The sequence below is a fragment of the Bacillus rossius genome, chromosome 1 (assembly GCF_032445375.1).
Source record: "Bacillus rossius redtenbacheri isolate Brsri chromosome 1, Brsri_v3, whole genome shotgun sequence".
Lineage (NCBI taxonomy): Eukaryota > Metazoa > Arthropoda > Insecta > Phasmatodea > Bacillidae > Bacillus > Bacillus rossius.
The window spans coordinates 4,925,360-5,047,255 of record NC_086330.1 but is presented as its reverse complement, the minus strand read 5'-3'; the positions used below and the strand labels follow the sequence as shown (position 1 = coordinate 5,047,255).

The following is a 121,896-nucleotide window of genomic DNA, read 5'->3' as shown; positions in this document are numbered from 1 at the left end:
CGTGTTCCGACGCCTCATTGGCAGTCATGTACCGCCGAGTAAACCTCGCGCCCAATGTAATGAACCAGTTTAAATCGTGAACAATAAAAAGTCCACCCCGCACCTCCCGTGTGCGACGTGCGACCCGTAGAACAACCAGAACAGTGTATGTAAATTAAACTAAACAACCCAACCTAATCAGGAAACAAATTCCATCACCGCCGACGGTTCTAGCGGACCACGCTGGGGCAACGAACCCACGACCATCACACAGTTAGACACCGAGCTAGCCTGGCGCCCTCCCGGAACAGAAATCTCTAAGAAAGCTAGCCACCCCGCTAGGACCTGCGTCTGACCTCGAACACGAGACCGTGGCGGACGGCAGGTGTTCGCCTGGATCGGGTGGGCCATGGCTAGGGGTGCGTTCAGTTAGCGGGGTTGGATACTGGCGGTTGCAGGTCGGGCTTTAGGGTGGCATTCGGTCGGACGACGTTAACCTAACCCCGCCCCCCTGAAATAATGCAGTCTACCATGAACCAATCTTAAGTTAACTGTTTACCCCATCACTTTGCTGCCCACCAGCTTCTCCATTGCTTTCCCTGCAATTGTCGTCAGGCTGACTGGCCATTAATTTGCCTTATCCCTTTCTCCTTGTAAATTGGAACAACTACCACTTCCTTACATTGCTTTAACAAATTTCCTTTCTCCAAAGATTTCTTGGACATTTCTGTTAGGTATCTGCATACCTCCTTACCCTAATTGAGGCATGTGTTTTCTTTCCTAATTGACCCAGCTGCCCTCTTTCACTTCTTATCAATAACAGGATGTGAGGACGGAATTGTATTTTCTTGGAGTGGCCTGAAATGAGCTTGTTTTGATGCAATCGTAATGTTGGACTTATATCTTCTGTCAATGTACTCAGCTTGACTGGCAAATGTGCATTCCGTAACATATATTAAAACTTTATTCTCTTCTTCTTTGATAATTCTAAACAGTATCGGTATATTAAAAAATAATGTATATTTTTTGTTATTTCTCCTTTCATTAAACCAAATACTAATGCTTCGGTAAAAGTTTTAAAGCAAACTGGATAGTTTCTATTGAAGATGTTGTTCTGAGTCCCCGACGCCAGACAGCCGGTTGTTCGTCAAGCAGGCGATGGGCGGAGCTAGTTGGCAATTGTAAACATGGCTGACAGTGAGTCCGACTGCAGCCCACAGAATGAACAAGTAAAGACGGTGTCGACGGGTCCGCGGGTGGTGACTATCTACAAGACAGAGACAGGTTTCGGCTTCAACGTGCGGGGCCAGGTCAGCGAGGGCGGACAGCTGCGGAGCATTAACGGCGAGCTGTACGCCCCGCTTCAGCACGTATCGGCCGTCCTGGATGGCGGGGCCGCCGAGAAAGCTGGCATTCGTAAAGGAGACAGGATTTTGGAAGTGTGAGTCTTGAAACAATTCATTAATGCGCTATGCTCCTTCCACCGTTTATAATTATTGTTACGTCTTGGAAACCTTCTTGGTGCAATGTGCATTGTATTTTGTCACGTATAAGATTGTTGTTTCCGTTATTTGCAGTAGAAATTGACTATGAATTCACATATACACCTGGTGTGAGACGGTAACAATGACAGCGAAACTGCGTGTGTCTAAAACATCTGGTGGTATATATATTTTTTTAATTTTGTTTTATTTTTTATTGGGCCCCTCATTGACTTGTAGGTTATGTTTGTTCACTTATATCTATTGTCAGTGGCATCAACTGCCTTGTCAGCGAAGCTGCTGTGTTTTCTGTGCAGTCCTTTTACCTAATTACAGCATTTGGGATGTTGAGGTGTATAAAATGCTGCAGATATATGTGTGTGCATACAGCATTTGCTGCACAGATTTTGTCACAAAATTCTAAATTAGAGGAATAAGAGTTGTAATGCAAAACGTGCTTTTGCTGAATAGTTAACCAAGAAACCACCACTTTCAGAATTTTTATTTTCTTCAGAAAAGCCCTTAACCTCCAAAGTTACCGTTTTCACATCTATTATTTAGTTGGGTTGTTCTCTTCCCTACTGATAGATAGATATATAAATGTTAAAAGTTTTAATGTTTGGAAGTGTGTTACTTACTCTGTCTTTTCTTTTAATATTGAATGGATTTGAATAAAATTTGAAACAGGCAGCCCATACGGTGGATTATCAGCATACATATAATTACGATATTACACCCCTGAAGGAGTGCAAATGAGTTAATTCCGTTTTAATAAAACATAAATTAAGGTAAGACTGGGCATTAGTTATTAACATACACACACTTGGTTTTTGTTCTCTTTGTCTGCCAAGCAAACCCTGTGAATGCTGGGAGTTAAGCTGTTGTTGATGTAAAGGCAAGTCAAGCACAAAATATTGGAATTACCTTGTGAGTACAAGCTAAAATAGCATGACTATGCAATTATGGTAATGGCTATGTATTTCAGTGATTTCAGTGGCTTTCCAGAACTTAAATTTATGAACTAAAGCAGCATGCATGTTGACATGTAAGTATGAAATATTTATAGAATACTACACAGATAATGTTTCTACTTGCGGCTCACTAGAACTGAAAGAAAGAAAAATTGGAAAATATGGTTTTCACATATTACACACGTCTCTAAATTTACTACAAAGGGATGGTTTCGTAATTCCTACTAGTTTGTAAAACAATTACAATTTTATAGGTATCTTATATTTACACAATTTACAACATTCATTGTTTACCCGTGTGGGTTTTTAAAAATTTTTTTGGAGAATTTAGTCTATGTAGGTGTTGTAATAATGAAATTCGTTTAAATAATGACTTGATTGCAATTTTAAGGACGTTTTAATGCTTATATTTCATGTTTGTTGTTTTATTAGAATAAGTAATTGTATATTACAAAATGTTAGTTTTGTTACGTTACATTTAAAGTACATACGTACTTTTTTGACTCCCATTGTAATGAACACGTCTAATGCAAAAATTTGTATTGAATTATTATTGTCGTTCATTTTCTGTGAGAAATACATGCTGTGCACTGAAGTAGCTGACACATTGAATTTTGCAGTTATTCCAGGGAATTCTTTGATTACAGCCATCATATATTCTGTGTTTGATATGGCTGGTGTTTAATGTAGGTATCCCAGTTTATCCCTGGATTCTGATGGCTTGATCCTGTTGGCTTGATCCTGTGGTACATGATGCTTGCTGTTTTAGTTCAGTACATCGGAAAATCCTGCACATAAAAAATTGCAAAATAAGAAAGAATAATGATTTTAGGTTGACAAAAAAATCCTTTTTATTTAAATTACGATCATAATTCATTATTATATTACAATATTTTTTTTTATGTACAGGGTCTTACAACGTACCTAATTAAAACAGCAAGCATTATGTACCAAGGATCAAACCATCAGGATCATGCTATCAGAATCTTCTAAAGTGAAAAAATAAAATAAGCAGACAGGTTCGAGGAAAATAAGATTTTATCAAACTAAAAAAATAATAATGCACTCTTTGAACCAATTACGTTTCTAGGATGACCACAATAATTTTTAGGCTTATCAGAGCTATGCCTTAAAAATTGTATTTTAGATGCAAACTCATTATCAATATGTGAAATTTTTTATTCACTTTGAATGAATAATCAATAAAAACTTAAGGACAGAACAGCAAAAGGTGTGCGTAGCTTCTGTAAATGTCTGTCGTGTGTGTGCTTTGGATATTAATGATATTGATCACTTCATGATGATGCTGAACAGAAAATCTGGAAGAAACAACAACACAGACGAAACCAGCAATAAAATAAATAGATATTCTGAACACCACCACGACATCAGCACAGATAAACACAGTACTCTTACTACAACAATACAGTTGCAATGTTTCGGGAACAGATGTCTGCTCGGGTCGTCATCCTCAGATACACTGTGACTGTAACATCCGGTGTAAACCAGCCATCACATGTGTCCATGAAATTGTTGTAAATCAATCTCCCCCCAATTGCAAGCATTATTTCAAAGAACAAATCACTGGAAACACCAAAAGTAATTTGGCTTCCATTCCTGGTGGGGTCTAGTCAAAAATTTTCTTTCTATTGGGACATGTAGCAGTAATTTTAGTAAGCCGGTGGTGTTGATGCAAGTGGAAAATATTCTGGAAAAATATAACCATATATATACATATATATTATTTTTTTTGTAAAATATTCATATTTCCATTACGGATATAGATTTACATAATTCAAGGTATGTTGATATATGTTATGCATTATGCAATAGCTTCTTTTCTGCAGATTAGTAGGGTTTTGTTCCTATCAGTTGATAGAACCTACTCCCAAATATTAAGAGAGCCGTTATGTGGTAAGAAAGTCTAAATTTACGTTGTTTTTTTTTCTGTGGATGAAATTTATTTGTGATTTTCTCTGTAAGTATAATCAGCTCTGAAGACGTCATTTCAATGAGACATAAAATTCTATTTAATTCAATTTGCGGGGTTATTATCTTAACTGTTTTAGCTCATTTGAATCCAATTTGAGTTTTGAAATATTGTAATGAATGATTGACTTTAAGTCAAATCACTTCATACACACTACTGCTGGCCTTCATGCCATTTCAACCACAAGAAAAATCAAAGTGTGTTGATGGCTGCTTCTTTAGTAAATTTAATATTTTAGAGAAATGTAGATTTTCAATTTTTTCAGAGCTCTTATTATGTTTGTTTTTGTGGTGCATAAAGGAAATTGCAAATATTTTGGAATGCTGCAGATCTATTTTTATTGATTTATTTCTCAACTGCTGCATAAATCTCCTTTGCCTATGACATGAAGATCGGAATAACTTCAAAAAAAATAATTGAGTATTTCTTGATCACAACTTTTTCTGACCACTACACAATCCCTTTGAAACGGTTTTTCTGCATAATTGCTAGGTTATATTCCACATTTAAAAACATTTAATTGAATCTCTTAAAAAAAACAGTTTTACAATTTTATATTTTAAAAACTTCCTGTTACTCGTTATTTACTAACTTTCCTTAAGGACCTACTACGGGCTTAATTTCACAATGATCTAAACTATTTAAAATTCCCATAGTTCCATCCAGAATTTTGAGAACACTATTTAGGTATGCCAGCTCACTGCTCTGCTTATATAAGCATTGTATTTTTGTTTTCCAATTATATGTGTTCCCTTTTTATTTCAGTATCATTAAACTTTTAAAACTAGTCAACAGATGATGATAATATAAATACATTTAGTTTTTACTTATTAAAGTGAATTTTAAAAAAGTACAGTTATAATAAATTACATTCTCATATAAATCATTATGCATTTATACCAAACATATATCACGTACAAATATATATCATATATACGAATTTATTTATCAGTAATGAAACATTGTTAAAAATGCCATTAGTTAACATTTACAAAAATTAAATTACTGATGGTTCGAAAAAACGTAATCGTACATGTTTGTACATCATGCAGTCCTGCCTTGCATCTTGTGTTTTGGTGGTCAATTGTATTTAAACTTGTGGGAACTTGGGCAAGGGTGAGAGGTGGTGATTGCAGCCATTGGTGTATCCTTGAGAGCCGGGGGGGGGGGGGGGAGCATGGGCACCTGATATTCCCATTGCGAAGTTGAAAAAAAAATAAAACAATGAGCAAGGCCCTGTTTTTAGAGAAAGATTGTAAGCCATCCTCACAAACTATTATTAAAAACTCTTAATATTTTCCATTTTGATATAAAAAATTATTATTTTGGACATATGCTATGGTTGAAACTATATCTCATAGAAAAATCTGAAGAATGGACAAAGATCTGTCTGATGACGGGAATAGAACTCAAGTTCCCAAAATGTCGCATCTGTTTTTTTTTTCTTGGGAAGCCTATTATGTTCCATTGTGCTGTCATTGTTGTGTTGCCAGAATATCTGCTTAGTTTCATCGCTGGGTTTGCTTCTGCGTCGCGGTGTCGTTGTTTTGTCCAGATTATCCGCTTATCATCATTGTAGGGTTCCCCTGTTGTTGTTTTGTCCAAAATTGTTTGTCTTTATTTACTGTTCTTGTTCCAACTGTATCGTTGTTGTCAGCCCACCGTGTTCCTCTGTGCTGTGATATTCTTCTGACAAATTCGTTCCGCGAAATTCCTTGTGCATTTGACATTGGCTTCTTTTTTTTTGGCTAGTTTTCCGTGTATTTGCGGTCATCTTTCTTTGTTCGTTCTTCAGGTTTTCTTTATGACATAGTATTCACCAGCAATGACGTAAGTCCTAAATAATAGAACGTGTTTCTTCCTTTGCTATGGATCATGGACCTTCAACCCCCGTGAAAGAGGTGTAATTCCGGAAGCGTATCTCCCCCCCTCCCCCCAATTTCTTTTTCTGTTTTCAGCAGGATACGGCCTAGATTGCAGCCAGGGGGGTGACAATAGATAGGACGAACTGAATCCTTAAAAATTGGATCATACCATGTTTCACCAACTTCGGGAAAAATAGATTACAAGTTTTGATCTCTTTAGTTTATTACATGTACAGTTGTTATTAATTTATGTTAATGCAAGTTGCTGTTACAGTACTATAAATTACTTCTATTCTAATTATAAATAGTTTTAAATTAATTTAAGTTAATTTTAGTGAAAGTAGTCCTATACTACATTTATTGCGTCATATGCAATATTTGAACTGTTAGTAAAATTAATTAACGAGTCAATGTACTTAAGTGCAATTGTTGCAAAAAAAATGGTTCACCACTTATAGCTTGACACCTTAATTTAACTCAAGTTAAAAATATATGTCTTGTAAAGAACGTAAAACCGTATCACACATTCTCGTAACAATAACAGTGAGGCGTGATACGTTTACACAATAATTATCGAGGACAGGTTGAGGTTGCTTTCGCCGTTTATATAAACAAAAACACGAGCAAAGTAAAGTAAATAGAATTGATGTGCCGTATTTGCACCAAGCTTGTGAACAAAGATGCCAACTATCACGCGCTAAACCTTCCTCAGGTTGTATTTGGCTTTAATTTTTTTCGTTGTCAAATTGCAAAGAAATGATATGATCGCAAGCAACGACCTAGAGATATATAGACTGCTTATCACACTGCTTTCAGCGCCAATTGCTGCTGTCGACGGCATACTGGGGAACTACAATCCGAGCGAGAGAGACAGAGAGCTGATTTGACAGAATGGTGGGCAAAACATAGCTGTAAAAGCATTGGTTCTTATGGGAGAAAGATGTAAGTTGCTAGTAAATTCCCTAAAAATGTAGGTTTTTCGCAATTTTACAGTTTTTGCGGGTAATACTTAAAGATGGAACGAGTGAAATATAATTTTAAATACAGTTTCGTCGTAATGCGATGTGTAGGTACGACATTAAATGCGCTAGAAAATAGCTAACCCTTCTTCGACCCAACGCTTGTGACCAATATGTAGATCAGTTATTGAACCTATTATATATGTATTTCGTGTATGTAATTTGATACAGTACATGGAATTTATCTCATCACTAAGTACTATTAATTTAAAATAATCGACTGCAATGGAATAATGACCACTTTTAAATGATTTGTGTGGGTTTGTTATTATTGTAGTCGTATTCGTTCATTACGAGTTTAAGTTGTGTCTTTACTGTTAATATTTCAGATTCAATGCAATTACATAATTAACTTAGTACATTGCCACTTTTCTGCTGTCAACGTACGTCGTCTGCTAACAAAGCACTGTTTGCCCACCATTCTGTCAAATTCAATTGGAATCAAAAAGATGGCCTCCCACTAGCAGTCTATATATCTCTAGGTCGTTGATCGCAAGGGTTTTGTTTACAAATTTAAGCGAGCGATCATTACTATGGGAGTGGCGCCTCTCCCTTTACTTACTCTATGACTGCGGTTGTGGGCGCCGGTTTAAGGAGGTACTGTAGCTCGGAGGGGAACGACATGCTGTGCGCGGGAGGGGGAGGGGGGGAAGGCGAACGAGCGGGCGTTGCTCCAACGATACGAGCTCGCGAGTTCACACAGACCTCGAGGTCCGCCTCCCATTGGCTCGCCCCGCACGTAGTGGGAGCAGGCCGCTACAAAATCTGAGATAACCTGCATGATCAGAGCGTATAGGCCTGAGACGCACTTAGTCCTCACTACCCAGACCTCTCCCGCACACTCATAGTTTTAATTAGGTTAGGAAGAAAAAAAATCGAGGCAGTCTTAGGGCCCTTGACGTGTTAAGGCCGGTCCACACGCAACGTTTTCATTAACGATTTACCTGCGCAGGTCACATCGTTGTATACAAGACGTAGTGTGTAGACAGGTAAACTGCGCAGGTTTTTGAACTGCGCGGAGACGGAACACGGAGAAGGAAAAATGGCCAAGAGCATTTATGTCCGCGCAGTTTAGTCGACCTGCACAGACTTGTCGTAGCGTGTGGACACTTCCTCCGTCTTCTCCGTACACGGGGCTCAGTTCTCCCTCGGTATTGGTGCCGGAACAGTGTAATCTGTTAAACAATGACCGATCTGCGACAGTGTTCACGTGAATTTCTAACAGAGTTCATTGGTCTGTACAAGTCCTTTGCGTGTTTGTGGCGGGTCAAATCAAAAGAATATAGCGATAGGGACAAAAAAAAAGTCAAGCGTATGAAGCACTTGTGCAAAAATACAAAGAGGTTGACATCGCGGCTAACATAGATAAAATCACAAAAAAAAAAAACACATTCACATTAATTCTTTGAGGTCGGTATACCGGAAAGAATTGGCCAAAGTAAGGAATTCTCGCAACTGCTAGGATAAAACTTGGCTGCAAACTGTGTTGTGTGGACACGGCTAAACTACAACCTTTTGTTTGCACAGTTTTGCCTGCGCAGTCAAAACTGCGTACAAAACGTTGCGTGTGGACCAGCTTTAGGTGACACAAGCGCCTTCCACACGGGCGACGGTGGCGCCGAGCTCTCTACTCGGGCCACTCCTGGCGGCGCATCGAGGTACTACTGCTCAGACTCGACAAGCGCGGGTTGTTGTACTGCGGCTACTTTGGTTCACGCCGTGTTATCATTGAAGTAGAATCAAACCCAGCGAATTGGAATTCAATATAATTATGATCAGGGGCGTAGCCAGGGGGGTTTTTTAGGGGTTCAACCCCCCCCCCCCCCTTTAGCCCCAAATATTTAATTAAATTTCTTATTCATCACTCAAACAAATTTCATATTAAAAATTAATACAAATTTACCATTACAATATTTAAATTTAAGTACCGAAAACAGCTAAAATACCACTATTTTACACCTTGAAATCCAAATTTTCCCGGGGGAGGACCCCCGGGCCCGCCGCTTTAATACGGGGGGGGGGGGGGGCAGGCTTCTTAACACCCCCCATACACAAATCCTGGCTATGCCACTGATTATGATGCCTACATACAGGGGATAATAGTCACTAGATAGGTCCTACGATGGCTTATTGATAACTGTGGAAAAAACTTGTGCCAACGTGAGAAAGCTATTTTAAACTATATAATTTTATGTTGAATAATCTGACTTTTATGAAGGAATCTGATTTTAATTTCGAAATTTACTTTAGTTTACTTGTTTAAAATCATTCAAGCTAAATACATTATTTCTTTGATATTTTGAATGTAGGTGTTGGTGTCACTGTTCGTTTAAAAATTTAAAACTGTTATAGTTTGAATTTGAAACGAATGCAATTTGGTATTACTTTGAGTTATTTAAAAATTTGAGATGGAAAAAGTTAAGAAGAAAACTTTTAGAAAGAGATGTTGGGTGCCGCACTGTGAAAATATTAAGCCTAGAAAAAATGTGAAAATTTTCAGTTGAAAGTAAATATTTGACAATTTGCAAGTAAACATGGGGTTGTTAGGTTATTTGTATTTGTTGGACTTCAGAATAAGTTATTAATTTGATGGATAGATGATAACCTAAGTTATTCTCCGAACGATTCTAATATTAAAAAATTGTGGGGGGGGGGGGGGGGGAATTAACAAATATTTCCATTAATCTGAAATAAAAAAAACACCATAGATCCTATACAATATGGAGCCCTAGATCCTGCGGTATTGGGACAAACAAAATTACCTTCTTAAACAATAACATTGAATTCAATTTTTGTACATACATTTAATAAATAAAAAACCGTTCGACAACTATTTTAAAACCATAATCTAACATTATGCATTAATAAAATACGTATTTAAAATACATTTTTGCATGGTTTATTTCACGCTGGTGGTTGGTATTATTACATTACATAGTGACGGTTATCCGAGAAAAAAATAAGGAAAGAGGTTCAACCTGGGAGTGAAATCTCCTTCTACTTCTATACTCCTTACCTACATCAATAACATATTACGATGGGAAGATTTTGCTGACATGGATGCTTTAAGAAAGAACAAAACAGGTATATGTAAATTTCTTTACGTCTATTTTAAATTAAAACGTTTAAAAATATTACATTCATGAAGAAAAATCCAAACCTTTTTGTACAAATAAAAAAAAATTGCTTATTACAATTTTGTTTAAACCCAAAACAAGAATTCGTGCCATCGCATTTTGTCACACATGTTGACTGGTTACTCCATTACACCATGTAGGTCTAATTGTTACTAAAGTTAGCTTTCAGCATACCTGAAACTGGTGCAGTTTCAGCAATACAAGATCTAGGACACAACGATGGAACTCAAATTGTGTTTGTAAAAGAAATTTCGATAACTCATTCGATTCTACTTCGGCACAGATCGTGTACTACAAAACAATCCGCAAATTTTTTCTCTGATCGTTAAAGCTGACCGTGGACCGCCTGTTTCACTTTGCACTGCAGTTTCACCTTCGTCCAGTCCCACAACATTCAGAGTGCTGTCAGAGTCTATGCCATCCCCGTATCTTCAGAGCTGTGTAGTATGCGACAGGCACGGCTACAGCATCCCCCACATGACATGCTTACTAACCATCATCAACCGTTATGAAACACCATTTCCGCAATGTTTTGGGCGGAACAGTATGGCGATGGTGGGATTAAAATGTGACTTCAGCTACGTCACGGCATGCTATTTCCCCAACATTTCCTATCTCCATGCTCCCAGTATCCTTTTTTTATTCAATCAATCTCAACTGAAAGTTTATTTCATTCCTGGAGGTTGTGGACTACAACTCACAGCTGTCGCTTGTCCACAACAGCTGTGATAGGCTGAGCCAGCCACAGATGTTCTACAGATGACAGCTGCCATCTTATTGAGAGGTAATGCTCGATAATTGCTTGTACTGGCGTTTCATCACAAGTCTGAATAAAATAAAATAAGGGCGTTTATGGAGGGGGAGATTATTTAGTTGACACTAAAATATAAAATGTATTTTTGACGTGACAACGTCTAATAAATCTATGAACGCCGGCTGCAGGCATGAAAAAGTGTCCCGTAACGCACATTTTCCCACTACGATGTGCCCCTTTACGCTCATTGTACGCTTGCGCCGCATCTCTCTTCCACTCGATTGGAACAACCATCGATTTGACTTTTCAATCATCTTTTCGTCGTTTGAATTATTATTATTATGTAATTTAACGATCGTCCACCGATTTTCAGCACAAACAGTACGGTAATTTAAAAGTAATGTTGAATTTTCAAATACGTTTTTGTACGAACAATGGTGTTTTACAGTTACACATAATAATTCAAATTACACCCGGGATCTTTTTCACAATGTTTTAAAAAATATTGTAACACATTATAAATAATTTTTGTGTATTTGGGATGCGTATTTGTTATAAAATCGTATTATAAAAACGAAATTATATTATTCCCCTACGGTTCTGCCATCTACGGTGACGAACGCGAACCGAACGAATCGCACTATCCATTCGCTTCCGCGGCAACCAGGCAATCGTTAATACATATTTTCATTTGTTTATCGCGAGGGGCGTTATTATTAATGAATTATAAATACAATTTCGTGCCCGGGGCCACAATTGCATATCATTTTGAGCACTGGAAGAAATAAAAACGTAAAATATTCTCGACGAATTTTAATCTCGGCCCCAGCGCACCACGAGCGTCTGGGTTGGAGATTAAAGCCGAAATTCTTTCTTAAACTTAATAATACTTATTTTGTTAACTGCAAAGGCATTTTTATTAAATTCTACGTTTAATTTCACGACGAACAAACTTCGTCGTTAAATGTGTAATTGCGAAAAAGTGTAAAACATTCTCAACGATCTTGAAGTTAAATAGCAAACATGTATAAAAGTTATAGGTAGTTAAAATAATCTCTTCGTTAAAGTAACAAACATATTTAAATTAATGAGTGCAAATAAAAGTAAATTTATCAATTAAATTGTAGATTTCATTTCACTCCTTTGTATCCATTCAAAATAGTGATAATTCAATAAAAAATATTCAATTTTATTCATAAAAGTATGCAATCATTTCATCAATGTTTTGTTATGACGTCACGTTAAAGTATCGTCCGTTTTACAGACAACCAATTTTTTTTTTAAATTTTGTAATTGGCCCTCAATTAAAAAAAATATATATATATTGGTGCTTGTTAGAAGTTATACTTACGTGGTGTAATGAAAATACTAACTTTAATTTTGCTTGCAAATAATTAATAAAATAACAGAACTAGAGTGATATTATAAATGCAGTTTTGCAAACTATATTTTCAATCAAATTAATTTTTTTTAATTAGATTCAGTATTAATATAAACATGTGTGTAAAATTATTTAATTCACAAAAATAATCAGGATACACTTTATTTTATAAAGAAAGTCAATAAATATGCTGAATGATAATTTTAATTTATTAATTTAAATTATTTACTAAGTAATTAATTTATTGCTAATAAATTGTACGTACGGGAACTTAAACTCACTTATATACAGTAATATTAAAAAATATATATCTTTTTTAATTATATAGTCCAGTACTCCATATAAATCAGTAAATTATAAGATTTAAAAGCACGTATATACTTTTTATTTATATATGTAGCATTTTTTTCCATCCAGTCATTTTTTGTTGAATGCTGCGCGCAAGGTAAAAATGCAATCTCATATTTCATAACGCGCTGAAAGAAGTTAAAAAAAAAAGAGGGGTTGTCTGTTGTCTGTAATGTCGGTTTACGGACGATAATTTTACGCGATAACGTCGTAAGAAAAACATTGATAAAAAATTGCATACTTTTTAATTTTCAAATATTATTTACAGTTTTTGCAAATTTAATTTAAATAATTTGTTTAAATATAATCACGAACAATTAGTTAAAAAAAAAAGCCCGCCTTAAACCTGTTTGATATTATAGAAGATTTTCTCGCACGGTGGTTGGCCGGTTCTTGCACGCTCGGCTCAGGCGGAACGTGACAATGAGTCATGCTTTTAGGTGCGTGCAGCCGGCGTTCATCGATTTATAAGACGTTATCACGTCCAAAAAAAAAAGTAAAATTGGCATCCCTGCTGAAGGCGGACGCCTGCCCCGGTACCGCAGTGATCTGTGTCGTGTGTCGCCGACTGGACGGCGCGTGTTAGTCCAGGAAACCAAGACTTAAAAAGGCACAAACCTGTGAAAAATTTGTCCAAAGCTGAATTTTTGCACAGTTGTAGATTTGACTATGCTTAATAACATACCGAAAGTTTACCGCTGTAGACCTTGTGCGTATCACCGAAAATTTGCATTTAAGTCCTAGATGACAGCGACTTACATCAGTCCATTAAAATGCTACCTATTTGTACAGTATTTAATTTAGACTGTCCATAAAACTACCAAAATAATCTTGAGACTCTAATACAGCCATTAATGTTGTAAAAAGCATAAATTGTTAATATTAAAGATGTGATATTAAGCGATTAATTCATGACATATTATTTTTTATTTTTGCCACTCAGATAAAAATACTATTTACACCAATTTGAAGAGTCCAATGCGAAAAATGTCCAAATAAATGTTTTTGGTTATACCTTTATCTTTAAGACAGTATATTTATAAAGAGTCTAACGTAATTAGTTGGCTCATTAAAGCGTCCCGAGCGTTGCAGTGTACTGCGGCCGTACTGATCTCTCACGGCCACTGCCGCGCAGTTCCAGCGCGGCATTGCGACACACTGCGTACTGCGACACTCATTCAACTGGGTCTTATTTAGGGATTACTTAAAACATAGCTCATTAATATGAGAGGGTGTATGTTACATGTAATGAGATATGCATTTTTTTTCTTATATGAATGTTTTTTGATACAATAAAATTAACAATAAACGATTTCTGCTTGGAACTTGTAAATGAAAAACTCTAGAGGACCTCTGGTTTTATATCTGCATGGATTTATTATGTTTCAAAAATGTTATTATTAAAAATTATTTTTTTAGGAACAATTATTTTTTTTTATTTCTGATACATCTATTTATTTAGATCAGAACAAAGCAAATTTTAATGTAGCCTGTATTCGACAAAATGAAAAAAAAAATATTTACTTCTTTAAAATCAGTTTACTACATAAAAATTGAATAAAACGATACATCGTAAATGTACTCTGAGTTTTTTTCCACTTTTACAACATAATTCCTATAATAATAGTTTTTTTTTTTCAGAAAATAAATAAAACACGAGTTGTGTTGTAAAACGTATAGGTAGCATTACATATTCAGTTTTTTTTAAAATAAGTTAATGTATTTGAGTGCTGCGCCTAGCTGACGTCGTTGGATTGCTAGTGGCAAAGAGCGGTGGTGGATGTTTTTGCAAGAGTTTGACCGTATTTTATGACCCTACCTGTGAGAGGGTGTTCGTACCAGAAATCCTAACGGTTAAGGAAACTATCCATTCTCTGTAGTCACGTACAGGTGTGCTACTCGCGCAATATCGTCAAATATCACAACTTTCCGGGACGTTCGGTCATTTCTCGGTTAGCTCTGGTTTCACCATAGTAAACGGAACAAAATCTTGTCTGTAGTGATTTCATATTCCTATTACCGTAGTAATATGGCGTTTGAGGACAAACCAAGTATGCTGTATACTGGGAGCCTACTTAAAAAAAGTATTTATAGAGTTATTAAATTATTTACGAAACACAATTTTGTGGATCGTTTGGGAAATTATCATTTAGGACTTAACTGCTCGTTATTGGTGTGATCACAGGGGATCATCGGTAAACTTTTGACATGTTACTAAGAAACTTTTATTCTACAACTGTACAAAGTTTCTGCTTTGGGATAATTTTCCATGTTTCTTAACAGCGAAATTCGTCCCGACCCCAAGCCGAATTCGGCAACCTCACAGTAGTACACACTACACGGCTCGGATAGCTTCAGGGGTCAAACAAATTGTATGAGACCCTTAACAAATATACCCATTTAAAGAAGAATAAATATGCAACAACGTTTATTGAAAGCGATTTTCACGTAGGGCTCTTTATATTTTTGTAAGATGTATTAACTTTTCCGTAAAATTGAATGAAAATGAATTTCTCAACTTTAATGATTTAAATTGTCTATTTTATATAAAGATGTTAAAACTGTGTACTTTTTATTACTATCCTCAGATAGGGCAATGATTCGAGATTATTTTGGGTTCCATACTGTCAGTCTACTCCATAAACTGCATTTGCAATATCCATTATTGTGGATCGTTGCAAAAAATTGACATTTTGGGCTTAACTGCTCGTTTTTGGCGTGACGCACAAGGTTTGCATCGGTAAACTTTTGATATGTTACTAAGAAACGTTCACTCTACAACTGTACAAAGTTTCTTCTTTGGAATAATTTTCCATGTATTGAAAGTCTTTGTTTCTTTACAGCGAAATTCGTCCCGACCCGAGCCTACTTCGACAACATCGCAGTAGTATACACTACGCGGCTCGGATCGCTTCAGCGGTCAGACTAATTGTATGAGACACTTAAAAAATATACCAATTTAAAGAAGAATAAATATGCAACAACGTTTATTGAAAGCGAATTATATTTTGGGCTCTTTAAGATTATGTAAAATGTATTTATATTTCCTAAAATTGAATGAAAGTGAATTCGTTAACTTTAATGATTTAAATTGTCTATTTTATAGAAAGATGTTTAAACTTTGTACTTTTTATCACTATCCTCAGATAGGGAAATGTTTCGAGATTATTTTGGGTTCCATACTGTCAGTCTACTCCATAAACTGCATTTGCAATATCCATTATTGTGGATCGTTGCAAAAAATTGACATTTTGGGCTTAACTGCTCGTTTTTGGCGTGACGCACAAGGTTGGCATCGGTAAACTTTAGATATGTTACTAAGAAACGTTCACTATACAACTGTACAAAGTTTCTTCTTTGGGATAGTTTTCCATGTATTAAAAACCTTTGTTTCTTTACAGCGAAATTCGTCCCGACCCGAGCCTACTTCGACAACATCGCAGTAGTATACACTACGCGGCTCGGATCGCTTCAGCGGTCAGACTAATTGTATGAGACATTTAAAAAATATACCAATTTAAAGAAGAATAAATATGCAACAACGTTTACTTCAAGAGATTTCCATTTTGGGCTCTTTAAGATTATGTAAAATGTATTTATATTTCCTAAAATTTGAATGAAAGTGAATTCGTTAACTTTAATGATTTAAATTGTCTATTTTATTGAAATATGTTTAAACTTTGTACTTGTTATCACTATCCTCAGATAGGTCAATGTTTCTAGATTATTTTGGGTTGCATACTGTTAGTCTACTCCATAAACGGCATTTGCAATATCCATTATTGTGGATCGTTGCAAAACATTGACATTTTGGGCTTAACGGCTCGTTTTTGGTGTGACGCACAAGGTTTGCATCGGTAAACTTCTGATATGTTACTAAGAAACGTTCACTCTACAACTGTACAAAGTTTCTTCTTTGGGATAATTTTCCATGTATTAAAAACCTTTGTTTCTTTACAGCGAAATTCGTCCCGACCCGAGCCTATTTCGACAACATCGCAGTAGTATACACTACGCGGCTCGGATCGCTTCAGCGGTCAGACTAATTGTATGAGACACTTAAAAAATATACCAATTTAAAGAAGAAGAAATATGCAACAACGTTTATTGAAAGCGATTTCCATTTTGGGCTCTTTAAGTTTATGTAAAATGTATTTATTTTTCCTAATAATTGAATGAAAGTGAATTCGTTAACTTTAATGATTTAAATTGTCTATTTTATTGAAATATGTTTAAACTTTGTACTTTTTATCACTATCCTCAGATAGGGAAATGTTTCGAGATTATTTTGGGTTCCATACTGTTAGTCTACTCCATAAACTGCATTTGCAATATCCATTATTGTGGATCGTTGCAAAATATTGACATTTTGGGCTTAACTGCTCGTTTTTGGTGTGACGCACAAGGTTTGCATCGGTAAACTTTTGATATGTTACTAAGAAACGTTAATTCTGCAATTGTACAAAGTTTTTTCTTTGTGATAATTTTCCCTGTATTAAAAACCTTTGTTTCTTTACGGCGAAATTCGTCCCGACCCGAGCCTACTTCGACAACCTCGCAGTAGTATACACTACGCGGCTCGGATCGCTTTAGCGGTCAGACACATTGTACCAAGCTCTCAACAAATAAACTAATTTAAAGTTTAAGAACTTTGCAACTACTTTTATTTAATGTTTTCACATCGGGCTCTACGTGTTTTGTAATACGTATTTTTATTTGTGCTCTTTTTTTCAGAACACCACTCTTCTAATATTGTTGAATAAATATCATATTTAGTAAACCGTAGTGAAAGATTTTTAAATTTAATCATTGAGAATAATGTTTTGAGTAAGTTTTGGTTTGCTATTCTGAAAGTATACTATAGTAATTACGTTATAGTGCCATATTGTTGAGTGGTCAATAAAGTATTATTTAGGACTTAACTTCTCGTTTTCGGTGTTCCGCGCAAGGTTTGCGGAGGTAAACATTTCAAATGTTGCTAGAAAACTTGAATGTTACCACTGTTTTAAATTTCAGTTAGAAGCAAATTTTACAAAGATTAAAAATCTTCGATTTCGTGGGAGTGAGAGTGGCCACAGCGCTTGCGGCTGTGGCTCTGTCGCAGTGCGTAGACGACATTGATAAGCTCGGGAGTCTCTAGTTATCCTATAAATTAAGCTAGACTTTTGAGAGATATGTCCCTGTAAAGCTTAAGAACTATGCAACAACTTTTGTTAAAGAAATATTTGCGTAAGACCCTTTATTTTTAAGTGAATTGTCTTTTTATTGCCTTGACTGATGTAAAAAAAACTTATTTCATTAATTTAACATTTGTTTCTTACCTTTAATATTAACTTTTAGAACTTTATTCATTATAAATGTGAGTAGTAGTGCTTTAAGATTATTTTCATATAGCTAAAGAGAGTATACGGTAAAAAGTGCGAAAATGGGAAGCATTTTAATGAACTGCTGCAAGTCGCTGTCATCTAGGACTTAACTGCAAATTTTTAGTGATACGCACAAGGTCTACAGCGGTAAACTTTCGGTATGTTATTAAGCATAGTCGACTCTACCACTGTGCAAAAATTCAGCTTTGGACAAATTTTTCACAGGTTGAAACCTTTGTTTCCTGGGCTATGTGTCCAGTGGGGGCAGTGGGGCAGGAAGGCGGCAAGTGAACTAGCCAGGGGCGGGGGGGGGGGTGCCTACTATCGACCTGGGCCCCCCCCCGGTGCGTGCGCTTGTTCCCAGCTTTCGGCGCGCGAACTCTGACCTTCCGCGGGCCGGGGTCCGCGCGCCGTTTTGACGGACAACCCTCCTCCATCTTCCCTCCGCGTGAAGCCTGCGTGCGCCGTGTCCTAGCACGCAGCTGAGTTACATCTCGCCACGTGACCACGGGGGAGAAACTCTAATTACCGAGACTGAGACCTAGTTTTTTGAAGTAGTCATGGGCCCGTCCGCTAGATGGAAGTTTTCATAATACATTGCTGACGTAACTACATTAATTTATTAGGAGAAGTAATGTATAAGCTATTATCAGGCAAACAAACCAGTGGAAATTCACTCTATTTAGGTAGCCACTGATTTTGTGGTGTGTAATACAATGAGTTTTTCCACCTCCTACTCCTTTATTTATTACATGACGGTCAGTGGCGGATCCAGGTTTTTGGTTTGGGAGGGGCTTGACCCAGCTGAGGCTAGGCTTTATCAAGGCAAACACTAAAACAATAGTGGACCCAGATGCTTTTGGAGGGGGCTTGAGCCCCTTAGCCCCCCCCCCCCCCCCTTCTCTGGATCCGCTACTGATGACGGTTTATTACAAAACGCATCGATTAAATTAGTTTTGCGCCGCCAAGGAGATAACTTAATATAACCAAAAAAACGTATTAACTAAAAAAACTTTGTATGAGAACCTCTATTCCAATTTGTTATTTGCTGGTAGTTATGGGCCCGCCCAACAGATAGCGACACAAGTAGCGTGAAACATGGTTTCAGTTTCCACTGTAAGAGTCGCGCCTCAATATATCTCCCTCCTTGTTCTGTGCACGTGACCAGGCCGGGCTCTGTCCGAACTGGGAGTGAAATGTGCAAGATGCTTGTGTATAATGTTCGCAGACTTTCACGGCCATTGTCTGAAGTAGCTTGGCTTCTGGGTTGTAGCCGTGTCCTTGGCGAATAATTCACCCATGTTTCGGTCGATATTACAGTCGCCCTCATCAGGGAGCAGTTACCATTGGTAATTTGGTAATTGGTTATTAATAATTATAGTCGGAGCATCTGATATAGCATTCCCTTGAATAAACAACATAAGATTTTGATTATTACCACCATCTTTAACTTTATTAATTATAAGCAGTAGGTATAGTTGACACCGGATGAACATTATATCCACCTTTAGCATCATTAACAGTAGGTAACTGCTCCCTGATGATGCCGACTGCAATTTCGACCGAAACGTCGGTGAATTATTCGTCAAGGACGCGGCTACAAACCAGAAACCAAGCTACTTCAGACAATGGCCGTGAAAGCCTGCGAACATTATTGATGTTACAAAGTTGCAATCACACAGTATATTGGCATAAATTCGCGTGACACCAATGAAGTTTTAAAAATTGCTAATTTCAATTAAACATCGTTGTTACAATAAAATTTTATTGAAAAAAAAAATTAATGTAAACGACCTGTTCGTCTGGCTAATGACGATTCTGGTTCGACTCCCGGCGGGGGTCCTGCTAGGATCCTTCTCAATTGGGAAACTGGGCGGACGTTTCCGCCAGCCGTTAGGACTTTCGGCGGGTGGGGAGGTGGCGGCTCTTCCGTTTCCCCCATCGACTCCAATCTCTCTCCCCCCTCCTCATCATTTCGACGGGCCCATTGGGGCCGACAGATTAGATAAATTTAATCTACGTATTGTACGTGCTGTATAGTATAGTAGTTTTATTGTCCAAGACGACTACAAAAATATACAATTATATTGTACATGTAGTATAGGACTCGTCAAGAATATTAAACATTATGAATACACATTTATGTACAATCATATACACATAAACAAAAATAATAGTAAAAAACAAATAATGTTAGTCATATCATAACAATAATACATTTTTAGCATAGTTTGGCTTCCATTAAATCATTAATAGAATGAAAACTGAATTTCAATATCAAATCTTTCAGTTTTTTTTAAATGCAGAAAGTTGATTTTCTGATTTAAAATGTGGTGAAAGTTTGTTATAAAGACATATAGCAGAGTATCTCGGACTATTTGCAAAACATTTTGTACGATGTTGTAATATATGAAAATTATTTTTTGTTCAAGTCGAATAATTATGTAAATTGAAATTCTGCAGTTCATTCAACTGTGAATACGTATGTGTGTTTGTATGTTTGATAGTTATTAATTGAATATAATTCACATTTTACATCCTAAAAAAGTATATTTCTTGGCCACTTTTGTCATTTATTTTACTGTCGTACGAAATGCTTCCTAATATTTAAATTTCAGGCCAGCGCACAGTGTGCAATATGAGAATTCTGGAGGGACAAAATTCGAAACTCAAGCCGATGATGTTTCCTTTTGCTTTTATTTGCTGTTTTAATGATTATTTAGTTAACTAAATGATTTCTGACAATTTTGGCAGCAAAATTTATAATATTTATAGAAGACCGCACAGGATTACATTACTGAAAATCATTTACTTTGCAAAACAAAGTATAATTTTTTTTTCGAACCAGACTTTACCTGTTAGTGAAAATTCTTTAGTTAATGTTTTTATATAAGTAGAAAGTTTTTAAGTTTTTATAAAATTAAATTTATAACTATAGAAGCGTTTTTCTGCCATCCTTTGAAGTTAACAAGGTTTTTACATAAAATATTTAAATATGCAAATGTCACCGAACAACAGTTATGGTTTTAAGTGACACTGATCTTAATTATAGAGCAGGTGTATTTTTTTCATGCAGTTTGAAAATTAATATATGAATACTTCAAGAAATGTTTCTCATCATCCACTAATGAATACAACACAACGCAACAAATTTTAAAGCATGATAAACTTAAAATAGTACTCAAATAAAGCTATTGTCATCAATATGACTACACACAATTTTAAGTACTTTAAAAATATAAAGCAAATTAACACAAACATTTGTTACAGATGCTAGGGGAAATATTTTGGTAACAGTGAAGCGAATTGGAGCAAAGGCAGGGCGTAAAACATCACATGTGTAAACACTTATTACATACAAAGTTTAATTAAATTATACAGATGTTTTACACACAATTAATGTCATTTCCTTGCAATATGTAGGCTACCCAAAAATAGTTTTTGATTCAAGTAAGCTATCAAATAACTGACTAGTTTCAACACACTATTCAGATGTCCTCTTCAATATCATCAGTATCACTTGCACTTCGCGATCTTGCACTAACTGTCGTGATGTGCGGAAGTGGATTTGCCAACAAGCGCAATACTTCAGAAGATATTCTTCCTGTTCTCCTTGGTGGACGTTTTCTCAGAGCAGAGATAACTGGATCTGAAGAAATCAGCAGGCGATTAAGCAGATCCTTGTTTGTTGCTGATCTCAATGTTTTTCTTGTATACCCAACCCTGAATCGCCTGCAGTCTTTATTCCGCGCTTCTTGGGCTTCTTCAGACAGCTGTCCAATGGGCGATAAACATGATTCGATGATGGCAGGACCATGTACCAAGAGTTTGTGAACGGTGACAGGCATATAGAACCACGAATACAAATCCAAGTAAATTTTTCGGGTCTGTCCAGTATATTTTTCAAACGCCTCAACATTAATACTGTAACCACTTGATATGGATTCCAGGATAACATGGAAGTGATTAATAAGGGCTTCATTAATTCCAGTTAAAGATGCGACTTCACGTGCATTTTTGAAGAATCTCCTGGCAGTATTTCCATTATTTGTGTTTCCAATACCGGGTATTGGCGTGTCAACCACTAGACCCAACTCATCTCTAATTTTTTTCTATATTTCATTTTTTCTCGCTTCATACTTTGATCTATCACTTGATCCTCCGACCTGCCACTTTTTTATATCCAACCTGTAAGATATATGCAGCAAGCATTCGAAGCACCGAATCCAGGAATGGAGTGTAGACAAACCAAATGCATATGTTGATGCATCTACATTTGTTTTATGTGATATTTCGTTTTTGTTCATTTGTTTAGGAGATGCTCCACATAAACACTTTTGTGATGACCGATTATTGGACAAAGCGTTACAAATTTTTCCATCAACCATAGTCAACATTGTTTGACGAACATCTCTTTCATTGCCACAAATAGTCATTTTGGTTGGTGACAGTTCATTTATTTGTTTCTTGATGATCTTACTTTAATCTTGGATTAATGCTTCTGTTTACTTTTTAAAGAGACATTTTATCGCTCGACAATATCTAGTAGAGGAAGGTCTTGGATTCTGCCAAATAATTCGTTTATGATCTTCATTTGTGTGGAGCTGCAGAGGAACAAATGATATACATAACGAAAAGATATTCGTCATAGGGAACCTCGCTTGTTTTTTTTCTCAAACCTCTGTTTAAATATACTGTGGCCTGAACTGCCATCACAACCCCACTTGCATATTAACGACATGTCATTGATATCACATTCAGACAGCATCTGGTTTACTACTTCATTTTGCACTAGTAAAATGTGTTCAATGGTGTGGTTAAGAAGGGCTTGTAGATTTATTTCGACGCTCAGATCAGTGATCAAAATAGCTTCTTTAAGTGGGTAACACATTTGTTTGGCTTCCTGTAACATGTAATATGGTGGATATATACTGCAGTTTCTTTCTTTGGTTTGAGACTGCAGAAGTTTGTATTGGTAGGTTGTTAGTTGTGCGTCAAGAAAAAAAGTCAATGCCTCTTCATTTGTGTACAATATAGGTTCATTATCGGACATTCTTGCTTTCTTTATTTTTGTCGCTCTTTGTGGCGATGCTGTAGATAATTCTTTAACAATATCTGCTGCATCTCTTTTCCCAGCAGCTCGTAAACTTACTTCAGTGGCAAACGAAATCACTTCAGGAGTCTGAGACTGCAGCAAATGTTGAACTTTCCTCCTTTTACTCTTTCTGCTACCATCTTTGAAACGCTTCTTAGGGCGTCCAGCATCAGTAGCAGGCGATGTGCTTGGCCCAGGTGTATTGCAGGGTTGTGTAGCAGCAGACTAAAACATTGCCAACAGTTCATTTCCTAGTTTAAATTCCCCCGAAGCCATTGTGTGTTTCGCTGTACAAATCTATCATAATGCATTCTGCTTTGCGCCCAAAGTTTATTCAGTTTTATTAAAAACAACCTCACTCTATTTTTTAAGATAGTTTGAATGTTTTCTGGCACTTCTTCCAAGACAAAGAAACTCACTACGTATTTACATACTTTTTTCGTGCCTTTTTGTTTTCTCACTACGCAACCAAATGTTAAAGAGATCGCCACGTGACATGCGCAGTACCTCTGAAAAAAATTAAAAACCATCAATCGCGCAAATATGCGCAGAATATTAAAGCGAAAACATTTAATATAAATATGGAGCTTTGCACTGCAGAAGTTTAGTGAGGGTATATTGCGGACATTTTTTTTATAACTCTAATTGAAATTTATGACGTTTACATTTTATTGTTATTTTTCGCAAGTTAATAAATTATAAATGTATGGATAAATATTCACAATTTAGTATGCGTTACTCATACAAATTAAAGAACATACCTTTATGAACGTCTTCCATGATCACAAAACAAGAAAATACCACTCGCACTAACTGTGCCAGCTCTTGAAAGAGCGCACTCCGCACCAATACTGCCCCGGCCGGGAGCACTCCTCCGATACAGCTCTCTTATCAGATCTCCAGAAGGCACGCAGCATTTTTTAAATGGTCAACCAAGCACAATACAGAATGGTCTGAAGTGTCTACGATAACATTTCAATAACCACAACCCATAATTAAAAAGTCGAAAAAAAATAGTTTTGTCCCTCTAGATTGGTCATATTGCACACAGTGCAGCGCCGACAAATTTGTCGTCTTAAAGACAGTATTTTTATTTACCGAATTATGTTTTTATCGCATCTTCGCAGGTCACGTTAAGTGTCTGCACGAATGCGCTATAAGGGAGGCTGTGAACCACCTCCATGCCGGACAGACAGCTGGAACAGCCAATCAGGGCTCTCACAAATTCACACTAGCGCGAGCCAAACCGAAAATGGAACTCACGAGGGAATATCGAGTTGACGCCTAAATTTCTGCATGATAGACTTCCACAGTTTGGATTTGAATGTGGGAAAAAGGCACATTAGTATGCGAGTGCATTATAGGCTAACAAACACGTTATTAATAGGGACCGGAAAAATTCGCGGGTTCAATGACCTGTAGGATGAACTCCACAGTTCTACGTACACTCGGTCAAATGTCACCCACTCATTGGCTGCTGTCTTGTGAGACGTCCCAACGTAGCAGCCTGTGGTTCGATAAAGCCTTAGGTTGGGTGTTTCTCATTGGCCCAGAGACATCCAGGTGAGTTGTGAGCCAATAGCAGTGGCACCACTGAGGTATAACTATTTGTATTTTAGCCTATCGCGAAATGAATTCGCGAATATTTCCGCTTCTAGTTATTAACCATGCGAGTGAACTACAATAGGAGTAAAATTAGTAGTAATATAATTTAACACGGCATGTCAATAATATCGTAACACTCTTGCCGCTAGGTTAGAATTGCCCCACCTCCCCTTCTCCCCCTTCACAATTTTGGCGAGTCACAAGTCTCGGCGCATTGGACGATACTTTCCGTTTGGTTGCGAGCGAGTGCCAGGAACAGTCAGTTTCCGCATTCCCGCGCCGCTCCAAGCTGCCAACCTCGGAAACAAAACCCCGCGTCGCTAGGGCTTCAGGCCGTAACGCGCTGATTTGCTCTTCCGTTTATAGAGGTGTAAAAGGAACGAAAAAAAAAAAAAAAAAATTGGTTGTCTGTAAAGTCGGTTTACGGACGATAGTTAACGTGACAACGTCATAACAAAACATTGATGAAATGATTGCATACTTTTATGAATAAAATTGAATTATTTTTAATTGAATTATCACTATTTTGTATGGATACAAAGAAGGAGTGAAATGAAATCTACAATTTAATTGATAAATTTACTTTTATTTGCACTCATTAATTCAAATATGTTTATTACTTTAACGAAGAGATTATTTTAACTATGCCTTTTATACATGTTTGCTATTATCTTCTTTCAATCTGTGTTATTCTGTTAAGGATAGGATGATGATAGGAAAAGTAGGAAACGATTGGGAGTGTTTCAAGTTTAATCTGCCTCGAAAAAAGTCAAATCGATGGTTGTTCCAATCGAGTGGAAGAGAGATAGATGCGGCTTAAGCGTACAATGTGCGTAACGGGACAATGAGTCATCCTTTTTCGTGCGTGCAGCCGGCGTTCCTCGATTTATTATACGTTGTCACGTCAAAAAGCGTACCCGTTATATTAGTTACTATAACAATTAGTACTCGTTACTATCGTATCGTTATGTTACTCGTTACTTCTGATACCTCATAACATGCTATGTAATGTTAGAGCAACGTATCGAGTCGTATTGCGTACGCGTACAGTATGACGTCGCGCCGTCGCAACATTCGTAATTTGTTGAAAACATACTTATACATTAGGTACATACCAAACTTCGTAAGGTGCATTTTTTTTTTTACATTTTCCGTATTTTGAACCAGACTTGTGTTTAAGTCATTCTAAATTTAATTTGATTTAATAGGTAAAGTGTATAACTACAAGTGAACTGTTCCATACTATGTAAAATGCGAGTAACGAAATGCATTCGTGTGTAACGTTTCGTTACTCGATACTAGATGGCGCACCCGTTACTCAGTACCGAATACATATACGGTTTGCTACAGCTCTATCCGTTTAGCCTACATTTCACAGACGAGAGAGCCACACCCGAAGTTCCCCGAAGTTTCATGCTCGCTTTTTTTTTTCCGTACCACAACAGGTGTATTTATTTGGGATGTAGCTTACTCATACGTCATACGCCGTTCTATCTCATTGTATAAACCGGTGTGGAATTAAATTTTGCTGTCGACTAGGATATGTTAGCTACATTATAAATACTTTAAAACATTGTGGATGGTTGGTTATATTAGGTAAGTATAGCTATATTAAAAATACTGTAAAATCAATTTATGGTTGCTTAGCAAATAACTTTTTAATATGTAGCTATCCTAACCTAATTGACCATTAGTTATCATTAGTTGTTCAAAATAAACATTCACGGTCACACGTCAAACGAAAAATATGGCGGTGTAAAAATAAATACCGTTGCCTTGTTTATGGTCTTTCCTTTTAAAAACACCGCCATATTTATTTACAATGAACAGAGAAAAAAAAAACGGAAGATGCGCGATCGGGCGTTTGGCTCTCTCGTCTGTGAAAAAAAGGCTTCCCCTATCCGTTTACCGCGTGCCTGGACTCGCTGGCAGCCATGTTTGTTTACGTCCTAAATTCCTTAAAATAATCTGCGCATTCGACCACTGCACTGCGGTTTATCTCTGTTGTTTACGACCGTGTTCTGTTCTCGTATCTCACAGTTACTTCAAAGATGTTTCGTGACCGTGATGACTAATATCATTAAATTGCAATTTGCTACGTGCCAGTGCTCTGTCGAACAGGGAGGCGGATAGTGAAACGTAAACATCTAGCGCTCCCGGATCCTTTTCCGTTTTGACGTGACTTCTAATAAATAGATGAACGCCGGCTGCACGCACGAAAAAGTGTCCCGTTACGCACATTGTCCCGTTACGCGGTGTCCCGTTACACTCATTGTACGCTTGCGCCGCATCTATCTCTCTTCCACTCGATTTGAACAACCGTCTATTTGACTTTTTCGAGGCACATTAAAATTGAAACACTCCCATTCGTTTCCTACTTCTCCTATCATCGTCCTATCCTTAACAGAATAACACAGATTGAAAGAAGTTAAATATGGAGTGCGTCGTTTGCCCTACAGGCGTTTGCCCTAAACGCATTTTCGAAGCATATTCTCGCATTTCTCATTCCAAACAGGCGTTTGCCCTAAAAGCATTTGCCCTAAAGGCGTTTGCCCTACAGGCGTTTGCCCTACAGGCGTTTGCCCTACAGACGTTTGCCCTACAGGCGTTTGCCCTAAAGGCAGTTGCACAAAATGTTTGATAATCACATTCGGACCAAGCTCCGGCATTTGCCCTAAAGGCGTTTGCCCTAAAAGAAGTTTTTCGACAGTCATTTTCTCTACAGGCGTTTGCCCTACAGGCGTTTGCCCTACAGGCGTTTGCCCTAAAAGTTTGCGAATTTTCAATAATCCGAAAATTAATGCTTGCCGGCGTTTGCCCTCAAGTCGTTTGCCCTAAAGTCGTTTGCCCTAAAGTCGTTTGCCCTACAGGCGTTTGCCCTACAGGCGTTTGCCCTACGAACCTTTTCAAAGATAGATGTCCTTACGTGTGTCGCCCCTGTTGACAAAGTTTGTAACCATTCTCCAAATGAGTACAAAGTACAAAATTCACAAATTAGATGGCAGCACATACAGTTTTCTTTCCCAATGTTAAAGTCTACGAATGCAGCTGGTAATTGAACCTTACAACAGATGGTGCGCCAATCTCAGTGACTGGATTGTATTTTTTAAATAATTTTTTAACAGAGAGGTTAATGTAATATTTTCCAATGTGGGGGGGGGGGGGGTGGTTAACTAGCGAACGAATTAACTTATTTTAATATTGCTGCTATATATAAAAACAAGTGTAAACAAAAGGAGGTTACAAAAATTTATTATCCTTGCCTGCTGGAATTTTCACTTAAAACGATGACCCTAAAATAATTTAAGGCAGAGGATTATACATATGCATTTCTAAAAACATTTTCAGTGTTTAAAAGTTACTGTTAAAATAGCCTCCGTGACCTTCATTCCCATTTTCAATTTTTATATAACATATGCCCAACTAAATTTGTCGTTTTATTAATATGTTTCTAGAATGTGGTGAAAATACTTCCATCGAGAGTGTGCATATTTTGCTAATTCGCCCAGACCATCTATAGCTTAACCCCTAATAAGTTTTATGGGAACAAGTGAAGTATAATAAATTACCTACACACAGACACAGCGAGGCTCTTTTCAGCGTAAATGTTACATGTCAGGTCAAGATTCAAGAAAGGTTTAGCTTGGGAGAAGAGTCCTTTCAAAAAAATGTCAGGTAGGAGCCCTGGTTCAATACACAAGAAAGTCATTCGTAAAAAGATTCGACATGGCACAACTCGGCGTAAACTGGCTTACCAAGAAGATAGTCAGTTGATACTAAAACGGCGTGAACTCCAATCGACTAAACCAAATGTTGACTATGGATTCTCATCAGGGCAAGTTACTGATGTACAAGGGTGTGATCTTTCTGAAAATGAACTATTAAGTAAGTGTGAACATTACATCGCGTTACTACAAGTCACTTCGGAAGAAGGAAGGAATATTGTGGAACAAACAAATATGCATACAATCCCGCAAGGAAAGTCGTTCTGTGTGCGGTGGACTAGTCACATTATTATTATCGAGAAATACCATTACGTATTTTCATTATTTTATTTTGGGAATATAAGTGGAATCCACTATGAAAATATGGGAAACATTATGGATATATTTTTATATATATTATATTACGGATATAGCCTATTTTAAGAATCATGCCAACCAATGACTATTATCGACCAACTCTTATAACTGAACGTCAAAGTGATCTAACACAAACATTACAAACTGAATGCAAATTATGGAAAACCCACAACAAAACGAACTGGAATACTTCTTCATTGTGTACTTCAGCTGTATGTTGTGTATACATTCCAGAATTAAATAGTATGAACAATATGTAGGAGTTTAACCGCATTAGTACTATTATGCTAATTAAGAAAATGTTTAACAGCTAGTATTCGCATTATCTACCTATATGCTCGTAATATTTTAAGTAATCATAGCGTAATGCGCGTCTGACAGTTGAAATTGAAATAAGCAAAGTCCCGGAAAAATAGTTGAACCTTTTTCCAGCAATATTTTTGCTAAATCGCCAATACAGTTTTTTTATTATACAATTTTTTTTGGTCGAAGACCTTACATCACCTAATGTTCCGAAATATTTTACAGAAAAAATATTCGATAACATTGAACTTAGGGAAGGGTACCATCTGTTGGTGAATCTAGGAAGTTCATACCACATGAATTCCCACCAAACCTCGATATAGGCTTACATAAGTGCCATCTAGCGACGGTTTTGTAAACTTTGCATTTAGAGGGAAAACATTTATTGAGGTATTGCTACCTGCGGAGAAAATATAAACTACAAGAACACCGTTTGAATCGATAATTGAAAAAACCTACATTACCCAAAATAACCTAAACTTCGTTTACCCTAAAGTCATTTGCCCTACAGGCGTTTGCCCTACAGGCGTTTGCCCTACAGGCATTTGCCCTAAAGGCGTTTGCACAAAATGTTTGATAATCCCATTCGGACCAAGTTCCGGCATTTGCCCTAAAAGCGTTTGCCCTAAAAGAAGTTTTTCGACAGTCGTTTTCCCTACAGGCATTTGCCCTACAGGCGTCTGCCCTAAACGTTGGTGTGGTTTCGTTAATCCAAAACATAAGTGCTTGCCGGCGTTTGCCCTACAGTCGTTTGCACTAAACGGTATTTGCCCTAAAGTCGTTTGCCCTACAGGCATTTGCCCTACGTTTAGGGCAAACGCCTGTAGGGCAAAATATGTGTACCCGTTAAATAGCAAACATGTATAAAAGTTATAGTTAAAATAATCTCTTCGTTAAAGTAATAAACATATTTTAATTAATGAGTGCAAATAAAAGTAAATTTATCAATTAAATTGTAGATTTCATTTCACTCCTTTTGTATCCATACGAAATAGTGATAAATCAATAAAAATGATTCAATTTTATTCATAAAAGTATGCAATAATCTCATCAATGTTTTGTTATGACGTCACGTTAAACTATCGTCCGTAAACCGACTTTACGGACAATCAATTTTTTACGATCGCACTTCGTGGCAGTAAGGGCCTAAATGCACTGTCATACTGTCAAATATTCGCCTCCAATATATTTGACAATAGAGCTGGAGGAAAAGAATTGGACGGAAAATGGCTTCCAATTTTCTCCATCAAATATATTTGGATGGATAACCTCAAATATGTTTTAAGTAATGTCAGTTTCAAAGTTATTTTTGGTCTGAGCTATCTCAAACTTTTCAATTTTTTTTTTCTCAATTTTTAAATTAATTTATATTTCACAGTGCTGGATGGAATTATTTTTAACTTTTTATTATTTTTGTGCATTTAAAAATTTCGGAAAATGAATAAATTTAAATCACATTAAATCTGCTTTTGCTTGATGACGCGAACAGATGTCAGTTCCCGAAACGTCGCAAATGTTCTAATGTTCTCATTGGAAATCTTCTGTGTTCCTCAGTGCTATCGTCCTTGTGTTGTCCACAGTACTTGTTTATCTTCATCGCTGTGTTTATCTGTTTGCACCGTTGTCCTTGTTTGTTGTCAGTCTGCATTTAATCTGTCTCGTCATTGTTAGGCCACTGTGTTCGTCTGTGTTATATTTTTTCCATGACTAAGTTCCTTCAACGGAATTCTTGTGCTGTATGATATTTATATGTTGAACACTTTTCTCTAAGCGCAAGGCTCTGAACTGGCGCGCAGTCTTCTTGTCACAGGATAACTGTGAAATTTGAGCGGTGACCGTAGCATTATATGGCGGATAAATGAAGATACAGGTGTAATGCAAGTCCCTTAAGTGCTTTCAAGAATCTATACCAGTTGTTTTACGCCTAAAATTTACTCTGAAAACATGCGTTTTAGCCATTCTGACTCTTCTAAAAATACTGCTTAAAAACTTTACCCAAAATCAAAAGTACTTTTCGGCCCTCAGCGAACTCTTAAATGCTTTTCGTAAGCGGACCCCACTCGGATATCTTGAGTAGTTTTGAAATCGCGTTGTTTTTCCTGAAGATCTGCGCACCGTTTGTGTGCCCCGGTAGGCGGAGCTAAACGTGTTTGTAACCTTGTGTGGGGAAAAGGGGGGTGAAGGAAATTCGCGACTCGACTTCCTCGTACCGCATTTCTTTTCCCAGGTAATCTCTCTCTCTCTTTTTCCCTGGCGGATTTGTTTCCGCTTCCGTGGTCGTGCCGCGCCCCGGGTCTGTGTGCCGGCGCGCGCGTCTCCCCTCCCGGCGGCGCCAGACTCCAGCCACGTGACTGCGAGGCGGCCCTGCGCGGGACCAGACCAGGCCGTGATGGCGCCACCGACAGGAACGAGAGGTGCTAGTCTTCTGTGCCGATGACTGTGTGCGAGTGATTACTGTAGCAGACTATAAGGAAGATTTCGACAAATGGATGGAGGAAGAAAAGAAGGCCCATTCGAACATCAATATGGGGAGTAACCCTAGATGGCCTTGCACATGGAGACCTATGTGTTTCGTACGTGAGGGAAGGAATATTCAATCCATTGACAAGATTACCAGAGATCAAACTAGAAAAGCTGAACACGACTATGCAAAACAACTGGCCTCTTTGAACGCGGATGTACCTCAGGAGAAAGAACTGATCACCCACATCCAGATCCAGAGATCAATATCAGAGTATGGAATCAGCACAGTTCCTTCTATTCAGCTGGAGGAAGACATCCCTGAGGTGCATACCAGCGCTAAAGGAGGACAAGACCCATCAAGCGTTTATGCTAAACTCGAGTATGACTTGGGGCTCTCCAAGTTGGATGAGCCAAAAATCCAGAAAGCTGCGATATCAGTGTTGGTGCGCAGTATGGAAGGAGGGAAGATGATAAATTTTCCGAACATGGATATTGTCGATAGACATTTACTTGCGAGGAACAATATCCCTCTGCATATCAACGATCTGAGGTCCCTGTTGTGCGCCAACTTCGAGAGACTTTGGATGAACGTCGATTTCCAAGAAATCAAAAGGCAAGCTGAAATGACATATGGTCGTTTTGTGTTCGATCATACAAAACCTTTTAATGTATACCATCTGGTTAAAAGGTTGTGATGTCATTCGGCATACAAGCTTACAACCAAACACGAACAAGGACGAGACAAACCAGAGGAGAAGGAGAAGAAGGGATTTTACGGATGTGACTAAAGAGAGATTTTATTCAGGACCAACAATTTTAAAGGGAATTTTAGAGATAAACGAAAACATTGGATATTCTACAAAAAAACTTGTGATATTTTTTCGGAAGCACATACAAATGGAAATTTTATATATGGACCAAAATTTTAACAAAGGACAAAATTTTATCAGAATGACAACAGAAGTAGGAACAAGAACGCAAGGCAAGGGACAAAAAAAAACAGGAGAAGGAAAGGGGCTGAATAATCAGCAAACAGGAAAAGGAAAGGCAAAGGACAAGTCGCAGAAGGCAGAGATCGAGAACACCCAGAAAGGCTGTGGGATCAGTGCCCTTGCATGTTCGTTGCCCCGGGTACAGGCAACCGTCCCGGTGCAATGACATACAAGATATCACATAAGGATTGACTGTAGTGTTTTTAACATCAGCCGTCGTGTACATTTTATGCATGGATGCAAAATGGACAAGTATATCTTACAATCTGACAAAGCTACATTCTGGCTGCAGGCACGGCGGCTCAAACAGAATGGATAAGTTGTTTCTGGTTGAGGCAAAATAATGGTACATACCATTCTAATATTGGCATATGGTACAACTGAAGGCCAGTCGTCCAGATGCCATCAAACCACCAGTTGACATCTGGACGAACAGACTATGTATGTAGTGCTCCTGGTACACCCTCACGGGTTCAGTCCCAGGAGGAGGAGTGGTGAGGCTCGGCCGGGCTTCGGCCCGAAACAACTTGTAGCAGACGTCGGAATGACAATTTTACCAATTTGACAAAAGAAGATGGTACAAGAACGGAAAGAAAGGAAACAGAAAGCGGATGCGGCAGAAAGGAGCAGAACAGGTTTTAAGGACACGGCAAGCTGGCAATGAAGAGAGAACACCAGAAAAGGTGTGGAATTCGGTGCCCTCACATGTTGCTGTGTCAGGTACAGGCTAACCGTTCTGACACAGTGGACATGTGAGGGATTCCACACGGACTGTTAGCAAAGTAAAATCATCCAAACGCCGTTTTTAATGTGCGGACACAAAAAGGAATGGATTTTTTTTATCACAATTGACAAAGCTTCATTCTGGCTGCTGGCACGGCGGTGATTCAGAATGGATATGTTATTCTTTGTAAAGGCCCACAGAACGGTTTCTAACCATTCATAAGGCAGAATGGAACATCTTAAGGCCAAACACTCTCCAAGGTCATCATCTATCAAGCCGATATATGCTTGGAAAGTTCAAGAACAAAGTAGTGCTCCGGGAATACCCTCACGGGCTCAGCTCTAGGAGGAGGAGGAGGTGGTGAGGCTAGTTCGGGCTTTGCCCGGAATAACATGTAGCAGAAGACGTACGAATGGGCACACGCATCATGAGACCCGCAGGTATTCAGGGTATCGCTGATATCGCGCCGTTAAAAAAAAAAAGTAAATAAATCCACACATTTGAACGAAAGAAATGGACTCGATAATTATCAGGTGTGTGCGCGGCCTGTTGAGTGGAAGGGCGAGCACATTCTCGACCTCTTTACTCGACCTCTTTACTCGACCTCTTTACTCGACCTCTTTACTCGATATCTTTACTCGCCGGGCCAGTCAACAGCCCATGCACCGCCCCAGCGTTTGGCTCTCTCGTCAGTGAGAAGAAGGCTTCCCCTCAGCTAGAGGTGAGTGTCCAGCCGCCACTGCAGCGGCTGAGCGGACTGTACCTGCTGGCCGGAGGCCGGGGACCGAAGGTGACCGCAGATAAGCGCCCAGCGCCCGCCGCTGATAACCCCCTTACCCTCGAGTGTGCGTCGCTTCTCCGCCTGCAGTGCACCAACACTCGGTGCCGGACCAATTAGATAACAGCTGTCAGGCTACATTATAAAAAAAGAAGGGGGTTTGTCTGTAAAGTCGGTTTACGGACGATAATTTTAAGTAATAACGTCATTGGAAAACATTGATGAAAAATAGCATACTTTTTTAATTTTCAAAAATATTATTTACAGTTTTTTGCAAATTTAATTACAAATAATTTTTTTTTAATATAATCACGAACAATTAGTTAAAAAAGCCCGCCGTAACCTTTTCAGTATTATGGAAGATTTTTTCTTGCAGGGTGGTTGGCCAGTTCTTGCACGCTCGGTTCAGGCGGAACTGTGACAATGAGTCATGCTTTATCGTGCGTGCAGTCGGCGTTCATCGATTTGTAAGACGTTTTCACGTCAAAAAAAACTTTTAAAAGTGTGGACGGCTGGTTAGGTTAGCTACGATAAAAATGCCGTGGGATGTTGTGAACAGTTGGTTAGGATGGGTTAGCTACACTCAGGGACATGACCAGACTCATCTTGGCACCCTAATTTCCCCCCCCCCCCCAATTCAACCATACCCAAAACCCTTCCCGACAACACCTCACATCGCCACCTGATACTAATAATTATTACATTATTACATTATTACAATTGTTTTTTTTATTCAACTTAGATGGTACATACATAGATATATTTGCAGTCATTTCATTTTTAATACACCACAAGTTGGATTGTACGCTTGAAATTCAATTTATTTAAATAGTTGACGCTATACACGTGTGTGTCTTTCAATTAAAATAATTCCGTTCACCTGCCCTTCAATATTTTTTTTTGAGTTCTAACACTATGATATTCAAGTAAATATCTGCAGTAAAAATTACTTTGCCAGTTTTGGCGCCCCCCCCCCCCCCCCTTTTCTGCCCACGTCCCTGGCTACATTACAAATATGATAAAGTAATAATGACATTTTATTATGTTATCTATGATTTAAATTGGCATTTCCTACCATTCTCATAATATTACACATTTATATTAGTCACACGTAACTTAACTTCTCGTTGAAATGGTTAACTACTAACATTTTTGATTTTTTATTTCTAGAAAAGGGGTTGCTCTTTAAGATTGACATAAAACATTGAACCAAATACTGCATATTTTCTATAAATGTAATTTAAAGTACAACTAAACGTTTTAATTTTAAGTAAACAGAGATAGAGAAAGAGAAAATGCGACAGTTTCTGATTATAAAGTCCCTGTCATTACTGTAGCAAGCCGTTAGCAAGCAAAGTATGGATGCATAAAAAAGGTCCCAAGTTACGCGCGTGTGCCGAAAAGTGTCCTTGCTCAAGGGCATCTCTTCCTGAGAATGCCATCCTCATACCTGATTCCTGATACCTGATTTCTGATTCCTGATTCCTGATTCCTGATACCTGATACCTGATTCGTGATACCTGATTCCTGATTCGTGATACCTGATTCCTGATTCCTGATTCCTGATTCCTGATACCTGATTCCTGATTCCTGATTCCTGATTCCTGATTCCGACTACATATGCAGCCTTGGTGGAACGAACGCTCTTCAGAGAGATTGTTGCTATCCGGATACGTTTACTGCTAACGTATTCGGTACAGTCGTTCGTCCTTAAAGTGCACGCAGTCATTTTCGTGTCTTGATGTCTACGGAGATCAGTGGCGGATCCAAGGAGGCGCACCAGGGGCAAGTGCCCCCCTCCCTCCCGAAAAACCAGTTGTCTGCTACATTAATATTGCCGACAAAAATGATTGTTTCTGAAACCAATTAAATATTTTAATATAATTAATGAATTTCTTATTCTTGTAGAATCATAAAATCTGGTGGTTGGATGTTACGTGTAGTGTGAGTAGAGTAAATACAAATTTAGTAATTTTAAGACATTTTTTCTCTGGCTATTCTGAAATCCTAGAGTGCCCCCTCGAGGTGAACCTCTGGATCCGCCACTGACGGAGATTCAGCGAAACACAAACTACGAGCACCTTTGGTAAAATTAAATGTAGCATATGTGTTGTTATAAAGTGGTTAGCTATTGAAATAAAAAAAATGTGTTAAAAATATTTATAATGATCATTAAATACACTAATAATTTTAAGTTCAGCCATCGTAAAACTTTTATTAACATTGTTCTTTGTGTCTATTTGAGTTATAACCCTGCACTACATACGTTTGCAACAACTTTTACGGCAAAACTCCGAAGTAATATTACTGTAAAAGGAAAATACGATACTTTTTCCGAAGCTAATGGATGTGGGAACGCATCAGTGGATGCGAGTGTCGCATCCCTGGAAACCTGGAGTTGGTAGACGCATGTATGATGCATCGGCAAACCTTGTGAGTATTTGGAAGCAACACAGATGGCCGCGACCACTGCTGTGGACTTTCAGTATATCCCTGGAGCTTGCGGCCTCGTCAGGGGCGTATCTGTGTCGGCGAGGCGGTGTGATAAGCGCTTCGCTCTCTGGTGCTTCTAGCGCGGTGTCTCCTCTGGACTGGCGCGCAGTCTTCTCCCAGTGCATTGAGCGGCGACCGTAACATTATATGGCGGAGAAATGAAGATAAACGTATAATACAAATCCTTCGAGATCTTTTAAGAATCTTTACCGTGTGCTTCGAGCCGAAACATTAATCTGAAAACACGCGTGTAACCTATTTTTACTCCCATAAAAATAGAGTTAAAAAAACGGAAACACGGAAACAGAATTACTTATCAGACATCAGAGTATTTTTAATGCTTTCTGTAAATAGACACCTGATGTGTGGCGCAGTTTTTAAATCACGTGGATTCCTTTGAAGCTCTGTGTGCTTGGTAGGCGGGGTTCTTAAAAGCCCTGTCACGTGGTCAATCTTTCGCTTCCAACATCTTCAAGTGTGTTATGATGTCATCACTAGCGTAGCCATGTTTTGTTTGACCTGTTCGATGACCTGTTTTTTTTTTCATAAAATATTTTGAATATGAAACGGTTTCTTAAATATGTTGGATGTTGAGTGAAATCAGCCAATCAAAATCGTGCCTAGCGAAAACGGAAATTAAATCAGTTTCCGTCACAAAAAATCTTTAAAATGTCGAATAACGCATGATAAAGAGGTTATTAAAGTGAAATAACATTAAAAACAAATTCCATCAAAAGCTGTGGTTCATTATTCAATCTCAAAATGAGATTAAAATTGTAAAGTTTTAGATAGCTAAGACCAAGAATAAACTTTGATGGTGACATGATTAAAAACAAATTTTTGAGGTTATCTGCCCAAATTTATTTGATGTAGAAAATTGGAAGTAATTTGTCGTCCAGTACTACCTCTCCAACTCTGTTGTCAAATGAAGTTGGATACAAATACTTTCCATTGTGACAGGGTCATCACGGATCCGCTAGGCTACTAGTTTGGAAACATCCTTTTCTAATTAACACATTTTTATTAGCTTCACTCGTAACTTATTAAAGAACTGTGTAAACAAATCTTGGGAGCTCGATTTTAACCTACTTCTAATTGTCGTGTCGATTTGAAACTTGGTAACTATGTGCAACCCGGATGACTATACAATAATTAGGCAACATCGAATTGATCTGATGTTGGAGCCAGGAGGTGGATAGTAGAACTCTTCAATGGATATTAGTGAACTGTGCATGTTTTGTGCAACGTAACAACAAATGAGTAGAGACCGGAAAAATTGGCGAATTCATTTCGCGACAGGCTAAAATACAAATAGTTATACCTCAGTGCTGCCTCTGCTATTGGCTCACAACTCACCTGGATGACTCTGAGCCAATGAGAAATACCCAACCAAAGCTGTATCGAATCACATGCTGCTACGTTGGGACGTCTCAAAACTCAGCAGCCAATGAGTGGGTGACATTTGACCGAGTGTACGTAGAACTATGGAGTTCATCCTGCAGGTCATTGAACCCGCGAATTTTTTCCGGTCCCTACAAATGAGTAATAAACTATTTACTTTTTTGCCCTCAAATCACCCCAGGAACTAGCTGACCACCAGTCAGTAGTAGAGAAGACTGTGATACCAAACAGTACAGTAGCTCGTAGGACGGGCGCTGACGTCATCGCTAATGACTGGTGCAGTTGGGGGGGGGGGTGGAGTGGCGGAGTGTTTACGAGGCTCAGGTTATTGGCGGGTTTCAGGCACATGTTTGCTCCCCCGAGCGCTACGTCGCCGTGTCCCCGCTAGCCTGAAGATGGCGACTGCGAGGTCGACCGAAACGTCGGTGAAGAGGGGGAGGATGAAGGAGGAAGGAGAAGTGCGGATGAGGATGAAGGTGGACTGAGCAGGACGGTGGTTGGCAGAGGGGGATGGAGGGTGATGGAGAAGGACAGAGGAGAATGGAGGACGGAGGAGAAAGGAAAAGGATCGCGGAAGACGGAGGAGAATGGAGAAAGAGAGAGGAGGGTAGTAGTGTGTGAAATCTTTACCTTCGACGCGGCTAGAGCACAGACGAAGAGTCAGGATGCTGGAAGAGTCAGGATGCTGGAAGAGTCAGGGCGGAGCATGAGCTGGTGAGAGTGAAGCCAGACAAACTGGACCCTTGCTAATCAACGACCGAGAAATTGCTCTTTACAAATGCCGGCCATAATATCCATACAATGCTTTCTCAGAAGAAAAAGGACGTAACAGATGACCTTCACTCTTCATCGTCTATGACTCAACCTGTGTTGACGATCGAAGTTGAACCTTACGAAAATTCATTGTTAAATAGTGAAAATAATGCACTTTTGTAGTGGTTTGTAATTTTCACTGAAAACCGTTCAACATAATAATTCTATGTAGTATGTTCTTTTTCTTACTCGCCCCTTGCTGCCTCACTACTACCATGGATTGTAGTATGTCGTACGTGTTGCTCTAGGTGTCAGGCAAAGCCATTCAAGTCTGGTTTCGCGAAAACGACTCTGAGAGAGTTCCCACAAGGCGTCATGTTTTGTTTATTTTGATGTAGGTACTTGTTGCTAGTAAATAATTCCACACATTTGAACGAAAGAAATGGACTCGATAATTATCAGGTGTTTGCGCAGCCTGTCGAGTGGAAAGGAGAGCACATACTCGACCTCTTTACTCGACCTCTTTACTTGCCGGGCAAGTCAACGAAAGCCCATGCACCGCCCCAGCGTTTGGCTCTCTCGTCAGTGAGAAGAAGGCTTCCCCTCAGCTAGAGGTGAGTGTCCAGCCGCCACTGCAGCGGCTGAGCGGACTGTACCTGCTGGCCGGAGGCCGGGGACCGAAGGTGACCGCAGATAAGCGCCCAGCGCCCGCCGCTGATAACCCCCTTACCCTCGAGTGTGCGTCGCTTCTCCGCCTGCAGTGCACCAACACTCGGTGCCGGACCAATTAGATAACAGCTGTCAGGCTACATTATAAAAAAAGAAGGGGGTTTGTCTGTAAAGTCGGTTTACGGACGATAATTTTACGTGATAACGTCATAAGAAAACATCGATGAAAAATTGCGTACTTTTGAATTTTCAAATATTATTTACAGTTTTTTGCAAATTTAATTAAAAATAATGTGTTTTAATATGATCACGAACAATTAGTTAAAAAGCCCCGCCTTTAACCTGTTCGATATTATAGAAGATTTTCTCGCACGGTGGTTGGCCGGTTTTTGCACGTTCGGCTCAGGTGGAACGTGACAATGAGTCATGCTTTTTCGTGCGTGCAGCCGGCGTTCATCGATTTATAAGACGTTTTCACGTCAAAAAAACTTTTAAAAGTGTGGACGGCTGGTTAGGTTAGCTACGATAAAAATGCCGTGGAATGTTGTGAACAGTTGGTTAGGATGGGTTAGCCACACTCAGGGACATGACCAGACTCATCTTGGCACCCTAATTCCCCCCCCCCCCCAAACCAACCATACCGAAAACCCTTCCCGACAACACCTCACATCGCCACCTGATACTAATTATATTATTACAATTGTTTTTTTTATTCAACTTAGATGGTACATAAATATGTATATATTTGCAGTCATTTCATTTTTAATACACCACAAGTTGGATAGTACGCTTGGACTACAATTTATTTAAATAGTTGACGCTATACACGTGTGTGTCTTTCAATTAAAATAATTCCGTTACCTGCCCTTCAACATTTTTTTTTTTGTGTTCTAACACTACGATATTCAAGTAAATATCTGCAGTAAAAATTACTTTGCCAGTTTTGGCGGGGCCCCCCCCCCCCCCTCTTTCTGCCCACGTCCCTGGCTACATTACAAATATGATAAAGTAATAATGACATTTTATTACATTATCTATGATTTAAATTCATTTCCTACCATTCTCATAATATTACACATTTATATTAGTCACATGTAACTTAACTTCTCGTTGAAATGGTTAACTACTAACATTTTAGATTTTTTATTTCTAGAAAAGGGGTTGCTCTTTAAGATTGACATAAAACATTGAACCAAATACTGCATATTTTCTATGAATGTAATTTAAAGTACAACTCAACGTTTTAATTTTAAGTAAACAGAGATAGAGAAAGAGAAAACGCGACAGTTTCTGATTATAAAGTCCCTGTCATTACTGTAGCAAGCTGTTAGCAAGCAAAGTATGGATGCATAAAAAAGGTCCCAAGTTACGCGGGTGTGCCGAAAAGTGTCCTTGCTCAAGGGCATCTCTTCCTGCGAATGCCATCCTCATACCTGATTCCTGATACCTGATTTATGATTCCTGATACCTGATTCGTGATACCTGATTCCTGATACCTGATTCCTGATACCTGATTCCTGATTCCTGATTCCTGATTCCTGATTCCTGATTCCTGATTCTGACTACACATGCAGCCTTGGTGGAACGAACGCTCTTCGGAGAGATTGTTGCTATCCGGATACGTTTACTGCTAACGTATTCGGTACAGTCGTTCTACCTTAAAGTGCACGCAGTCATTTTCGTGTCTTGATGTCTACGGAGATCAGTGGCGGATCAAGGGGGGGGGGGCACCAGGGGCAAGTGCCCCCCCCCCCCCCGAAAAACCAATTGTCTGCTACATTAATATTGCCGACAAAATGATTGTTTCTGAAACCAATAAAATATTTTAACATAATTAATGAATTTTTTATTCTTGTAGAATCATAAAATCTGGTGGTTGGATGTTATGTGTAGTGTGAGTAGATTAAATACAAATTTAGTAATTTTAAGACATTTTTTCTCTGGCTATTCTGAAATCCTAGAGTGCCCCTCCTAGGTGAACCTCTGGATCCGCCACTGACGGAGATTCAGCGAAACACAAACTACGAACACCTTTGGTAAAATTAAATGTAGCGTATGTGTTGTTATAAAGTGGTTAGCTATTGAAATATAAAACAAATGTATTAAAAATACTTATAATGATCATTAAATATACTAATAATTTTAAGTTCAGCCATCGTAAAACTTTTACTAACATTGTTCTTTGTATCTATTTGAGTTATAACCCTGCAACACATTACGTTTGCAACAACTTTTACGGCAAAACTCCGAAGTAATATTACTGTACAAGGAAAATACGATACTTTTTCCGAAGCTAATGGATGTGGGAACGCATCAGTGGATGCGAGTGTCGCATCCCTGGAAACCTGGAGTTGGTAGACGCATGTATGATGCATCGGCAAACCTTGTGAGCATTCGGAAGCAACACAGATGGCCGCGACCACTGCTGTGGACTTTCAGTATATCCCTGGAGCTTGCGGTCTCGTCAGGGGTGTATCTGTGTCGGCGAGGCGGGATGATAAGCGCTTCGCTCGCTGGTGCTTCTAGCGCGGTGTCTCCTCTGGACTGGCGCGCAGTCTTCTCGTCGTGCACATGAGCGGTGACCGTAACATTATATGGTCGAGAAATGAAGATAAAGGGGTAATGCAAGTCCCTTAAGTGCTTTCAAGAATCTGTACCCGTGTGCTTCGAGCTGAAACATTAATCTGAAAACACGCGTGTAAGCTATTTTTACTCCCATGAAAATAGAGTTTAAAAACGGAAACATGGAAACAGAATTACTTAGCCGACATCAGAGTATTTTTAATGCTTTCCGTAAATAGACACCACTTTGATGTGTTGCGCAGTTTTCAAATCACGTGGATTCCTTTGAAGCTCTGTGTGCTTGGTAGGCGGGGTTCTTAAAAGCCCTGTCACGTGGTCAATCTTTCGCTTCCAACATCTTCAAGTGTGTTATGATGTCATCACTAGCGTAGCCATGTTTTGTTTGACCTGTTCGATGACCTGTTTTTTTTTTCATCAAATATTTTGAATATGAAACAGTTTCTTAAATATGTTGGATGTTGAGTGAAATCAGCCAATCAAAATCGTGCCTAGCGAAAACGGAAATTAAATCAGTTTCCGGAACAAAAAAATCTTTAAAATGTCGAATAACGCATGATAAAGAGGTTATTAAAGTGAAGTAACATTAAAAAGCAAATTCCATCAAAAGCTGTGGTTCATTATTCAATCTCAAAATGAGATTAAAATTGTAAAGTTTTATATAGCTAAGACCAAGAATAAACTTTGATGGTGACATGATTAAAAAAAATTTTTTGAGGTTATCTGCCCAAATTTATTTGATGTAGAAAATTTTAAGTCATTTGTCGTCCAGTACTACCTCTCCAACTCTGTTGTCAAATGTAGTTGGATACAAATACTTGCCATTGTTACAGGGTCATCACGGATCCGCTAGGCTACTAGTTTGGAAACATCCTTTTCTAATTAACACATTTTTATTAGCTTCACTCGTAACTTATTAAAGAACTGTGTAAACAAATCTTGGGAGGTCGATTTTAACCTACTTCTAATCGTCGTGTCGATTTGGAACTTGGTAACTATGTGTAATCCGGATGACCATACAATAATTTGGCAACATCGAATTGATCTGATGTTGGAGCCAGGAGGTGGATAGTAGAACTCTTCAATGGATATTAGTGAACTGTGCATGTTTTGTGCAACGTAACAACAAATGAGTAGAGACCGGAAAAATTGGCGAATTCATTTCGCGACAGGCTAAAATACAAATAGTTATACCTCAGTGCTGCCTCTGCTATTGGCTCACAACTCACCTTGATGACTCTGGGCCAATGAGAAACACCCGACCAAAGCTTTATCGAATCACAGGCTGCTACGTTGGGACGTCTCACAAGACAGCAGCCAATGGGTGGGTGGCATTTGACCGAGTGTACGTAGAACTATGGAGTTCATCCTGCAGGTCATTGAACCCGCGAATTTTTTCCGGTCCCTACAAATGAGTAATAAACTATTTACTTTTTTGCCCTCAAATCACCCCAGGAACTAGCTGACCACCAGTCAGTAGTAGAGAAGACTGTGATACCAAACAGTACAGTAGCTCGTAGGACGGGCGCTGACGTCATCGCTAATGACTGGTGCAGTTGGGGGGGGGGGGGGTGGAGTGGCGGAATGTTTACGAGGCTCAGGTAATTGGCGGGTTTCAGGCACGTGTTTGCTCCCCCGAGCGCGGCGTCGCCGTGTCCCCGCTAGCCTGAAGATGGCGACTGCGAGGTCGACCGAAACGTCGGTGAAGAGGGGGAGGATGAAGGAGGAAGGAGAAGTGCGGATGAGGATGAAGGTGGACTGACCAGGACGGTGGTTGGCAGAGGGGGATGGAGGGTGATGGAGAAGGACAGAGGAGAATGGAGGACGGAGGAGAAAGGAAAAGGATAGCGGAAGACGGAGGAGAATGGAGAAGGAGAGAGGAGGGTAGTAGTGTGTGAAATCTTTACCTTCGACGCAGCTAGAGCACAGACGAAGAGTCAGGATGCTGGAAGAGTCAGGATGCTGGAAGAGTCAGGATGCTGGAAGAGTCAGGATGCTGGAAGAGTCAGGGCGGAGCATGAGCTGGTGAGAGTGAAGCCAGACAAACTGGACCCTTGCCAATCAACGACCGAGAAATTGCTCTTTACAAATGCCGGCCATAATATCCATACAATGCTTTCTCAGAAGAAAAAGGACGTAACAGATGACCTTAACTCTTCATCGTCTATGACTCAACCTGTGTTGACGATCGAAGTTGAACCTTACGAAAATTCATTGTTAAATAGTGAAAATAATGCACTTTTGTAGTGGTTTGTAATTTTCACTGAAAACCGTTCAACATAATAATTCTATGTAGTATGTTCTTTTTCTTACTCGCCCCTTGCTGCCTCACTACTACCATGGATTGTAGTATGTCGTACGTGTTGCTCTAGGTGTCAGGCAAAGCCATTCAAGTCTGGTTTCGCGAAAACGACTCTGAGAGAGTTCCCACAAGGCGTCATGTTTTGTTTATTTTGATGTAGGTACTTGTTACTAGCATCCCATAAAATTTTGTTTTACAAAATACATACTAAAAAAAAAGGGTAGCCACCTCTATTTTATTATTGCATGTTGATGATATTCAACATACAATAATACGCCATTGTTAGCACATGTATGTATGTAGAAGAATACTACAAAAAATCAAAATACAACTAATTAAGCAAAAATTGCTGTTGTCAACAGGATATATACACCACATAATATTCCATAACAGCACCTGTGTTTTCGTACCATGTGCGTCTCTGCCTGAGGACGGGAGCAGATAGCAGTTCCCGAATCGTCGCTTGTTTCTGTTTTGGAAAACTATTGTGTTTGTTTCGTCTTTACGTTTTGTGGTGTTTTTGTCTCGTTTCAACTATTGTGCTGGCTTGTTTCTGTTTTGGCAAACAATTGTGTTTGTTTCGTCTTTTCGTTTTGTTGTGTTTTTGTCTCGTTTCAACTGTTGTGCTGAATTTTTTTGGGGTTCAATTCATCATTTGTGTTTTTTTTTTTTTTCGTTCTCTTAGTCCATTTTTCTTTGTTTTTCTTTGTCTGTTGACCATATTCATGTTATGGAATATTATGTGATGTATAATCCTGTTGACAACAGCAATGTTTGCTTAATTTGTGTTTTTTGTCTTTTGGTTTTTTGTAGTTTTCTTCTACAGACATACATGTGCTTAGCAATGGCGTATGTCCAAAAGCTTACATCAAGTCATGCACTCCCATTGCACAAATCTTTCAAAGATAATATATTCCCTGACGTCCGTCATGTTGTTGCTTTAAGTTCCCGGGGGTTGTGTCAATGACCTGCCTCGCGCGCCTCGATCGCCGCGTGAGCGGGTGAAGCGCTGTCGGGATCTCGAGGACGAGTGTTTTATTTTTTTGACGTGATAACGTCTGATTAATCGATGACGCCGGCTTCACGCACGAAAAAGTGTCCCGTAACACACATTGTCACGTTACGCTGTGTCCCGTTACGCTCATTGTACGCTTGCGCCGCATCTATCTCTCTTCCACTCGATTGTAACAACCATCGATTTGACTTTTTCGAGGCACATTAAACTTGAAACACTCCCGTTCGTTTCCTACTTTTCCTATCATCGTCCTATTCTTAACAGAATAACACGGATTGGAAGAAGTTAAATAGCAAACATGTATAAAAGTTATAGTTAAAATAATCTCTTCGTTAAAGTAAATAAACATATTTGAATTAATGAGTGCAAATAAAAGTAAATTTATCATTTAAATTGTAGATTTCATTTCGCTCCTTCTTTGTATCCATATAAAATAGTGATAATTCAATAAAAATGATTCAATTTTTTCATAGAAGTATGCAATAATTTCATTAATGTTTTGTTATGACGTTGTCACGTTAAACTATCGTCCGTAAACCGACTTTACAGACAACCAATTTTTTTTTGCACTGGTGTGATGACGCGTCGTGGAGTGTCGCTCTGCGCTGATAACTGGAGATGGACTGTCCCCCCCCCCCTCCCTGCTCTTGCTCGAGAGCTACAGTTGTGACGTGTCGGACCGCGCGGAGTCGTTGCGCAACGGCGCAGCTCCGTGCGCTGTGGTGTTTGTCGCGAGTTGTCGGCCTTGGAGGGGCCTCCCCTCCCCTCCCCTCCTACCAGTAGTCGGGGGGGCGTGTCCCCGCGGTGAGAGTGGAGTGAGAGTGAGAGTGAGTGAGAGTGGCGACAGTCGCCCGCCCGCCGGACCACGGGACATGCTGAGCTGCCACCTGTACGCCGTGCCCTGTCGCCCCTTCAGGTACACACACGTCACGTCGGCTGCCTTCAGTTCCAACCGAAGATGTTCTGTTCGTCGTCTCATCTCGCGTGCAAGTCACTAGTCCCCCCATCTCACGTTCAAGTCACTAGTCCCCCCCGCGGCAAATGTGTCACGTGTCAGGAGTCAGGACGCCTTATGCAGATGGGGTGAACACTCCAAGAATATGTTGGTATCAGTCAATTTTGACGTGTATGTGAATTTGTCTTTATGTTTAATGCTCAGTTGGTGGTACTTATTTGTGTATTACCTTGGGAAGAAGGGGAGACCTAAGATGCACGTAAAGTTATGCCATTCCCAATTACGCCCGAACAATTCACCTTCGGCCAACTTCGGGATTATTTTTTTTATTTTTGCGCAGGAAAATTTGAATTTAAATGTTAAAAGTGGTCGGTTAGGTTAGCTACATTAAAACACTTTAAAATACTATGGACGGTTAGTCAGGTTAGTATAGCTACATTAAAATAAACAGAGAAATATAAATATATGTAAATAAACCCGAGGTTGGCCGAAGGTGAATTGTTCAGGTGTAATAGGGCAGGGATAGAACTTTATGTGCATCTTAGGCTTCCCTGGAAGAAGTGATGTTGCAATAAACGCAGTCTTGGTGAAAGTTGCACGTCGTCTGCATGTCTGTTTTTTTGCTCCGACTTTCCCATAACAGAATACTCAGCAGCTCTTCACTAGTAGCTCAGACAAGACGAGCCAAAAAATAAACCCAGCAGTTTGTATCTCAATTTTATTATTTTATTATAACTTACATGTTTCACTTTTGACATTATTCTGAAGTTAGTTTTTGTTGCCATATGTTCGTAAGTTTTGGTAAATGGTATGATTTTTTTTTTTGATACCGAAGAAATATTGGTTTGTTTGTACATAGCGAGCTATATCCCATAAACTGAAGCATTGTGTTGACCATCAGTTTTATGTAAATAAGAAATAACACTTAAGGAAGTACATACTGGGAGCTTTTTTTATAGCAATAAGGGCTTTCTCTGACAGGTTGCGCTTGTAACAGATAGTTTGCAAGTGTTTCTGATCAAATATGATTGTGTCATTGCTACTGCAAGAAATGTAGCTGCATAGATAGCACATATTTACATTAGCAGTGTGTGATGTTGAAAAAGATAATTTTTAAAATGTAATATGTGATTAGGTACAGTGTAAATACTGTGTAGTTCATAAGAAAGTTTTCATTATTTTTTTTATTGCACTTATATTTTGTGATTATTTTAATTATCACGTATATTTATCTTTTTTATAGATTCAATTTAATTAATTGATTTATTTATTTATTTCACTTTAGGTATGAGTGTTCAGCTCTGTATTGTAAATATTGGTTTTATGGGTCACGAGGTCAGTAACTCTGTCAGCTGACGATAGGCAAATGTGACAACATTATCTCCAGAGGTCAGGGGCTGGCTGTTGGACCCACACATTTATGAGAGCAAACCATCTTAGAATGTATAAATTTTTTTTTCCAACCCTGTTTTCATCATGACCTCAGGTTAGGAACTGAGCATGCTGATATGACGGAAGCTTGTTAGATCCGGCTTTCAGGACTGAATGATGCAAGAGTGTTTTTTTTTGTATTTATTAATTATTTATGCTAGGTATATGGATCACATAGTTTTAGTGGTAGTGGTAGTGGTAGTGTCTCAACCTCATTCAGTGCTTTTTTTTTTTTGTTTCAGCCCTAGTCAATTTGAACACTGTTACAGTTCAAGCCTAAAACTTTACAATAATTTACTACTTAAGAGAGTTCTGGTTCTGAGTTGGATTTAATTTGTTGTGTTCACCCCCGTATTAAAATCTTACTACTTTAGGAAAGGGTAGAGGAATTTTGTTAGGAAACTGCTCTTGCATGTAGTCCCTTTCTCCTCGCACATTCTAATTATTTTGTGGTTTTTGCTCTGTTTAGCCTGTCAGATTTTTAAACATACGGGTCGATTTCGGAGGAAAATTAAAAGGGTAAAATTAAATGGAAGTACTATATTAAGTGTGTGCTCACATATTTTTTGTTGCAGTGCATTATAGTTCAGTGTTTACCAACATTTTTTTACATCACTGCACCCTAATCGTAAATTATTGAAATCAGCAGCACATGACTTATAATTATTTTTTAATATTTTACATTGTATGTTTATTTTTTGAAAAAAAAAAAACTTTTGGGTTTTTTTATTTTGAGAATTTATAAAAAATAATCCAAATTTATTCTTCTTTGGTATGCAATAGTGGTTACAGTAAAAATTTTATTAAGTTATTTGATGAGTATGTAATTGTATTTGTTTTATGTGCCAAGGCCTTGCGGTTCGTAGTTGTTCCTGATGGGCAGCGGCTGGAGTCTGTGTAGGGTTTGCAAGGGGTTCCAGGGGGGGGGGGGGCTGTGGGGTAACCGATACATTATCTTAGGATACGGTGCTTGTGTGTTCCATACTGCCCATTCTGAGAACCCTTTTATTCATTCATAAGGAAAAAAACAATTTAAAAGAAAAAAAAACATAGATATTCACACACATAACACCAGAAATGCTAGTAAATTGAGGATAGTTGAACATAACACTAGGCGATTTGAAAAAGGACTAAATTACATGGGAGTAAAACTTTGCTGCTTATGTTTTGCATAAAGCATCAAGTATCACTATACAGTTAAATTGTGTAACATGTTCTGTATTTTTTTTTGTAACTGCCCTGGGATAAAGTACCCACCTATAACAGTCGACTTGCACCTTTATTATGCTCCTTAGGCAAAACAAATGATATATTATACAGAATAATATCAAATTTTAATAAACATGTTTGCTATTTCTCCCCATCAAAAAAATAATGTAGTATAAAAACAATTTTTCTTATCTTAATTTAAATTTAATATGTTTAAGGTTAATGATGCTACCATATGTAATTTTTTTATAAACAGGTTCTTGATTATCTTTATTGTTGTTATATAATTATAAAACTTGTTCTTGTTTATCTGTTAGTTGCCTGCTGTGTTGTCTTGTGTATGTGTTATTATAGTATTATCCTCAACGTTGTTCATTTTGTTTCATGTGGTTGTTTTGTCTATGTAAATTTTTTATGTTTATCGTGCCTACCACCCATGGCCTTATGCTGTCGGTAGGCATGTAACAAATTGATAAATAAATAAATAATTAAATATTTTGGCCTACATGCGTGCAGTAAGTAGAAAACTTTAAAGTATACAGAAAGTTTCCTGTAAGACGTAGCTTCGACATCTAACCCCGTTTTCACGGTCACTCTCTTGCTGGTGCAAGCGGGCTCCCTCGGCGTGGCTCAGACTTGTTGCTCGATCAGGCAACACCGCCGCAGGGTGAGCTGCAACTTTCCTGTCATCACAGCCATTGCGGGCCTCGAGGTCCAAGTGCAAGACCCGGGCATCGAACCACAGGCCCCCGGGTATAGTTCCAGGCCGCGGATTGCCGCCCAACTACCTCCAGTCGTGAAAGTAAATGTTAGGTTTTAATGGTGATATAGATAACGGATGTTTGGTGGCCCTGAGGTGTTGTGAGTTGGGGTGTTTTTGGCCGGGGTTGCAGTGAGGACTCGAACCCGTGACTGTGCTGAGGGCGATTTCAGGAGCACGGTGGGAGAATGCGTGTTAGTGTGATCTGGGTTCGTGGGTTGGAATCCCAGCGGTCCCCTCGGGCGAGGGACTTCTCGAGCCCGGAGTGGCCCGGGCCACCGGGGTAGACGCCCCTGCTGAAGGAAGGGAGGGGTTGTTGCGCGCCGTGACGGAGCCGGGGGTGTGTGTGTGTTGCAGGAATGGGGTGAACGTGGAGGGGGCCACCCACAAGCAGGTGGTGGACCTCATCAAGTCCGGAGGAGACGTCCTCACGCTCGCCGTCATCTCAGTTACACAGCAGGTGCACGCAGTTGTAACTTTTCATTTACCGTCTCGACAGGAAACTATTTATTTATTTATTTATGTATTTATTTTCTTAGCACCCACTAGACTCTGTCGATGAGCAGTGGCTCTCTGAATGTAGGGCTTGTCAACATGATTTTAACATTCAAAAAATAGAGTATTTTATATAGAAAATATTACCTGTTACGTACACGTAAACAACCGTGTCCATGACACAGCCACTGCCCATTATTTAAATCTATGAATGAAATAATTTTGATTTTTTTGAAGCAAAACTTCTTTGGGCGAGAAGAGAGTAAAATTTCAAGGCCGAACTTTAATGCAACGCTTACGTGAAATATAGGGCTTGTCAACATGGTTACAATTTTTATGGAATACATGTATATGATTACATACACTATTTCTAATATATGTACAATATATACATTAGCTAGCATAAAAGTTATATCACAACTTTCTAATAATGTATATTATGTTAAACAATTAAAATAAGTATTAATTAGCAGAGTTTGTTGAACATTAGATCAATTAGATCAGTCTGTCTATTTCTAGTCCTATTCACATTAGTCACCGTAGTTCACATCATAATTAAAATTCACTCACTTGTATTATGTTATACACTATGAACTATTTATACAGTCACAATTGAACTTTACATTAAATTCTGATTCAGTGTCGGCTGGAATTGAACTTTACATTAAATTCAGCGTCAGCTGGAACAGTTTCAAGTCTTTAGGATTTATATTTTTCACATTTTTTTTTTGGTCGGCTAAGTGTTTAGTTGTTAAAATTACCACAAATGAACTATAGTCATTTAATTGCTTATGTCCTTCTCGGTTTCCACATTTTTGAGTGGAAAGTATACTTTAGGCTAATGTAAGTGTTAGTTCCGACTAAGTAATGTACATAACCGGAGGATGTAAAGGTTAACTTGTAGTTAGATCTCGGGTAAGTTAGCATAAACTAATTGTTATTGCAATTTACAATACATGATAATTTGTTTAATATTAATTATTATTTTAATGATTTTGTGTTACATATGAGAAAAAAACTAAGCTATGTTTTACCTTTCAAAACTTTTTAATTTTATTAAATAATTTTAGGTAGTTTAAATTCAATAGAACCATTTTACAATCTTACTCCATACAAACTTTGCATCCTATATAAACTCCTTAGGACTTGATTTATAAGTAATTTCACAAAGTTTCCAGTTAACAGGGCTATGAAATATTTTGTCTCCACACCAAATTTGAACCCTAATTTCACCTGTTTAAGTGTTGAAATTTTGAAAAATTTCCCCTTACTGACTGCCTAAATTTTATGAGGAATGTTTTCTCCAAATGTCATATTCCTGTGTCTAATGGTTGAGCCTGGGTGTTAATGTGTCAGTTAATCGGTTGTCAGCCAGATTTTATATAATCCAGAAAACGTTTGACTTCGCTAATGTAGCTAAAATGTTGAATGTTCAGTAAATGTTAATATAATATTACATCTTGAAGAATTTTGATCCATTTAAGTTCCCTCTACCCCCTACTCTTCCTTAATTTATTATGTGAAATAACAAACTTGTTATTTTCTCTCAATTTTTTCAAGTTGGCACACATCACAATCATGAATACATCAATTGCGTGTGCACTGTAAATCAGTGAGTATGTAAATTGATCGCACAGAACAAGAGGGAAATAAAGAAGTGCGACTCTTACAGTGGAAACTGAAACCATGTTTCACGCGACATGTGTCGCTATCTGTTGGGCGGGCCCATAACTACCCGCAAATAAAAAATTGGAATAGAGGTTCTCATACAAAGTTTTTTTAGTCAATACATTTTTTTTTTGTTATATAAAGTTATCTCTTTGGCGCAAAACTAATTTAATCTATGTGAAAATACTTAATGCTGTTTTGCTGTTGTAATAAACCGTCATGTAATAAATAAAGGAGTAGGAGGTGCAAAAACTCATTGTATTACACACCATTAAATTAGTGGCTACCTAAATAGAGTGAATTTTCACTGGTTTGTTTGCCTGATAATAGCTTATACATTACTTCTAATAAATTAATTTAGTTATGTCAGCAATATATTATGAAAACTACTATCTAGCGGACAGGCCCATAACTACTTCAAAAAACTAGGTCTCAGTCTCGGTAATTAGAGTTTCTCCCCCATGATTGACGGTAATCGGCTGGGGCGGGCGTTGTACTTGCCCACAGCTGTGATTGTTGCCTCGTGTTTCCTCGGCTGTCCCAGTTGGGGGCCAGAGCCATGGCGGGGGCAGAGTCCGCCCGACCGACGGGGGGCAACTTGTTTGTTGTGTGCCCTCTCGCAGCTTTCTCTTCGTTACGCAACACAGTCGCTTCATTCTACAAACAAAGAGTTTTCATATTTCATTTTTCCTTATTGGCTTTCACGTTAGTTGGGGTTGTACGTTACAAACGGTGGTTTTCCACTCACGTGTTCGTCCCTAGACCAGTTTCATGCAACAATAGTTGTTCTGTCCTAGAGTGATCATATTCTCTAGCTAACTTTCTGCTTATCGTATTCTGACCTCTACTCTTCCCTTAGGTATTAAACTTGAGAGTTACCTGGAATGCCTAAAAAATATCTTCATCCAGTCTGTCTGGTCTTTTTGTAACACATTGCTCTCTTCTACACATTAGAGTTCATTTTAATTTGTCACCTCATCTAGTCACTGAATTTTTTAAACATTATTAGTATTACTCTAACCTTGCGTGCAATAGCTTAAACTCTTTTCTATTTTGGATTGGTCCTTGATTAGCTTAAATTCTTTTCTTTTTTCAATTGTTCCTTGTTGCATACTCATACAAATACTACCTAAAAGTGATTGTTTATTCAGGTTTTTATGTCATTCTAAAATAATAACATGGTAACGTACCTTGAAAAATATTTGAGGTTCCAAACAACCTACCAACTGAGAACTCGTAGTTGAAAACATCCCCCCCCCCCCCCCCTCCTTTTCTCCTGCCAAAGGAAATCACATCAACTGTCTCCAGCGAAGGTGGAGAAAATCTTTAGATTAGGCAGCTACCGACTGCAACTGTGCAAAAAAAAAGAATGCCTTGGTAAACACCTTTGTTAATTACTGTGGCAGAGTTTGCTAGCATGAACTGTTAACTTAGCTGACAATGTATTGTGTTATGTGTGAAGGCATTGTTTCGTGGCCAAAACTGTATCTTTCTTAATCCCACATTCAACATAAATTTTGACAAGTGTCTTTTAATAACACGGGGTTAGCTAACCCACAGTCCATTGGCCTAATGACAATCAGTGTCACGTCTCTGATGGGAAACATTTGTTTCTTCGTAGAATTGATTGATATGCTTTTGAATTAATCAGTTTTTACGTAATAAACGTAGTTCGTAATTTTTTTTAACCATCTCAAATTTTTTCACATGGCAAGGTGAAAATAATAGTTTATCAGGCTTGCCCCACTTTGTAATAGTGTAGTATAGATAAACCGGGCCCAGCTTATGACCGTCTAGAGAAAATAATTTGTTTTCTTTATGCTGGGGACCAAAATTTCACTATTACTAAGGCACTTCGCTTCCAAAAGTGTTCAAAGTCCTTTGGAGCTGCAAAATTTAACACTAAATGTGTACTGTGAATTGTGGCTAATGTTTTAATAAGTTCAATATAGTTGTTACCAATATACTTTTACAGTGGTGTATCAAGAAACTTGCAAGTGGAAACATTTCTATAAGCCTCTACTGCATTAATTTTTTTACCTTTATGGAAAAAATATATATTTATCATTTACAGCAAAAATATTTTTAAATTTTTAAACTTAATTTTTAAATTTTTTACTTAATAAAATTGAATTGTGTCATGTAAGTCACAATATGCAGTTATCGGAAAATAAAAATAATCTAATGTAAAAATACCTACAACTAAACATTTTCGTCCAGTAAATAATATTAATTAACAATAGGTAATATACACAAAACACTTATATTTTTGTTTATGTAATGATCATCAGGGGCTGCCAGAAATGGTTTCTTTAGCTTGTGCCACATATGGAACCCCATGCAGCTTCTGTCCTGGAGTAATTTCTTTTGTGGAGAAAAATCTAAAATGCTTTATGCCGTATGTGTCACAGTATGCAGTAGAGGGTTAAGTTATTCCCAGAATATGTATTTCCTCCAGTATACATCATCAACCCCTCCCCCTTAGGACCTAGCCCTGCTTCTTCATCGAGCATTACATGAAAGTGGCCACTTTGCTGCTAGATGTGGGGGTGGATTTTTAAATAACTTTAATTACCCTACAGTGCCAGATCTTGTTCACGAATTCATGATTGTTTAAGTTTATCATAAACTGAAATATAACAATACAAGTGGCCTCAAATCAATAATCAATACTGTATTAACGAAGAAAAGGACTTTGCTTACCACATTAAAAAATTTTTTGTTTTAAATCGTAGTGTTATGTGAGGTATAGTTTTTGAAGTAAGGAGAGAATCCTCGTGAAATGTCCTGAATAGTGTGTGGTTGTGTTTGGTGTCAGGAGGCGGAGCGACTGGAGCCCTCGGAGGACACGGCGGGGTACACGTACATAGACTACAGCGAGAAGCGTTCCTTACCCATATCCGTACCTGACTACCACTACCTGGAGAAGAACGGGGAGCGCTACGTGGTGAGTTGGCAGGCCCGTCCCTGGTCGTTGTCCCTCGGGGGGAAGCCTTCATTTCACAGACGAGAGAAACACACCCGGAGTTCCCCCAAGTTCATGCTCGCTTTTTTTTTCCATTCTATCTCATTATAAACCAGTGTGTGGCATTAAATTTTGCGGTCAATTAGGATAGGTTAGCTACATTATAAATACTTTAAAACATTGTGGATGGTTGGTTATATTAGGTGAGTATAGCTACATTAAAAATACTGAAAAATCATTTTATGGTTGCTTAGCAAATAACTTTTTTAATATGTAGCTATCCGGGGCTAGAAAACCGTTTACATGATTTCACAGTATCTTTAATGTAGCTATCCTAACCAAATCAACCGTCCACAAGGTTTTAAAGTATTTATAATGTAGCTAACCTAACCTAATTGACCATTAGTTATCATGAGTTGTCCAAAATAAACATTCATGGACACACTGCAACCGAAAAATATGGTGGTGGCCGCACCAATGTACAGATGTACGTTAATGAATAAACGGCGATTTATCGTAAACGTGTTGGAAAGGGAATATGGGGCGTCCTGAGAATATTTGTTGAAGACAAAGACTTACTAGGTTTTATACGGTATGAAAAATATACAAATCCACGAAGTACGTTTCTTCAATTAGGTATTTTATTCTAAAAACAATTACAAATAAATACAGTTGCCTTCTTTATGGTCTTTCCTTTTATCAACACCGCCATATTTATTTACAATGAAAAAAAAAAACCGAAGATGCACGATCGGGCGTTTGGCTCTCTTGTCTGTGAAAAGAAGGCTTCTCTTGCGCCTGGCCCTTGTGGAATACATTATGTCTCTGGTCGCATGCCCCCGAGTGCGTTGAGGAGCACGCGAGATTAACATATACGTAGAAAGTTCAGTCGACACACATATTGCATGAACACAGCTTTGTCTGTGCTGCCAACTCAGCCGTTTGAGGTTGACGTCGAACAGCCGAGTCATAATAATTTCTCAAGCTTTTGCAATATATATGTTAAAGTATGCTTAAGTATTGTGATGAAAAGGTTTATTAAAAAAACAAAAACAATATAGTTATTTCATCTGTAAGATGATTTAACATATTTTAACACACTTTTATTAGCTTCATACGTATGTATGTTAGTATGTGACGGAAACTTTGAACATGATTTTGACCCCCTTCAAAACGTCGGATTAACTCAAAATTCGGCATACTTATCAAGGACCGATGACAATTCAATATTTTAAACAGTTAGACCCGTTATCCTTACTAGGATAATCAGGATTAGCGATTTTTTGTTTTCCTAAAACTGGTACTTAGTGTTTTTGCGTCAAGACCAAGAAGGGAAACTACCAGGCGCGCCGATCACCTATTTCTCGGATAAGTTACCGACTTAGAATAAACATCAATGACCCCAATTTTATTGAAAATCATTGATTTTCATAGTAGGATATTGTGGTTTATAGTTCTTCAACACGCTATATCAATTATATATTTTAAAAGCAGCCAAACTCTACTCAAATTCACTTTAATAGTAAATTGATGTAATAAAGAAAACCTAATTAAAAAATGAAAAATAAATAATAGTTTAAAAAAACAAAAAAAAAACATGCTTTTATAGAAAATTTGGCTAAAAATGAAAAAATAAATAATAGTTTAGAAAACAAGCAAAACATTTTTTGCATGTTGATCAAACTCAGTAATACTTTCCTCTGCCTCATATCATGACTGTGCAAGTGGGCCTTAAGCTTGGACAACAAATACCAACACTTGTTCCTGAGGCACCATTAGTGAGGCTTTCATTGGCATTTGCTTTTAGTTGTAACTCATGTTATTTTTAAAATTTATGATATTTTTATGAATACTCTTTTAAAATAGAGTACATATATTATTTCGTGTGTAAGAAGATAAATTTTTTGTAGTGCTTGTTTGGAAATATATAGTATTATTTTACTGTGTTTCAAGTTGTAATTTCAAATGAAGTTATTTTTCATATGCAAATTCTGATATTAACACGCTGCAGTACCAGCTTTGCTCGGGCCACTAATTGATGAAGTTCAAAACTAAACTTTTGTTAGCGACGTAAGTTTGTTAGCTGCTGCGAGCTTCACTAAGCTGTTGGGTTTCACCAAGGAGAAGGATAGGAAGTTGCCAGTGCTTACTGTATGACCGTGTGGCGGACACAGAGAAATGACACACACTCACTGTTTGTATGTCTATGACCTATGGTTTTCTTTTATAGAAATTAGTTCGAAAAGCCTAATATGTCCATCAAGTTCTGTCCCTGCCTGAACACGCCCGAATATTCACCTTCGGCCGACCTCTGGATTTGTTTTATTTTTGCACAGGAAAAATGAATTCAAATATTAAAAGTGGTCGGTTAGGTTAGCTACATAATACACTTTAAAACACTATGGATGGTTAGTTAGGTTAGTATAGCTACATTAAAATAAACAGAAAAATATAAATATATATATATAAATAAACCCGAGGTTGGCCGAAGGTGAATATTCAGGCGTGTTCTGGCAGGGACAGCACTTGATGTGCATCTCAGGCTTCCCGATTAGTTCACCCATGGCGAGTGGATGTACGATATAGAAGTTGATGCGCTGCAGCGCCATCTAGTGTAGAGTTACAAAAAAAAAGGATAGCATAAAAACATTCCTGAAAAAAACACTTAAATGTGCCAACTTCCATGGTGATCTGTCAAATGGTGTTGAAGTTTATCAGTTTATCAACATCATAAATACAAACCAAAATACATTTTATATATATATATATATATAATATGTGTGTGTGTGTAATAATAAAAAAAATGAAATTGGAAAGCATTATAGCAAAAGTAAAATGAGTAGTTAAGCAGTGCTTAATCAATTAAGAAACAGAGTGGATTTATAAAATCCATTTTAACTATAAGTAATTTTTCAAAGTTGAAAAACACATTTTAAATGTAAGGGGTTTAAAAGGTTTTCTATAAAATTTTGGGATAATCTTTACTTGGCATTTTTGGACGGTGTGCGCTTGTGCCGGCAGGTGTTCAACATCTACATGGCGGGCCGACACCTCTGTTCGCGCAGGTACCGCGAGTTCTCCAACCTGCACCTCAACCTCAAGAAGGAGTTCGTCGGCTTCAACTTCCCCAAGCTGCCCGGCAAGTGGCCGTTCACGTGAGTGCCCCCTCCCCCCTGCCTGTCCCCGGTTCCTCCTGCAGGGGAGACGACGACCAGGTCGCGACGGACGGACCTGCGTGTCACGAGTCGAGAGACTCGGGGGAGGGTATCGGCCATGGCCCATAAGTAGAGACCGGAAAAATTCGCGAATTCATTTCGTGATAGGCTAAAATACAGTGCTGCATCTGCTATTGGCTCACAACTCACCTGGATGACGCTGGACCAGTGAGAAACGCCCGACCTAAGGCTTTATCGAATCACAGGCTGCTACGTTGGGACGTCTCACAAGACAGCCAGCCAATGAGTGGGTGGCATTTGACTGAGTGTACGTAGAACTATGGAGTTCATCCTGCAGGTCATTGAACCCTCGAATTTTTCCGGTACCTACCTATAAGTAGAGACAAGATTTTATGGGGTTACAAAGAAGCAAATTTTGTCATTAAATATAGTGGATTTCTTCATGATCCGTCATTAAAAATTAAAACACATGTAATAATAAGTACATAATCAAGCACAACTACATTGATCAACTGCTTTAACAATTCGTAGTAATACATTTAAAATGTGTACAGTAAACAAAATTATGCGTGTTTTTTTTGTGTGAAAGTGTTTTTTGTGTGTATGAGTGTGTGAGTGTTTTTGTGTGCATGAGATGTGTGTGTATTTTTTGTGTGTGTTTTTTGCGTGTGAATTTTTTTGCATGTGTTTGTTTTGTGTGTGTGTGAGGGTAAGTTAAACAAATATCTGCAATTAAAATATTCAATAATAAATAAATCAATATGATATGTTAAAAGCCCAGTACATATATTTTTTCTTGTGATTTTGTCTGTAGGTCTTTATTCATGTCTTTAATGTTTTTTTTTTTTTTTAAAAAAGACATAGATTCTAACATAGAATAATTCCTGCCCCCTGCTTTTAATTACCCAGTAACTGAGATGTGTTATGTTGCAGATGTTTTCGTAAAGTTTCTTGATTAATTTATATTTATGTTTTTTTCTTTTATTTGCATTGTCATTTAAGGTCTTTTGTTTGTGCTTAAATAATAATTATTAATTTTGGTTAGGTTTTATTTAAAGTTGGATGTAGTTTTTTATGTAATTATATTATTAATTTTTCTCCATTTTTCTTGTTCAGGTAAAATTAACATGTGTATTAATTGCATTTTTGCAATTTTAAAGCATTTTCTGGTTAGTGAGGCTGTAACATTGTTGGAGGTTCAAAAAGAAAGGAAGACACAGGCCAGACACAGGTGCGACACTCGGTCGCCAGCAAGTTATTTTTCACGCATCAAGTTAGTGCGTTGTTGGGAAAACCCAGCACTTACACGCATAACTGCGCAACAGTGGACTAAAACATTTACTGGGTGTTGTCTTGCCAGCAATTCAGGACAAACCATGCTGTGGTGTGATGTTACTTTCCAAATTTTAAGGGAACCAATTTTAGAAATGCGCCTTCCATGTATGGCCGTGTACTTGGTTCTGTTTTGTAATTGGTCAGGTGACACACGGTGTTACCTCCCCTTTGTTTTTACCTTTGTAAGGGAAGACAACTTCGTTGTTCAACGATATGTCACTTGATTGTCGCCGCGTATGGTTGCATCGTCGGTAGCTCGCGAAAAATATGAATTGATATTTATGAATAGATGATTTCACACCTGCTGGAGGGGGCCAGGCAAAGTTTTTTTTTACCTTTTTTTATTTTTCGTTTGGACTATTTTTAAATTGATATTTGGTCCTCAGGGGTCGAATTTGGTCCAGGGTGACTCGTCACTCTCCCGGGACATATAAGCAGGATATGGTATCTTATTTAAAAGCTTAAGAAAGGGACTTTAATTTTTTTTTTAACCAATCAATGAGCTACGACCTACAGTGTACATGTGAAATATCATCTGGACCTGTTAAGTAACTGGTGATCTGCATTTTGTTTTGAGAAAAAATTCATAATTAAACATAAGACTGCTTTAAAAAAAACTCTTTTATTGTAAATACAACGAATTACCAACTTTTATCTTAAAGGGAATAATTCATCCTCAATGTTGGCAACAAGACAAAAACCAGATTTCAAAACCATCATATGTAAACATCATAAAATTTCCAGTGATTAAAGTATCTTGTTACTATTCTGAGTTGTTTAGCCGGGCCAACCTGAAATGTAACAAGGTGTTGTTTTACATAGTACCTAACGTTTGAGGTTTTTAGATAAAAATTTACACTAAAGATTTATGAAATGAATTGTAAATTTTTGATAGCTATGATAAGGTAATTGAGTTGAATTACGCTACTTTTAGGTGTTATGTGTTGTTATTGACTTACATTTTGATGTTTGGCAGGCTATTAACTTTTATTTCGGTGTTTGACAGTGGATTGAATCAATTTTGCTGTTATTTCGGTTTTATCGTTATTCACCATATAATCTTGCCTCTACCTGTAAGGAACTATCGTGGTGGAGTGTCTTGGGAAACCACGGAAAACAGAAATCGGGCCCACACAAACCCAGGTCCTCCCAATGCGAGATCAAAGTTTTACTGTTGCGGCATCTTGCTAGGCCACCTCGTTCAACTCGGCGTAAGGGGCCCGCCTAGTCAGGGGGGTACCTGTGTTTGTTCGCTGGTGCTTCTATGGTGGTATCGCTTAAAAATGCAAGGCTCTGAATTGATGCCCACAGTCTTCTCATCGTGCATAGGATAACCATGTCATGTGATTACTAACCATAACATTATATGGCGGAGAAATGAAGATACAGGTGTAATGCAAGTCTCTTCATGCCTAAAAATTATGATAAAAAACATGTGTTTTACCCACTTTCACTCTCCAAAATATACAGTTTAAAAACTAAATCCAGAAATAAAACTACTCATTGTCTCCACCTCTCTTGCAGACCCCACTCGTATATCTTGATCAGTTTTCAAATAGGCAAGCTTTTTTCTGAATCTCAGCTCACCGTATCTGTGCCCGGGTAGGCGGGATTCTGTAAAAGCCTTGTCAGTGCTCTGGCAGTTGTCAGCTTGGTTTGGGATGGACAAGCGGCATTGTATCTTCCACTTTGACCACTAAAGGTTTCACTAAACACCAACAATTTCCAACTCAGCACGGGCCTGAACAGACAGACTTGTTACCCATGAGCACCTAGAGAGTGGCGTGAGGTTGCGTGGATGTGGGACAGAGCCAGAATGATGATTGTTGCGGAAGGGATGGGTTGGGGGGGGGGGGGGGGTGGAGAAGCACAATTGGCTCAGGTCTGCTCGTTCCTCATTGGAGAACAAATCACATTTGTATTCGGGTGGAGTCAAACCCAAATCAAATTGGAGGAAGGCGAGGGTTATGCCAATGCAACTCGTCTAGGTCAAAATAATTCTTTAAAAAATATTTAATTTGTTTGGTTTTTTTCTCAAAAACTGAACATAACTCTAAGCCAAGGCCACACAGGAAGCTACGCTATGTTCGCTGCGACCGGTGGCCAGACGGATCACTCTCGTTCGGGAAGACGCATGCTGTGGGTTTGGAGTGATTATTCCGACGATGACAATGTACTGCTGGCTCTTGCAGTATGTGAGTGCATGAAGTTTATCTAAAAAGTAAAGAATTGGAAGAATTTCATCATTTGATGAAGCAGTTGCTTGTGGGGACGAAAACAGATTACATAGTGAATCATTTCAGAAAAAATACAACTCAGTTTGATAGCATTTCCTTGAAATAAAATCCCTTCTTCCATCAATTTATTCCATAAATATGGATATTTTCATACTTCTTCCATGAACTTTTCCGTCGACATGACATCATAAAAAGCAAACACAGAAGTACAGCCCAATTCTGCGCAAAAAACAGATGTTTTTGGTTACTTGCGCATGTGCAAAGTCGGTGACGTTTAGAAAAAAAATAGTCGACAAACAAACACTCGGCGACGTCTCCAGGATCGCCAACTTAGCAAACATGGCAAACTTAGCTCGGTGTGGCCAGCGACACTTGAGATGCAGCTGGCTATATTTTACTCGCGTAGCGAACATAGCGAGCTTAGGCCCTGTGTGGCTGAAGCTTTAAGCGTACTCTGCATGCATGCTCTGACCTTGCCATAGGCTGTGAAGAAATGTTAATTTTTACCCGATTTTAGAAAGACGCACGGGTGGGGAGTTAAAGAGGATTGCTTTTAAATTTGTGAATTTACTGAGCACCTGAAACACATACTGGCATTGCATTTCTTAGTGATGGGTTGCTTCTTGGATGTGTGTGGATGCTGGGGGGGGGGGGGGGGGGGGAATGATGGAGATGTCGACGTGCAGTGATGAGCAGGAGAAAGAAGGTTTTTGAAACGCTGTTGTTTGTAAGTGTAGAGAGACCAACACGCACGCACACCTACTGTAGTGATCAAGGCCTCAGAGCAGGGGCGAAGCCTGGGAGGGGGGGGGGGGGGTCAGGGTTTCAAACCTACCCCCCTACCCCCCACCAGCACCAAATCTTTAATTAAATTTCTTATTCATCACTCAAATTTTCATATTAGAATTAATAAAAAATTTTTACCATTACAATATTTAAATTTAAGTATCGAAAACTGCTAAAATAGCACTATTTTACACCTTAAAATCCAAATTTTCCCCGGGGGGGGGGGGGGGGCATGCTTCTCAACACCCCCCCCCATGCACAAATCCTGGCTACGCCACTGCCCCGGAGGCGGAGCGCAGTGAGGGTCGGGACGCGGGAACATGCGTGTCCGTGCGTGCGCAGGCTGAGCGAGCAGCAGCTGGACGCGCGGCGGCGCGGCCTGGAGCAGTACCTGGAGAAGGTGTGTGCGGTGCGCGTCATCGCGGAGAGCGACGCAGTGCAGGAGTTCCTCACGGACGTGGACGACGAGCAGGTGAGGGCCCCCCCCCCCCCTTCCCCTCCCGCTAGCGTGTACACCCACGCCTCGGCTGGGACTCGCAAACACAGCTCCAGGGTCACAAGTTCTGAACGCAGACAGCTAGAAAACTGATGTGTACCACAACGCCGAAATACAGTATCGCCGAAAAATGTAGCTGCGGAGGGGGGGGAGCCACAGGAGCAAAATGAAAAACAACTGAATGAATTTATGTGCTAACCTTACCTAACTTAACCTTTGTGGCAGTCCTGCAATGACATTTTTCGGCGTTAATGTATTTCGGTGTTGTGGTAATTCGGCGTTGTGGTACACAGCAGTTTTCTAGCTGTCTGCGTTGTAGTCAATTTGGCATTCGGCGTTATGGTTTTCGGCATTATTGTACGTTCGGCGTTGTGGTGCGTCCCCGCTCGCCTAATGTCTGGCAGTGGTGTTGCGTACATGTACACCCACGCCTTAGCTGGGACTCGCAAACACAACTCCAGGGTCAGAAGTTCTGAAAGCCTCATGTCTTTTGCAAAGGTATACAGTGCTGAGCAGTCATATTATTCACCTTCTCCCCACGGTGATCTGGGTTTGATGCCCGGCAGTGTCTCTCCGAGATGGCTCACAAATGAAACGTGGCAGACATTTCAGTGAGCTGATGGGTTTTTCTCTGCGTGCCCGTTCTGCTCTATCCACCTACACCCACTCCATTCAAATCTCATCATCCCTCATCATCATCTATTGACCCTGATGTTGACAAGATGTTAAGCTTTCATTCGCCACCCGTTCATTCACTCATTCAGTCAGTTAATCATTGCTAGTTCTCCTGTCATTCTTTGCCTCTGCAAGTGTTTTATTTTCAGTCCTTGGTAGGCCTGTGCAAAGCTTTGGCTATGGGAGTCAATTGAAGCTCTTTTTAACATTCTAGTAACTTTGTCAGGAAATGTGTAGTTTTGGTTGTGATGCGAAGCTTCGCAACTGATTTGAAGCTTTCCATTTGTTGTAAAGCTTTAAAACATTAGAATCCTTAGATTTACTCATGAAAATATTTAGTTTTTTTTTGTGGTATATACATATTTGGCTTGAATAAAGTTAGTTACTTAAATAAAGGTGGAACTTTGCTTTTATGTATGTTAAATTAAACATGGTGATTTTATAATTTTTATTTAATGATATTATACATAGGGTTCAACTGGTTAACCACTTAATCAGATCAACAATTACAAGTATTAAATGATTTTTTTTTTCCATTTGATATTTGCTTCACATCAAAAACCTAGCATTCGCACACGCCTAGTCCTTAGTTAAATAGTTGTCTTCGTTCTTCAAGCCAAAAAGATTAGTTTCATTTCAGGTTTACCTTTAAAGCTTACACAAATTACATTGGATAGTTAAGATCATCACTAATGCTGACCCAATAAACATGTGCTTGCATAGTGGTTGTAATCAGGTTGAGTAGTCTTCCATTGATTTGTAAGAAAGTGAAAAATTTACTCAGTGCAGCACGAAGTTTGACTACCTTAACTGTGGGTGTGAGTAACTGTTAAATTATGTTCCAACAGGTGAAGACACTTTTTAAGCAACACTCACAGTTGTGAGTTTTCGTACTTAGTGTCTATGTAAAAATAAATAAAACTGCTGAAATAGTTTTAGTCATTTAAGTTAATTGTAACATTTGATGTTAGTAAATAACCATTTATAATATGCCCTCTATAATTTTCTTAGTGGCGTGTTTCTTTTACTTAGATTAAATAAAGTGGATGGCCTGAAAATGTAGTTTGTTCCTTTGAAATTATTCAAGTGTAATTTGCCATTTTCTTAATTTATCCAAGTATATTTACTTTTTGTAACAGTATTGCCATGTTCCGGTGTGCCTATCGTCTGTGTGTTGTGCGCATGTGTGCCCCTGAAGTGGCAGACGGACCAGTAAACGGTGCCAGTGTAGACATGACGGTGTAGACAGGGCCGGATTTAGCGGAGGGCAACCGGGGCAAAAGCCCTGGGGCCTCCACAAACGGAGGGCCCCCACAATAGAGACTTCGGAAAAAGAAAATCTTTCAAATTCCGACAAGTAAACACTAGTAAACATCTTTTCCTTTGATATTCTTTTTTCCGCTGTTTTACCTTTACCTGCAGTACTTTGTACGTACATGATTATATTATTGTTAAATATTAACAGAAATATTCATTAACACTAAAATTTAATTTCATATAATTCTTGTCTCCAATTATATTTATGTTTGTTTTTTTAAATACTAGGAGAATCTACTTGATTTCACATAAAATTATTTATTGGAAAACTCGACTGAAAAAAATGGTTCATTTTATTTGGGAAATAGTTTGTGGCCAGGGGGCCTCCGCTCCTCTGTTGCCCCGAGGCCTCCAGACCTCTGAATCCGGCCCTGGGTGTAGTGTGTGCTCGGAGTGCCCCGGTGGGAAGGACCTTGTGGTCTGTGCGTCAGGGGGGCGTGTCCCCGGTGGACCTGAAGATACTCCTGCCCGACCGCGAGCTGGTGGTGGTGACCGTGAAGAAGAGCGCCAGCACGGAGGAGGTGTACCGCGCGGTCGTCGACAAGATCTGCATGAACAAGAACACGGCCAAGTACTTCTACCTCTTTGAGATCGTTGAGTACAACTTCGGTGAGTGCCTTCCTCGCTCGTCGCTTGGGGCCGCGAGTCAGCGAGTCGAGCAGACGTTTTCTGCAAACCTTCTCATAGTTGAACAGATAGGTGGAAAAAGGTTAATATTCCATATATGTATACATGTTTTGAGAAAAATATGAAAAACTGATTTGTACGAAAACTACAGTTTGGATCAAAAAAACTCCACGTATTGTGCAACTGTAGGTGTATTAGTATACAGCAAAAGTACACAATTTCCGAGTCCATAGTCAAAGCAAGTAAAGAAATACGAATAATTGAAGTGCCGGAATGTTATCCTTTTTCCACTCAGCTGTTCAATTAAGGTATTGATAGATGCTTAAAACTCCAGAGGTGGGTGATAACCATAATGTTGATACTGAAAACTTAATACTCTTTTGATTCTTTAAGTAAAAACAAACATACCTAAGTAGTTCATTATTCCTTCAAAAAAAAAATCTGAATGTTCTTGAAAAGTTTTTTACTAAAAATTAATAACTTTTGTTTTAAAATGATGACAAGTGATAAAACTTTTGTTCAAACCATCATGATCCTAGACATAGAGGCTTTCACGTATTCATGCAGTAGCAATGTAGACATTAAGCACGTATGTATACTTCAACGATTGGACTGTATATCTCTTGACATGTCCTGACTGTTCAAAGTTCGTGAAACAAGAAGTGGAGTTAAACCAGTCATGTGCAACTGAGTCGAAAGCGTATCAGCCAGTGAGCACTCGAAAGGGGCTTGACTTTTTATGGAACAATCAAGGGGATGCCTGGCTCTAAAAGCTCTAAAAGCACCGGGACACCAGCACTGAACTTGGATTTGCTGTCTTTGCTTCCGTAATGCATCTCTGTGGGACATAGAGCAGTGATCCTACCTACGACACTATAATTTTAAGGGTGTAGCTTAACAGATAAAATCCCCCTTCACATGTCTGTTATAATTAAAGACCGGAAAAATTCGCGAATTGATTTCGCCATAGGCTAAAATACAAATAGTTATACCTCAGTGCTGCCTCTGCTATTGGCTCACAACTCACCTGGATGTCTCTTGAGCCAGTGAGAAACACCCGACCTAAGGCTGTATTGAATCATAGGCTGCGTATGTCGGGACGTCTCGCAAGACAGCAGCCAATGGGTGGGTGACATTTGACCGAGTGTACGTGGAACTACGGAGTTCATCCTGCAGGTCATTGAACCCGCGAATTTTTCCGGTCCCTAGTTATATTGCAATAAATTTTGTGCCTAAGAATGCCAGTGGAAACACCAGTATTTTTTTTTTCTGTCTCAAAAAAAAATTGTGGAAAATAAAACCCATGAAACCATGTTGCCCTGCAGAGCGGCCCGCTACCTTACTACCGTGCAGGGGCGTAGCCAGGGGGGTTTTTTAGGGGTTCAAACCCCCCTCCCCCTTACCACCAAATCTTTAATTTCTTATTCATCACTCAATAAAATTTCATATTAAAATTAATAAAATTTTTACCATTACAATATTTAAATTTATGAAACCGAAAACTGCTAAAATAGCACTATTTTACACCTTAAAATCCAAATTTTCCCTGGGAAGGACCCCCGGATCCCCCCTTTTAATACGATAAGGGGGGGGGATGCATGCTTCTCAACACCCCCCATACACGAATCCCGGCCACGCCACTGCTACCGTGGCACCAGTTGGAGGCGAGTGTGAGGCGAGCGTGCGCGGGGGATGTTGTCCGGCAGAGCGGAAGCTGCAGCCGGCGGAGTTCCCCCACAACCTGTACATCCAGAACTACAGCACGGCGACGGCGACGTGCCTGTGCGTGCGCAAGTGGCTGTTCTCGCCGGCGTGTGAGCTGGCGCTGGGCACGGACGAGCAGGCGACGGTGTTCGTGTTCTGGCAGGCGGTGGACGAGGCGAACCGGGGCCACGTGCGGGCGGGCGACCGCCTGTACCAGCTCAAGGCGCTGCAGGACGTGTCGCGCAAGCACGAGGTACGAGGAACATTCACACGTATCTAGTTCATACACTCAGTAAAGAAGAAAACAGGGGGTTTGTCCGTAAAGTCGGTTTACGGACGATAATTTTACGCGATAACGCCATACGAAAACATCAACGAAAAAAATTGCATTCGTACTTTTTAATTATTAAAAAATTTTACTTACGAGTTTTTTTGCAAATTAAAATTAAAATTAATTTGTTCGAATATATAATCCACGAACAATTGGTCAAAAAGTCCGCCCTAACCTGTTTTCGATATTGTGGAAGGTTTTCTCGCAAGGTGGTCGGCCGGTTCTTGCGCACGCTCGGCGGCTCAGGGCGGAACGTGACGATGAGTCGTGCTTTTTCGTGCGTGCAGCCGGCGTTCATCGATTTTTAAGACGTTATCACGTCAAAATATGTTTTTTTACACTTCACAAGATTATAAAAGTTTAACTAACTAAAAATTCACTAAAATATATAATTTAATCGTAGATTTTTTGTTACGTATAAAAAGCATGTATATTCTTTGCTACAGAAAACAATTAGACATTTCTGAAAGTATGTTTTTGCATTATATATGCTGCAATCTTTTCATAAATTTTTTTTTTGTAACGAATTATTTTAAAAAAATATTTGATTTGAATCTCTGAATTGAATATCAACTTATTCAATTTAGAGTTAACAATTTTTGAATTTTTGTATGATTGCTAACCCTTACTAGACTCCCCGAAAAATCATGTATCTTAAAAAAAAGGGCACAAAAGTCACACTATGTAGTATATAAAAAAAAAACAAAGTGTAGAAAAGCTCACAAAAATCTCGATAGTGTCAGCAAAAACCGTCAATATACTGAATTTTATTATCATCTAAATATTTTAAATATTACTGTTAGTGCTTACCTGAAAAATGTTGCACTTTTCAGTTCTTTATTTGTATGTTACTATGTATTATTACGGACAAGATTATACGATAAATTGCAGTAAAACCAAAATAACACAGAAAAGATTGACCAAACACCGCATAAAATCGAAATGTACGATAATACAGCATATACCTAATACAGAAATAAAGTTTTATTGTAGAATTAAATAACATTGAAGTAAAACTGAATTTAAATTGTAAAAAAAGTATTCTTAATGTTGGAAATCCAAAGAATATATTTATTTCCAGACAAAAATTTTTACGAAGGTGCGTGAATCAGAAAAAACTTATTTTATTTTATTGTGAATCCTTTATTGAATCACTTTTAAACCACAAATGATCACTAATATATTTTCATTGTTCTGGATGTATCTGTTTCAGGCCAATTACATAATTACAAATTATTGTATTGTAAATTTGCAACATATGAATTTTAACGCTGTTTTGGTGGAGTAAGTACATATTACAAAATGGCTTTTATAAAAATAAAATCAATAACACTGAAATCCTGTGTTTTAAAAAACAAAATTTTGACTTAAAAATAAAACCATAAAATCTTGTCTCTAATGTATTTATGTAATGCAGTAGGTACTGAATGAAATCTAAATTTTGTTTCGACGTGATAACGTCTTATAAATCGATGAACGCTGGCTGCACGCACGAAAAAGCGCGACTCATTGTCATGTTCTGCCTGAGCCGAGCGTGCAAGAACCGGGCCAACGACCGTGCGAGAAAATCTTCCATGATATCAAACAGGTTTAAGGCGGGCTGTTTAAAAGCAGCAATTTAAAAAAAATCGATGTGACGTTATCAGGTGAAATTATCGTCCGTAAACCGACTTTACGGACAACCCCCACCCCTTTTTTTTTAAATCTAATTTATTTTTCCAACGTGTGTATTGTGCAGCGTAATTCGTTATTGCTGTCCAGTCCTGTAGTTTGCTAGTATTGGCTTTTTACCGACGGAGCTGATATTGCTGATTGAAGTTGCGCACACATTGTAGTTGTAGTTGGTGCTGGTGAGGAGGCCTCGTGACGGACGTTGTTGCAGTACCTGCGGCTGGCGCGCGAGCTGGCGGGCTACGGCGAGGTGGTGTTCCCGCACTGCCCCTGCGACTCGCGCAAGGGCGGGCACGTTGTGGTCAGCGTGGGCTCGGCCGCGCTCAGGCTCCAGGCGTGCCGCGAGGACGGTGTGCTGGAGGTGAGGCCCCCTCGACCCCTCGACACGCGCCGTTGGGGTCCAGCTGTGTCGAGATTTTCGCAACCCTGGAGATGTCGGGCGAAATGCCAGCGACTGTTTCTGAAACCTCTGGCACAGCTAAAGGGTCTGACCATTTCAGATACAGTAGAACCCTGCTATAATGTTTTTCAAGGGGGAAAAAGAAAAAAAAAACATTATAAGCAGGAAACACTAATTTAGCACTCAATAGTATTTTAAATGTTTACTGATGGACTCATTAGGCGAAGTAAATTAATTTCACGTCAATATATCCCAATATGAATTCCTATATTTTTAACCTACTTGTTAAACTCCGTACATTCACAAAAAAAACCTACATCATATTTGTGAAACAATTTATTTTTAGTTTATAGCACTTAGTATGAAATTTAATACTGAATATTGTAAAACTATGTAAGAACATGCGTCATAAAACAGGATTAATAAGCAACGGAAATATTTACTATGTGTTATTGTTTCCCTAGGTGAAAATGCCAATAGACACAACACTGCAAACTTGAGTGTATGGTACTGAATGGAATGCTACAGTGCACAGGGTTAGTTAATTAGCCAGTGCTCACTGGGAGCACCAGTGTTCTGGTGCACTTCCATTTTGTTTTCGCACACAAACCTATTTGAACAATCTATATCTTTGGTATAAGACTGTAAACATAAACGTAATTATTATGTGTTGATCTTTTTTAATTTAATTGGTTGAATAATGGTTGGAATAGTTACATTTATAAAACCGTTTGCGCCACATACTGGATTCAGAAAGCAAACATTATTAGCGGGAACAGCATAATTCGTGAAATATTATAAACGGGAAATAAATACATTGCACTTATGGGGAAATTGTCGGGACTTAAAAAATATGGCAATATATGCGGGAAAACATATGCGGGTACATTATAACCAGGTTTCACTGTAATGTCTTTTTGAGGTGTATATTTGGTAATCATTAATTTTCTTTCCAAATACATTACACACGTAGTTTAATGTTCTCAACTGAATTTTTAGTAATAAGGATCATAGGCTTTTTGAGCCGTCCTCAGAACTGGCGTGGCTTGTGAGTCCTGGCTGCATTGAAAGTCGAAAATTTCACAGGTGTTCCAGTTGTCGTTGCAATCACCGTCTTCACGTTAGCAATTACCTACAGAGAATCGTGCAGTGGAAATATTGAAACACCCATCAAAAAATGTGGAGTGGGATGATGGCTGCAAATTTAGCAGTGTGTGGGACACACTCTTCAGATATTAAAACACAGCTATACATCCTGGCGAGAGTATTTAAAGGCAGTTAGTTACCTCAGTAGGTAACTGTTACCCTTACGATAGCAGCTGCAAGGTCGACCGAAATGTCTGAAATCTTTGCCTTTGACGCGGCTAGAACCTACAATCAAAGCAACATCTCACTATTTAGTAATTGTACTTTTTCTTGCATTTACATTTCATGGGCTCATGGTGGGCAAGTGGAAGCCTCCCGGCAAGTTAATCCTTTTGGGTTGAATACAAATTTTTTTTAAATATTGAGATGTGATGGTCATTGCAGTTAATTGGTTTGGGTTTTCTCTGGGTGCTCCGCTTTCCCCGACCCGGTGCATCCTGATTCTGCTTCATCTCGCTATTTCACCTTTCATCTGTCTCTAACGGTTTTAATTTTGATGATGTTTAAAAATTTGATTCAGTTTTACTTTCTGAATTTGATTAGTAGGGACAAGATTAAATGGTTAATCGCAATAAAACAGAAATAACACCACAAAGCTTACCGATACACCAAGTAACACTGAAATGCAAGTTAATGCACCATGAAGCACCGAAATGCAACAAAAAAATATGAAATTAATCGGCATATTTAATCATAACTCAACTCGGATTACAAAAACTTTTTTTTTTATTCATTAAATTCAATTAATGTAAATTTTGGCTTTTTTTTTTGGTATTGCAACCATTATTAATTACTAATTTTTACAGTATGACATTGAAACATTTTACAAATTCACATATACTTGCAGATTTATTTTTATTATACCCAGCAGTTAGACATGTTTATTATATTGTAAAAGTGCATCATGTATCTATCAAAATGAAACAATTTTGGTGAAGTAAGTATCGCTGAACAAATAGCTGTCATATTTTAAAAACAATAATGAAATTGGCCTAAAAAAAGGGTATGACTGTGTCATGGACACGGCCGTGTGTTGTACGTGAATACAAGTACGTAACAGGTAATATTTTCTGTACAAAATATAAAATAAAATATTTTTTTTATTTTAACACCATATATATTCACTGTAACTATTTTACGGTAATGTTTTATATATATGCAATCAACAGATTTTGACGAGAGCTGATGATTTAAACCTAAAAGAACGTTGTAGCTTCTCAGAGTCAAAAGTTAAAGTACTAAATGGAAATCTTGAAACGCAGCAAAATGACCTCAAAATGGCGGCGCTTCCCCCTCCACCGTGCGCGATGCATCGCAGTCCTCACTTAGCGTAACGAATTCTTTGATCCTTTAGCTATCCAGTGGTGTAATTAAATTTTGGATGGAGATGATAGATATGTAGCTGCAACACCAAACTGTGTTCCCCGATTTTGTGGTAATGCGTGTTTTGAATTGCCTCCCACTATGGAAGCAATTTTAAAGAAGTATTCACTTCAATAAAACCATTAAATTTGTTATCTATTGATCAGGCTTTGTTCGTGTGTACGGCTGTGCCCAGGGCGCGGTCGGGGGTCAGGGTGAGTACCGACCAGGTGCCTGTGGAAGTGCGGGGCGGAGACCCCCGAGGGGTACTCGTCCAGAGCGTGTGTGAGAGCCGCGCGGGCGCGCGTGTGTCCCAGTCGCAGGTGGTGGACTTCACGTGGCCCACCATCAAGGAGTGGGAGGTGGACGACGACTCCATGGCGTTCTGCTTCCAGTACCAGCGGCCCGACAAGAACCCGCGCTGGGTCAAGATATTCACCCCCTACGTGAGTACCACAACCCGACGTGGCCACTTCCAGGTCTCAGTTTGAACGTTCGGACAGCAAGTGCTGTGATGATCCCATATTGCAGGGCTACGACCAGGGACATGATTACATAGTGAATAATGATACAGGGTGGCCAGCCAACCGGGAAATCGGGAAATACGGGAAATAGCCAGGATTTCTTAAAAAAACCAGGAATACCTGGAATCAACCAGGAATTTTTATTAGAACCGGGAATTTTTTTTATGAAGTAACGATCACAATAACATACGGCTGTTAAATGAGCACGTTCACCACCCGTCAAAGCACGACAGTGTGCTCGTGTGCTATATTTTGTGAAAGTTAATTTGTTCATATTGCATTTAAAAACTTTTGTAGTACGTAAGAAACCGTTAACAATTCAGACTTCCATACTTATTATGTTTCTGTATTCAAAAGCAACAGCATTTTGGCTGAAAATGTTGTTGTAGGATGGTAGTAATTTCTCGCACGGCATGTTGGTAGCACTAGTTTTGTATGTATATTTGTTTTTACTTTGCACTCATGTTGTTGCGTCACGGTATCACGGATACTTTTCTCGAGTTTTTTTTAAAAGTTTGGTTGTACGGGACGTTGTTTTGAATCTTTTAATCTAACATGTAATTGGCGCAGACTATCAAAATGTCAACGAGTTCGGTCACCACATACAATGACAAATGTACGGAAGAGTTTGAATGGGTGGAGAAAGATCCAAAGTGCGGGACGAACGCTATTTGCAATTTCTGTAATGTTAAAATCTATATCGGTAGCATGGATGGGAAGAAAAGCATTAGCCAGCCACGCAAGAGGGGCAAAACACGTGCGTTTGGTGTCAAGTAATTTTTGTGACTTGAGATTATAAATTTTTTGTTGGTGGTAGGTTTTGTTTTAAGCAAGTTCATTGATTTAATTTTTAAGCCTATAGTTAAGTTGTATATTGTTTAACGGCAATAAAACATCATATTGTGTGTGCTTTGTGTAACAAAAATGCAAATTGTATGCAAATATTGATAAAAACCACCCTTGAAAGAACCTGGAAAAAACCAGGAAACTTTATTATCCTAGAAGAGTGGCCACCCTGTGATAGAACTGAAAAAACACCACAAAACATGACAGTAAAACTTAAACACAGAAATACACCTTTTGGCACTGGAAAGTAACTTAAAACATGAAATGAATCAGCAAGTTGACAACTTAACATTTAATTTGATTTTTATTATGTTAAATTCATTGAATGGATTCTTTTTTAGCAAAAAAATGTACAAAAATTTATGAACTAAATGGATTGTAAAAAAATTAGAATGGTGGATCTTGCATCACTTATCAGTAGAGACCCGGAATATTTCTTGAGTAGCAAGTCTTAAAATCTTGGTATAGAATTGGAAAAATTCTCAAGGAAATATTAAATTTACTTAGTTATAAAGACATGCATACCTAACTACGGATCTTGGAGCTGTCCGGTATTAGTCTATAGTGTATTAGTCTCCGTCCCTGTTTACAACTACAAGTGGTATGTTGTGCGGTACGTGTAACTGTTACTGCCTGTTGCAACTACGAGCTGTGTGTTGTGTGCAGTAAGTCTAACTGTTATGGCCGGTTGCATCTACGAGCTGTGTGTTGTGCAGTACGTCTAACTGTTACTGCCTGTTGCAACTACGAGCGGTGTGTTGTGTGCAGTAAGTCTGTTATGGCCGGTTGCATCTACGAGCTGTGTGTTGTGCAGTACGTGTAACTGTTACTGCCTGTTGCAACTACGAGCTGTGTGTTGTGTGCAGTAAGTCTAACTGTTATGGCCGGTTGCATCTACGAGCTGTGTGTTGTGCAGTACGTCTAACTGTTACTGCCTGTTGCAACTACGAGCGGTGTGTGTTGTGCAGTACGTGTAACTGTTACTGCCTGTTGCAACTACGAGCGGTGTGTTGTGTGCAGTAAGTCTAACTGTTATGGCCGGTTGCATCTACGAGCTGTGTGTTGTGCAGTACGTGTAACTGTTACTGCCTGTTGCAACTACGAGCGGTGTGTTGTGTGCAGTAAGTCTAACTGTTATGGCCGGTTGCATCTACGAGCTGTGTGTTGTGCAGTACGTCTAACTGTTACTGCCTGTTGCAACTACGAGCTGTGTGTTGTGTGCAGTAAGTCTAACTGTTATGGCCGGTTGCATCTACGAGCTGTGTGTTGTGCAGTACGTCTAACTGTTACTGCCTGTTGCAACTACGAGCGGTGTGTGTTGTGCAGTACGTGTAACTGTTACTGCCTGTTGCAACTACGAGCGGTGTGTTGTGTGCAGTAAGTCTAACTGTTATGGCCGGTTGCATCTACGAGCTGTGTGTTGTGCAGTACGTGTAACTGTTACTGCCTGTTGCAACTACGAGCTGTGTGTTGTGTGCAGTAAGTCTAACTGTTATGGCCGGTTGCATCTACGAGCTGTGTGTTGTGCAGTACGTCTAACTGTTACTGCCTGTTGCAACTACGAGCGGTGTGTGTTGTGCAGTACGTGTAACTGTTACTGCCTGTTGCAACTACGAGCGGTGTGTGTTGTGCAGTACGTGTAACTGTTACTGCCTGTTGCAACTACGAGCGGTGTGTTGTGTGCAGTACGTCTACCTGCTGGACTGCTTCGAGAGGATACTGGAGGAGAGCAAGTGGGTGGACACGGGCGAGTGACGCTGGGTGCGACGCTAGGACCCTCCCCAGACTCCAGCCACCTAGTTAGCGTGCCAGCCGCACCTCGCACCACGCACCACCCGGTACTTAACGCCAGACTTCTCCCCTCCAGCCCTCTCGAGTTCTGCTTGCCGTTCACTGTTCCTACCAGCGCGACTTCGACGACCGACGACGGCATCTCGCTCCAGTTTCCACGATGAGCACCAAAATTAATCTCACCAATATTTATCCTTAAGTTGGATTTTTTTTGCTAGTTTTGGTAGGAATTAAAACAGTAACTGTAGGAATGAAACAATTTACTTTTTTTTAATTAGGTGCTGTGCTAGTTAGTTTTCTCTCTTCTCGAAAATCTCATCTACCTTGGAATGACTTGAAGCTCATATATTAGCCTAGGAGTGTTCTGTTTGTTGCTGTAGAGTAATTGGGTATCGAGTCAGCCGGTTTTAAACCGATTGCAGCCACGAGTTTGTAAAATTTAATCTACTGCTGGTGAATGGAAGCAGTGTTGCTGTGTATACTGGTGCATTTAAATGTTTTAGTTAATTTTTTTTTGTGCGGGGAATAACTCGTGTGGCATCACAGGTTTTGTACGCAACTAATGGTGCTTGTCCTGATGATATTTTTAGCACTACTGTTTTTTTCCCCTAATGTTTGTGAAAGTATGTGTATTTATTGTGTGTGTTAGTGACAGACATGTCCTTTTTGTTTGTGTGTTTGAGTTGTGTTTCCCTACATGGCAAGAACCTACTTTTGGGAAGGTAATAAAATTTTGTAGCTAAGCAATTTCCAATTTAATGGCATGACACTGAGGCCACCAATGAACTCAATTCTTCACTCAGTTGTGCATTTTTCAGCCGACATCAAGAAATGACAGTGGTTGAGCTCTTGACTGCATAGTCAGTGTGAAGCACATGTATTCAGGTATTATACAATATTTTCCCTACCAAGATAATTACAAGTGATAAAATAAAAATGTTAGTAATTTCTCTATTTTATTCGTGATACGCTCATTGCATTGATCTGAGGGAGAAAAATTACAAGGTCATTACTAAAAAAAGTTCACAGAAAATTAAGCAAGTGACTCAAAATTAATTTGGGATTGGATTAATTAAGCTTCAATCTTTAATACGTACAGCAGAGTTCTGCTAATCCCGACCGCATGAGACCGGAGACTCAGTCTGGATTACCTAAAGTCTGGATTGAACGGAATTGGCCTTAAAATGCATGTAATACATGTTTTAGGTGGGTAAAATTATTAAACGACTTCTCTTCTCCCCACCCTCTCTTCACCCACCTTTTTCTGCAGTTTTAATTTTCTACCGTTTTATTCTTTGTAAGCTCTTTCTCATCGTAGCCAAAGAACGTGAAAAATTGGTACCTTCTGCTTTTTTTTTTGTTTTTAATTCCCGTTCAGATTAATCAGCTGGGAGTCTCCTGTATTTGCTAACGTACTTTAAATTTCTACCATTAAAAAAAAAGAACTGATGTGGTGGTAGCTACAGGACACGAGTACACGCAGTGAGACAGCAACTCAACTAGCTGTGCTAGAGTAGTTATTGTCCGTGCACTTTGCTAGGTTATGATAGCTGTGTCAGGTACCTAGCGACTCTGTGTGGAAAGGTATATATATGATAGATGGTACAAGGTGAAATTTACTCGGCTGTAGCAAGCTACATTTGACAGTTATCTTTCACTGGTGATGCCATGTATTGTGTTTACTTAGTTTTTAACTTTCTAGTTATGTATTTTAAAATATGATTTCTTAATTGTGTGGATTTCATAATTTTTTACTTTTTTTTTTTTGCCGACAAAATTTCACTGAAATCTGCACTGTAGACTATTATCATACTTTGTTATTAACTACAGACACCTGTTGATGGTAAATTATACTAATGAATGTTACTAGTATATTTGAATAGATTTTGGTGTGTTATGTATTTTTCGTAGCATCGTAATGCCTTCATAAAGGAGATTCTCGCTTTTCACTTCCCCCTTCCTCTCTCTTAAACCCCTTGGGTTGAACACATGAAGGTTCCATTCGGTAGGCACCGGTATGTCGGCAAAATTAATCTTGAAACGAGATAACAAAAAAAAAAAATTCATGTAAAACCCTTATCGAAGGGAATATTACTGATAGAAATACAGCAAGCTGTTTCACTTACTTATAATTTTTCTGTGAAGTTTCCTGAAGGGAAGGTTATATGTAAATTGTTTCCATTGACCATAGTTCCATAGAGTACAAACTGTTGATGCTTTGTTTGTAAATAGAGGGGCTCTTATCTGTCATAACATTGACTGAGTTTTGTCTGAGTGTGGTCCATGCAGGAAGTAGTTTTTATTTAACTGGAGTAGTTCACTGTAGATATTGTGAAATCCCAATAACAAAACAATCATGAACGAGGTTACACAAAGAGAAGAGAAGCTCGAAGCTGTGTGCATTGTAAAACTGTTTTTTTCATGTTGTATGCTTAGAAGTGTGTGTATGTGTGCATTGTGCCATTCCCGTGTGCTGTTTAGACCATAGTGAGAGTTTTGAATATACGGTATAAATTACTTTTGAATATTACATAGTTGCATTTTTCAAGCTATAGGTAGGCTGCTTAGATAATCACCTATCACTAGAGACCGGAAAAATTCGCGGAATCATTTCGTGATAGGCTGAAATTCAAACATGTGTACAATTCTGCTGGTTCTGCTATTGGCTCGCAGTTAAACTGGAGCTCTCTGGGCCAATGAGAGACTATCGACCAAAGAAGCGCCGAATCACAAGCTACCCAGTGGAGACGCCTCACAATTTAGTAGCCAATGAACACGCGTGTTTACTTGAGATGTGCAGAGGATAATGGAGGCTATCCTAGAGGTCATTGAATCCGCGAGTTTTTCCGGTCCCTACCTATCACCTACTGTCCGAGCCATTTATCTATGATCTAGTCTGCCTTGGTAGTCTGCCTATCATGTAGTCTTCAGAGGCATTATATCACCTAATCTCACTAGTAGTTCACCTATTTGCCATTACCTATTTTGCCTGGACATGTTTACCTATCAACTATCACCTAGTTTGCCTGGGAAGTTTTTTATTACCTTGCCTAGCACCCAGTCTGACTAGGCAGAGTATCTATCGTCTTATCTGCCGAGACATTCTACTGATTAAATGGTCTTCACAGGTTGTCTCCTTAATAGCGTCTCTCATCCTTAGATTGCAGTGTTCGCTTTAACTGGCATTTACTCTCTCTTTCCCATGCACAATGTTTGCCCTTGGTGCTATCCTTGTATCTGTGCACTCTGTTGCCAGATATATGCCATAGAGCACGAAAGGTTTAAACAACTTTATAATGTAATAAAATTTTTTTTTTTAATGGTTATGAAACCATGTATTTTGCAAAAGAAAATTGGATTTAGAATTTTGGAACTACATTTTCGTGTTGTGTTTCATCATGAATCTCATTTGATAATATTAAATTTCACTTCTAAGGAGATGTAACTGAGAGATGCCATTTTAGTTTGAACTTTTTTGACGTGACAACGTCTAATAAATCAATGAACGCCGGCTGCACGCACGAAAGTGTTCCACTACGGATATCCCACTACGGATGTTCCTGTTTGCTCATTGTACGCATGCGTGGCATCTCTCTTCATGCTCATTGTACGCATGCGTGGCATCTCTCTTCCACTCGATTGGAACAACCATCGATTTGACTTTTCAATCATATTTTCGTCGTTTGAATTATTAATATTATGTAATTTAACGATCGTCCACCGATTTTCAGCACAATCGGTACGGTTATTTAAAAGTAATGTTGAAAATTCAAATACGTTTTGAACCAACAATGGTGTTTTACAGTTACACATAATTCAAATTACAACCGGGATCTTTTGCACAATGTTTTAAAAAATATTGTAACACCTTATAAATAAGTTTGGTGTATTTGGGATGCGTATTTGTTATAAAATTGAGTTATTAAAACGAAATAATATTATTCCCCTATCGTGAACAAAATTTTTATAAAGGTATATATAACATCTAAAACTTTCAATTATCAAATATGGCCTCGTGGCTGAGCGGTCAGCGGCGCTATTTTCTAATTGTTAGGTGTTCAGTTTGAATTCTGGCAGGTGCGAAATTTTTTTTTCAACTTGTAAAAATAAATATGGTGCACGTAACATTTCAAAAGTAATAAATATATTTGAATAATGAATGCAAATAAAAGTAAATTTATCAATTAAATTGTACATTTCATTTCACTCCTTTGTATTCATACAAAATTGTGATAATTCAATAAAAATGATTCAATTTTATTCATAAAAGTATGCAGAGGTATATTTTATCATACAAAAGATAGAAAAATTAAAAAAAATTCTTCCTCAAAGAATATAATATTTTTAATGCCTAAATGGTTTGGTTGCAAAAACCTATTACGGCTCAGTCTCAGGCCGAATATGATATTTCCTTTTCTTCTGGATCAATCATTTCATCAATGTTTTGTTATGACGTTGTCACGTTAAACTATCGTCCGTAAACAGACTTTACAGACAACCAATTTTTTTTTTTAATAAATGTTTTATATAATTTAGTATCAAATATTTTGGCTCTGCACATACCACATAATTTAATAGTGCCTTGTTAATACTGACTGGATGCTACAAATAGTTTCTCCTGTGAAATAATAGTTTGTGATTAGCATTGAATTCCTTTTTTTTTTCCCAGTATGACTGCAACAGTAATAATACTGTTAGCATACACTATTTTCTGGTGGTGGAAAAATCAAGTCAAATTAAAAAAAAAATAAACTTATTGTAGTTAATGATGTTAATGCCAAATAAAATTGTTAATGTTAATGAGAGTGGTTGTATCTGTCTGGCAACACTGGGTGACATTTACTCTGTACTACTGTATTGCAATCTAAGCCTGATGCACACTACAGGCAGTATAGTTACCATCTTGAGTTTAACGATGTGAGCACATTTTTATCATAATACTACCTACATATAGAATTTGTGTTGGTCCTAATATGCCTGCACATTGGAGACATGAACATGGTAGTAAGTGTGGCTCAGGCTAGTGCATCCACAGGGGGGCTAGCAACTGAGAAAACCTGGAAAAGTCAGGGAATATTCAGCAACAGAGAAAAGTGAGTGAATATTCAGCAACATAGAAAAGTAAGTGAATATTCAGCAACAGAGAAAAGTAAGGGAATATTTAGCAACAGAGAAAAGTCAGCAAATATTCAGCAACAGAGAAAAGTCAGGGAATATTCAGCAACAGAGAAAAGTCAGGGAATATTCAGCAACAGAGAAAAGTCAGGGAATATTCAGCAACATAGAAAAGTAAGTGAATATTCAGTAACAGAGAAATCAGGGAATTTATTAGGTAGTCAGGGAAAAATTTAATGACAAATTTTTTTTTTACTAAGTTGATGAAAATTAAACTTATAGCAGAGACTTCTTTGATTTGTACTGGTTCCACGTTCATGCCCTTTCTTTCCTTTCCCAACCCGTATCGAAGTATTACAAAGAATTTTCCCTCCCCTTAATTTTTGCTCATAAATGCCTGTATCGGCACTTTGATTACGCGCATTGACTTCAGTGCTATCAAAGTAGTGCGATAAAATAATTTTTAATTGCAATTTTTAAGTGCAATAGTAAAGTGTGGTATGCCTTTGAGTCACGATTTTGAATTTAAATTGTTGATAGCTATTGGAGACTAAATAGTATCTGTTGCCAGGGAAATATTTTTGTTTCAAACCTGGAAAAGTATGGAAAATTTCATTATTGCAGGTTTTGCTAGCTGCCCCGATCAACTGCGACATTGCGTCAACATGCACGATGCTGAAGTAGCATGCAGCCCGTACGTCGGGCTGCGTGACCTCTTCCGCGACTTCAAACTGTAGAACATACCACAGTTTCACAAATACGGCTATGTTGTGCAATTGTAAGATTATAGTGAAGCAATTATTAAAATTATATAGTCCATTCTTTTTTTGAAGGGCTTTTAGAAAAAAGGTTAACAATAATGTGCAAGTTTTCGTAGAAGTTATGTTCTGAACAGTCATGAAATACGAAGAAGTTTAATTTTAATTTTATAAAAAGCAAATGCAGATAGATTGAGTAGTTTCTTTTAAAAAAAAATATGTGTTTTTAAAATTTTTTTAATCATAAGTGTAGATGTTTTACAATATGATACAAAAAACATTTATGATGGTTGTGTTGGTAAATTTAAAAATAATAATCCCATCTTCTCCCCTTATTTCCCTCCAATTTATTTTATTACTAGTTGATGTTCAGTGTTAAGTTGAGTTTCCTAAACCGGGAAATGGCAGCTTGAATTAGTTCCTCTTGACTGTGTGTTTCTGGGGGCAATTGTTTCTGATGTTTCTTGATTGCTCTGTGATAAAAGGCAGAACGGCCAACTGTGGAATGGCACTTTGCCGTCTGTGTGTGATGAAGAGAAGCTTCACCTGTATATATGTCAGCTGTGTATCTATTCTGTGTCCACTTTGTTACATGTACATAATGTACTCTGTGAATATTATAAATAAGATGATTGATTATCTACATGCCTAATATTCATTATTAATAGCCAGTGAGAATATTATGTATAATACAAATATTTATTTTCGTGCTACGCATATGGAGTATTTATATTTATTTTAGGACGGAACGTTGTTGCTGGCAAATGACAATTGATTGTTCTTTCCTGTAAATGATTGTACAGATATAACGTTTAGAAGTTCTCGCATGGTATGTGCGAATTGTGAGTAAGGTTGCTCGATATTCCTCCACGTATTACTTTTTCTATGATGTGAGTTTTTGTTTGTAGTGAAAAACTTACCTTGTGTAAGTTTTTTTTATTAGCAAATTTATGTTTAAAAATTACATACACATATGCTGAGTTTTTGAAATGACGTTCTTGGAACCAAAACGGCTTGGATTTTGAGGAACCAATGAGAGTGAAGATGCAGTTTCAGCCTCAGCGATGCACGATCCCGCCGCTGCCAGACAGCCAATGAGCTTGCTCGATTGTCCCATGTTGGTTTCATCTGCCAATGGAAACTCTTGTAACTATGGAGCAAAGGCAGTGTATTTTGGGACTTTTTTTTTTTCCAGGCATGGAGTAAAACTCTTACCATGACACTTGCAGTGAAGTTCACTTAGAGATACCACAAGCAACACGTTAGTACATATTTTCTTGGCTGTAAAAGTAAAATGGTTACATACATCGTACAGTAATTATATGGATTTTCTTTACTGTGTGCTCCATTATAAAAGCATGCTGCAAGTTAATTTGAGTTTGGCTCTATGGTTTTTTTTTAAAATTATTTAAAGTATTTTTCACACAGATTCTAATATTTTAATGATTCAGAAAAGGATTTTTGTGATTTTAATTTTATACACATTTTCAACTTTCAAGTAATTTTAGTCCTCACTAAATACTCATAAAAAAGCACTACACAAATGCTTTAGCTGTGACTGCGTTGTCTCAAAATGTATAAGCTTTATTTATCACACTAAATTTAGTTCCTGTGATAATTTATTTTGTACTGTGTGACATCTTTTTTTAGACTGACTTTGTGCATCTGCTGATGGAATAACGTGTAACACTTTTAAGTACGTTGATGAAAATAAACACTTTTAAAATGAATTAAAATGACAGGTATGTTATATTACCCACAAAGTATGTACATTACAATAATAATAATAATTCATTAATGTGAAGTTGAAATCAGTTCTAAAAAGTTAATTTAGCTTCTAAAAAGATGTTGTAAAATGTCAACACAGATTTTAAAATTTTATGAGTTTCTTTTCCAATAGTTATTGTGTTTTAGGCACATTGCATTTGACAACATTTAGCTTGCTCTATGTGAATGTTGCAACTGTCTGTGCATAGTTATGTGGCCATTACTGAAACTGAAATACCGGCATTAAAGTCCGTTATTTTAACATGCTTGGGTATTTTTTTGTTCATTTTTGGTTAGATTCTTATGCAGTTAGAAGCACAGGTAATATAATTTTAATTTTATGCGGGACTTATATTACTACACATGCACATTTACGTAACTATCCATCCGTTACTACTTATCAGAGTTTTGTAAACAGTTTGAGTTACTACAGCTGTTAAAAAGAGTCACTGCAGAATATTGTAGACGTTCCTCTGTGTTGATTACTGCCAATGAAATATTCTGCATTTATAGTAATTCATGTATTTATTCGTGGGAACTGTAGGTTATAATATTCTTATTCAGGATGGAGGCCAATAAAATAATATTTACTGTACACTAATTTTGTTAGGGTTGGGTTCATTGCCAGTTTATTGGCATTACTGCTAAATGAAAGCTAGTATGAGAGTCATTTCTCCTCGTTGGAGATCTAGGAACATTTCACATATAGTAGGTATTCAGGAATGTAATTTGCTATCACGATAACTAATTTTTGTTTGAATTTTAGTTTGTCTTGGCTCTTTTTCACATTGTTTATGTTTTTGCACTTGAAAGCAGATACAGTACACTCCCTATTTAACGCGGTTGTCGGGGGACATAACTTTTACCCGCGTTGTTGCATAACCGCGATGTTTCGATGTGACCAAGGTCAAAAGGCATAAAACACCGCCTGTGTTCTAATAGGTCGGCAAGCACGCACAGTATAGACGGCCCGCCTTTGTGCGGACTTTGCATCCGCAGTTTTCACTAAACTAAAAAATAAAAATAATAAATTTTAAAGATAAATATTAAATGTTAATTTTTTCTTTCCGCATGCCGCGCACAGTTTGTCGCACGGCCTACGAGCGCGCCACACGCCGCCATACACACGTGCGGCACACAAGCTGCTGCCAGTCTCGGGGTGTCAGCCACAGTATCTGCTTCGTCTGAGTGTCCGTAACAAAGTGCAGTGTGTGCGGTTACACACGATTCTGTGGTCAAAGTCTTCTAAATAGAAAGGCCATAGTAAGTAATACTTCAAACCGAATATGAATCGCAAAGTACCGAGTTTGATTGACAAAATAAAAATTCTAGATTTACGTACTTACAGATAGCGTGTCTTTTGCAAAAGTATGCAGCAGATACGTGAAAAACGATTCTAGCATTCGTACAATATAAAATAAAGGATCGTCTATCGTGTAAAGTGGTTAAACTTTGTTATCCATGCTTACAGTAAATTATAAATGGTCACATGTGGGTTACAAAAATTGCGCCAAAATAATTTAAGCGCAATCAGTGGCGCCGTATTAAAAAGTCTGTTAAACGTTGTCTTTACTTATTCCATCAAACGCTGTGTCGAGTTGCTGAGTGTGTGTGGCTCGGATCGGCAAGTGTTATATTCCCCAGCCTCTGGTTAAAGGTCGGGAGGCCGCTACACATAAACATTTCCGGGGCTTGTTTACTACCTCACGGCAAAAGTGGTACAGTATGGTTCACGTAAGTATTGGACCACTGGGAATTCCTCGGCAAAGATTAAAGATTAAAAATACGCTAGCTGATTTACTTTACTATTTAATGTTAAAACATTATACCAAAGTAAAAAGATGAACGTGTATAATACAACGAATAATATTACGTCTGTAGGTTCAAGTTGTAACAAAACATTTATATGTCTCCGCTTGTCAACACACGTGACCACGAGAAGTGTGCAGACGGAAATGAGTGAACTACTCAAGGTCACCAGACTTCCCCCCCCTTTCGGCTTAATCGCTCGCCCCTCTCATCATTGGCGCTTATATTCCACTCCTCCCGTCTACCCGGGTGTCTTGGTCGCATATTCTCGGCTCGCCTCTCCCCTCCCAGCGCTTGCCGTCAACCAAACCTATCCAAAATCAATCCCCAGCCGAGTCACGCTGGATAATGTCGCTGGACGGTGGGCTTTATCGGGTCCCCTGTCCGATGCTTTATTTGTGGGTTAAAAAAAATGTTAAGAACTAGTGTTTCAGAAAATAACACTGGGCTGGATTGGACCATAATTTGAAAACACTACAAGATAGAGGAATAATGTACGGAGATATCTTTTTTAGAATTTCACTGCGGACATTTTCTACGCCTAGGCTTTTTTCTGCCCGATGCTTAGTTTGTGAGTTACAACGCAAAATTATCCTAATCGGCTGTCAACCATTTATTCCATTATTATTACAGTAGAACCTCGTTAATCCGTGACGCGCTAATTCGGGAATCGGATAATCCGGGACGATTTAAAAGTGCAGAAAAAAAAAGAGAAGTAAAAATTGTCAGCGCTTAAAATTAACGTCACGCGGGCCGTCCGCCGGCAAACACTGCAAGCCTTCGCATGGGCCGCCAAACTCTGCAACGCTGTTTGTACCGACCCTTTGTGTCGTCCACCTTTCAGCTGTCACATTTGTCACTCTTTAAACTTGAGGGGGATGTCCTGACTTCTGCTTCCCGTCTCCCTTTGTTTGTTTCCACCCGCCAACGCACGGCAGGCGCCTGGCGAGTGACGTGTCTGGCTGGCATTCGGCTGGACGAAGTGGGATAGGTGGGGGGAGGGGTGGGTGGGGTAACCCAAAATTTATGTGTGCAAGTTCAGCACAATCTTATCTTTCTCTCTTCGGCTGTTGTAAATGACCCTGAACTAATGGCTAGGCAGTGCCGTATTATTTTAAGCCGAGACTAATTCGAAGACGGCCCTTACCGTGAACAGATTATCCGGGTTTATTACTTTTTTTTTTACAGGATTTTAATTATCCGGGCATCGGCGGGTCCCAATTAACACGAATAATGGAGAGTTTACTATTTTTTATCCATCTGCTGCCAAGGCGCAGTAAGCCTCGGGAGATGTTACATCACATGACCTTGGCCTTAACCCAGCTGCACGCCGGTGTCTGAGAAGCTTGACAAGACCTTCCGGGCTTTTAATCGTTAGTCCGTGAAATTCGGTAATCCGTGATTATCTCGGTCCCGACCATCACGAATTAACGAGGTTCTACTGTGTTATTATTATTACTATTCATTTCTGATTGGGGGACATGGTTTGACCCGCGATATACCCGATTCCGCGATCCATCGGGGCGCGGTATACCGGGAGTTTACTGTACCAGCAGAAAGCTATTTCTTTTTGGCCTGTTATCAATATATGTTAGAATTCACAAGAGAGCATCCTGGGTTGCAGTAATTTACACCTTCGCCCAGCCCTGTATTCAAAAAAAGACTAGCACCAGTTGAACTATTGGTCGGTTGGAGTAAAGAGGTACATATTTGGCCACATAGGACATTTTTGGCTTGTCAACGTGTTATACTGCCATTATGCCATGTTTAGAACATATTACTGATGTACAAGAGATCAGTAGAGAGAAGACTGTGTAATCTCTAAATTGTCATCAGTAATTTGAATATTTTTTTTTGTAAAACAAATTGTAATTTTGGATTTCATCTGTGTAAGAGCACAATATCAGTTTTTTAATTTATGTGTTAATGATATGCTTTACCAATGGAATTCTTGTTAGAAAATTTTTCCCATAGGAAAAAATTTGTAAAGTACGTAGTACATGTGTTTGAGCAGTTGGCATTTTTATTGTCCACAGCTGATAAGGAGACTAAAGTTACAGTGTCGTAGGGAGGGTACATTTTTATTCTTGCATCATCATACTACTTCAAATATTATAAATTCAAGAAACGCCACATATGTGAGATTTGCTGTGGTTCTGAAGGCAGAGGAACATTGCTTCCTGATCCTACCAGGAAGCTTGTTTTATTATTATAATTTTGTTCTGTACAAGTATTTTGTGAAATTATCAAACATCATCTTTTGTTTGTCCCACATCATTGGAGATGTTTCTACTGCACCCGTAGCCGCCTACTGTACATTCCATTTCACATTTGTTGGATGTAATGTTTATGTTCCTGCTGCAATAATTATTGTGAAATATGTATGTCTGAAACAACTTTACATTTTATGTACAGTTTTATTTTTTCTGTATAATGAAATAATAAATAAAATTATATCTCAGACCATTTATTTTTACTTTTGAGTAAATTGAGTCTTTTTTTAAGTATCCTTCTTGATGATTTATGTCGAAACTTTGGTTTTGATCCTGTAAACCTTAACATACTAAATGTCGTTTTTAGTTATTGTTTTCCCAGAACCATTGCTAGTGAACTTGACACTTAGCTGTATTCCGTTCCCTCCCTATTTTTGGTCACTTCACAAAAGTATTCAAATAATCTTAGTGCATTTTTTAAACAAAGTACAATAATATACTCATGAGTCAAAAACATTGTAAAATAATGAACACATAGTGAATAAGTGTTAACAAAAACTGGAAATATGATTTGTCAATCTGGTTAGAAAAAAAGTAACATTTTACAAGCTGCCCTCTACAATTGATTTGACGTAGTTCAATACTTTCAATCTGTGGAATTTAATTTTTTTAATTTTTTAAGTTCGTATTAATTTCTGTTTTCAAAAGTTTTAAGAAACTGGGTCTCAATACGTTGTAAAGGTACAAAGTACAGAAATGTTTGGAGCCAGTAGTGTAATCTAAGAGTCTAGAAATGTTCATTTACTTCTGTATTTATTACAATTTTTTTAAAAATAAATTACAATATGTTTAAATAAAAGTGCAGTTACGTTCACTGCATTGTAAAACAGTTTTGTAAAAGATGGCTGGTTATTGTGCTAAAGAGGTAGTATTGTATCGATGATATGTGTTTGTTTGTTAGCTTAGTAGTCAGTATGTTTGCTATTTTTAAAGGTGAAGCAAAGTAGTACGTAGCCATGAACCAATAAGACGTGTGTAAATATGTAGTAGGTAAATTAGGATGGCATTCTATAATGGATGGACGTTGGTGTTCAGTATAGCTAGGAAGTAAAATAAAGACAAGTGTAAATACTTGTGATGAAATTAGGTTAACTGGACTATCCCTTCGAACCTTGTACTGCTCTCTCTTCCCAACGATATTTTCAGCCTATTTTTCTAGCATTGTGTGCTGTCTTTAAGGGGCCCGCCTACCCGGACACACATACGGTGTGCAGAGCTTCAGGAAAAACAATGCGATTTCAAAACTACATGGTACTCATGATATCCGAGTGGGGTCTGCTTACGAAAAGTATTTAAGGGTTCACTGAGGGCCGAAAAGTACTTTTGATTTTGGATTAAGTTTTTAAACTGTATTTATAGAAGAGTTAAAATGGCTTAAACGCATGTTTTCAGAGTAATTTTTAGGCGTAAAACAACAGGTAGAGATTCTTTAAAGCACTTAAGGGACTTGCATTACACCTTTATCTTCATTTCTCAGCCACATAATGTTACGGTCACCGCTCAAATTTCACAGTTATCCTGTGACTACAAGAAGACTGCGCGCCAGTTCAGAGCCTTGCGCTTAGAGGCGACACCGCACTAGAAGCACGAGCGAGCGTCGCACCTATCATCCCGCCTCACTAACACACATACACCCCTGACGAGGCGGGCCCCTTAAAGAGCGCTTGTATTACCCAATTTTTTTTAACCCTACGAATGAATGAAAAATCCTTTGCGTGTAACTTCATAACGTACAGGAACAACAGTTGGATGAATTTCCTTTTAGAAAATGTTGGGAGAAAATGAGCAGTGTATTATGGGTGTGTTGACAGTCTCATCAACAGACTATTTACTCATAAAGTACAATTTTCAGGTCAAGTGCTGTTGAGATTGGAATCTCAAATGCTTTTGATATAATACTATTACTGATTACCAAGTTCTTAAAAATTTAGCCATTTATTATTTTTTCTACACAAATTATGCATCTATTACTTTGAAATAAACGATTTTAATGCAACTAATTTAAAACTAAATATTTAGATTCAAAATGTTCAGCAAGCAAAGAACGTGGTGATGTGCGGTGGTCGGCTGAGAGGGTGAAAGAGGTGTGGCGTGGGAAGGGGTTGCCTTCCCCAGCAGCCGCAGGGAAGAGAAGCAGACAGAACTCGAGTGACAGACTCCATTTGCCCCTCTCCTTCATCCTGCGTCTCTCGTCTGTCACACCCCGAGCTGGGGTTCAGGACTAGTGGGTGACATCGTGGGGGGCTGCGCCCACCTGAGCCCGATATGCCACTACGCCTCCACCCCTCCTATCAGCCGGCGATGTGCGTGTGACTCGTTTGCACAGTGCGCCACGGACTACCACTAGAGGGCGCGGGTAGAGTCTGTGCTCCGTCCCCGTAAACACTAATTAACTTTGTAAACCTTTTCTTTTGTTTGCTTTCCCCATAGTGTACATTGTTTCAGGATCCCTTAAACAGTATAAGAATAATTTTAATGGAAATAAATAATATTCACGACAGACTCGAACTTGCCGAAGGCCAACACATTTTTTAGTATTTTTCCTTGAAATCTTGATGCGTAAAATTATATATATATATATATATATATATATATATAGCCGTCACCTGCGGTCTCGTGATCGAGACCCGGGGCGGTCCTAGTGGTTTTAGTGGCTCTTAATGAAATCTCCGGCGGGCGCCAGGTTAATTCGAGTATTAACCGAGGTGGTCGTGGGTTTTTGCCCCTGCGTGCTCCACTAGGATCGACGGCTGTTGATGGTGGGAGGGAGTCCCTACTTCTAATAAGCACTGGCCCTAAACAGTATAGAAGACTGTTTCCTAACTGTTCAGGAGGCGTTTACGAAATAAAGAAACGGTATTTAGGTGTTGGTTTTTTAATCCCGCATCTCACATAGTTTGGATGGGGACACAAGTTACACAATTACACTTGACAAAAAATACGTTGGCACTACACACACTCGCACTGATAATTAATTACGTGTTACGTTGTGGCATTTGCAAACAAGGTCCCTACATGGGTTTGAGGGTCGTCGAAGAGTTTGGGTGGGTTAACGGCCACTCCCGTGATGAACTGCAGATAGCTTCGTGCTCGGGCTCACCCGTGTGAGTCGCGGGCCCACGAAGGTAATATTAAGAGACAAGTCTTTAAGTTTGTAGTCGGCAGGCGTCTGCTCGACGAATTATATTAAGTTCTGTTCGTGGGAGTCGGCCCGGACCGTAAAGTGACTGCGTCGCGAACCGTTGTTGCGCGACGAGCAAGAATTAACGTGGCCGGGTTAAGCCCTGCACCGGAAAAGGGCACGGGGGCACGCGGGGAGAGGAAAAAGAGGTTTTAATTAATTATGATATTTACCAGTATGAAGAATCAGTAGCACAAAGGTTGAAGTCTCCCCGCGGGATCACACGTCCGCCCCGGCCCGTGAGTAAAACTCTACTGCCGCTTTGTGCCGGCTTGGGGGGGGGGGGGGGGGGAAGCGTCATGACGCGCCGAACTTTCTAATGTGCCGTTATTCCAATTTTATAATTATAATTAGACATTATTTCTAGAACCCTCGTAACTTAATGACATCTGTCTGAATTATTTGGCGGAAGGCCTATAATAATAATACATAAGTTAAGCTGGAGACTGTCTGTCACTTGTTGAATACTCCAGTGGCTATTGGCAAGTAAAAACAGGGAGGTGAATTAGGTTGATTTATGCTGTGGTTAATTATTGGCGGAAGGCCGCAAGGGATGTTCCGAACGTTTATTAATTGCGGTTTCCCACGGGGAAAACCGCTGCACCCCTACGACGTACTTTCACTCTTAAGGGTTGTTTTGTTAAATAAAAATCACTTTATTACTCACAGTAATTAATGAAGCATAAGAACTTTTTGGTGGTGTTGGCATATGGGCGTAATCTGTTTAAACACTCACCGACGTCGACGGTTCGCCTGACTCACGTGACATGGGCTAGGGGTGCGCTCCGTTAGCGGGGTTTAATACTGGCGGGTGGAGGCCGGGCTTTATGGCCTTCGAACGGACGACGACAATATATATATATATGTTTATATATATATATATATTTATATATATATATATATTGACGTCCCTCGGCTTGAGGTCCCCGGTTCCCTGCTTGCGTGAATGTCCAGTTATGCCCGTACTGCTCTGCGGAGAGTGGGTCCAGGCCAACGTGGCCGGGACCGGGAACTGCGGGACCTGGAGGGAGGAGTTAGGTAGAGAGGAATATTGGTAAATTGTTCCAATAACGATTCGGTGTTGACGGTTTTCACGAGCCCCTTTTATTAACGGTTTATGACCCTGCCGCAGCCTGGCGAAATCACCGCGGAACCAGCTCCCATCCCACGGCGACCCAGACTCACGTAACACCGTAAGGTCCGCTATGACGTCCCGGCACGGATGCTGCTTACACGTAATACTAGTCCCGTTAAGTTACACCACGAAGAAGCGCTGTGCGCGTGCGCCCTGTTACGTAACGTATGGTCCGGAATTCTCTGCGATTAACGTCCCTCGGAGACTCGTAAACTCAGTAACGCGGCGAATGACTCGCGGAGGCAGCTTGACTGCCGTACTCGTGAACTGAAAACGAGAAGTGGCCACGAGCTCCGAGTACGCGCCTCGCGAGCAGCGCGGAGCGGCGTACTCGACCGTCCTCGTTCGAGCCCTGAACACGACTGACTCTCCCCGCTAGCCCGCGGGCCGGCGCCCGCGGGTTGCGGGGGGGCGTGGGAGAGAGCCCCGTCTCGCGGCGCGCCAGGCTGCGATTACATATTAGCATACATGCGGAAACACAGAATATTCACAGCTAAACGACACAATAATCACACCAAGTTTACAGAATTAATAAGTTATACACAATATTTACATTCGCGTTGAGGCTCACTGGCATGCAAGGGCGCACGCGGGTGCGTCCCTGGCCGTCGCACTTCACCGGGGAAGGGAGGACGTTGACGAGGCATAACGGCCTGAAGGAGCCGAGGAGACACTTGGGTCGACGTCAATATATATATATATATATATATATATATTTGTCCATATATATATATATATATATATATATATATATATATATTTGTTGCGGACAAGCTTATGCTCTAAATTTAAATGTAATATTGATTAAGCATAAATATGTTAATGGCTCTAACTGGAACGGTTACCTAAAAGTTCTCGCAGTTTTGGCGAAATTGCGCTGACGAACCACCTCGGCGGCCATGTGTCTCCACAGTCGCTCATCACCGCCACCCGAGGTGAGACGCCTTCAACACACTGCAGACTTCAACTTCTTTTTCACTGATCTGTTCATTCCGTCGCTTAATTATTTTAAATCCTGTTCATCTTTCCTGGAGCTTACCTCAGGGGCGCGACTGCTCTCTTAATTTAGATAGCAAATCCGCGTAGCGGAGGTCGGACATTACCGCGAACTAGTTCACCAGGCCACGGGGTGGGCCTGGCCTCGCTCAAGCCATCCGTGCCGTCAGGCGTTTGATCCGCTTCACTTATTTGTTCAACTGTAACTGCTGTAGGAGAGGTATGTGGTGCTGTGGCATGTAACAAATATTGTGCATCAAACTTGAGTGTTCTCGTTTGTGGCCACCCACGTGTGTAACACCTACTGCATGGCAGCGTGCGGGACTCACTGAGAGCTGCGTTCCTCACTGCAGTCTGCTGGGTCCAGGACACGAGCCAGGCCTAACACGGGCGACGTCCCATACACATATGGAACTCTAAGAGAAAATTATCTGTATCATAAGTGGAGGGGAGAGTGTATTGCTGTTATGGACAGATTGTGGTATAGACTGGGTTGTAAGTGCGTCCGCTGGTGCACCAGGTCAGGAAACAGTAGTATTAGTATACTCTCATGCAAATGGAAGATGCAAAACGGAGTGGTGCCCTGATGCGCTGTAGACCCTTGTCTTGTAGTTATTTTTGCTCCATATTATAATTTTTCTATTTCTGATATTATGGAAGTGAGTCACCTTTTATGAAGAGTTGTAAGTTGAATGTATATTAGACTACTCTTTTATGTAGAGTTGTTATTGCCATTTTGTAATAATCTTTATTGTTGTTTAGAATACACTACTTAACCACAGTTCTCTTATTTCTTTTTTTGACGTGACAACGTTACGCTTGCGCCGCATCTATCTCTCTTCCACTCGATTGGAACAACCATCGATTTGACTTTTTCGAGGCACATTAAACTTGAAACATTCCCATTCGTTTCCTACTTTTCCTATCATCGTCCTATCCTTAACAGAATAACACAGATTGGAAAAATTTAAATAGCAAACATGTATAAAAGTTATACCTAGTTAAAATAATATCTTCGTTAAAGTAATAAACATATTTTAATTAATGAGTGCAAATAAAAGTAAATTTATCAATTAAATTGCAGATTTCATTTCACTCCTTCTTTGTATCCATACAAAATAGTGAGAATTCAATAAAAATGATTCAATTTTATTCATAAAAGTATGCAATCATTTCATCAATGTTTTGTTATGACGTCACGTTAAGCTATCGTCCGTAAACCGACTTTACAGACAACCACTTTTTTATGTAGCTGCCTTCCGCTTAGTCCCCAATCGAGTGTGAGGAAAGACCAAGCAGGGGGTAGTGACACTACAATCTCTACCAGGTCCGTGCCCCTATGCACGGTGGCGCTCGTTAACTAATCAAGTAATCGCAGACGAACCCCCTGGCCACGTCATGACATATGTGAGGCAGAGCGTATAATTTCCAACATACAAGTTTGTGATTTTCATGCAACCCCCACTTCTGTTTCCTTAGCATCATATTCAGGCAAATGCAGTAGGTATATATATAATTCTTTTCGAAACCTAACCCACCAGAAAAAAAAATATTAATTTGGTAGTGCAATGTGCTAGCAACATTGTCTTATTTTTTAGTTTATAGAAAATACACAAATCAAATGGATTAATTGGGTGGGGCTTATATTTTGAAGTTACTGTAACTAGGCTTCATCACAGAGGCATGACTGTGTCATGAACCATGCTGGTCGTGAAAACTAGTGCAGAGAACCATTACACAAGTCACATGTTCAGGTGTAACGTTTTGGAATAACAGCAAGCACCTGTAACACTAGCATTAAATAGTTATTTGTGTTGCTTTTTAAAACAGCTTTCAAATTGTACAAATAACAAATAATAATGGTTATTTTGTCTCAGTGTTCCAAATACACTCCCGCTAAAGCGAACTGTAAGAGTGCAGCATGTTTTCTTCCTAGGGTGAAAAAATACATTTTGTAAAACAATTTTCAAAACCGTTAAATAAATGTACCAGTAGTTATGTAGAATTTCATAAATGATAGTTTTTACAAATGAATGACGTTTGAAAATAAGCTAAAACAAAGTATTTATATAGAAAATAAGCAAAACAATAGCAAATATTAAAACTAGCAAAGGATTGGCATATATAGCTGGATGCTAATTTTTCCAGCCCCTACTGGTTACAGTTATCTAGGTCCTTGCTCTATCATTGGGGGATCTTTATGTATTAATGCATAAACGAATGTTTAAAATGCTGAAGGAAATACACTCTGCATTGCATTTGTTCCGGCTGTCTACGGCAAAGCAGCTATACCAGGGTTCTTAATTTTTCTTTAATTGATTAAGGGCCCTTAAAAGTCCTTAAATTTCACTAAGAATCCTTAAAAACTCCTTAATAAAGACTGATAGCTCGCAATTAATGGATAAATGTGGGTATTTTAATGTTATTGTGTTTCCGATTTGACATAAAACAACGCTTTGTGCACGCCCAGTAAAATTGGCAAATTTTGGGCCATGTGATTATATTTTATAAATAAAAAAACATATTGTTTTCATTTTTCATAGTTTCCATCTCACCTTTAAACTGAAAAGGTGTGTTTTATTGTCTTACTTTTAACTTGCAACGGTAAATGGTAGGGGTGTAAATTTAATATGGACACTGCTTGCGTTAATTGTGTTCCAGAGATAATTATGAACAGTAGGGGTTTGTTTGTAAGAATTGGAATAACCAGCTAAATGTTTTTTTTTAAATTAACTTTTTAACATTTTTATTTTCCTGAGGTACATTTGTGCTATTATAAAAAAATTTTCTGCCTTTTGATGGTGGTGAAGGCGATGAAGTAAAGGGTTACTTACAGACTCCTTAATTTTCGATCGCTCGAGAGGGCATGAACAATGCCTACTGTGAAGCACCAAGCTGGGCCAATAAGAGAGCGGACTATTGAAAAAAAAAAGGGGGGGGGTGGTAATTGATTATATTATGAGAGAGGAGAAGTTGCTCTGTCATTACTTCACATGGTATTAATAGCTTCCACTGGGGGAGTTCCCACTACTTACAAGCTCACAACCCCACACAGTGTTCTCGGCTTGGACTTGAGAACAAACAGGTTCTTGGTTACTCATGCAAGAAGGAATTATGTGTATGTAATCTTCGGGAGGGACATGCATTATGTAGTTCTCTAGATCAAAAACACCGGGGGCTCTTAAGTGGGTGAACCAGTCTCGAGTGGTGTTACGCTATGGTGGAAAGCACTTATGCAGAAATAAAGAGCAACTTCCAAGAATCATCACAGCGTTTTTGAACGTTACAGTTTTAAAATATTACTGGAGCAATATTACTACGATGCTCGATGTAACTTGCACTCCTAGCAGGGTTCGGCAACAGCTCGTTCTAAAACCGAAGTACCCACCAGTACTGGAAGAGCGAGTGTTGTATCCTGGTAGGTGCTTAGTAAGGCTTTGACACTTCACAATACACTTTTTACAGTGGTAGAATGCAAATTCTGCTAGACAAATAGTCCCGTTCAGAGTGACGAGCGACTGGTTTTTGTCATCAAATTGTTTAACCACGATTTAAGCTGCATAATCGGCAAGTGTTCTGCTAATTGAGAGAAAGTTACCATTTTAGTGTCCAATGATTCTGGCAACGAAAGCCTCCATTGTCTATATGTTGTCATAGCCGTCCTGCGGCATAAATATATTTTCTACACACACACACACACACACTGTAATAAAGATAATGTTCGCAGGCTTTCACGGCCATTGTCTGAAGTACCTTGGCTTCTGGGTTGTAGCCGTGGCCTTGGCGAATAATTCACCGACGTTTCGGTTGAAATTGCAGTCGCCATCATCAGGGAGCAGTTAACTACTGTTACTGTTACAGTTACCACAGTAGGTAACTGTATCCTGATGATGGCGAATGCAATGTCGACTGAAACGTCGGTGAATTATTGGCCAAGGACACGGCTTCAACCCAGAAGCCAAGCTGCTACTGTAATTAAGAGATATATGGTCACCGAATACACGGTGAAATAATTATTGTGGTAACTATTTTTGTAGTGACGATAAAAATTTTTTTGACGTGATAACGTTTATTAAATCGATGAACGCCGACTGCACCCACGAAAAAGTGTCCCGTTACGCACATAGTTCCGTTACGCTGTGTCCCGTTACGCTCATTGTACGCTTGCGCCGCATCTCCCTCTCTTCCACTCAATTGGCCTATGCGTCCGAGGAGAAGAAAGACAGCGGCAGCACACAACTTACATCTACACGTCAACTGTTTCGTCGACTGTTTATAAAGTGAAGTGAAAAGTTAATGTGGTTTTCAATGCTTATTACAACAACAATTTCCGCAATATTAGTTAATTTTTCTTGCATTTTAAAAATCTTATTACTAGTATAATTTCAAGTATTTATTCTTTTATTATTAAAATTAAAAAAATATTCAATTTTATTCATAAAAGTGTGCAATAATTTCATCAATGTTTTGTTATGACGTTGTCACGTTAAACTATCGTCCGTAAACCGACTCTACCGACAACCAATTTTTAGTGAATAAAAAATAACCAATAAAGGACTCTGTGTAGAACAGGAACCATGAAGTGTTTGGTAGGGTGTGGATAGTCGCTGGTCACGAGGCTTGCAGACGGCGCGATGGGCGGCGAGGACGGGGCCATCCTGAGGTTCAACACGCGCACCCTGCGGCTGGCGGGCTGGCCGGGCCCAGGGGGGTCCCAGGAGCGCGGCAGGCTGCTGGTGAAGGCGCACATCCTCCTGGTGGTGATCCTCACAGCCACGGCCTTCGCCAACCTGGCGCGGGCCTTCAAGCGCGGACAGCTCAACGCCATCGGCATCTGCACCTTCAACCTGTCCGTGGACGCGCTCACCTTCCTCGCGTCCTTCCTGCTACACTACGACGGCTTCCTCGAGGTACGTGTACCACCGGGTATCCCCGGGGCTGTGTCCACGCCCCCAGTGTGTCCCCGGGGCTGTGACCACGCCCCCAGGGTGTCACCGGGGCTGTGTCCACGCCCCCAGGGTGTCCCCGGGGCTGTGACCACGCCCCCAGGGTGTCCCCGGGGCTGTGTCCACGCCCCCAGGGTGTCCCCGGGGATGTGACAACGCCCCCAGGGTGTCCCCGGGGCTGTGTCCACGCCCCCAGGGTATCCCCGGGGCTGTGTCCACGCCCCCAGGGTGTCCCCGGGGCTGTGACCACGCCCCCAGGGTGTCCCGGGGCTGTGACCACGCCCCCAGGGTGTCCCCGGGGCTGTGTCCACGCCCCCAGGGTGTCCCCGGGGAAGTGACCACGCCCCCAGGGTGTCACCGGGCCTGTGTCCACGCCCCCAGGGTGTCCCCGGGGCTGTGACCACGCCCCCAGTGTGTCCCCGGGGCTGTGACCACGCCCCCAGTGTCACCGGGGCTGTGACCACGCCCCCAGTGTGTCACCGGGGCTGTGACCACGCCCCCAGGGTGTCACCGGGACTGTGTACACGCCCCCAGGGTGTCCCCGGGGCTGTGACCACGCCCCCAGGGTGTCACCGGGGCTGTGTCCACGCCCCCAGGGTGTCACCGGGGCTGTGACCACGCCCCCAGTGTGTCCCCGGGGCTGTGACCACGCCCCCAGGGTGTCACCGGGGCTGTGTCCACGCCCCCAGGGTGTCACCGGGGCTGTGACCACGCCCCCAGTGTGTCCCCGGGGCTGTGACCACGCCCCCAGTGTCACCGGGGCTGTGACCACGCCCCCAGTGTGTCACCGGGGCTGTGACCACGCCCCCAAAGTGTCACCGGGACTGTGTACACGCCCCCAGGGTGTCCCCGGGGCTGTGACCACGCCCCCAGGGTGTCCCCAGGGCTGTGACCACGCCCCCAGGGTGTCCCCGGGGCTGTGTCCACGCCTGCAGGGTGTCCCCGGGGCAGTGACCACGCCCCCAGGGTGTCACCGGGGCTGTGTCCACGCCCCCAGGGTGTCAACGGGGCTGTGTCCACGCCCCCAGGGTGTCCCCGGGGCTGTGACCACGCCCCCAGGGTGTCACCGGGGCTGTGTCCACGCCCCCAGGGTGTCACCGGGGCTGTGACCACGCCCCCAGTGTGTCCCCGGGGCTGTGACCACGCCCCCAGGGTGTCACCGGGGCTGTGTCCACGCCCCCAGGGTGTCCCCGGGGCTGTTACCACGCCCCCAGTGTGTCCCCGGGGCTGTGACCACGCCCCCAGTGTCAACGGGGCTGTGACCACGCCCCCAGTGTGTCACCGGGGCTGTGACCACGCCCCCAAAGTGTCACCGGGACTGTGTACACGCCCCCAGGGTGTCCCCGGGGCTGTGACCACGCCCCCAGGGTGTCCCCAGGGCTGTGACCACGCCCCCAGGGTGTCCCCGGGGCTGTGTCCACGCCCCCAGGGTGTCACCGGGGCTGTGTCCACGCCCCCAGGGTGTCACCGGGGCTGTGACCACGCCCCCAGGGTGTCCCCGGGGCTGTGACCACGCCCCCAGGGTGTCACCGGGGCTGTGTTCCCACGCCCCCAGGGTGTCACCGGGGCTGTGACCACGCCCTCAGGGTGTCCCCGGGGCTGTGACCACGCGCCCAGGGTGTCCCCGGGGCTGTGACCACGCCCCCAGGGTGTCCCCGGGGCTGTGTCCACGCCCCCAGGGTGTCCCCGGGGCTGTGTCCACGCCCCCAGGGTGTCCCCGGGGCTGTGACCACGCCCCCAGGGTGTCACCGGGGCTGTGTCCACGCCCCCAGGGTGTCACCGGGGCTGTGTCCACGCCCCCAGGGTGTCCCCGGGGCAGTGACCACGCCCCCAGGGTGTCACCGGGGCTGTGTCCACGCCCCCAGGGTGTCCCCGGGGCTGTGACCACGCCCCCAGGGTGTCACCGGGGCTGTGTCCACGCCCCCAGGTTGTCCCCGGGGCTGTGACCACGCCCCCCGGGTGTCCCCGGGTCTGTGACCACGCCCCCAGGGTGTCCCCGGGGCTGTGTCCACGCCCCCAGGGTGTCCCCGGGGCTGTGACCACGCCCCCAGGGTGTCACCGGGGCTGTGTCCACGCCCCCAGGGTGTCCCCGGGGCTGTGTCCACGCCCCCAGGGTGTCACCGGGGCTGTGACCACGCCCCCAGGGTGTCCCCGGGGCTGTGTCCACGCCCCCAGGGTGTCCCCGGTGCTGTGTCCACGCCCCCAGGGTGTCCCCGGTGCTGTGTCCACGCCCCCAGGGTGTCCCCGGGGCTGTGTCCACGCCCCCAGGGTGTCACCGGGGCTGTGTCCACGCCCCCAGGGTGTCCCCGGGGCTGTGTCCACGCCCCAAGGGTGTCCCCGGGGCAGTGTCCACGCCCCCAGGGTGTCACCGGGGCTGTGTCCACGCCCCCAGGGTGTCCCCGGGGCTGTGTCCACGCCCCCAGGGTGTCCCCGGGGCTGTGTCCACGCCCCCAGGGTGTCCCCGGGGCAGTGTCCACGCCCCCAGGGTGTCACCGGGGCTGTGTCCACGCCCCCAGGGTGTCCCCGGGGCTGTGTCCACGCCCCCAGGGTGTCCCCGGGGCTGTGTCCACGCCCCCAGGGTGTCACCGGGGCTGTGTCCACGCCCCCAGGGTGTCCCCGGGGCTGTGTCCACGCCCCAAGGGTGTCCCCGGGGCAGTGTCCACGCCCCCAGGGTGTCACCGGGGCTGTGTCCACGCCCCCAGGGTGTCACCGGGGCTGTGACCACGGCCCCAGGGTGTCCCCGGGTCTGTGTCCACGCCCCCAGGGTGTCACCGGGGCTGTGTCCACGCCCCCTGGGTGTCCCCGGGGCTGTGTCCACGCCCCCAGGGTGTCCCCGGGGCTGTGTCCACGCCCCAAGGGTGTCCCCGGGGCAGTGTCCACGCCCCCAGGGTGTCACCGGGGCTGTGTTCACGCCAACAGGGTGTCACCGGGGCTGTGACCACGCCCCCAGGGTGTCCCCGGGGCTGTGTCCACGCCCCCAGGGTGTCACCGGGGCTGTGTCCACGCCCCAAGGGTGTCCCCGGGGCAGTGTCCACGCCCCCCGTGTCCCCCAGCTGGTGCGGCACCTGGGGCAGGAGGTGGTGGGCCAGCGGCGGCCCGGCGCCCAGCAGGAGCTCGTGGACGGGGCGGAGCGCGACGGCGGCCGCTTCAGCCGGCTGTGGTTCGGCATGGTGCTGTCGCACGGGGTCATCGAGCTGACCTCGGCCGTGGTTGGCGGCGCTCTGGCCGTCGCGAGGTCAGCCACCTCCACTGACCTGCAGCAGCTGTCGCGCGGTTGCTGGAGTGTGCTCCGCACCAGCGGTTCCCAAACTCCAGTTCGCGTCTCCATCCTAACACCATCACAAACCATAGAGTTAACCATCAGAAAAGATAAGGAAAATCGAAACAAATCGAATTGTGTGCGAACACATATCTATTGTTAAATAAATAACTGTTTTGTTACAATGTGCTTATATTTTGTCAACCATTTTCAAATCAGAACCAAAATTGGTTAATAATCAATCGGTATCTTAAAAAAAAGGGTTGTTTGTAAATTCGGTTTACGGACGATAATTTTACGTGATAACGTCATAAGAAAACATTGATGAAAAATTGCATACTTTTTAATTTTCAAATATTATTTACAGTTTTTGCAAATTTAATTTAAATAATTTGTTTAACCATAATCACGAACAATTAGTTGAAAAGCCCGCCTTAACCTGTTTGATATTATAGAAGATTTTCTCGCACGGTGGTTGGCCTGTTCTTGCACGCTCGGCTCAGGCGGAATGTGACAATTTTTCGTGCGTGCAGCCGGCGTTCATCGATTTATAAGACGTTATCACGTCAAAAAAGCATTTATATATGTATGTATGTATATATATGCAATATTTGATGGTAAATTAAATATGCATAGGAAAGGGATACGATACAAATAAGGTTTTTTATTCCAACACGGACCGATAGACATTGGAGGTATTCCTGTAAGGAAAGTTTGGGAACCACTGCTCTACACAGCTTTACTTCATTCTGATTGAATCTGCTGTCCGTAGCTAGACATTTTGTTACATCGGATTTATAAGAACGGCATCTATTTATTTTCTCCGGTAACCCCGCGACTGTTCAGAGGCTGCAAAGATTGAAATGTAATAGTTGTCTAGTGTGCTGCTATAGACGCAGCACTTCTAAAAAGCCAGGCTGTGATTGGCGTGGAGGTCTCAACACGAACTGTGGGCCAATCGTAGATGCAGCAAACAAGTAACATGATTTAATTTCAGCCTGTCACTAATTTTTCTTGGTCATTAGCTGTTACTGCACTTCTAATTACAGCTCTAGAGAAACATGTTTGGTATCCATCGGGGTGTCTGGGCTGGACGTAGAAGATACATACAGGTTCAGTTTTAAATTTGCTATAATCACTAGGGATTAAGTTTTCTTCAAACATCACTCGTTATTCGTTAGCAAGGCATTTTTTTTTTTTTTTTTTTTAGATATAATAAGCTTACTTCCTGGCATTAATTTTTTTTAAAATCAGAACTAAGTACTCACATGAAGCCATCAAATAGGCGAGTACGATGATAAATATCTTCTGCACCTCAGTTAGCTCTAATCTGCAGTCAATCTCATGGTGCCCTAAAATTAAAATAAATAGATTTATTTTTTTTTAATATTAGTCTCGGGATATTTCAGAAAAAAATTCCCTATTTCACTATTCCTTTACCCATCTCATCTTCAAATGCCGTTCATTGTAAAATACCCACATCAACATTATATACATATATTTACGAATTATTAAAATGAAATAGTCGTCGTAGGAAAACTACTGGGTTCTTAAATGGATAGCCCAATTAAAGATTTTACTGCACAGTTTTATCGATTGCCAAAATTTACATCACTAACAAATAATCTTCTAAACATGCCTAATAATCAATTACATTTAAAAATGTTGCTTATTCAGTCACTCGGTTCTTACACACCTCACACCTCGCTTGGCCGCACCTCTGGCGCAACTCTCGCCGCAGCACCCCTCGTGGTCCTCCGTCGCCGCACTTCCCCTTTGCCGAAATCCCACTCGACGCCTCGCTCGGAACTTCGCTCGGGACTCTCGCCGCACCCGCGGCATTCGCGCCACCCAACTGTCGCCGGGAAACTCTCGCCCCAGAAAAACTCTCTCGCCGAGGGGCTCCGCCGCACCCGCGACACTATCGCGCAGACTCTCTCGCCCCGGAACTCTCGCCCGACCCGTGGCACTATCGCCGCGGGAAAACTCCCCGCCGAGGCCAGCGTCCCGGGCTTATATAGGTCCAGGCGATACTTCTAGAAGTTACGAGCGCCGCTGGGGCCAGTCGCGTTATCCCGCGCCGACCCGAGGGCAGAATTGTCGAGAAAGGCGTCGGCGGCTCGCGTAACTCGCAAAGCTGCCAGGTGCCAGGTAACGGCGCCGAGGCAGAGCGCCGCGCGGGGAGCGGTGTGAAGGAGGGGGGAAGCGGCGACCCTTGTAATCCACCAGGCGCGCGCGGCACCTCTCACGTTGCGGCGGCCACGTGACGTCAGCGGCCGTGCTGGGCCGCCAGCCAGCCCCGATCCTGCACACGCCGCGGCCCTGCTCGCGTTCGTAACAATATATATATATGTATATATATATGTGTGTGTATATATATGTATGTATAACTTGATGTAGGCTTTTGGACATACGCCATTGCTTAGCAATGGCGTATGTCCAAAAGCCTACATCAAGTCATGCACTCCCATTGCACAAATCTTTCAAAGATAATATGTATGTATATATATACACATACATATACTCGCTCTTGAGCTCTGAAAGAATTTCATGTCATTCTCCCTGCGGCTAGATTGGGTCAGGGCTGAGTCAGGAGTGGTGATGCCAGATGCCAGCAAGCCTCATACGGCATGTAAATCCTCAGGGATGGTAAACGTTCTTGCCGGTGGTGGCACCACCACCTCAGCAGACGGCTGTTAGTGGAACGCCCGGTGGTTCAGGCACTTGTCCACCAGCACCGTTTCTATTACACACACTCCAACTCCCGGGCTCATGGCGGAACACGACCGCCTCATGCCAGTGGAGAACGTTAGAAAGGAACTGTCGCTTCTCTTGTCCCCCAACAACAGCCAGTGGCGTAGCAAGCGGGTGGCAAGGATGGTTCCCGCCAGGGTGGCCGTTGCAAGGGGGGGGGGGGGGTGTTTGTTCACCAACAATATGGCGCGCATTATTCAAAACAAACCACCAATGATTTCACAATTTTAATCGGATTGCACTGCAACGACATGACACGATTTACCTACCATTAGGTAAAAACAACAAAAAAAAAACTGACTGTAGAAACACGTCACTTCAGGGTGCCAGGTGGACCACCTGTTAAACCGAAAATTCCTCAAATTTCAGGCAGGCTGGCCAACGTGACAGTTTTGTTCTTCTCTTCAAGCACTGTACTATTTACACTAAACAGGGGAGGGGGCCCACCTTGACGATTTCGCATTACTGAACCCTCCCACCCCCCTCTTATTGACCAAGAGGAGGCACCATTTTAAATTGTGGCCAGGGGCGCCAGTCACCTTAGCTACATCACTGACAACAGCAAGGGTGGAGGAAGGGGGGAGCGTGTTTGCAGACTGCCGAGGCTCGGGTAACAGCCTTGCCCGGCGACAGCGAACTGCAGGTGAAGGCCGTGTGTAGCTCTCTTGGGTTAGGCGGCAGCAGTGCTGATGATGTCTCAGGGCTCAGGACACAGCCAACTGTCTGGTCAGCTGAGTAAGGTACAGGGGCTGAGGCGGCGACTATGCTGGGTTGGTAGCCCCAGCCGCTGGTCATTGCCGAAGCTCTAACACCCTCCCGATAAACAATCAGGAAGCGATCCCTCACAGTTTCTGTTATTTTAAAAAGCTCTGGAATGTTATAATCAAAGAGAACTGGAATGTTACTCCCACCCTACCCTGCTAGGGCGCACATGTGGGAGGGGAACGCGAGGAGCACGTGTCGACATGTTCGACAGGTAGAGAGCGTGAGTTGCCGGAGAAGGGAACCACACATAACTTAGAAACACACAATTTAGAACAGTCATAAATTAGACACCTCGAAAAAAATCCACGTATTTTAGAACTGTCATAAGTTAGAACGATCATAACTTAGAAATACGTAACTTAGAAACCAGTGGCGTAGCCAGGATTTGTGTATGGGGGGTGTTAAGAAGCATGCCCCCCCCCCCTTCCCGTATTAAAGCAGGGGTCCAGGGGTTCTTCCCCGGGAAAATTTGGATTTTAAGGTGTAAAATATTGATTTTTTTAGCAGTTTTCGGTACTTAAATTTAAATATTGTAATGGTAAAAATTGTATTAATTTTAATATGAAATTTGTTTGCGTGATGAATAAGAAATTAATTAAAGATTTTATGCTAAGGGGGGGCGGGGGTTGAACCCCTAACCCCCCCCCCCCCCGGGCTTAGCCACTGTTAGAAACACACAACGCAGAATCACACAACTTATAAACGTCGTAACTTAAAAAGTCATAACTTAGAACTATCACAACTTAGAACTGTCATATCTTAGAACTTAGAAACACACAACGCAGAATCACACAGCTTATAAACGTCGTAGCTTAGAAAGTCACAACTTAGAACTATCACGACTTAGAAACTCACAATTTAGAACTGTCATAACTTAGAAACACGCGACGCAGATTCACACGACTTAGAAACACGCAACTTAGAACAGGCATAACTTAGAAGATTTTATCTTGTGTGTTTCTAAGTAAGTTGTGTGTTTCTAAGTTGTGACAGCACCCCGCCGGAGAAAGGAACTATCGCACCGAGGGGAGGGTTGTATGGGAAGCCTATTTTTCACAGACGAGAGAGCCAAACTCCCGATCGTGCATCTTCGGTTTTTTTTTGTTCATTGTAAAAGGTTAGGTTAGCTACATTAAAAATAGGTACTTTAAAACATTGTGGACGGTTGATTTGGTTAGGATTGCTATATTAAAGATACTGTGAAATCATGTGAACGGTTTCCTAGCCGTGGATAGCTACATATTAAAAGTTATTTGCTAAGCAACCATAAAATGACTTTACAGTATTTTTAATGTAGCTGTACTTACCTAATATAACCAACCATCCACAATGTTTTAAAGTATTTATAATGTAGCTAACCTATCCTAATCGATCGCAAAATTTAATGCCACACCGGTTTATACAATCAGATAGAACGGGGGAAAAAAAAAAGCGAGCGTGAACTTCAGGGGACTTCGGGTGTGGCTCTCTGGTGTGTGAAAAGAAGGCTCCCCCAGTGTCGACAGGCGCGGCAACTTGACGGCGGTGGAGCTCCCACTGCCGGGCGGGTTCCGCTACAGCTGGGAGGCGCAGCAGGGGCTGGCGCCCTACCTGCTGCTGTTCGCGCTGCTGGCCTGCGCCGGGGCCTCGCTGCACGTCAGCTTCGCCACCGTCGAGCCGCTGTGCGTGGCCGCCATCTTGCACCTCAACGCCCAGCTCAGGCGAGCACACCTCCCTCCCTCGCCCGGGGAGCCTGCATCTCACAGGCGAGAGAGCCACGCCCGAAGTTACCCGAAGCTTGCTCAGCAAATAATTTTTGACGTGACAACGTCTAATAAATCGATGAACGCCGGCTGCACGCACGAAAAAGTGTCCCGTTACGCACATTGTTCCGTTACGCTGTGTTCCGTTACGCTGTCGGCGAGTGCAGTAATAATAGGTTATGTTACAATTGACAAAAATTATGGCGATTCATATAATTTATTGATGGTAGATATTTGATTACAGTTTTTTTTATATGAAAACTTGTTCGTAATTATATTTAAACTTTATAGCTAAACGCCAGTTCTTAAAATTAATTACAAGTCATCTACACGTGAACTGTTTCGTCGACTGTTTATTAAGTGAAGTGAAAAGTTAACGTGGTTTTCATTGCTTATCACAACAATAATTTCGGCAATAAAGGTTAATTATTCTTGCATTTAAAAAATCTGATTACTGGTATAATTTCAAGTATTTATTCTTTTATTATTAAAATAAAAATGATTCAATTTTATTCATAAAAGTATGCAATAATTTCATCAATGTTTTGTTATGACGTCACGTTAAACTATCGTCCGTAAACCGACTTTACAGACAACCAATTTTTTTAATATGTAGCTATCCAGGGCTAGGAAACCTATCACATGACTTCACAGTATCTTTAATGTAGCTATCCTAACCAAATCAACCGTCCACGATGTTTTAAAGTATTTATAATGTAGCTAACCTAACCTAATTGACCATTAGTTATCATCAGTTGTCCAAAATAAATAAACCCTGAAGATGCACGTTCGGGCGTTTGGCTCTCTCGTCTGTGAAAAAAAAAGGCCATCGGCCAACACGTTACCAGAGTGTTCTCGGGCTTTCACGGCCACTGTCTGAAGGTAGCTTGGCTTCCGGGTTGCAGCCGCGTCCTTGGCGAACAATTCACCAGACGTCTCGGTCCACATTGCAGTCGCCATCATCAGGTAGCAGTTACCTTCCTATACAGCACATTTTAACTTCTACAGACCCAATTATTTTTCACATGAATATTTGTTTATAAACTGGGATTACATTCAAAACAAATCTAATGTGGTTCGAAACACCCAGCTCTTTTTCATTTTCTTGTATTAATATCATTTAAAATTTATTGCAATAGCACTTTTGATGTCATTGTTTCGTTCCGGAATCCATCATCACTCGTCAGATGTTAATTAAGTGTTATCCAATAGCTGTGAAAGGTCAAGGCGATATTCATAATTGTGGTCACTTGAGTGATGTTTTACAGCTTGCACGTAGCGTTTGGTACAAATACTGCGACCGAACGACAAATGCACAAGAGCCTTCCAGACCCAAGACCTACAGCAGATAACTGCTCCCTGATGATGGCGACTGCAATGTCGACCGAAACGTCGGTGAATTACTCGCCAAGGACGCGTCTACAACCCAGAAGCCAAGCTACTTCAGACAATGTCCGTGGAAACCTGCGAACATTATTATTTTAATTTTGTATTTTCGAAGCTTTACACACCCCTACAAATTATTTTGTTAAATAAAATAAAGTACGAGACTATCCAACATGTTTCATCCATCATCATCAGCGTACGCACTTGAAATGTTGAAGAAGTTAACTGATGTAGGTGGGATGTGCGATGTGTAGAGACCTGAAAAATTCGCGGATTCATTTCGCGACATGCTACAATTCAAATAATTATACCTTAGTGCTGCTTCTGTCATTGGTTCCCGGTTAATCTGGAGTAATGAGGGGCCAATTAGATGCCCTCACTCGTGGAAGTGTCGAATCACAGGCCACCCAGTCGAGACGACTCACACGTCAACAGCCAGTGAACAGTTGGCATTTGCCCGAGTGTGTAGAGGATAGTGGAGTCTATCCTGGAGGTCGTTGAACCCGCGAATTTTTCCGGTCTCTAGCTGATGCGTCAGTCCTGGGCGTGTCTCGTGCCTCGTCACGAGGGGGAGCGGGTGCCTGCAGGATACTGCAGGACTCGCTGGCGGGGCTGCGGCGAGGGGCGGAGGCCGCGGAGAGCGGTGCCTCGCCCCCGGGGGACGACCACGCGGGACCCCGCGCGGAGCTGGGGCGCGAGATGACATCCGCTCTGCACGAGTGCATCCGCCACCACAACCAGATACTGGCGTGAGCTCTACCCCCCACTCCCCCCGGCACGGTTTTCCCGAATGTTCGTTGGGTCTGACGGAGGTGCTGACTGGCGGGAAGCCCAAGATGTAAGTACATCAAGTTCTGTCCCTGCCCGAACACGCCCGAATATTCACCTTCGGCCAACCTCGGCTTTATTTTAATGTAGCTATACTAACCTAACTAACCGTCCATAGTGTTTTTAAAGTGTTTTAATGTAGCTAACTTAACCGACCACTTTTAATATTTGAATTCCTTTTTCCTGCACAAAAATAAAAAAAATTCTGAGGTTGGCCGAAGGTGAACATTCGGGCGTGTTGGGGCAGAAACAGAACTTGATGTACATCTTAGACTTCTCCACAGCAGCGAGCTCTGTGGCTAGGGCGACCAAAGTGTCGTCAGCCGAGGCCTCAATCGCTGCTGTGACTGGCCAGGAACCCCAGCAAGCACGATATTCCCGCGTGCCTTACAAGCATGGTTGATTCCCAACCTGCATCCTTCTATCTTAACTTAGGCTAGGAGAAAATAATCTTGCTTGTTCAAATCAAATTACCTCTCCAGCCAAGTGTTACGCTCATCTTCCTCTTTAGGTCGGCGGCCATGCTGACGTCCGTGTACAGCGCCATGATGGTTGTCCTGGTGCTGGTGGACGTTGGGAACCTCACCATCCTGACCTTCGAGCTGACCAAGGTAGGAGCAGTTCTTCGGGCACGCCTTAGTTTTTCTCTCGTTCATTATTTGTGTTCGTTTTATTACTCTGCTTCTTATATGTTTTTCAACTTGGGTTTTTTGTTGACGATGCGCTCAATAGAGGCGGTAACGCACAACTACACAGAGACAATGGAAGAGCAATCAGCTATTCCTGCAGCAGAAACCAACCTAATAATGTGCCTGAAGTGATTTTGGGAGGACACGGAAAAAACAAAATCGTTACGGCCTGACCGTGATTTGGAACCGGGACCTCTGGAATGTGAATGCAGTGTGCATGAGCGTAACCTGGATTTGTTTAAGAGGAGGGACAAATGAAGCTATAAAAAGATAGGTTATTTTTTTTGGGAAATAAGAGGGGAGTGGCAGGGTTTCCCTCTCCCCCTGCACAATTCACAGGAAAGGGGCTGGCCCAGTGTTCATCCCCCTGAAAAGTTTTCTAAATATGAAGCTTTTATAAGCATTTTTGGCAAACTGGTGACATTCAAGTGTTTTTTTTCCTTTGAAACATAAAATTTTTAAATAAATTTTGACACTTATGAATGGTAGATCCTTACACTATATGTACTACTGCTATTATTGTGTTTTAATGTGTTCAAAGAGGAGGCCATTTACTCTATATGATTTTTCATATCCAGTGACCATAAGTTGAGCCATATATTTGTTATTTCAAGCTGGTTACCGAGTTTATGTAGAGAGGGGTTCATGGTCTCATGCCTTATTAGCCAGAGCCCGAAGTCTGCAGGGCACACGCTACAAGGTTGACTACAGGACTGCCCGGATCTGCTCGAGCTGATAGGGACTGAACCTGGTCAGTGCTGATCCTGGGAGTTGCAGGTGGTTATCCCCACCGAGGGACTGCTTGGAGACACTTGTGACCCTCAGTCCGAGGTTTCCCCGGGTTCTTGGCCGGGCTATCTTCGAGAGGTTCCCTGGTGTGACAGTGGTCATATCGGAACTGGAAAGAAGATGGACGACCGGCTAAGGCCAGCCAACTGTCTCCTCTCTGCTGCTGTGCTGTCCTGGGCCTTAGCGTACACCCCTGGTGCTTTGTCTGGGGAGTCTTCCAGCACTGGATGATTTGGTGGGCTACCTAGGAGGCGACAAGACAGCGGGTCTCGGTAGTTGACAAGAAAGCTTTCTTGCGACCCCTCTCCTTCAGTAGGTTCGGAACCGACACACTTCCACTACTTACGACGGGGTTGATTTGCACTGGTAAGTGCAGTAATACACTCGTCTGCCTCGGCACGTACAAGAAAGGGGGGGGGGGGTTTATGGCTTACTGATTGGATAAACGATTGCAGCACACACCATGTCAAGTGTCCTACCACTACGTCGTTTGGCTCTACCACTTGAGATTAATGATGTGTGGGAAAGGCTGGTTCAGTTAGAGGCCTAAGTGTGTCTCAGGCCTGAGCCTCTACACATATATGCATGAAATGGTATTAGCACAATATTTTTCATTTTAGCCGTAGTCGAGGTCTGGAAATGGGGAAGGTCAATGCTGAGGAAATAGACGAGTAGTTGGAGTGGACATTGGAAACCAGCAAAATATCTCGAGTGCAGTTGAAGCAAGTATGAGCCAATCATGTAACTGCTTAATGGCACATGCTAGATAAACTAATCGTTTTTGGTCGACATTACTGAACTAGACACTCACGATGTTCATTTGTCAGGGAAGGAATTTTAACCTCACCATTCATTATAAGCCATGTATTTGGAAATCTCATCGCTGTAGCCATCGTAAATATACCGGGTACACAGAATGTTCTTGGACATCTGTTTTGGCTTTGGGGTGGCTCCTGATCAAGATCTGCCTCCGAAACACTGTGTATTCAGCAGCAGCGTGATAGAATGAACATTGACTTGTGTCTTGTGGATAAGATGTACGTTTGAACAAACATTTCGAGACTCAGGAACCACGGTCGTGGTGGCGACCGCAAAGACAACACAAAATAACCTGGACATAGACAAGCGTGACTGCTTGCCAGCTTGAGGGGAAAACAGGTTTCCTGTTCACCTGCCGATCTTTACACGTACTCATAATCACTAGCAGTTTCAGCTAAGCTGTTCCAAATTTTTTTTTCCAACTCTATGACAATTGACCGTTGAAAGTCTAAGGTGCAAATCAGAAAATGAATTCATATGTGGGAATCTTAGTACACTCAAAATGGGGCGATGGGAAATTATTAACTTGAATATTTTATTAGATGCAATTTTTTTTAATTGGCAATTTGTTGCGACGCTGCTAGCAACAAGGGTGGCCAGCCTGCGGGAGGAGCGTGATGTAGGAGGAGTCTGCACCCCTCCTACCGATGCAGTTGTCCAATCAGCAGCGACTCCTCTCTACCGCCCTCGAAGGGTCGGCACGTTTCCAGAGCCCCGTCTGCGTGAACTGGCGTAACTAGTACGCCACTTTTCTCGCACCTTCGAGTGTTAAGTCGGTGGTTTGATGACGCGACACTCCCGAAGAGCTGAGAGACCTTCCCAGGCCGGAACTGCTCAGGTGTATGAACGACCCCTGTCTCACTCCGGTGGCAACACCTGCGAGGGTGTGGGACTGGCGAATCCTCGGAGCGACCAAGGCAGTGAAGCGAAGGGGAAGCCTACGATTCATTCGTCCTTCTGGATGTTCCCGAATACTCACGTTGGCAAGCCTTCTTTCAACAGACGAGAGAGCCAAACCCGAAGTTCCCCGAAGTTCATGCTCGGTTTTTATTTTTTCCGTACCACAACAGGTGTATTTATATGGGTTGAAACCGTTTACATGATTTCACATTATCTTCAATGTAGCTATCCTAACCAAATCAACCGTCTACAATGTTTTAAAGTATTTATAATGTAGCTAACCTAACCTAATTGACCATTAGTTATCATTAGTTGTATATTTAGTTAACAATGATAAAAAAAAAATACCTAAGATGCACGATCGTTCGTTTGGCTCTCTCGTCTGTTGAAAGAAGGCTTGCCAACGTGAGTATTCGGGAATGTCCAGAAGGACGAGTGAATCGTAGGATTCCCGAAGCGAAGAGGTTTGAGTGACGTCTAGGTGAGCGACAAGTGGGCCTTATGTGCGTCGGACGAGAGAGTAGTGTAAAACAAGTGTGTCGCAACTGTGCGTGGTAAGAGACAGCGAATAGAACAGCCAAAGCTGTACAGCCAAGCTCTAGTGGAGAGAGTGAATAGGGGACTTATTATAAGTGTCATTTGTTGTGGACAGATGATTAAATTATTATATTTTAATTAATAGTGTAAATATTAATTAATTGGGCTATCCTTTCCAGACCTGCAGTCCCAAACTTGTAGTTATTAGTCACTATTTGATAAGCTGACTAGATAACAACAATTATTTTCTTACTTAAAACTTGACAGCATGCATATCCGTCAGAGGATTCTTTCATATCTGCCAGGTCGTGCACAGCAATGTTTATGTTTGCTTGTCGGTCCTTGTCAGAAGCTACTGTTCATAACTTACAAACTTATATTAATCTACTTTAGGTATTAGTCTATTTATATTAATTCTAAATGTCAGCACAACCCCATATATATATATATATATATATATATATATATAATGTTACGGACGTGTGCAAAGCCGCGACACGCGCAGGTGCAGCGCTAGCTGGCTGACAGGCTGCCGCCGCAACAGAGATGTGCCGTGCGCACCTGGGTCGCCGCTTCTCCTCCCTCCAGCCATCCACTCCCCGCGCGGCACTGATAGCTAGACATCTGACAACTCGCAGCTGGCAGCCGCCGACACGTCTTTTCGAGAGATTTCTGCCGTCGGGACGGCTCGCGATGACGCGACTGGCCCCGGCCGCTCTCGTGAGTTCTGGAATTGCGCCGGGGCCTATATATATGCCCGAGGACGTCAGGAGTGAGGGGAGTCAGTTCGGAATGTTCAGAAGGGAGTTCTCCCGCGGCGGAGTTTCCGGGCGATAGTGCCGCGGGTGCGGCAGAGTGGCGAAGTCTTTGTACGAAGGTTCCAGGGCAGGGAGTGAGTGAGTTCAGTGGAGTCGGGAGTTTTCCCGCGGCAGAGTTTCCGGGCAATAGTGTCGCGGGCGTGGCTGAGTCCCGAGTGAAGACCCGAGCGAGGCGTTGAGCGTATCCTCGGCGAAGGCAAGTGCGTCGGCGGCGGCGGAGTGTGGCGACGGAGTCCCGCGGCGGAGACCCACGAGGGGTGCTGCAGCGAGAGTTGCGCCAGAGGTGCGGCCCAGCGAGGTGTGTGGAACGAGTGACTGGAGGAAGCAACATTTTGTTTTTAAGTGCATTTGATTATTTGCCATTTTAGAAGATTATTTCTAAGTGACATAAGTAGTGGCTATCAATAAAACTGTGTTATAAAAATCTTTAATTGGGCTATCCTTTACGAACCCCCGCGATAATCCGTAACAATATATATATATATATATATATATATATATATATATATATCTGCTTGTAATATCATGTGATCTGCCCAGTAGTTATCATAGTAGGGTAAGTATATTGTATTGTAGTGCATAAGTTTCTTTTTCATCTTAGTTATTTAATTTATATTTTGACTAGCGACCCGCCCCGGCTTCGCACGGGTGCAATGCTGATACTAAATATACTACAGAATGTCTTTATATAATATGGATATAATAATAATTTTCTGCTCTCAATTTAGTTTGATTATTACGGATGTAGGCCAATCTCTCAGATTCAATTTTCTAATATTGCTGTTTTTTGCTTAAAATAGCTTCGTAAATAAGCCATTATTTCTCGTAAAAAGTAAAGGATAAAAAATGGTTATTGTGGGTTATCCCTAAAAGATAGACATATACATCGCGGACTTTTTTGTAGATCTTTTTAAGGTGTAGAATACTGTAGTACATTATTTTGATCTATCTCGTAGGGTTCAGCCAGCGTTTGCAATGTAAGCGCAAAAAAAAAAAATGTGTTTATTTACGACATCACATTAGAAACCTCTAAAATTATCAGCGTTTCTCTACTATATTATGCGTGTATTATACATATTAACCTTCCTCTTGAATCACTCTATCTATTAAAAACAAATCGCATCAAAATCCGTTGCGTAGTTTTAAAGATATAAACATACACAGGGACAGACAGACAGCGGGAAGCGACTTTGTTTTTGTCTTTGTTTTTGTTTTAATAATTATTTGTGTTTTTCCTTTCCTGTTAATGCTGTTTATTATTTATTTACTTGTGTATATTTATGTATGGTGTCTTACCACTTTGGCTACCGTTGTTGGTAGACGTGTAACAAGTTTTAAATAAATAAATAACTAATATACCAGTAACCGGACTGCCGCTGCCCCGTGCTGCTGCTATTGCAACACGGCATCACCCTCCGTCACCGCCAGCAGCCCTGACTGTTTACGCCTCCTCACAAAGAACCTAGCCCCCAGGACAAAATCGTCGGAGAGGCTAATATTCCTAACTACCACTGTCATCCTGAGGCCTCAGTGCCTTTGTAAAGTGTTCTGTGTTCTGTATTTACTTTTATATATTTTTTAATAAATGGATTTTTAAAAAAAAAAAAAAAATACTAACATGAGGTGTTGCAGGCGTCCGGAGACTCGGCGACGAAGCTGATCCATGTGCAGACGCTGCTGTGCGCGCTGCTTCACTCCTGCTTCTACTGCTACATGAGCGAGCAGATGGCGCAGCAGGTACTGCGGCCACGCCTGTGTTCTCCGCGAGGAGACTGTCACTGAACGAGAAGCCTAAGATGTACATCGAGTTCTGTCCCTGCCCGAACACGCCCAAATATTCACCTTCGGCCAACCTCGGGTTCATTTATATATATTTATATTTCTCTGTTTATTTTAATGTAGCTATACTAAACTAACTAACCGTCCATAGTGTTTTAAAGTGTTTTAATGTAGCTAACCTAACCGACCACTTTTAATATTTGAATTCATTTTTCCTGTACAAAAATAAAACAAATCCCGAGGTTGGCCGAAGGTGAATATTCGGGCCTGTTCAAGCAGGGACAGAACTTGATGTACATCTTAGGCTTCCCGTCACTGAACAGCTCGTGTGAAGTGCTTGTTTACAAGCGGTACTCCTCCAACAGACACCTGCTAGAGGAAATGTCGTCGTTTGAGTTAATACTTTTTAATTTACGTGCTGCATAATGTTACATAATTATTGCATTCAAATTACAACACTTAAAAAAATTTATGATTTTATTTATATCCCAACAATATGCTAACATCAAAGTACTAAAAATTTTATGTTATTTATATCCCAACAATATGCTAACATCATGGTACTAAAAATTATATGTTATTTATATCTCAACAATATGCTAACATCATGTTACTCATTTTACAGTTATGTTCAGGATCTTATGCAGAATATCTTTCTGGTGGGTAGAATCTCTTTTTCAATTGTTTGCTTACAAATTATTTCAATTCGTTGCTGGGAATAATATATTTCTTTAGGATTCCGTAATTGTGCGGAGGGGGAGAAGAATATTTCCTCCACAACCCCCCTCCTCTTCTGTATGCCCGTGGTTCTGTTGGCAAATAAGTAGTTCGACATTGGCGCTATAACCCAAACAGCACCCAACGTTCTAGATTCATTTCAGAAATGTACATGACAATTTTGTGATGTACACCAATCCCTCACTTAGCACATCTTCGGATTGCGCGAATTCATATAGCGCGATGTTAATTTTACTGTCCCGCTCTTGAAGAGCATGTCCGTAAATTTCAGTTAGCACGAAATCACCACACACACAAAAAAAAAGTCGGGCATGACGCCACGAAGTCTGTTTCAACGCGGTAAACAACAGATGTACTGTGACATACAGTTAGCCATACGAGGGGGGAAGAGATGCGCGCACAGATCTGACTACGCTATCGGCTGTTATATAAACATCAGCTATGGTAATGTAAGTTGCGGATATTGTAAAATATCAAATGTTTTTACGTCCGCGAGTATGCCGCAGTGCTGTGCCATTGTCGCCCGGCCACAGACCGGGCCGTATTGAACTTCAGTATTGTCCGTGGAAGGGAACTCGCACGCACAAACACAAGCAACGTCTTCCCATTCGTCTGTCGGTAACTGTACGTGCGCAAGCACCCGCAGTTGGAATCATAGTGTAATCATGGCTTCCAAGTGAGAGCATAATGCATTACGTTCAAGTATCTGAGACAAAACTAGAAGTATTACGTCGTGCAGAGTGTCATGAAGGCCACACTTAATTCAGTCGCCCTTTAGTTTTAAGCAAGTCAAACTGTGCGCACAATCATACGAAATAAGTACCTATCAAACGTTTATATAAGTCTGATGCTGTTGATTGTACTCGCGGGAATTAATCTGACATTAGATACCTGAACAGATGATTCACTGGAAAAGGTGTTTAAATGAATGGTGCAATGAAAAAAAAAATTACGGGCCTGACAGGATTGGTGTGTACCAAGAAGTGATACGTGAATAAGCACTTTAATTTTTTAATATTTTAAAATTCAAATATCCATCAGTAATCTAGGTTTCACTGCCAGTATAGATTGTTTAGGAATGTTCGCGGGAAGGTTCGTGACGTGAGTTAGTCATGCCCAGGCGAGCAAGTCAAACAGCCGACTGACGATGACTATCTCCTGTTATGCAGTGTCGTATTTGTCAAAGTATTCGATGGCAGTCTTAGAAAGATAAATGGTGTGGCATATTTATCATTCAGTGTTATTCTAAGCATTTATATTACGTAAATAATATTTCATACACATTTTGGAACAGATTAAGTAAATTAACCTTGCTATTTATGGATACTAATGCTGCAGAGTATGCAATTTTGGATAACACGAAAATTTTTAGGAACGCATTAGTCGTGCTAAGTTCGGGATTGGTGCAGCTAACGTGTGCAACCTACCTTGTCATCGCTCTGTGGCGAGAGCGAAGGACGGATCAGCAGCAGAAGGAAGCTGCTGTGTTGCAGAGCCAGCTGGTGGGGCAGTCTGCCTACAGCTGCAACTGGCTGGACGCTCCTCTGACCTTCAAGCGCTCTCTGTCCATGATGGTCATGCGTGCCCAGAGGCCCGTTGTGCTCACCATGGGCAAGTTCAACCGCCTCACCATGCAGACCTTCTTGTGGGTGAGTCTTCCGTGTAGGTACCTTACTGTCCGCCCTTCGGAGGTGCGGTCCGTCATGCTGGGCACACGTTGATGGTGCTAAGCTTTGGGAAAACCATTTCTTAGAATTTTAGTTGTTTGAAATCAAACTGTTTCAAATGATACGTCATTTTCCGAAGCTGCTGAGAGGGAAATAGTTGGATTTCATTACATTTTTTACTTGGTGTTGAAGTCTTGTCAATATTGAGGTTATTACAGACAGCCAAACTCAACTGTATGTTTTGATGAAGCTGGGGAGGGAACCTTATTTCAGTTAGGAACAGCACCATTAGTTTCCTGATGTGATTTAGGGAAACGGTGGAAAATGGACATCCAGATGGCTTGATCAACATCCTAAACCCGACTCCTTCAGAATGGAAGTTAAGCATCTTACCACTATTTTACTTCACTCCATAGCAGCATTGTTGCGCTTCACCTGATATTGTAGTAACAGTTCTAAAAAGGGTATCGGTACCTTATGCAAATAATTTATTACTGTTAACCTAGGAATGGTAGAGTTTTTAATCCAAGTTTTCAGCTATTTACAGAAAATAGTCTGTATAACTTTATAGATAATATTCTTAGAGCCGCCAGACATGGCCATTCCTGGAGATATGTTGCATGTTCAAGTAGTATAGGCATGGGGACACCAAGCGTGACACCGGCTGCAAGACACTAAGTGGGCTCGACATCGTCATCGAACAGTAACCACTTCTTAAGTGCAGTAATGATAAATCTTAAGATGTGCCACTTGTTGTGAAACTAGCCGCAATTGTGTGAAAAGTTTTGTCATACGTGGGTAAGAAAGTTTTTAAATATATTCAGCCAGTATTCTGATTTTTGTTTATAAATAAACTGATGTTGACCCAGGTTACACCCTTCTTTAAGCTTTATGTGCCTCTCCCCGCTTCATAATGTTTTACTATTTTATTAATTTTATTATAGTTTCAGTTTTAGCCAGCACTGTAAGTGGTTGTGTTTTCAGGTTAAATTTAAGGATGAAGTTGGACCATGCGGTGAGTGTACTGAACGAACCTGCTCAGAGGGATGTTTTTCAAATCTCATAAGTATTACCGTCAAAGCTAAAAGGTTCCAATATATTCCTTAAAATCACATGTATGTTTGAAAGGGTTTAGTTTTTTTTAACCTTCGGTACGAATTCAGATACGATCTACCGGTCAACGGGAAAGGAGAAAACTTCCCCTTGCAGCCATGACACCCCGTCTCAGGGTTAGTCTATCGTCATCGTCTCTCGGAGCCGGAAGCAATCATCGCACCTCGTCGTCTTCATCACTTCGTAGACTGATCTATTAACATCTGCTATTCGTATTAATTCATCTAAACTTGTTTTCATTGCTTTGAGGCCCACTCAAAAAAGTTAACCATGTAACCTAATTAGGTATTTTAATTCCTTAATTGATTTTTGACATTGTTTTCGACAAACTCTTACTCTAGGCTAAGATACAATGGTCAGCACCATATACTGATCACATGCCATTGGTTTTTGAAACACTTCAGTGTTTATACGATGGGTTTTATTGTAAAGAGGCGTGTTCAATAAAAAAACCCTTACCCGAATATTTTTTTTATTCTTTCGAGTGACCAGTTATTTGACCACAGGACTGACACATGTAAGACTCCCAGAAAGCCCACTTAGTCACCGTCTGCATACATAATAGTCTTGATCAGATGTACCTATTCGTGGGGAGACTTAGAACCTAGTGCTACATGAGTCACATCATGGCCCTGAGTAGGAGTCATAGCCAGGTCCACGATCTTTCTCACATGGTGGCGCCCTTGCAGGCGTACCACCATTCAAAACCCTCGATTCCAACACACTCATTGCCAACCCCATGTCAGAACATGGTTGGTTCTGTGCATGTTTCAGACTCTGAGGGTGGCGTACTCCTACAGCGCTGTGCTGCACCAGTTCTACAGTAGAGAATGATGTCTTTTTGGCCAGGAAGAAACTAAGCGAGAATTATACTTATGTTTTAAGTTCCCGAGTACATAGTTTAATAATCACATGGTAACCGAAAAAAAATTTGCACTGATGTAGTAATTGTGACTGAAGTTTTAAACTCTTCAGTATTAAAAACATTTAATTGAAAAATGCAATATGTGTGTTTTTTTTAAAGAATGCAAATGTTAAATAGAAATGTTTTCAGGTTTTCATCGACATTGTCTGAACTGTACCAAGGTATTCAGCTTCAGGTTATCAGTTACCTTTTTCATGTAGAGGTTGGTTGTAATATCAGTTTGACTGCTTTTACGCAGTAATATTCTTGACACTATAAAGCCTGCTTGCAACGATGCTAACGAACCAGATGCACATACTGCATGAATGAGCATTGTAATAATTGCAGGCATTGTTATAGTGCATAGTCATATTTATATTTATAAACATGAATGTTAGTGTATATGATATTGATATTATGATATTGATATATGATATTATGAGCCACTTGCTTTTTATTATTAATGTAATTGTTTACGAATAACGGAACTTTAGAAACTCTGGCGCGACAGTGAGCTCACCCCTCCCCTCGCGCCAGGGCCAGACGCCAGTACAGCGCGACTCGCGAACCGGGACGGACGCACGTCCCACGAGGAGCCAGCATCTCTTTGTTTCACCGAACGTCCATCTGGTAATTATAGTCACAACCAAAACCTTCTTTTTTAAATACTCCCCGTGTGCGCCCGGTCCTTTTCCGGTGTAGGGCCTATCCCAGCCGCGTCAATTTAACACGCCCCACACAAAGCATTACGTGGGGCCGTGCAGTATACGGTACGGGCCGTCTCCTGCCACCCCAGAACTTTAGTTAATCGCCCCGTGCACAGGCACAGGCTACATCCAAGCTTAAACGTGTTTTTAATTTAGTAGCGAGCCGCGGTCCACACAGGTGGGCCCGCGCGTCGCAAGTTACCGATTACGAGATTAGCCGATGCTAATCGAACACTCTCCCTCAACTGTGACTGGCGTGAGGACTTAATAAGCAAACACACGTAGAGACACGCAGGAGTCCCTCTCAAATAACGTGTGCAGTGTAATCGTGTACGTAGAAGCACCACAGAGTGCCGTTTTGTCAAGTGTAATTGTAATAATAGTGTAATCAAAACTTCTACGTGTTCCGACGCCTCATTGGCAGTCATGTACAGCCGAGTAGATCTAGCGCCCAATGTAATGAACCAGTGTAAATCGTGAACAATAAAACGTCCACCCGCACCTCCCGTGCGCGACGTGCGACCCGTAGAACAACCAGAACAGTGTATGTAAATTAACCTAAACAACCCAACCTAATCAGGAAACAAATTCCATCACCGCCGACGGTTCTAGCGGACCATGCTAGGGCAACGAACCCACGACCACCACACGGTTAGACACCGAGCTAGCCTGGCGCCCTTCCGGAACAGAAATCTCTAAGAAAGCCAGCCACCCCGCTAGGACCTGCGCCCGACCTCGAACACGAGACCGCGGCGGACGGCAATTATTTTAAAGGGGGCCCGGGCCATTTTAAGTCATTAGTTACAATTTTATGATACATTTCATAAATGAGACTATGAAAATAACCATAATAGTTTTAACATTAATACAATTGATAGTTATAAAAAAAAACATTAATTGCTCTGATTGGTGCTGGAGTACATATTCAAAATGTTTCATAGCGAACTGTTCACTAGCGGAGCATAATTAGGAGGTTCTGGGCAGGGCTTCAATCTTCTAATGAACGGCGTAAATTTGGCAGACTAAGTCTTGAAAGGAAACTTCACTCGAGTCTTGAAACATTTCTTGACTCAAGTCTTGAACCCCACTGGAACCAAAAGGGAATCCAGTGGTCAAGAAGAGTAAACTAATTAAGTTAGGGCAAAAGGATAATCGGAAGGCAACAATTGTCAAACAGGACGTTGACTTTTCCACTTACCGATCTGGTGTTGAAGTGAAGTGAAGTGAAGTGAAAATAAGTCACTCCCCGAAGGGAGGTGGCGCGAGTAGTCGCGATGAACCGTCGCGAAACATAATGCGAAATTACTACTTGGCTACTAATGGCAAAAGCCAACCAGAAGAATAAAGAATAAAAAAAACCTTAGGGAACACTCCCGAACTTGAGAGATCACATCTCTTAACTAGATTGCGGCGGTGAATACGTAAACGGCGCGGGCGATGCAGCTCCGGCACGAGATGCTATCGCGGTGACCGCCGAAGGAAGAATCCTCCTCTCTTCCAGGTGACATGAAGTTAAGTTCGAGCGAGATGCCCGGAGTCTTAGGGAGTGGGAGAAGTGGTCGCTGATTGGCTAGAATCAGCCCGGCGGAGTACTTGCTCCACCCTCCAAAAAAAAGATATTAAGAGGGCTCATTGACTAACTTAAAGGCCTCAGAGGTGCAAATAAGACCGCTCTGTTGGGGACAACAGGAACTGACTCTGTGTTGGTATGCAAGAGTCCCGCAGGGGGGGGGGGGGGAAACTAGCGAAAGGTAGTACCATATGGAGCCCTCTTTGGTGCGAGCTCTGTCGGGGAGGAAAGGAACTTAGATGAAGTATGGTCGCGGCCGCCAGAGCGCTCGCCCCGACGCCTAAGAGAAGGTAATTCAGTTCGCCGTGCCGCCGGGAGATGGCGCAATCTGTCCATTCTACGGCCTGGGGTCTGTTATAGAGACCGGGAGGGGGTTTATCCAGATGGAAGGATCTGGAATGGATAGAGGGGAAAAGAGAAGGGGGGGGGTTAGTGCTGCGTAGTGGGAAAGGCCGCCTACAGGACTCCCGAGGCGTGTCGGGACCGACTGTAACCTGTGCCGGCGAACCTGACCAAAGTTGCTTCGGTCAACTGTAGCTTGAGCTACGGGTGTGCCCAAGAGGGCTGACGGAAGCAAAGGTAGCGTGTGGCAGGACGTGCGCAGAGCACTGAAGGGGTGCGAAATTTCACTCGCGTACGTGCCGAGAGGCGGGAAGACATGAGACGATGCTTAATCAGGACTTGAGTGGTGTGGGAGCC

At 40.8% G+C, this 121,896-nt stretch overlaps 1 protein-coding gene across 3 annotated transcripts; it reads left to right on the top strand.

Moving 5' to 3' along the window:
* Positions 1-1,107: 1,107 nt before the first annotated feature.
* Positions 1,108-87,365, top strand: LOC134531425 (sorting nexin-27). Of its 3 annotated transcripts, none has more exons than XM_063367130.1 (10): positions 1,108-1,420; positions 50,259-50,361; positions 54,883-55,011; positions 58,051-58,184; positions 62,906-63,035; positions 65,483-65,660; positions 67,385-67,635; positions 69,596-69,745; positions 72,610-72,738; positions 75,349-87,365. In XM_063367130.1, the coding sequence occupies exons 1-10, from the start codon at positions 1,167-1,169 to the stop codon at positions 75,415-75,417; spliced, it is 1,527 nt and encodes a 508-aa protein (XP_063223200.1). In that variant the 5' UTR covers positions 1,108-1,166; the 3' UTR covers positions 75,418-87,365. The 3 variants fall into 3 exon arrangements, with proteins under 3 accessions (XP_063223200.1, XP_063223206.1, XP_063223215.1); XM_063367136.1 differs by having other exon boundaries at positions 1,148-1,420; positions 54,886-55,011; XM_063367145.1 differs by lacking the exon at positions 1,108-1,420 and adding an exon at positions 46,226-46,462.
* The last annotated feature ends 34,531 nt before the right edge of the window (positions 87,366-121,896 follow it).

Bases quoted from the DNA above. Each gene is read 5' to 3' on its own strand.
- LOC134531425 (XM_063367130.1), top strand. From the start codon at position 1,167: ATGGCTGACAGTGAGTCCGACTGCAGCCCACAGAATGAACAAGTAAAG. The intron at 58,185-62,905 runs GTGAGTGCCCCC...GTGCGTGCGCAG, and splicing joins CCCGGCAAGTGGCCGTTCAC to GCTGAGCGAGCAGCAGCTGG. The intron at 65,661-67,384 runs GTGAGTGCCTTC...GTTGTCCGGCAG, and splicing joins GATCGTTGAGTACAACTTCG to AGCGGAAGCTGCAGCCGGCG.